The sequence below is a fragment of the Rhipicephalus microplus genome, chromosome 8 (assembly GCF_043290135.1).
Source record: "Rhipicephalus microplus isolate Deutch F79 chromosome 8, USDA_Rmic, whole genome shotgun sequence".
NCBI lineage: Eukaryota > Metazoa > Arthropoda > Arachnida > Ixodida > Ixodidae > Rhipicephalus > Rhipicephalus microplus.
In genome coordinates this window covers 5969641-6086110 of record NC_134707.1, presented here as the reverse complement: position 1 = coordinate 6086110, position 116470 = coordinate 5969641, and the positions used below count along the sequence as shown (strand labels likewise).

Genomic DNA, 116470 nt, shown 5'->3' with positions numbered 1-116470 from the left:
GCAGTCGGCAATCTTTTCAGAAGGCGGGCTTACCAGTCATCCGGCTCATAACATCAGTGCAAAGCGCGCGCCGTTCGGTGCAGCCTTGTGTTTAGAAAAAGTTGTTAACGATTTAGAGTACGATGTACGGAACTATGGGAGTGTGCATCATCTTTTGAGGAGTAAATTCCACAGAACCCTAAAGTCGTATGCGACTATCAATATGACAGAATACAGAGGACGTCCTGTGTGCTCTCCTTCGTCCGTGTTTTTTTCGCGCAACCAAAATAAGTGTGCAAGACTACAGACTGGTTTTCGTCAAATACCGGGTTAAGTTTTAGATCACGTGACAGTTTTTTGAAGGCCACAGGCAGTTGCACGTCACTTCTCGACACGAAGTCGCAAAGAATGGCCTCTTATGGCTCAGGCCACGTGCAAAGGAAGATGCGAGACGCGTGGAAATAGCCGGGGCTACAGTTCCAGTTGAGCGTCCGCAACAGCTCAGTGGATGTGGCCTGCAGTCATCTCCAGTGGTTGGCTGCATCCGCAGAGCTGTTGCGGACGTTCAATTGAAACAGTCGCCTCAAAAATGGCTTCTGCTGTGACTGAAAACCGAGCCACATCCGGCGTTTTACTGGCGGCCGAGCGACTAACTTCGCCCGACGGCCAGCGTCTGACGCACGATAGCTTCGGGCGCGCCCAACTGACGGTCGGGCGCTATGTCGAGCCTGGTGGCACACATGACGCCACCTCGCTTTAAAGCGGACGCTCATAGCATCCATTCACCCGAGAGAAAGCAGAAATATGCCATGTATACCCACACGTTTACATGACGCACAGAGTTCATGAAAGTTCGTTCTATAAACTCCGGGCTTAATTTATCCAACAGCGTAAATTAATCGACAGCGCCGGTGCGAATAGATCAGGACGTGGCCCGTGAAGTTCGACTCACGCCACGGGTGCTGGACGCCGGTAAGGGATTCTTTTATAATAAAAAAAAATGACAAAAGTCTTGTTGTGTCAGTTATTGTTTATTGTTGGGGTATTACGTCCCAAACCACGATGTGATTATGAAAGAACGCAATGCTCCGGAAATTCCGGCATCATGGTGTTCTTCAACGTGCGCTTATGCCAAAGCGCATATAGGCCTTTGTAATTTTGCCTCCGTAGAAACCACCGCAGGGCATTTCGTCAGCATTCGAGCTACATAAACTCTACATACACCACCGCGACGGGTGTGGCGACTACCACATTTAGTGACACCTTAATAGAATGATCCTGTACACTTACAAACCGTACAGTAAGTGACGTAACCATAGATTTCATATATATCGTCAACATTTTAGAGACCCGTCGGGCTACTTAAAATTTCATTGGTAGTGAAAAGGCGTTGTGCAGCCCCGGCTCAAATGTAACTGCACTTAGGCAGCATACCTGAGCCTCCCAAACTACGAAACGATCACACTCCTTCTAGACAATGGCAGGACCGGCATCTTCAAATGTAACAATGTGCGCACTACGTCCGTATTCCCGAGAAACATATATAGGTTAATAATTGTAAAGATTTTGAGACAAACCCACGGTATGATTATGAGTACGAACTTGAATATGAGTCACTCTATGAATACGAACTACGATATGAATTTAGAACGCCTGCGGTTCTTGAGCGTCGAGCTCAATATGGGCATGCACACGGGCGGGCTTCCATTTTGTGCCAACCGAACCGCGCACCCTCGAAGTTACGCGCGCGTCAAGCAATGATGGACGGAAGGCCAGCGTGATCGTAATTTCAAGGCTGGTGTGTGCGTTTTTGCCGCTGAAAGGCGGGTAGCAGAGAAGCACACTTACCAGTAATGAACTCTGCAGACACGGCCGGAATCAAACACTACTAGTCTCAAGACTTGAGACTAGTAGTGCACTTCCGCCTAATCAAGTCCACCCTTTCAGCACTGAGTGACAGAAAAGGGCGAACCAGTCTCGTGCGTTGGCAAGCTATCGACCACGTGCTTGCATGACGAACTAAGCTCGGAGGGTACGAACGAAACACAAAGCAATGAGCCGCTCTCGCGATGCACAACAGCGCCAGCTCACGTCAACGCGCGTGTCGCTTTGCTCACCAAACACTATCGCACGAGGTCATGCCAGAAAGAACACGTGACCAACTCACAATTTTCCTGCCCTTCACGCTCCTCTAGGCATGGTTGTCGGACAAAGTTTAATAAAACGGTAATTTAGGTCACTACAGGCTCCATGCAGACGCAACTCATGAAGAAACAAGCGCAGATTTGACGGAAAATTCTCAGCCGCTCCCACAGTGGTGTACTGACGGAACGACGTCTCCTGCGATGCAAATGGTTTTTGAGCATTTAGCGCTTGGCCAGTGGTCGGAGCGACGATCCGTCTGCGTTATCAAAGTCATCAGCCATCTTCCAGTGTTGAACGATAAGAATAGCGTAGGGTATCACTTCGCGATTGCACCCCTGCAGCGGCCGTGACAGTGCAATCACTACGGTCGTCTGTTTCAAACTACCAGCGGTTTTGCTGTCACGTAGCCCGAGGGTGATAAGCTCTGATCGTTTAGTGAGTGAAGCAGGCCGCGATACATGCGTGAAGTTTCGCCAATTTGATCCGTCGCCTGCATTGTCATTTTCGACAAGAATTTGACGTGGTTGCGTTCGCTTGAAGATGCATGCAAACTGGCGAAAGCAAAAAAAGTCTGACGCGCTAACACTACAGTTGTTTCACGGTTGATAACAATTCATCGCCCTTTAAAAGCGGACGGAAACGAGAACGCCTCAAGCGAAGCACAAAAGCACGGCGCAGTGCATGACTTGCCGCCGCTTCCGTTGTCCTCGTATCTTGTCAAACCATGGTGAAACCTGCTGCCGCGGCTACTTTGATACTGGAGGCAGCGCGCAACTGTGGCGGCCCCTAACATATGCACGACTCCTGTAGGGATTAGATCCTCCGTCCACTCGTTGTGAATGGGCATATCGAAGAACTTGGCGATCATTTCCATTGCAAACGCTCGAATGTCGCACAAAGAGTTAGATTTCCTTCATGAACTCGGACATTCTCTTACGGTACAGTCCCCGATAGCTTTGTTGGTACATGCTCTCTTAGAAAAAAAAAAAAACTTGGTAACCAGCTAGTAAGCGCGTGTGTTTACTAGTTTCCGGAGTATTTTACTACCTTCGCGGCATACTTTTACTAGCCACCAGCTAGCAACTTTCGCCGTTACTAATCAGGGAACCTTTCTTAGTGTTTTTAACTAAGCAACTACTAAGCCACCAACTTTGCCAGATCTTTCATAGATTCCGCAGTATATTTTGCTGTAATGGTGACATCATAAGCATTATTTAGGCAAGCTCTCATTGTATTGGCTACCTTGGTATGGGAGTTTCGTGCTACGTATTGACGCACACATAAGTAGATAGAAGGACACATGATGATGCATAGAAAACAACAATTATCTTATAAATTCTGTGACTTCTAACCAGTACGCGGTGTGCGGTCCCAAAGCAGGGGTATATATAGTCTTCAGGCTGCTGCTAAAGTAGAATTCAACTATGTCCAAGTCTTGAAGATTTACTTGTGCATGCATGTCCTCGTGATCTGTTCATATGAGTTCTCATACTCATACAAACATATAATCATGTGAGTATAAAAATCATATGCTCATATGGACTCATATGAGCATATTATAAGCGTCCATATGAGAATGAGATTCACACATGATCATACATATGTGAATCTGATTTGATCATATGATCCTGTCGTCAATTCTCTATAAGTATGTTGCTGCGATGCACACTCTCCCCAGTATAGTTACATGACGTAATTAAAAGTCATTAATAATTTACGAGGGCGACGTGGATTCGTTTTTTGTGCTATGCTTTTGTAATGTAATCATATTGATGTGGCCCAACACGCGAACATTTAACAAAATAGGCGTAAACCTCAATTTGCGGATGTTGCTAACAATTTAGTAATGAACTAACCACTCGAGTCAGCAATATTCACTTACTAACTAGGTAGTAATTTTAACTACCCAACGACGTAGTGCTTTTACCCAGCCTGTTATTGTTTGGGCTAGTGTTTGTTACGAGCCCAACGCGGTAGTGCCTTTCAATAAAGTTACTTTTACTAGCTGCGTTTACTAGCTGGTTAGTAGATTCTGTGACAAGTAATGGGCTAGTACTTAGTGAATATACCAACCTTTTTTTAAGAGTGTGTATGTATGCAATCCTAAGTCATGCACGCCCCGCCTCGGTGGTCTAGTGGCTAAGGCAATGGGCTGCTGACCCGCAGGTCGCGGGATCGAATGCCGGTCACGGCGGCCGCATTTTCGGAGACGGAAATGCTTGTGGCCCATGTGCATAGATTTAGGTGCACGTAAGAATCCTAGGTAGTCAGAATTTCTGAAGACCTTCACTACGGCGTCTCTCATAATCATATGATGGTTTCGGGACGTTAGACCCAAATAATTATTATCATGCAATTGGTGACTTATTTGCATCCACGTGGTCTTCGTTCACTGTAGCCTACTTGCTACATGTAGATGGCTTGCAATGACGTCACTCATAGCGCCCCGTTCGAGCACTAGCACGTCTGCACACAAACTGTGTGATGTGCCGTCAGTGTTAGCATCATAAATACTCGGACGAGAACGTTAATTTTTATTTTATAATTAAAATAATACACTGGCTCATTGATTTTATGTCCGCAATCAAATGTGTCAAAGCATGTCGTGTTATAAATCACGATTTCAGGTCATGTCTTCCGCAAACGCCTTTCCTGCAAGTCTGAAAAGAAGAAAATTGGAGGTAAATATTTCGATCTGCAGAGGAAGACATTGGAATTGAGAACTTTGTGAAGGTCAACACCGACGTAGCACACACGATTTGTCTATCGCGAGAAAAGCAAGCTGACGATGTTTTCCGACGTGGAATACAGACGTGCCGGCTTGTCTAACTTACCAGACAGGAGTTCAGCGATAACTACAGCTGTCGTACGATTGTGGAAGCATCCTATTTGACGTGATAGCGTTAGAGAGCTCGTTTCGCAGAAATGTCGGTGTCATTGGTTGTTTGCGAAAAATTATCAGCTTGTGCGTGACCGAAAAATTGAAAAAGATGCACATAAAAAACTAAGCAAAAAGTCAAAGTTTCGCCGAAAGGGCGATAGAAGTAATGAATGCGATAGTAACATATTCGAATGCTTTACGAAGCAAGGCTACCATTTTTAGGAGCAATTTTAATTGTGGTAAACATGCGCTTGATAAGTAACGAAATTTCCTGTGGTGTGGCCACAGTAGGTTACCACAACAAGACTCGCGCGTAGTGATGGCGTTGATATAAGTGAGACTGCCCGTGAACTCATTTAGATCCTATCTCACGTAACTCTACAAAGCGCTGGCGTAAGAGAACACGGCCACTCCAGGTAGATTTTCGGCACCGTTATTTCGTGTTGAGAACGCAGCCCGTAGAAGCTCTCTCCTGCTGTGGGGGCACAAGGCGCGTGCTGATTATTCCCGCAGTTGCGCGGCAACCATGACTGCCCCCCCCTTTTTTTTCGCTGACGAGATAAGCGCGTGCGCAGACGAGCCCGGCTGAAAAGGCGATGTTCGCTCCGCAGAAAGAAGAGGCTAGCGCATCCTTCCCAGTATACATATGCGTGAACGACGGCGCTGGCGACGGCAAAAAAAACCTGGCGAGACTGTTCTTATTATTGCTATCGCAATAAAATTTGGGTCCGAGCGAAGATTGAACTAGGGTAATTTACGCGGCAAACAGATGTTCTACCAGAGAGCCACAGGTATGCTCAGAAATACTTCATTCTCTTGGAAATTCAGTCAAAGTAACTTGCATGCTTCACAAACACACGCGTCCTGTATGGATGCTTCACAATGCAAGGCGTAATATCGCAGCAATAATGCGTGGTACAAGGGTACATTACGATCATAATTGATTGATTTGTGTGGTTTAACGTCCGAAAACCACCATTCGATTATGAGAGACGCCGTAGTGGAGGACTCCGGAAATTTCGATCACCTGGGGTTCTTTAACGTGCACCCAAATCTGAGCGCACGCGCCTACAACATTCCTGCCTCCATCGGAAATGCAGCCGCCGCAGCCGGGATTCAATCCCGCGACCTGCGGCTCAGCAGCCGAGTACATTAGATTGCGATCGGGCGTGAGAACGTTTTATTATCAAGATCTCGTGGTTTATAGTCGGCCAGCCACTACAAAAGGCACACACGTTCTGCGCCTTTCCTATAATGCCACGTAGTGGTGCATAGCAAGTTTTCGATCACGCACAAGCTGATGATTTTTTGCTCACAACCAACAATGCTGACGCCAGCATTTCTGCAAAACAAGCTCAATAACACCATCGCGTTAAATGTAAGTCATAAATTCCTGAAGGTTTGTAATGGTCAACACTGTTTAAAAGAAACAGTATGCGATATTTAAATGGATATGGTGAAGCAGTGTGACCGTCCAAATACACGTTTGGCAGCAGTGCACACTGATTTTCCATTATTCGGGTGTGGTCTTAATAAGAGAAATCATTACGGAAACGATTCACATTCGAGCTCGGCCTTTCGTTTGCATCGTATGCAGACACCTGAAAAATTCATCTCGTTTAGGTGAACTTCTCAGCCTAATCAGCAATATGTACGGTATTATAAGCAATCGTATTATCTTTTGTGCAATTAATCTCCCTCCCCACCGTAGATAACAGCGCAGTTGGATGATGAGAGTTACCTTTCCAGGCGCACAACTCATTCCATTAGGAACCAATTCTTTTTGACACATTGCGCTACCGTATGAAGATTGCAGGCAACATCGCATTCTGCACTTGGCAAGCTCGTGTGGGCGCTGCAAGAAAAAAAAGAGAATGTTATTTTGAAGCTAGATCTTTTCATGCCTCATCAAAAACGAAAATTCACTAGTATCTCACGTCGGAGTGGTGCTCACGAAGGATGCGAAAATCATCATCTCGTGTTGACGTCTACGCATGATGCCCCCAGATTACCAAAATCTGTGACGTCATCAGGGCGTCAGTGTGGCGTCATATAAAGCGTTGTGTAGCGCGACAAGTGGAGACGAAAGAGAAGAGAACCGCACAGAACAGGCTGTCATTCAGCTTTTTCGAGTTCATCACTGCTCTCACGTGTTTTTGTACCTTTCTGCCGCCACGCGAAACTCGTTGTGATTTACATGCTCTTTATAGATGATATCGGAAGCTCCAAAGAAGTGTGATTACAGCTAATAGTTCTGAACACTTGCGTCGTTTGGTATCCTGTCAGAGAACTTGCCAATCAGTGTCTGAGCGTGACCACGCACGTGATGCACCAGTTTCACTGTATTTAATGACAACTCAATACGGTATCAAGTGTTCAAGCTGGCAAATTTTATGCTCACGAGCACATGTTTCTCAATGAAAAATTGCATGGCACGCCTATCTCTACTGAAACGCCGATTAAGAACTGTAGTTATCACAAGCCAGCCAGAGGTGCGCCATGCGACCGTAAATTTACCTACATAGTCGATGAGCTGATTTTCAGTGGTTCGAGTATGATACTGCTGTCACGCCATTCCTTTATCTTCAACCGACCGTCACGCTTTCGGGATTTTGATTGGCTAGCGATACTTGTTAAACATGTAGAAATATCGAGCCGGACAAAGGCATGTCGTTCACTCAAAGGCACTTCTTGTTCCCATTGAAGATCGGCGATACATCGCCAGACGTTTTGTGGAGGATGTCCCGCGGAGATAAATTGCCCGAAGAACTGGAAAGTCGAAGAAAGCGATCACCAGGATTACACGCGCCTTTAGAGAAGATGGAACACTTGCGGATGCCAAGTGGTCTGGGCGGCCAATAGTCACGACGCGCGAGGCTGACATTGTGATTGTGATTGTGATTGTGATTGTGATTGTGATTGTGATTGTGATTGTGATTGTGATTGTGGCCGCATCTTTCATGGATCCTTTCGTGTCTGTCAAAGAAATCTGGTACGAGCTGTCACTGAATATTTATAGAAGGACCATAAGCCGAGGATTGAAGGAGGCGGGCATTTACAATTTTGCCATGGCGCAAAAACCTTTTCTGTCTGAGCGACAGCGCCAACAATGCATGGACTTCGCTTTGAACCGCCAGCATTGGAAGGAATAACAATAGAAAAATGTAGTTTTTTTGATGAGTCGACTTTCTGCACTTGGTGGGATCAGCAGAGGAGGGTGTGGCAGCCCTTGAATTCGAGGTAAGCAATGCGTTCACTTTTCATGGTGTTAATGTCCTGCTGCTTTGCATATGTCAAAATATTTTCGTACATGTAATATTCTTGAGTTTTTTCACACTTATCTGAAGAAATAAAAACAAATGCACTGCAAATAACAGCACGTCCACAAATCATTGCTAGTTAGCAGCACGTTAATAACACGTGTTTCAAGTTTTTCACACATCTTCTTGTACGCGTTCTTCACACGACGGTTTAAAGCTCACTAGTTTTAAGCGAAACGCGCATAACCGATTCCCGAATCAATTTTCTACACCTTTTACCTGCCCATTCTGGTTCTTTTAAAGTTACAGGTACCACCTTGATTATACTTGGAGTGTCCTTTCAAGTGGCCGATGTTCAGTGTCCACGTGGGGTTCTCATTGACTGATATGTGGGGTGTAACGTCCCACAACCACCATATGATTATGAGAGACGTCGTAGAGGAGGACTGCAGAAAGTTTGACCACCTGGGGTTCTTTAACGTGCACTGAAATCTGAGCACACGAGCCTACAACATTTCCGCCTCAACCGGAAATGCAGCCGCCGCAGCCGGGATTCGATCCCACGACCTGCGGGTCAGCAGACGAGTACCCGTGTGGGGTTCTATAAGCAAAGATGGGCTAGGGCAAAATTGAGGGCAAATTCACAGTGTCCTACTACAGTTCCCTGCTACAAGACACCATGCTCCCCATGGCCTGGACGAACCGTTCCCCAACGACTGCTTCATCTTCCAGCGCGACGAAAGCACCGTACAGATGGCTCGCCAAGGGACCGACATGATTGAAGACTTTGGCGTACGCACCTTGCCATGGCCTCCCCGTGGCGCGGACGCAAACCCGATCGAGAATGTGGGCTCTAGTGAAATGGGGTCTATCCATGCGCAACTTGTCCACGACAACGCCGGATGCACCGTGGAAGGCAATTCAAGTAGAGTGGGAGGCCCTTCGGCCGGACGGCGATTATGTCGCCTCGTTATACAAAACTTTGCCAAGAAGGATGTCAGAAATAATTTCCGTGCACGGCCACTTCATGCACTATTAAATTTCTGTTACAAAGGGGGTAAAGGGGGCAGAGGTGACATGTTTAGCCATTGCTGTATTTCACTCGCCCCCAGCTGCTTTCGTTTTTGTTCTTTGAAGGCCAACCCATGACATAGCCTATTACGGCAATCGTTTTTTTTTTCTTTTTTTCTAGCCCATTCGCCTCTTTTGTTGCATGTGCAAGGTGATCTGCCTGCATCAGGTTATAATATCTTATTAACGTGCAAAAGAAACATGGTTGCTATATTTATTTTTGGAATTTTGACGTGATTTTTTATCTTTATTTATTTCATTTATTTATCTATTTGGTGTTTTTGTTATTGTTGTTGACTTCACATTGCTGATTGCCACTGCTGTCGTGCTAAAAGGTAGCTGTGGGCTTTTGTCAAGCTGCCTCTTTTGGAGAGCAGCTTTTACCTGCAGCTGTACTTCATCAAACTATTGATGAAAAATAAATTATTATTATTATTATTATTATTATTATTATTATTATTATTATTATTATTATTATTATTATTATTATTTAGGCTGCACGCCTTTTCGTTTTCTATGCCCTCGTTTGTGTTTCACTATCACAAGCTTCAACTAAAACGAACGTGCAGAGAAGAGAATTAATGAAGTGTGTGGCAACGGTGGCCACTAAGACAAGATATGCTTTCTCTTTAGTTATGGCGCAGCTAATCGCATACACTTCGCCGCCATCGTGCCCACGTTGAACTGAGCGCGTCACGGAAGGTAGAAAGCGACGCCTAGCACGAAACGCTGCATGCAATCAGTGGTACGCTGCAAGAGAGTAAATATACAAGGCTGCGAAATTGAAAACGCGCATGCGCACTCTCCACGTCAGATGGCGCGGCGATGCAGTTTTATCGGATTGCCGTCGTCGCTCGCACGTCCCGACTTATTTCGTCAACGGGTGTACTTATCGTGTTTACTCGCATGCTCCCAATAATTTTTTTCGCTCCAGTCGACGTTAGCACGACTGCTAAAGTGTTTACTAACATTGGCTGCTAGATGAGATGGCAACATCACCGTTTTAATTCAATATCATTACAATGGTTTGTTTGTATATTATTTTGCTTTTTACACAGTTTGCCTCACAGTGCAGCCGGTGTTGAACAAGCCTTGTTCCTTCAAGCCCATGAGATGACGCAATGGGTCATAAAGCACACTTTTAAGGCCAACTACGGCGGTTTTTCGAGGTCAGTGGATATCAATGAAATTCACTGGGTACGTTCATTTGCACGTTTGCGCGGTTCATGCCAAATCGCAGGCTTGAGAGTTTCCCAGATTATTTTCAAATGAATTTTATAGCTTGCCTCGAAACGCTCACTTCACTTGCCAGAATTAATGGCAAGATTCTGTATGTGACGTTCAGTTTTTCCTGACGTAAATGATGAACTGATGTGCCACTGCAGCGTCTGCTTGTCTGCTACGGATTGTGTGAGTTTGGCCGGCACTTGCTTGGTTGAGCGCGCGATTTCTTTTTCCGTGTTTGTGGGCATGCGATAGGTTCCAAGCAGTGTCGCGTTGTGAGCCACAGACAATCCACCATATCTTCACCATAACAGCGTAAGTGTTTTAGCCGATCGGCGTAGACAGGTAGTGCCATATGGCGGGTATTATGTGCAATCAGACAGGTTCCGGGAGCGTCAGGCAAATTTTTACGTGACACGTAGAAGCGCACTTGGTTTGGTTTCAGTATTGCGGTTTTCGGTAACTAAAAATTATTTTCAAATTTTTTGAGAATTTCAGTTCTAGCGCGCGTGAGAAGAGTGTCCAAGAAACATAAAACCACCATTATGCTGACATCGTCACAAAAATCGCCGGAGTTGGCCTTTAAAGGGTGTCGCCCTGGTCGTATTTCGCCGCAGGGTGGCTGCGTGCCTCCGGCTAAACGTAGTTAGAGTGTACTTCTAGTACACTGTAACGTAGTTTTACCTACAGGGAGTGGTCGCCTGTGTCCACGCCCCTATCCCTCGAGCGGGATTCAACAGATGGGTCGCAGTTTTGTGCGTATTGTGGTTTCATCGCGAGGTTTACGTTGTGGTGTACACGTATCCCGAAGGAGTACGGCCACCAGCGTGGGTCCGGTCTTAGCGAGCCGCAGGGCACGCGTTAACCGTCGCCGTGGCGGGAAACACGATACTGCTCAAGTCGCAACACTTTATTGTGGCAACACCAAACGCAGTACAGCCCGTTGCAAAAAGGCGCGGCGGGAAAGCAAGTAGGCTTATCCACGCCACGGGCACAAAGTACTACACAGGGGTGCCACGAGCACGTCTCCGCGGTAAAGCTGATCCACGGAGACACCGGGACAAAGGGGCCCGGTTGCTCGAGCGAGGGCAAAGGCGCTCGCGTTGGCTTCGAAGGGAGACGGGTCGGCGTAGCTAGGCCACGCACTAGGACACCGTACTGCCCTTCGGCCGTGAGTACGCAGCGGGGCAACAAAAGGTGAGCGTTCGCATCGGGCGCGAGGCGCCGTCAGCGAAGTCCGACGAGCCCCGAGCGACGGGACTCGACGGACGGAAAAGAATGCGTGGCTCACCGTTTGAAGTCCCGGACTGTACTCGCCGCTCCCGACGCAGCGCGCGAAAACCTCTCGGGAGGCTCCCCGCGCGGCGCCACAGTCAACATCCGCTACCGGGTGAGGGAGTTAAACGTCACTCCGCCCTTCCCAGCGCGGCTGACGGCAAAGGAGGGCAGACATGTCGGGACATGAGAAAAGAGGCGGCAAAGCCCGCGCAAAGGCAGCGGGCCAGCCTCAATTCCCACATCCCCCTCTCCTAAATTTGCCCTTTACCGGTCTGCAAAAGGCAGCCGGACGTCACCCATGCAGTTAAAATGACACTGCTATGAGCGACAGCTAACCTCAGTCCAGCCCTGTTACTGCTGCTTAAAAGAAATATGATTACAAAGGAGAAACAAAAACATAAATAACAAAATAAACACACGACACTATACAAATACTGCAGAAGGGAGCACAGAAACGTGGCACTAGTGTTCGTGGTGCTGAAGGGGAATAGCGTCCACTGCGCGGAGGGGCGGAAAAGTGCGTGACAGTGTCCGCTGGGTGCGATGCCCGAGTGCGAGGTCAGAGGTACCGGAAGGGGGGGGCTCACTGATGGCTTGTTCCTGCTCTTGATAAGCCGCGAGTCCGACGAAAGCCGCTTCGGTTGTTCGGAGGCCCCGCATTTCCGGCTCGATGACGAAGCTGGACGTTGCGGGAAGCCGGGCCTCTCCGGTGGTCAGGGAGGCCGAACCAAAATTGGCTGCGAGGCGCCCTGGCGTTGGCCGGCAGCATATAGCTGCTTTCAGCTGGCCTCGCGCAGGAGCCATGGTGGAAAAGGCAGCACGGCTTCTTCGGCGACGGCCAAGAGCGGAGCACAGCCAGACGGTCTGACGTCAGTGGGTCAATGACCCCCCAGTACCTCCAGCGTCCGCATCGATGGGGGGAAGCCATGACGCACTCTTCGCGGGCTCGCATCGAAGCGTCACGCACCCACACACGCACAGAAGCACGCACACACACCGCCGACAGCTGCGCGAGCGTAGGCGCAAAGCGTCCTTCGTCTCTCTCTCCCCCGGCAAGCACCGACACTCAAGGTCACACACAGCTCCCTTCGCGATAGACGAAACGAACACGGAAAAAAAAAAGTAAAAACAGAGCAAAACGGCACTCAACATCTGACAAAAAACATAAAATACAAATATCACTTAATATTAGACAAAAGAAACAAAATACACATGAACACTTCAAAAAAAAAAAAAAGAAACACTGGCAGCAGACAGAGCGGGGTCAACTTCTTTACGAGAAAAGGCCGTAAAGAAGCTAACGTATACTGAGGCTAGACAGTAAACTGAGGGCCTTCGGTTGCGGAGAAGTCCGCCGTCCGGCGCGAAATCACAAAGGTGACCGCTTCCTCAGATTATACCGGTGCGGGGTCCGAATGCGGTCCGCCGCTCCGGGTGTGCCCGTTGCTTGCGCGAAGTGCCGCAGGGCACTGGCGCAAGCTCGTCAGACCATGACAAACGGCTTCAGGTCTGCGATGTGGGCACGGCTGAGTTTTCCCAAAGGGGATCTTTCAGCTAGTACGCGCCACGGACGCTCACTGACAATCGGTTCATAAGACCGGGCGGCTTTCCAACCCTTGGCTCAACCGTTTGTCAGACGTGGCAGGCACGGAATAGCGATAAAAGCCACGCTTCGTGCCGGGCCAGGTCACAACATCGCTCAGTTTGCAAAAACTTTCGAGCCACTCAGGTGACCGGCCATGGGTTCGTCGTGAGAGGATCGCAACAGTGCGGCTCTCAGACTTTTGGGCATAACCACTTTAAACGGGTCTATGGACTCGTCGTCAGTGGCTATATATTTCAGCAGGAGCCCGTCATGGTCCAGCAAAATGAATCCGCCGGGGACTCAGCGACACACGCTGTTTCAGCCCCCTAATCGCGCCCGCCGCAGAGCAAGCAGCGTAACGGCGCTCCGCGCCTCGTCAAGACGGTTTAACGGCGCCCGCCGCAAAGCAAGCAGCGTATACGGCGCTCCGTCCCTCCGAGACTCGAAACGGATCACTCTGCTGAGCCTTCAGTAGCTCTTCGCTGCCGAAAGCAATTCCCATTCTCCCAAATGGGGGAGTCTGGTATCGCGCCCACTCAGGACCGCAGCAACCGCCGCGTGAGTCGGCGTTACGGGTTCGCTCTCGGCCTGGTGGCCTTCGGAAAGTTCCCCCGCTCGGCCGCTACGCAGTGCGCCGCTTACCTGGATAGCAGCCAAGGTCGTCCTCAGGGGGACTCCCCCTTTCCGCCGCTGTTTCGCCCCCGACACTTGCATGTGCTAAGGCACCGCGAGCGGCCGTCGCACCGAAATCCAGGTTCTCGGCAGACAACAGGGGGGCACGAGATAGCGCGTCAGCTACCACGTAGGAGTGTATTCACCACAAAAAGGGGTGACGACACAGGCGAGCGCCGAAGGGCGCCCGTCGATAGAGGCGGTGGCCTCTTGGTGCAACGCGGCATGCCACGAAGCAGACATAACGTTCGGGTAGGGCAAGAGGCCCATTCCGAAGCGACGCGCCATCTCCAAAGGGAGCGGCTAGGCGCCTCGTGTCGTCACCGCAATAGGGGGTGCCGACACAGACGGGTGCAGAAGGGTTCCCGTCAATAGAGGCAATGGCCTCCGTGTGCAACGCGGCATCCGCTAAAAGGGACAGCGGACAAAAGTCCCGCGAAGCAGCCTTGTTGCGACGAGCCCGAATCGCGCAGGCGAACTGACTCGCTAAGAGCAATCAAAAGCTAGAGCTTTTGATACCGCGTTGGGCGCCAGTGTGGTGTACACGTATCCCGAAGGAGTACGGCCACCAGCGTGGGTCCGGTCTTAGCGAGCCGCAGGGCACGCGTTAACCGTCGCCGTGGCGGGAAACACGATACTGCTCAAGTCGCAACACTTTATTGTGGCAACACCAAACGCAGTACAGCCCGTTGCAAAAAGGCGCGGCGGGAAAGCAAGTAGGCTTATCCACGCCACGGGCACAAAGTACTACACAGGGGTGCCACGAGCACGTCTCCGCGGTAAAGCTGATCCACGGAGACACCGGGACAAAGGGGCCCGGTTGCTCGAGCGAGGGCAAAGGCGCTCGCGTTGGCTTCGAAGGGAGACGGGTCGGCGTAGCTAGGCCACGCACTAGGACACCGTACTGCCCTTCGGCCGTGAGTACGCAGCGGGGCAACAAAAGGTGAGCGTTCGCATCGGGCGCGAGGCGCCGTCAGCGAAGTCCGACGAGCCCCGAGCGACGGGACTCGACGGACGGAAAAGAATGCGTGGCTCACCGTTTGAAGTCCCGGACTGTACTCGCCGCTCCCGACGCAGCGCGCGAAAACCTCTCGGGAGGCTCCCCGCGCGGCGCCACAGTCAACATCCGCTACCGGGTGAGGGAGTTAAACGTCACTCCGCCCTTCCCAGCGCGGCTGACGGCAAAGGAGGGCAGACATGTCGGGACATGAGAAAAGAGGCGGCAAAGCCCGCGCAAAGGCAGCGGGCCAGCCTCAATTCCCACAACGTTGAAAACATGAACCGCTCGAATGTTACTTTACTCGCTCCAGCATGTTTGTTAGAGGAGTGCGCTTGAAGACTTCCTTCGCATGACAGTCTGAGTTGCTGCTATCGCAATCATATTTAAGTGTTTCACATTTCCCTTTGTGTACGCTTGCAAACGTGAAGGCTGCTGAGTGATACATACCAGGAGGGGCACTCCCCGTCCTTTGCTGGCCATTATACCACTGCAGAAGTCTTCCGCTGTAATGACTTGACCGGGAAGACTGCCGCTTCGGGTTTTCGTACTTGATGAGGACGTTTCCGCCAAGCACTTGTCAGATATGATACTGTAAACGAATGTAGGTAAGTTCTTCATCAGTCTGGTTCTGTGGGCCAGTTGGTACATGATGGGAAGTGAAGAGTTCCATGAACATTACAACGCGAGCACAAGCAAAAAGTAACGCACAGGACAAGGCTGGTCCTACTTGTCTGCCGCCTTCTTCTTGTGCTCACGTTGGAGACTTGCTGGAACCCTTGACTTCCCATAGAAAAATTGAGATTGAGTTGACTGAAGATTAGGCACCGCAGAACCCCAACACCAGGTACTCCAGAACCCCAGGTACAGCTTGCATTCATGCTTGGCGATGTGTCTTTTTTGTTTCGTTTTGCTTTCTTTGGCCGTTTCAGTCTAAACTGCTATCAAGCTACTGCAACAAACGCATCGGCGTTTATTGCAGGGGCTTAACTACTATGGCTGTTTGGAGCCAGCTACATAGATAAGGCATGTCTCTATTCTCAAGCAATAGACGACCTAGCTACCAGTCTTTCTTGCAGTTTGAATTTTCATTTAAGCAATTGGCACGTGCAGACTACCTCGCACTATCAGGCTTACGCCGTGTTAACTGCACTGTGCGATTTCGTGTCTGTTAGGCTTGTTAAGTTTAACACACTGATGTTGCGGCACTGTTCCACATCGTTTCACACCCTTGCTTCCTTAATGAAGCACCGAAAAATATCAGGTGACAAGTACTAATTATATTCTCATTACTCCTGTAGTTTGCTACTTCTTTCGAATTATTATAATTATTTATTTAGAGCACGCGTTGCATTATGACGCGATTTTTTATTGTGCTGTATCATGTGAGCATCATCGTTTATAGGGATGGCCGACTCGTTGTGGCAGCTCTTCTTTTTTTTTTCACAAACCTAATTTCCTTAACAAGGCAAATTCGACTCCCTTCAGAGTCTGTAATATTTTGTACTTGAAAAAAACTGCCTTGTATAATATGTTGAACTTCAGTTGAGTTTTTGTTTGAGTAACTGGAATCTTTGAGTTAAACTACAGACGGAATAGCGCTCGTCTATAACACCCAGCCGGCAGCTTCAGCTGTCGCTTTCTGCAGAAATATGCAAAGACCATGGCCGGAATGATACTGGACGTTGTTATACTAGACGCTACGCCTTCTTGCTATAATTTAATGGTAGCCGATAGCCAATGGTAGCCGATAGCCAAGGCGAGGTACCAAATGTGGCAAAAAGCGTCCACAACCTTACATTCTGCAGCTATAGACAAGTGTGATTCCGTCCGTACCACACAAGGAATTGATAGTTTTAGAGAAAAAAAAAAACGCTGGCAGGGCTATCTATCTCTCGACATCGCAATAAAGAATCCTTGGAACACGAAGTGTCGTTGGAACCCACTTTTGATAAATGAAGGGGTCTTCTTCAAGGCACGGACCTCACTTTTTCAGGAAGTCGCAATATTGGAAAGTACTCTTGTCGAAACGTTGGACGCAGTGATCTGAGGATTTCGCAAATCGCTTCAAAATTCAATCGGCTTCTGTACTTCCACTGTCTACATCTTAGGCACATTTGCGTGATCAAGTTTATTTTCTGTTTTTTTTTATTTTCCTGAGCACTGTACACCATACATCACGAGCTTAAAGCTGTCATCAATATTTTTTAAAAATAGAAAAATACGAAAAATCTGCGGGCAGCTTGCACTACGGTACGAGGCTGAGAAAGCAGCACAGTTGGAAGCCTATTTGCTAGTTTAGCTAAAGTTTACCAAGGTATTGCTTGCGTCACGAAGTTTTGTTAGGTACTGCGAAGACTTATCACATCATTCTAGAGCTTCAGCTAATATTGCAAAAGCTTCGCTAGTGTTGCCAGGTTTTGTCAAGGTGAAGTGAAGTTTTCCATGATAGATAAAATAGCGAAAGTTGGGCTAGTTGGTGGTTCCTGCTTAGAATGTAAAAACTGTGCAAAAATATGGACAAGGTGTCGTCTCTTCCTCTGCTTTTTGTCCATAATTTTGAGCTATATTTACATCGTGTTACCATGATAGTGCTATAGTTATTACGAAGTTTCAGAAGAGTTTAGCTAGGCACCGCGAAAGGCATTGTGGGAGCTCGGTTAGTTGCGAACAACACGGCTAAGAAAAGCGGAATGACGTCATGGTTCGGCACAGCTGTATAAAGCGTAGTCATGGCTTGGCACAGTTACGAAAAACGGTTTTAAGAGGGACTTCATGGCTCTCGTGCATCGTCTGCCGCGCCAGCTCGGCAAAGCTAGACACATGCCTGTCAGGTGGCTGCTAGGCGCCGCACCGTGACGTCACATCTAGGTTTATGCGAACGTGTTGCAGCGGAACGGCCGACTCACGTAGTTAGACACACCGAGTTAGACCTGCGCCGATTACGAAATAACAGCACCTGATGAGCCCCCGTATCTGAGCCTTGGTGCAAGGTGAGAGCTGGTATTTCTTGAGGCCACCATCCACGTAGCTCATGAGGTATCCTTCTTGCCAAGGACACGGTCTGCCGCCCCTGTTGTTTGGAATCGACGGGTGACCCGGGGATCCATCGTGAGACGAGCCCAAGCTGCGAAGACGCGGTGGTTCACCGATCGAGTATAAGTTACACGAATTCAAGTTTAGTTGAGATAAGCTGGAACAGAAGGGTACGAAGTCGGGCTAGCTTGCTGATGTTTATTCCGTAAAGATTTTAACTGCGTCAGTCAAGCTCAACGAAAGATTATAGGAAAGCATGTGCACCGACTGCACATCTGTTGTGTTCTGTTTTTTTGTTGTTGTTGCTGTTGTTGTCCTTGAGTTAGCGCACTTATATCTATTGCGGAATAACTAATAAATAATAACATATTTTTTGTAACGGAAGTTTGATTACGTTTATCTCGAAATCGCCCCCGATCCAGCACAAGCGGCAAGTGAAAGATATACGTAGCTTGCTGTTTCAACTATGAAGGAAGTGCTCCTTCGTGGCTCGTGGCTGAGACGATATATAAATATAGATATATATAAATATATAGACGATAGACGATATATATATATATATATATATATATATATATATATATATATATATATATATATATATATATATATATATATATATATATATATATATATATATATATATATATATATAGATGATCAGCGTTTCTTCCGGCTACCGTAATAAAAGTTATAAACTTCGAGAATAGTGCACTATAGGAAACAAAACAATAAAATATTTATTTAATCCTAACAGTTTCGGCTGGTGGACCAGCCTTCTTCGGAGAATGGACCAGCCTTCTTCGGACCATCCATATATATATATATATATATATATATACATACATACGGTGAATGACGCCGGCGGCGGTAGCAAAAGCCAGCCGAGATTGTCCATATAATTGCTATCGCAATGAAAAGGGCGTTCCATACTCGCCGTCATGGCTACTAGGGGATAAATGCAGAGCGTCTTGGACGAAAACAGCAGGTACATACAACACAAACCGGTGCTGACTTGCAACTGGGCTCTGGGTTTATTTGCGCTTCGCAGACTTTTTACGCACCAAAACTTCCTATATCAATCATTACACAGATTAGCAACATAATAAGACGACGAGAAAGGAACAAATGATGCCGTATGCAAAAAGAAAAAAAAATACGCGTTCCTACAGCGGGACGAGAATGCCAACACTGATGCGCCCAAGCTCGCCCAAGCTCGCCCAAGCTCTCCCAAGCCAAGTTGCTATTGGCCACTAGCGGCGCTGACGAGCACTCCACGGTATACATGCACATATATACCCACCCATGCAGTAGATGAGGTGATGACTATCACTGTATCTCAATTGGTACGTTGAGCCTCGCGTCCTCCATTCGAAGGTCACTGGTTTCGTTCCACACAACGGCAAGTTATCTTCTCTTCATTTTTTCATTATTCACAGTTATGTTACACTTGCATCCCCTATACTTTCCTTGGCGTCGTTCTTTGTTTTTGGTTCGCAATGAGATTGTGGCCAAGAAAAACAGACCCTTAATTCTAACTTCCCTTCTTCATGTGCTACGGCATGCAGTGCATATAGTAAAACAGAAATCCGCTCACATAAATAGACAGATGTATCGCCCGACAAGCACGAAGAGTGTGCTTCAAAAGTGGCTAGACGCAGTCAAATTACGCACATGTGGCCAATCTCGTGGGCGGCGATGTAAGCTCCCCTGAAGGTGCCGGCCGTGTCTTCGCCCAGTCCGACCTTGAGGGCAGTGCAAAGAGATGATAGTATTGCGATACCTGCAGACATAACAGAACACATCGGACCCACGACAACAAATATAAATTCGCGGCGCTAAAGCGTCCTATCTGAAACGCCCAAAAGGATAATTCTGACCATAGGATGACGAGCGTAGTAGCCGGAATTTCGTACCCGATGAATATATATATATATATATATATATATATATATATATATATATATATATATATATATATATATATATATATGGGAAAGAAGTGTATACCTAAGGGCTCGTTTTTCCGTGTTTTTAACACAATATAATGAGATATAACAGACAGTAATGCCAAGGAATGTACAGGGGAAGTTATTAATATCAATGGAATGTAAATAAGAAGAAAGAAAAGTGGATGAAAAAATTACCAACTGTGAGCAGGAATCGAACCTACGATTCGAAGGTCGTAGGTTCGATTCCTGCTCACAGTTGGTAATTTTTTCATCCACTTTTCTTTCTTCTTATTTACATTCCATTGATATTAATAACTTCCCCTGTACATTCCTTGGCATTACTGTCTGTTATATCTCATTATATATACATATATATATATATATATATATATATATATATATATATATATATATATATATATATATATATATATATATAATGAAATCTAACAGACAATAATGCCATGGAAAGTGTAGGGGAATCGTAATGTAAATATGAAGAGAAGTGGGTGAAAAGATAACTGGCCGTGGGCAGGATCCGAACCTGCGACCTTCGAATGACGCGTTCGATGCTCTACCACTGAGCTACCGCGACAGCTACCCCCAGCCACTTTATTGGGTTTATATGTGACTACAAAAAGGGTATTTAGTATAGAGCTCACCACAATTGCAATTTGAATTGTTTTTCGCATTCATTTACTCAATGATTACTGGTATTGCCCTGTATTAGAGAGAGAGAGAAATGGAGAAGAAAGACAGGGAGGTTAATCAAGCTTGGCTCGTTTGGGTATACACTTGGGGAGGAGGGAAGGAGGAATAATAGAAATGAAAGATATGGAGCACCAACTTTTTACCATGCCAATGGTGCAAGCAAGTGGTACAAATGACGGGCGTGAATTAGTTTGCGATACAATGCGCTTGAAATAAACACGACATGCAATGTTAAACACTTACCAAGAAGATTGCCACTAACTTTTCCTGTATAGTCGAGTGTAGCGAGGTTTTGTCTGAAAAGAAAATGTTTTTATAAGTGAGCGTACTGTGTCGGGTGACAGACATCTGCAATGCAAACAACGATGAAACTGAAACAACCTTACAACCAGTTTTATTGTAAATAACACGCACACACACACATGTTCTGTATGTATGTATGTATGTATGTATGTATGTATGTATGTATGTATGTATGTATGTATGTATGTATGTATGTATGTATGTATGTATGTATGTATGTATGTATGTATGTATGTATGTATGTATGTATGTATGTATGTATGTATGTATGTATGTATGTATGTATGTATGTATGTATGTATGTATGTATGGGGACTATAGGAAGTATCACCGTGGCCCTAATATAGTAGGAAGGGATTTGAAAGGCACACTTTAATCGGATCTTTCAGCCGTGGGACCTGCCTTTATTTGGGACCGGCCCTCTCAAATAAGGGCCGGTCTAGCGGCCGGAACCTTGGAAAAAACTGTGCTGAAACGTACACTTCACACACACACACACACACACACACACACACACACACACACACACACACACACACACACACACACACACACACACACACACACACACACACACACACACACACACACACACACACACACACACACACACACACACACACACACACACACACACACACACACACACACACACACACACACATACACACACACACACACACACACACACACACACACACACATATATATATATATATATATATTGTGGTAAAGCCTTTGAACAGTGGGTCGCCCTCTCCAGCGCCTTCTAGTGGGTCGCCCTTTTCATAAGAACAGCTCGTGCAAAGAGTCGGTCCCCGCATTGACTGTCGCTGTCGTGAATCATCGCGGAGTGTTCGCTAATAAACCTCTTAACAATATATATATATATATATATATATATATATATATATATATATTGACGTCGCCTCCCATACTTCGACACTACGACCCTATGGGCCCTACAGAGGTACACACGGATGCCAGTGGTGTCGGCCTCGGCGCTGTCCTTGCGCAGCGCAAACCAGGGTTCGCGGAATATGTCGTGGCGTATGCAAGCCGTACGCTTACTAAAGCCGAGACTAATTACAGTCACCGAGAAAGAATGTTTGGCAATCGTCTGGGCCCTTGCAAAGTTCCGATCTTATTTGTATGGTCGCCCATTTGATGTCGTCACCGACCACCACGCACTATGCTGGTTGTCGTCATTGAAAGATCCTTCAGGCCGTCTCGCCCGGTGGGCACTTCGCCTGCAAGACTATGACATCCGCGTGCTGTACCGCAATGGAAGGCAACATGCTGACGCCGACGCTCTGTCGCGCTCTCCCTTGCCTGACGACAATGCCAACAACTCAGCGTCTCACCTTGCGATTTCTTCGATTAGCATTGATGCCATTGCTACTGAACAGCGCAAGGATCAGTGGATTGCCTCACTGATAGACTTGCTGACTGATCCATCCACTCCATCCACTTGCGCGTTGCGTCGTCAAGCCCACCATTTCGCCCTTCGTGACGACCTCCTACACAGGCGCAATTACAACGGTGACGGCCGCCAGTGGCTACTAGTCATACCTCGCAGTCTGCGCTCTGACATATACGAATTTTTTCATTCTGATCCGCAATGTACGCACTCCGAGGTATCGAAGACTTACCACCGTATTCGCCAACGGTAGTTTTGGCGCGGCATGTACCGCTACGTGCAGAAATTCGTTCGCTCCTGCATAGATTGTCAGCGCCGCAAAGCTTCAACGCACCTGTCGCCGGTAGGTCTGCAACCTCTACCTTGCCCTGCCAGGCCCTTTGGGCGTGTTGTCATCGATTTGTATGGGCCACTTCCACTAACGTCGGCTGGTAACCGCTGGGCCATTGTCGCTGTAGACCACCTCACGCGATACGCCGAAACGGCCGCTCTTCCCGCGGCTACAGCGAGCGATGTGGCCTCCTTTCTGCTCCAACGATTCATTGTGCGACACGGTCCACCCCAGGAACTGCTCAGTGACCGAGGCCGTGTCTTCCTGTCTGAAGTAGTTGAAGCCATTCTCAAAGAGTGCAACGTTGTTCACCGCAAAACTGCTGCTTACCACCCACAGACGAATGGCCTCACCGAACGCTTCAACCGTACGCTCGGCGACATGCTCTCCAAGTACGTCCCCTGTCAACTACTTGATTGAACCCATCGAACCATCTTCGGACATGCGCCGTCGAGGACGCGACATTGTTAACGTGGAGCACCTCAAGGCCTACCATGACCCGCTCATTGTAACCAGCTGTTAGGTCGCCAGGCGGCTCCCTTTTCGTACCCGGGGTAGTTGTGGTAAAGCCTTTGTACAGTGGGTCGTCCTCTCCAGCGCCTTCTAGTGGGTCGCCCTTTTCATAAGAAGAAGAGCAGCTCGTGCAAAGAGTCGGTCCCCGCATTGACCGTTGCTATCGCGAATCATCGCCGAGTGTCCGCCAATAAACCTCTCAACAATATATATTTATATATATATATATATTGTCAAGACAAAGACGCTGGGGCTCGGGCGCGTGGGCAGCTAAGAGAAGAACGAAGACAGAATAAGAACAGCTGGCCCAGGATCAGGTGTTGTCTCTTGTTCTATGTCTCGCTCATCACAACTCATCACTATATATATATATATATATATATATATATGAGATCAGCATTCCGAGGGAAGGAAAGCAGTTCAACCGAAAGTACGAGCCTCAGAAGTTGAAGCTTTACAAATATGAGAAAATGAACAAAATGAACAAACGCTTCAAAAACAGAACAAGCTCAGTCGCAGCAGATGCATTGACCAGCTGGTGTTCCTCGAAGCTCACTGGAGTCCAAGTAAACGGGCATCATGCCTTTTCAACTCCATGAAAAGTGATCACCGTGGCCGACATTCGATCGTGCCACCTGTGGGTCAGCAGCATCGGAGCACCTTAACCCCTAGATCCCGTAGTAGGCGAATTTCGTCGGAGTACGTGAATTCATTGGACCCACACGTTCTCTTTAAAATAAAATGTTCGGGAGAGTTCGGGGAAGGCAGTTCTGAATCATCATTCAGTACTCGAGTCGCTTGTGAACAAGGCTCCGGTGTGGGGGTCGAAACGTCGTGCTTTTATTTGCTTTTAATCGGGGTCAGTGTGTTGCTTTAATTGTACTCGCAGAACGGCCCTTTGGGCCACTGTACCGGTTGGCGATGAGTCTCGCCAAGACACGGCATGCTTTGTGAAGTGTTACGCAGACACATAGTTGACGTACAAGGCAGATGGCTGCGAGGAAACAGGTTATGTACGAACCTAGTACGGCAATGTGGGCTTAGCAGAGTGTGCGCGTTAGAAAGAGTTCCGCATGAAGTCTGGAGGTCTACGTTCGAAACTGTTATCTACTCGCGAAGCACGCAGTATACGAGTGACACACTTACCCTGTGAACACGTAAATGGCGTCTGGATCTCTTGACAACGTTCTATTGAAATAGTCGATGAATTTTCTCAGAGTAGCCTCGCCGAGCAGAAAACGACCGGCTGTTACGTCATTGATGCCTTTCTAAAAAAAAAAAAATGAACGCCACAGTTTCGTCTGAAAGTCGAAACACTGTACACTTTAACAACAAATTGGAATCTTATACGAAGTTAAGCCGGCTGCTAGCGCCTTCAGGATCCGATATCGTGTAATTCTAGAAAACACTAGAATGATGGAATAAGGCCCTAGCTAGCGGCGCCCAGCCGAATGTCCTCAGTCAAGAACCCTATTAAATGGAAATGATTGTTGTGCATACTGTAAACACTTTTGACATCTATCTATCTATCTATCTATCTATCTATCTATCTATCTATCTATCTATCTATCTATCTATCTATCTATCTATCTATCTATCTATCTATCTATCTATCTATCTATCTATCTATCTATCTATCTATCTATCTATCTATCTATCTATCTATCTATCTATCTATCTATCTATCTATCTATCTATCTATCTATCTATCTATCTATCTATCTATCTATCTATCTATCTATCTATCTATCTATCTATCTATCTATCTATCTATCTATCTATCTATCTATCTATCTATCTATCTATCTATCTATCTATCTATCTATCTATCTATCTATCTATCTATCTATCTATCTATCTATCTATCTATCTATCTATCTATCTATCTATCTATCTATCTATCTATCTATCTATCTATCTATCTATCTATCTATCTATCTATCTATCTATCTATCTATCTATCTATCTATCTATCTATCTATCTATCTATCTATCTATCTATCTATCTATCTATCTATCTATCTATCTTCAGGAAATCAAGTGTGGGTTCGTTTCTGTCTGTCGCCTGTGCTGTATGTCTAAGTTGAAGGCTTTTAGCTTGTACGTATACTTCGTTACGTTACCGTGTTGTTAGATACAGGAAGGAATCTGCATATGCACGGGCGTTTATGGAATGTAGTCATTTACCGAACGTAAGCTATTCGCCGGATCGGCTTTGCATTTACAGCCCTGTCTCGCAAATACACCTTCGTTCATGCACAGATATTTGCGAGATATGCTTTGACGAGATTCCGGCCGCCGATTCAGAATACTAAGCACGGCGAGCGCCAATCGTGGCCACCGAGAGTAGCCCAGGACGTGGCGTTGCCGGAGGTAATCACGGAGGCCACCCTTCAGCAGTACTGATATGGTAGATAACGTGGCATACCGAGGATCACGTTACCGCGTTCGCTTACCATCTCAAGAAGTCCTAGAAAAAACAACATAAAAAGCGATACAATTCTCTGAAGCTTAAAGTCTGCTAGAATGCACTGACTTTCTTCAGCTCTAGCGAGAAATAAACTTTTACGCTTAAAAAAGATGTACACACTGAAGTAGGGTTGGTATGCTTGATATAGCTTTTTTAATTTAAAAGGCATCGTGTGTCTTGGATCTATTCAAACTTGAATCCCGATTTCAAATAGCATTGCCTTTGATGAAAGAGTAGTGTATTTATAGTATTCGTAGTATATTTGTCGTGTTTCTCTAGATTGATGTACTTGGAACGTACGCTTACTTTGAACCGTGAGATTCCGACGATCTTGGTCCTTACTTTGGGCTTCTTCATTCCTTCATACCAAACGTTCACCTGAAAAAATTCGTGTGTTAATGTGTGAGAGGTGTCACGACCATATACAATTCGACGCTGTCCCTCATATCTAAGGCACTTCGCCGTGCTCCAAACCGGGTTGCAGAAATTAGGTGCCTTTTATCATCTTCTAACCACTACCACCACCACCACCCTCATATCTGCAGTATCTAAATGCGCGGTAAACGGGTTGTATCATAGAGCTTCCTGTAGAAACTTTATAGGATACTCTGGCGCTAGTGTCTATGGGAGCTGCAACACCCTACGCTTCAGCGAGCATAGGAATCACGGGTAGCTGCTTCGGCTGTTCAATCGGAGCTGCCTCGGCTTTTCATTTGATAACGGATTTGCCTGACTATCGTTCTTTCGGGGCTGTTTGACTACCGCGTGGCCTTAAGCCATTTTGTCACGAGTCGACAATCATCAAATGCTCAGCAGTTGCACTTCACCATAACTTTTTTTTGCCTCACCAACTCAAGTTTGGTAATGAAGTGAAAGGCAGCCCGTTATTCACAGCAGTAAACAAAGCCACGACTGCACTGTAAACAAAGCCACGTGTAAACACGACTGTAAACAAAGCCACGAATGCCAGCAAGCACGAAGACTAGGCACATTTCTGCACTACCCATCATTCCCATGTTTTCTGAAGAATCGCAACGCCAGAGTCCGCTATAGTTAATTTTAGGAAACTCTGTTTGCAGCACCTACAACACGGCACGATAAAAAAAAAAGAGAATAACAACGGCATTAAGTGAAGCAAACTTATAGTCGACTGCGACCTAACAATACACATGAGCTCCGCCCACGAGGCCAAACTTCCGTTTCCTGGCCTGCCTTCACGCCGAAAGCACATTGTTACCAAACAATAATCATTAAAAAACTGACGAAATTTCTTACATATTCATTAAAGAGGACCCGAAGGCAAAACCTTCTCGTTTTTTTTTTTTTTGCTGTCGATGCCGTGACTTTACTCCACCATACTATTAAAGCTGTCTGCACTACTTCCAAAATCGAAGCTACCGCGGCTGTTCTTGCATGCCTCCACGAACGGCTCAACTCGGACCGATCAAGGATGTCATGTGATGACGTCTCATCGTGACGTCATCACATCACAGTTTTGCTCGGTCGTCACGTTAGGCTACATGAACGGCCCAACTCGGACTGATTGCCTCGCCGTGGTGGTCTAGTGGCTAAGGTACACGGCTACTGACCCGCAGATCGCGGAATCGAATCCCGGCTGCAGCGGCTGCATTTCCGATGGAGGCGGAAATGCTGTACGTCTGTGTGCTCAGATTTGGGTGCACGTTAAAGGACCCCAAATGGTCGAAATTTTCCGGACCCCTCCGCTACGGCGTCTCTCATATTCATATGGTGGTTTTGGAAGTTTTGGGACGTCTCGTGGTGACGTCATCACATGACATTCTTGCTCGGTCGTCACGTTGCGCTATCATCAGAGCATAACGCCACGTCAGCCTTCACGTTATGCTAGCATCACATGACATCCTTAATTTGCGTGACGTAACGTTATGCTGTGCCACAGGAACAATTGCTAATCACGTCGCTACTTCTGGCATTATGTGACGTCTTCATGCGATGATCTTTTGTCTCGCTACTCTTGATGCCGACGCTGGTCATCATTCGCATTTGATGAGGCATATAGGACATTCAGCTGTAAAAAATTGACGAATGTGCTCAGGTAACACGCATGGTGCGCCCGAGTGATGCAATGAAGACTTAGTGCTAGAACGACGGTAGGCGATCAACCTTTAGAACGCGTGCTGCTTCGGTAAGCTTCAAAAGTGGCACAGTCACAGGCTTCACCCGCATCGAAGGACGACTGACGAGATTGACTCTGTGATACGTGCGAACAACAGTAAGTGCGGCCACTTGGATTACGTTCATAATTAAATATTTTTTGAAGTGCACCAAAAAAAAAAAATCACAGCATATCCACGGAGTGAATGATGATGAGTGGGGTGAAGCGTCCGTCAGCCCGTCCGTGCTTCCGTCCGTCCTCGCGACCATCCGTGCGTCCATCCATGCACCTGTCTGTGAGTCTCTCCATCCGTCTGTTTATCCATCCGTGAGTTCGTCCGTCCGTCCATGCGTTCGCCCGTGCATCCATGCAATGAACACTCCAAGTACCGCCATCTCGCATCCCGCATCCCCTGTGGCACATACCCGTTCTAGAGCGGGTATGTGCCACAGGTGATGCCCCTAAAACAGACGGACAGAAGAGGCTGACAAGGAATGTCCTTGTACGAAGGAAGCAGTTTTGGAAGCAACGTACCTGACAATAACATTTGGATGACGGTCGCCGGTACAGTAGTGTCTCACTTATCGTTTTGGAAATCGATTTTATGTTGCATTTTTAAGTTTTTAGTTTAATTTACGTCGTAGAACAAATATGCCACTATTGGGCACACATTTTTATGCACGGACAAGGATATATTTTACATTTTCTTGGGTTGTCACCAGCTATAGTACATTAGCTACCAGTTCAGCCGAATAGAACGCTTACCTTCTTTTCGTGGATGAGGTTTTATTAATTAGTTATTATTATATTTTACCTTGAACTAATAATAATTTTTTCGAGATTCTAATTATTAAGCAAATGAGAATGTTAATCCACTGCGCTTCTTGGGGTCCAACCCAATCGTATCTTATTTAGGAGTATTCGGTAGGCATTACTAGAATTGATAAGTCGTTTCCATAATAAAAGCATTAAGTAGAAGTATTCAGATGGTTACTGAATTGGCATAGTGCGTTGTAAAATATAACACATCACCTATGCGTGAAAAGTAAAAAAAAATAAACCCAACTTACTGCGTTCAACATTACGGCGAAGTAGGCAATCAGTTCCTTATCTGTCGCGAACTGTTTCTGATGGCGGCGGTCGGATACTAGAAATATTTCAGCGACATACTCCTTTGGAAGCTTCTTCCTCGGAATAATCCGGTCTGAAACACCATGCCGTATGTGCGAGATAAGTCTTTTATTTTTTTTTTCTTTCAGAAGAACTGGCATTTCAGCGAGTCGGATGTAGTTAAACGTGTTGAGTGGTTTCAGCGCGAAACGAGCGAAGACAAAGGAAGAGAAGGGACGCAAGCGCAAGTGTCCTTTATTGGCCTCGGTTCTCGTCGAATTCGCTTTGAAATTACTCAAGATTTCGTTTAAACGCCCCGCCGCGGTGATCTAGTGCATAGGGTACTTGGCTGCTGACCCGCAGGTCGCGGGATTGAATCCCGGTTGCGGCGGCTGCATTTCCGATGGAGGAGAAATGTTCGAGGCCCGTGTATTAGATATAGGTGTGCGTTAAGGAAGCCTAGGTTGTCGAAATTTCCGGAGCCCTCCACTACGGCGTCTCTCGTAAATATATGGTGGTTCTGGGACGTTAAACCCCATATATCAATAAATCAATCACTCAGCATTTTTAAAGGGCTCCCCACCAACCCGAGTTCGAACATGAGGCAGTAGTTTCCCCTTCACCTTTGCTGCCCTTAATTCCTACGGAAGCTTACTGGCCCATTGTGTCTTAAAGGCACGCGTACAACGTGAGCACCAAGCATTGAGTCTAGTTCGCGCTTGTCGGCTAGAGGCTGTCATCGCCACTTGCACCATCGCAAAGGCGCAAGTTGAAGTGAATGTAATCAGTAGATTGCACATGAGAGACGTGCGAGACAAGGAAGACAAGCAAGGCAGAGGAAGAGCAGTCCAGGAGATAATCCACACTTCACCTTTCGTCTATAAACACCAATAGAGAGCATGTTTTGTTAAGGTCGTTCCGGGAATCACTGTTCCTGCATCACGAAGTCTCCGCCAAAAAGACCAGAAACGCCAGGAGACAATAACTCACTCCTTTTTCTTTTTTTTTTGGGGGGGGGGGGGAGCGTGGTGCGGGCCTTTGTACTATCTGTAATCTTATCAGTTCACGTTCCGCTTACGCACCGTTCATTCCCTATCTTTCGTGGCTCATCTAGAAATGCATTTTCCTATTTTTTATTGATTGATTGATTGATTGATTGATATATGGGGTTTAACGTCACAAAACCACCATATGAATATGAGAGACGCCGTAGTGGAGGGCTCCGGAAATTTCGACCACCTGGGGTTCTTCAACGTGCCCCCAAATCTGAGCACACGGGCCTACAACATTTCCGCCTCCATCGGAAATGTAGCCGCCGTAGCCGGGATTCGAACCCGTGACCTGCAGGTCAGCAGCCGTGTACCTTAGCCACTTGACCCCCGCAGTGGGGCTATTTTTATTCACGCTCGCATATGTACACTGACAATGCGAAAAAAAAAAACTGCCTAACGGAAAATGATGACAGAACTAGCCATCCGGACACCAGATGGATTGCTGTTAAAGCAACATTTCTTTGTAGTTCTTACAGATTCCTGATAAGTGAACAAGTGTAAACAAGTGCTTAAAAAGCCAATAAACAAAAAGTAAAAAAAGTCCTTACCTAACGTTGTTCGTCTTGGTCTTCTGAACACAGGAATGTTTATATTAAGATCACGAAAAGCGAGATCTGTAAACAAAGGTCGAATTGGGCAGAAACGTTAATTCTGGAAGAAAAGACGCCAACTTATCTGACGCTTGAGGTCTTATCTTATTAGATTATGATTTATCTGGCTAATATGAAGACAAGTTTCACGAATGGACGAATGCTAAACCTTATGGTAAGTCTTGAAGTGCACGACTGAACACGCACTGGGCCGTTCCCACGGTGGGACAGTGAGGCCAAGCCCGACCACCGCTACGCGAGCACTCTGGACTGCCCACAGTTGATCCCCGAAATTGGGCCTCTTAATAGCGGATAGCCACTTATCTTCTTTAGCTCAGTTCATGCGCCGCAACAGGGGGCAACACCAGAGCGTACTGAAAAATTAATTAAATTTAGTTATTTCTGAAGAAGGATAATTCACCCTTCAGACAATGTATGCTAGGATATGTGATTTAAATGTGGTTTTCAACTTTTTTTCAAAATGAATTTTCAAAGAAAGTCTATTTTGTTACAGCTTTGTTCTTTAAAACAAATTTTCTGAATTTCAACAGGATGTAGCTGGTAAACCAGAAGTGCTCCGAGGAGTACCAAGATCTGAAATCTCGGTTCTCATCCCTAATAAGTAAGCCAAATTTCTATGCAGGGATGTTGTACTCGAGCGCAAGTGCCGTGCAAAAGAAAAAAAAAGAAAATTGTTGGCACGAAAACGAGCTGATGTCTAACCGTTCATGATGTCTGTGCCTTGAATTCGGTAAACCCTGTGGGGCACTGCAGCATCTTCCGAGCGTTCGACCGACGACAGAGCTGCGATTCTCCAGTCTGGGCTGAGAATGCCTTCCTGAAATGAACGGAGGAGTTCTAGAATATAAACTGACGTATAGATTTGTGTGCTATCACCCCCGAAACGTGCTGTGCTAACAAAAGTTTCCTGGTGCGTGCAAATCTCGGAGGTCATGCGTGTGGAAAGTCAAAGTGTCTGAAGCCTGTCAGGTCATGTTTCAGAAAGGAGAATTCTTATGGTAACTTTAAAAAAAAAACTTACCACTTTTACTGTACTGTTAACTTGGTGAAACATAATCGATGACTGGTGCTCACTGTCATGGTAAAGGTTCTCTTCTAGGCTGGTTCCATTCCACTGAAAAAAAAAGTTATGTTCTCACAATATGTTTCAAAAAACTAATGCCAGGAACAAAAAGATTATGTCGCATTTAGCAACCAGCAGACACTGCTACTCGGTGGCAACCAGACTTGGAACATTTAGTCCCGAGTTCCAGTTCCAGTTCCAGTTCAGTTTATTCATTCATTCAAAATACAAAATTCGTAGAATGTAGTATGCAAACGAGGGTCCCAAAGTCAAGCGACTGCAGTGGGACCCTCGGTTAACAATAACAATAAAATTATTAATTATAACAGCACGTAAAATACGCAACACATGTGAAAAGTAAACCGTGAACTTACATAAAATAACATCAAATAAACAAAAAAGGCAGTCAGAATGCGACACAAGAACAATAGTAATAAGTTATACAAGTAAAACATAATCACGCCATAAAGCAATAACCTAAATTTGCAAAGACTTTCCCATTTCATGCCCGGATACATAAGAATCATTAAGTAATCATCGTTGTCAACCTAGTTATGCAAGATGAAGCTTTTAAGATCACGTTTGAATGCATGAAGAGATGATGATGATTTTAGTGTATAGGGCAGGTTATTCCACAATTTAATGACCGCGAAGGTGGACGTCATTTTGCCATAATTGGTGTTACATTTAGGTAAAATGAAGTTGAGGCTGTGGGTTCTCTGTCAATGTGATCATCATCATCATCATCATCATCATCATCATCAGCCTGACTACGTCCACTGCAGGACAAAGGCCTCTCCCATGTTCCGCCAGTTAACCCGGTCCTGTGCTTGCTGCTGCCAATTTATACCCGCAAACTTCTTAATCTCATCTGCCCACCTAACCTGCTGTCTCCCCCTAACCCGCTTACCTTCCCTGGGAATACAGTTAGTTACCCTTAATGACCAGCGGTTATCCTGTCTACGTGCTACATGCACGGCCCATGTCCATTTCCTCTTCTTGATTTCAGCTATGATATCCTTAACCCCCGTTTGTTCCCTAATCCACTCTGCTCTCTTCTTGTCTCTTAATGTCACACCTACCATTTTTCTTTCCATTGCTCGCTGCGTCGTCCTCAATTTAAGCTGAACCCTCTTTGTAAGTCTCCAGGTTTCTGCTCCGTAGCTAAGTACTGGCAAGATACAGCTGTTATATACCTTCCTCTTGAGGGATAGTGGCAATCTACTTTTCATAATTTGAGAGTGCTTGCCGAATTTACTCCACCCCATTCTTATTCTTCTAGTTACTTCAATCTCGTGGTTAGGCTCTGCGGTTATTACCTGCCCTAAGTAGACATAGTCTTTTACAACTTCAAGTGCACTATTACCTATCTCGAAGCACTGCTCCTTTCCGAGGTTGTTGTACATTACTTTCGTTTTCTGCAGAATAATTTTAAGACCCACCTTTCTGCTCTCCTTGTCTAACTCCGTAATCATGAGTTGCAATTCGTCCCCTGAGTTACTCAGCAATGCAATGTCATCGGCGAAGCGCAGGTTACTAAGGTATTCTCCATTACCTCTTATCCCTAACTGTTCCCATTCTAGGCTTCTGAAAACCTCCTGTAAGCACGTGGTAAATAGCATTGGGGAGATTGTGCCCCCCTGCCTTACACCCTTCTTGATTGGTATTCTGTTGCTTTCTTTATGAAGCACTATGGTAGCAGTTGATCCCCTGTAGATTTCTTCCAGAATGTTTATATATACTTCATCTACGCCCTGATTCCGCAGTGTCTGCATGACGGCTGATATTTCTACTGAATCAAACGCCTTCTCGTAATCTATGAAGGCTATGTATAGTGGTTGGTTATACTCTGAGCATTTCTCTATTACCTGACTGATAGTATGAATGTGGTCAATTGTTGAGTAGCCTGTTCGAAATCCTGCTTGTTCCTTTGGTTGATTGAATTCTAATGTTTTCTTTACTCTGTTAGCAATTACCTTTGTAAATAGCTTGTATACTACAGAGAGCAAGCTGATCGGCCTGTAATTCTTCAAGTCCTTGTCATCTCCTTTCTAATGTATTAAGATGATTTTAGCGTTCTTCCAAGACTCTGGTACCCATCCCGTCAGGAGACACCTCGTAAACAGGGTGGCTAGTTTTTCTAACACAATCTGTCCTCCATCTTTCAGCAAGTCTGATGTTACCTGATCCTCACCAGCAGCTTTGCCACTTTGCATGCTCTCCAAAACTTTTCTGACTTCTTCTATCATTACTGGTGGGGTGTCATCTGGGTTACTGCTAGTTCTTATAGTATTAAGGTCGTGGTTGTCTCGGCTACTGTACAGATCTCTGTAAAACTCCTCCGCTATTTAAACTATCCTATCCATATTGGTAGTTATTTTGCCTTCTTTGTCCCTTAGTGCATACATTCGACTTCTGCCTATCCCAAGTTTCCTCTTCACTGCTTTGACGCTTCCTCCGTTTTTCCGAGCGTGTTCAATTCTCTCCATGTTATACCTTCTTACATCGCATACTTTACGCCTATTAATCAACTTTGAAAGCTCTGCCAGTTCTATATTGTCTGTTGTATTTGACACTTTCATGCATTGACGCTTCTTAATTAGGTTCTTCGTTTCCTGGGAAAGCTTGCCAGTGTCCTGTCTAACTACCCTGCCTCCAACTTCCACTGCACACTCCGTAATGATACTCGTTAGATTATCATTCATTGTATCTACGCTAAGGTTGGTTTCCTCTCTAAGAGCCGAGTACCTGTTCTGCAGCGACACTCTGAATTCCTGTACTTTCCCTCTCAGTGATAGCTCATTGATTGGCTTCTTGTGATGATTGTGCACAAAACTGCTTCAAGATTTTTTTTATTGATTCCACGGAGCGTACATCGTAGTTTCTAGATATCTTTCAGAGCGTATCTTTGAGGCGGGCTGTCCTCCTGACCTTATTAGTACAGCCAAGAACAGGGAGCTCTCAGCCACCCTTTTGTCCCTGAAATGTCGCAATTCACATGTGCATATATACACGCGCACACAAAAGTACGCACATGACCTTACACATAAAAAGTGAGTAAGTCCTCCGTCAAAAGACCTTCCCCGTTAAAATTTCCTGGCTACATCCATGGTTGCCGCATACACCTGTGCAGATTACCCAGCGAGACAGGTCATGCAATCCACCGCCCTAACACAAACCACTTACTTCCCCTTTTAAGCTACAGTAGTTGGGCAGTTCTTATAGACAATTCTAGAAGCAGTAAAAGATTAAGCACAATAATTAAATATGTGATAATGATTTTATCGAATGCAAGGAAGTAGATAGTGGAGACTGAAGCACTTCGTTGTCTTTTATGCCCATCTTATACACAACACACGCACACAAATATATATATATATATATATATATATATATATATATATATATATATATATATATATATATATATATATATATATATATATATATATATATATATATATATATATATATATATATATTATTTTGCCCTATTTCATTGCTTCCAATTTACATCGGAATTACTACTAATAACATCCCCTGTACTTTCCTTGGCAACAGTGTATGTTAGTTCTAATTTATTTTACGCAAGTCATGCTTTGCGCGACAACCTGTTCATGATCGTCACGCTTTCTTACTTTTAAATAATGTGGTCGTGCAGCAGTGGAATTGCCACGGGTTGGCATGCATATGTTTTATATATAGCCAGTAGCATACGTTTTATGTAACCAGTTATATACACGAAGAAAAGTGTAAATGTAAGGGCTCGTTTTTCTTTCTTAGGAACAATATTAGTGACGACCAAACGACAGTAATGCCAAGGAAACTGTAGAGAAGGTTATTAGAAGAAATTGTAAAGTAAATATAAAATTACATTGCAATGGCATCTATCAATTTCCCCTATACTTCCCCTGGCATTGCTGTCTGTTAGTTTTCATTGATAGTTATATACACAGTGGCATATGTTTTATGTAATTACTTATATACACACTAGCGTATTTCATATATAACCAGTTCTTTAGAGTCCCATCGTAACATTGATATACTGTTATTAATTTCCTTTGTTTTATATCGCTCGATAGCGGTTACGCACAGTGGTTGAAGCTGCGGTGGATTGCGGTGCTAAAAACGGCCGTTTTTGAGGTAACATAATAACTATCGCTAGAAAAGAATTAGCGTCAAACAGCTAGTCCCATTTCGCCCAATTACGTTCAAAGAGCTACGTGCAGGGTCTTTGGACATCAGTGTGCATTCGAGGGGGAGTCCTTTGGGACCCCAAATTAGTTTATGTATCTCTTTCAACACAGAGTCACGCATGTATGTGTACCTAGAATATTGGGCTAGTGAGCATTTCTACTCGAGGAAGACTCACTGGAACCACGAAGGCTCACGAAAAACGTCGAGGAAGATAGGCATGCGCTCTTACAAGCGTGTATTCACTTTCATCGCCGTCGCTCGTCGTGTCCAGAAAAAGGTCGTGGGCCAGCACCGTGCTCTTCTTCAGGCGCAAAGTCGTGTCCTGAATTCGCAGCAGGAGCTCCCCGTTTTCACTCCTTTCCTGAAGTAGTTCCGGGTATACTAATTCTTCCCTGAATGGATCTGAAAGAGGAAATAGAGAGATCACTCATCACTTCGGTGGCCACCATTTTCGCCTGTTTATTCACACTGCCAACCACACATAGAGCTTTTAAAGCAGTGAAAACATGTACACAGTAGCAGGTACAGTTGCAAATAAACATTGTATGTTTTCTCACACAAGTCTAGCAAGTCAACACTAGCAAGCACGCTTCTAATGTGATCATTGGAAATAGAAATCAATAAGATGTAAAGATTAAGGTAGTTGAGTTGATCAGAAATTAAAATATGCGCCAAGTGTTCAACTGCAGTTTTTGTACTTGCAGCTCGTACTATCCGATTATTGTTATTTCCCAGGTCGGCTTTATTGGGTAAAGTTTATCTTCACAGTATCTGAACAGATCTTGTAGTCACTTCAAATAATTCGCTAGCCTAGAAGAAATGTTGACTACGCAACCAAAATAGACGAAAAAAAAAGGAGGGGGGGGGGACAGAATACGAGACAGAATAGGGCGTTATTCCTTCAGAATAAACCAACTAGCCCAACAACTCGTTCTTGGCCGTTAGCCTAGAACATATGACCGGGCGTTGCCTCTCATTACGAGACACGGACCAAATGACTGAAGACAAGTGGCTTTGCGCTATCGGGAGCCTCCATGCTGAGGCCCAGCTATGGGCTGCCCAGAAGGTCCCGAAATTCGGCGATTGGGCTTGACCTGACTATCCCAACGTAGGAGCAGCTCGCTGCGCATTGAGTCATGCACCTGATCATCAATGCGATTTCGGAAACATCTATCTCATTCGCGCCCTCAAGCATGTGTAGTTAATGTGGAGTTCAGATAAAAATGTCGAAATCTGCAACCAAAATCACCTTCTAAATCATTGGTAACGCATTTCACCTGCACACCGCTGCAGGATGGGATCACTCACCTGCTGACGTGATCCCGAGAAAGCCACAAACGAACGCCACGAAAAGCATGCTGTGTCATTCTAAGGTTCTCAGCCAGCTGGCCTGCGTTTTTTATAAAGACCTTACCTGTACATTATTTATGTGTTCAGTTTCACGTCTATATGAAGTTCGCTGTAGTTTATTTCAAGGTGTTTGTTAAACAAAGGCAGTGACTCGGATATGCTTACCCTATCATCACATTGTGGGCGTAAAGACTGTCGTGTTATGTGGAGAATCTGTTCCTCGACCTTAACTGCCTTTTGCTTGGGATTGTAAGGTCGTGTAGTGTTGACTGAATTGCCTTTTAACTCTGGGTCGCTGGGCAGCAAAAGCAAGACCGTGCCTTATGCATTTGAAAGCAAACCCAAATATATCGCTGTCTTCTTGCTTCTGATATTCAGATGCGTGATTTCACATGGGCCCGGAGTTTTTCTGCTTACTTTGTGCTCGTCGCGTTAAGGTAGAAGTTTTTTTCTTCGAAACTTATGACGAAAATGAGCATTTACTATTAGGCCAATGCTTGACAAGACATGATGCTTTGTTTTTGCATTTTAATAATGAACTCAGACATTTACAGGGAGTTTCTACCCATCCAAAAATATCTATAAGGAGTATTAAAACGCAACAAATAGCAAAGGTTCAATCTAGAAAGCATCGGTGCTTGTAAATAAAGAAAAGAAACAACACTTGAAGCGACAGTTTCCAAGTAGAGATGGAAAGCACTTATCTTGCTTTCACATATATTTTTTTCTATGAAGATCATTCATTTCGTCACCCGTTGCATGCTCATGATATAAAACTTCGTGCTATTTGCACGTCTCTCCATTGCGAGGACGTCGTTAAACTACCACCAGCTGAACGTTCGAAAAACAACAACCGAAAATGGAGTGTCAAGGAGGCGTCGGTAGCAAATTCTCACCGCGCTATATTACCGGCGGCTGCAGAGCGAGGAACAAAAGAAAAGTGCCGATGCAGGGTAGCAAACCGAAACTTTTCTTCTGATTAGTCTCCCCGCCTTTCACTTGACCCTTTTTTCTGTCTAGTGGCAGGTATCATATTATGACTGCTTCCTCAAGTGCCCTCAGCCACCACGCCAACAATAAGTGCCAATGATGGTGACTATACAGGGTTTGCAGACACGGAGGGCTGGCTCTTCCAGTAGGCATATCCGCGTTTGGGTGTAATTTCTTGGTTTTCTTTCTGTCCACCACCAGTTGATCGTATGTCAATGTTATCCCGCAGTAGTTCCACGCTGGTTCCTTGCAGACCTTCCCTCTTCAATGCGCTTGGAAATCAGCTTCAACATTCCGGAATTCCCGCAAATTAAACTAGACAGTTTGTTCATACTTGAACTCAGTATTTCAAATTGCTGGGACTCAAGGACTGTGTTTTCTCGCTTCAAAAAAAAAAAAAGAAAACAAAATAGAAGCATAATACGCCAACAATTTTCGCAAGATGAGATTTAGGGTTATCCTGATGCGGGAGATATCGTTTACAATGCAGATGGGAAAACGCGCTCACGAAAGTAAACATTAGTAAATGAGGCTTGAGGCCTGTCTATTATGAAGTGTGGTGGTGACAGCTTTATCAATAACTCCGGCAAATTTGTGGCCTGGGCCTAGGCTGCCGCCGAGGTGGACCGAAGACCCTCTTTCTTCGCCTCCTCACGAGCTTGCTGGATGGCACACAGTTGATCCTGGAGGTTGGAGCAGCGCCGTCCAACGCGCCGCAGCTTCACCTGGGGAAACTGCATTTTGTTCTGATGAAATGAAGCATTCCCAGAGAATGGGCCTAAGTGATGCGTCAGTCCAACCGCACGATTTTCAAGTGTCATCTGGATAGACGTCTGGATGTCTCCTCCTGATATGAATGGGGTTGTGGAAAGTCTGGGTTTGTAATTGTCTTCAGTCTACCGTTTTTGGATCTCTCGAGTTTAGGGCTTGGCGGTGAATAAGTACGCCTAGATTTTTTTATCTGCTCATTGCTTTTGGAGCATTGTTGACAACACGCACGTTCCGACAGAGGAGGTGGAGGAAGACAGGGAGGACAGGAAGGTTGGACATGAATATTATTCAGAGAACTGCTCGTGCTGCTATAATTGGGCTTTACCGGCAAACGCAGCGCCGTAGAACTGTGAAATTACGCAGGCTGCAATTCACAACAAGTGAACACAAGTATTGTGCACTACGCAAAGCCCCACTGGCTAGCGGTATAGGGGCTATATAGTGCATTACTTCAGCTGGGAAGAACGTTGGGACTTGAACATTGAGTTAATGCTCAGTGTTTTAAATGGCGAAGGCTGCACTTTTGATGGAAGTGAAAGTACTGTAGGCCCGGGTGCACAGATTTACGGGAACGTAAAGAACCTCAAATGGTAGAAGTTTCCGGAGCCCTCCACTACGGCGTCTCTCATAATCTATGGTGGTTTTGGGACGTTAAACCCTAAATACGAATCAACTATTAAATCAATCAATCAAGTTTCAGAACGATATGATTAATATGTTTTGTTATGTACTTTTTTCTGGCAATTGGCCAGATGGGAGGGGCGAAGAGCAACCTAAAAGCTCTCTTGTTGGAAAGTTAGTTATTTCAGTTTTCTGAAATCTGGCATAAACGATGAGTGATGGTGGCTAAACAGACAAAAAAAATTTCCTGCTCTAGCGTGGACACAACCATTTCAGACACACATATCATGTTGAGTCCAGGTCTCTCCCTAATTACCGTTTATCAAAAAATACACTTGAGCAATGCTGACAGTTTATTTGTGTAGGCTTCGTTAGAACGCAAGCTGTCGCGGGAGTTCGTAAGAAATACTGAAAAATATTGAAGTCAAGCGGTCCACAAGTAAAGTTTTGGTGGCGTATAGCCGCATCACGGCTTTCTCAAAAAAAAAAAAAAGTCACGACATCCTTTTTGAGCAGTGCGAAATACGCCTTGTACACCAGCAAGTGATTTAACATTTTTCGCAGCTTGTGCTAGCGGCTGTTTGTTTTTTCGAGGTCGCGTTTTTCGCATCTGCGCTATGCAAATTTATCAGGGCTATGGACGTTTATGGTAAATATTATGCACATCGCACGCCATACTTTTGTTTAGTTTCTAGTTTTTCAGTGTTCTTTTCTGGTTTCTTTTAATTATCTCCCACTCACATGCAATCTGGTGAATTGAGATGAAATCAAACGCCACTGACAGCACCCGGTTTAGGGGTCACTGTATATGCTACCTAAATGCAGCATATACATTAACTATTCGCCCCCTCGTCATGATTGTCTTCGTGAAGATATGTTTTATTTTTAGGGACGAAGCTCCTTATAACGGCACCCGTTCGTCCCCCGTAGTACGTAACAAGTATAACATTTCGACCTCCAAGGTAGTGCCGGTGAGAGACTTCTGTGCGTTGTTGAACAACAAAAAATAGTTCTCAATGTACATGTCAATGGCTGCTAATGGGGAATGAGAGACAGGAGCATTCGGCTTTTAGTTAACGCGCAGGCTGCGATCATCATTAGCAGCCATTGGCATGTACATTGATCCCTATCTGACAAAAAAGGGTTGCTACGTTATACTCGCTGGGTGTAACCTCCTTGGTTTTAGAAAGGTTTAGCGAGAGTTGGGCCGCAGTGCCATGAATACAATGAACTTGTATATACCATGAATTAACTCGAGGTGGTTAAAAATGGGAAGTAGATATGAAGCACAAGCTGTAAGAAAGTAAAAGCCGGATTCTCCGCCTCTCATTTCCCATTAGCAGCCATTGGCATGTACATTGAGCACTATCTGACTGAAAAAAGTTTGCTACGTCATACTCGCTGGGCGTAACCTCTTTGGTTTACGAAAGGTTTAGCGAGCGTTCGGCCGCAGTGCCATGAATACAGTGAACTAGTATATACCATGAACTCGAGGTGGTTAAAGGTGGGAAGTGGACCCGAAGCGCAAGCCGTAAGAAAGTGTGCGTGTGCCGCCTCTCGTTTAGTCCTTGGAATGTCCGCTGGATGGCGGTGCTTCTATATGGGGAATATATGATGAAAAGATGCGAGATGGTGGTACTTGGAGTGTTGAATAAGTGGACCAACGGACACATAGACAGATACATGGATGGACGCATGAACGGACGCAGGGGCGGCTGCATGGACGAACGCAGGGACGGGCGCACGAACAGACGCACGCACTGACGGGCTGATGGACGCATGGACGGTCACACTGACGGACGCATGGACGGACGGAAGCAAGAACGAATGGACGGACGAATTCTTCGCCCCACTCTCTATCATTCACTCCGTGGATATGCTGCCATTTTTTTTTTGGCATTAAATAGACGTCTGCATTATGCGTCTCGTCATTTGCATCATTGCGAGCAGCAGCACAACATGATGCGGGCGCACATACGAATGTTGATGATGGTGGTGGCCACTGAAGCTCTGACGAAGTCAGTGCCAATGGCTGGCAGCTTTGCATATGAGTGGACTCTAAAGCTACCAAAGAATGTATGTTGACCTCTCAGGCTGAAAAAAGCAGGCGAGGAGAGTGGTGAAGGCTCGAACTCGAATGCTGATTTCTCCACGCGATGAGCACTGCTGCTTCCTTTGCCTCGGAGTCGGGTACAACGTCTACGGTGACTCACAGCCCCTGCATTTTTTGACTGGATCTGTTTCGAATCATCTTCTTCAGAATGGTTATTTTCTTTCCCATTCTGGAAGATTCTCTTCATGCTGAGTAAAATAATCACCATTATTGTGTGCACCACAATTTACAAGAGTGGAAGCTTGGGCTAGTTGGTGCGTAGTGATACTGGCAAGCTTTTTCAGCGCGTGAACATAGAGAAAAAGAACATAGTGGACAGACGAAGCGTGGACTTTCAATTATTTTTTTTCGTAATGTGGCAAAATATATCTGCCGAAAAGAATTATTGAAAAAAAGCGAGGGAATAAAAGCCATGCCCAATCAATGCATCAGCAGGCGAAGCACGTGTCATAGGTCCTAGATGTCCTAAAGCCCAGCCAGGTAATCACGTTCCAATTATGATAGTGCAACCCATGGGGACCTTTATACGCAGTTTTCCCGCATAGAGACGATTTTTCTCTTTCTTTTCGACAATCTCGTGTGTAAGCTGAGTTCTGTGTTTTGCCTTTATCGCCCACCGGTCGTAGAGGGGGGTGCAGCCACATTCCGGGCAATAGATTCCAAGATGCGTATGTACCACATTGCGCATATTATTTCGGTGTTTTCGGAGGTGGTTGTTCACGCAACTGCCGGTTCGGCCGACACTGGCCTTCCCGCACGTCAGTGGAATCTAGTAGACGACTCCCACTGCACACGTAGCGTGACATGTGCGCAACAGGGCAAGGCGCCGAGGTGTGCTAACCTGTTTGACGAGTTTCTGCAATTTTTCATGCACAGAAAAATCGCAGCATATCCACGGAGTGAATGGTGATCCGCTTCTTGGTTCATACATCCAACAAACTGGGGAGAATTGTAATGAAACTACTAAATCTGGAAATCTCAAGCTGTAAGTTTCCGTGCGTGGGCGTGAATATATATATATATATATATATATATATATATATATATATATATATATATATATATATATATATATATTGAAAATGTGCCACCACGAAAGGTTATATCTTTTTTTTTAGTCGATTAGGTTTCTTCAAAACTAAACATAATATATTGTTGCACGAAAATAAACTTGCCATGTTCTATATTTCAGGAATAATTTTTCTTTAATAGTTTTTATGTCAGGTTAATGTTATATCAATGTTATGTCAGGAGACTTGGCCTTGTCGCTCAGACTTCGTTCTTCACCGCACTTCGTTCAAAGCATCAAGACCTTGAAAATGAGTTTAATTACAATAGCACAGGAGAGTACTTTCCAAAGTGCGGAGGTCCTATAATTATTTTAAGTTTGGAGACGCTAAGAAACGCGCGTGATGTGTTTTGGGCAATGCAGGTTAGCATAAATAACACAGTTGACATATAAAATACATTTTTATTTTTTGCATTCACTTCCACGTTTCGCTGAATCCCAAAGGTGATGAGATCAATAATTGCTTCGTGACAGCGTGAGGAATTATGAAGGCTGCTATGCGAATACGTTTATATTACTCTTCCCACTTGAAGTTGTCACAAACACCCTTTCGGCAAGTCTGTAAGGCGAAATGCAATCGATGACATGAAGATATTATGTTACACTTCAGAGTAATAAAAGTTTTCATGAAGAAATATAAATTTCAGCTCTGCTAAGTACAAATCATTAATAGTATTTGAAATGAGTTTGTATATTGTCCCGCTGATGTACTTATTTGTTGGTATGCTTTTTGTGGAGGCACTTTCACCTCATCAATGAACAAAATATCGTTCACCCTTTCGGTTTTAGTGGTGTCAGATGACACGACGACACAACATTTCCCCTAGCACCTCGGAAATGAAACAGAAGTTGCTCCTTAATGGGGAAATACTTCTTCAATGATCTGCCCTGCAATCGATATAGAAATCGTGGCTTGTTTGTGGAGCTGGGAGCCATGAAAAAAAGAAGCTTGACCAGTCTTGGGTGAAACAGGGGCGCTTAAGCTGAGGCGGATAAGTGACATTTCACTCGCACCGTACTGGAGCTTTTTCTATGAATAATACACTAAAAAATAGGACACTGGTTCACATTTTGTGTATTCTAGTGAGTACCGGTAACAAAGAAGCCTTTGTTTTTTCACAGCCACTGATGACCATAATTTGAGGCCATGTTCATTCATCTATAAATACTTGCACCACTAGCTCTATTTTCGTTCTTGGTGTTCTGAGGTCCCAACGATTAAAAAGTCTTCAACCAAAGTTAAAAAAGAAAATTCTGGGCTGAAAAAAAAAGAGCTTTGATTCATTGATTGATATGTGGGGTTTAACGTCACGAAACCACCATTTGATTATGAGAGACGCCGTAGTGGAGGGCTCCGGAAATTTAGACCACCTGGGGTTCTTTAACGTGCACCCAAATCTGAGCACACGGGCCTAGAATATTTCCGCCTCCATCGGAAATGCAGCCGCCGCAGCCGGGATTCGATCCCGCGACCTGCGGGTCAGCAGCCGAGTACCTTAGCCACTAGACCACCGCGGCGGGGCAATATAAGGCCATAAAACCCCCGCGGCGGGGCTATATAAGACCATGAAAACACCATGTATTACAAATACCACCTCCGCATAGCACAAAAAAAAACACATTGCATGCTGCTACAGCGCAGTAGTTGTGATGGCTTTATTCTTGCAACCGACGCAAAATAAACTTCTGTTGCGAGTGTTCTTTCTTCCTAACGTCTACCATCCTACACTTTTTCGTACGTGGCTCGACACCAACTCTTTGCAATGGAATACCAACTCTAGCCTGCGTTGATACCCTTGTTCGTTTAGCATGCACCTAAAAAAATTCCGTGCTGTTATGTAAATCATCAAAGCGAGGCGATGTTTAGGAAAACTATTTGACTTCTAAAAAAATCCGCATAAGCAAGTTGTACGGGCCTACCTTGCCTTCGTCGCAGGCCATTCCTTCCAGCACGTACTCCGTCTGGCATTTGCCCGCTCCGTAGTAGGTCCTCAAACAGCACTGAAACCTGCATTCCCTCAGCATGTCTGGTTTCTGAGGAGCAAGAAACAAATATACACATGGCGATTAAGATAATGACAAAGGATTGGTGATTTCTGAACGATTCGAAGCACAAGAGTATATGTGAGCATTTTAGGGTGAGGAGATAGCTGAGTTCAGCAGTTGATTTGCCTCAGACTTATTTATTGCACTAAAGAGCTTGCCTCAGAGGCTACTGCCATCCGGGCATAGCTCATCGCAATATATATGTATTCTCCCCGTTTAAACCAGAATTTTAGGTTCTGTGTCTGAATTCGATAACAGGCAGTTTTGTTAGTAAAATCACGGAAGGCAGAGGTTCCAAAAAGTGATGATATATAACGACATGTCTGATACTCATATCTTGATTTAGGCAGGTGAAATCAGAGCACTTATGTTTAATTTAGTTACAAGGGGCCAGAAGAAATGTCAATGGAATATTCAAAGAAATGAAAGTCGCTGAAAAGCTTCTGTGCCAATTTTCACGTGATCAAAGAGGGCCGTAACAAGCTTTGGGCTGGGCGTAGCACGAGGTCGCTAAAAGCGCCTATGTCGATGACGCCCAGCCCTGTCAACAAACATGGCATAAGTCTATAACGTATCTAGGTGTCCAGTTGTGGAGAACGCATACCAGCAGCGGAACTCCACGACCTTGATTCTTCATTAAAATGTTGCAGTAGTCTTCGGGACTGATCAGCTGACCCGGTAGTTTTCGGTGATTCGCCATGTAATCTTCCTCAGATATCTCGTCCAAACATGTCTGGGGCAAAGACCTGCGATGATTGCACTTCGTTCACACAAAAAAGGTTTGGCGTAAAACAAAGTTATAAAACAACAAGCACAATCATGTGCCGTGATACCAAGTTATCTGCTGAAGAACGCTGTGCTGGCTACATGATTTTATTATTCGCATAATGTGCACTTGTTATTTTTCTCGCATTGCACATGTGTGGGGGCGCAAACGCGCTTGTTTACTCACTGAAAAACGCCAGGAATGTGTGGAAGGCCCACACAGTCACATCGAAAGCTAGAAGAGTGGCCTTTCAGAGCCTTTTCCAAACAATCATTGGCTTACTACTGCAAGTACTCTTGCTTGATACCCACTAAAGCACTAATAATAAATTTTTTGGGTAGTAGGCTAGCATTCGCTATGCTATTTGTCGTCATTCTTCTGAGAAGCGTGGTAACCGCTAAACACTTGCAAGGGATTTCGTGCCAATTGTTCATGCAGTGTCTGACGACGATGGGTAACTATAGCTGAAGCGGGTATGCGCTACAGTTAGCGCGATCGCTTTCCCGACATCAAGCCTGCCTAAGGCAAGTTTGCCAACAAGCAGTGGCGTAGCTCAGTGGTGGAATGCTGCGCTGGCACCCAGCGGACCCGGGTTTGAGCCCCACCGTGTCATTGGTGCTAGTTTTTTTTTGTCTAATTTCGCGCGATGTAGTTACGGACACCGGCGGCGGCGGACAACTGCGCGTGACCCGAGTTGTGATCTCATAACAGCTTTCGCTGTACTAGGCATGCGTTCAGTTTCACGCACATGCCATTCTAGTTCTTGCACACTGTTTCATAACACGCAGCTGTCAAAAAACGATATATTCCTTATCATCAATCGTTCCAGCGTGAGAGAAGTTGCATAAATTTTGAATAACATAGTTTTATTCAACTGTTTTCCTTTGTGGCTGTTTCGCAATTATTGCCAGGGGCAGAACCAGCGGGAAGCCCTGGGGGGCCAGTGTTGAGGTTAACCTTAAACTGACTTACCTGAGTGTGGCACGTATCTGCGCTTCGCTGCAAGGCGACAAATGGAACTTCTTTGTCCCTCCGTCCTGGTAGCTCATGAGGTAGCCCTCCTCCCAGGGGCAATCCTTGGCTCCCGGGTGGTCGGGTATGTGGTCCACCCCGGCGTAACCGTCGTGAACGGAGCCCAAACTGAAAAAAAGCCCGTGGTGGGTCCAATGAATGTCCCTTTCTTCCAAATTTCAATTTGTGGTATTCTCACGCAAGCGTACTCAATCCACACGTAGAACTGCACACGAGAATTTACGAAGCGTGAGCTCGACTGCAAGTGCGGAGTTCTTCTCTGCTTCTAAACTATGGCAGACAGCTGTGTAGGTCGCAAGAAATATGCTACAAATTAAAAAAAAAAACTTTCAAGTACGACTAAACACCAACTTCCTCAAGCTTCCACTCTTGTGAATTACGACTACTCTACAGCCTGGAACATTTGGAGGCTATGTTCACAGAAAAAGTGGGAATATAGCTCTCTAGGAAATTTAGTACTCCGATAAACGTGCAGGGGCGGGGGGGGGGGGTACAGTCTCAACGGAAAAAGAGTGGCACAAGTCACCGGTTGCCGGAGCGTCAAGATTGCTATGAGCGGCGCTGTTTTTCCCGAGCACGCCGATATCGAGAAAGTGCCAAGCACGTTCCATTTTTTCCAAAAAGGGGTGACCGGCGGAAAACGCTCCGACGAACAGTTTTTTCGGGGCAACTGAGATTAACATACCGTTGCTCGAAACTCCTGTGAAAAAAGAAAAACAAAACAAGGAAAAATAGTGCGCATAGCCACAACTGCCGATAAGCAACGAGCAAGCGTTTTTTTTTTGTTTTTTTTTAAGATCTGATTTCTAGGATAGGCCAACAGTAAGATGAGCTGCTCTGCGTCAGTCCGCCGGCCACCCCTGCTTTGCGAAATGGAATGCGCTTGGTAATCTCGCTATCGGCGTGCTCGTTGCGCGCTCGTGAACAACAGTGTTATGCTTCGCAATTTCGCGACTCCGGCCACCGGTCATTACGCTGTTTTTGTTATTGTTGGCATGGAGCCTGAGTAATACTACGTTATCAGAAGACCTCCAGGTGGCAGACGAGTATTCTACCACAAAGCTACGCAGATGCCTGGAACTCATTTCCAAAAGGACACCATGTAAGACCTCCTCGTGGGAGGCTGCGATCTCCCAGCCGGACCTGGTCGAGCAGCGTCGACTCGTCGCTCGAGCTCGGCGGGCTGTCCAAGCCAGAGGGTTCCTGGAATAAGGGACCCTCCCAACTTCACTCACAAGCTTCTTTCAATAAATCTTTTTTTCTCTCTCTCTCACCATGCAGGTGCCTTGTCGGGCAATGAATCGCCTATGTGATACAGCAGGGCAGAAGAGTAAAACAACAACCCGTGATTACGCTATGCTGATTTCACAATGAGCGTGTGCTTTAATGCTTCCCAGCCACGTGCAATGCGCAGAACCGCAATTATTCATCGTCATCAACAGCCACATGCAGCATCAACAAAGTGCACCTAATGCCTAACATATGTGTAGCGCGTACCTCGCTTATTCACAAAAAGACCAACAGTGGCGCACTGGGTGCTGTCTTGCTCAACGAAAATCACGGTTTACGGTGTAGTCTCGTCAAAAGGCAATACATCAAAGACAGTTAGCCCTGACAAGAAGCTGCGCTTGAAACTTGCATTAGGCAGCATCGCGATTATTCTTGATTTTAATTCCCGAAAATAGAGCTGAAAGGACGCTTTACTTTTCCCCATCTATAACCACCACAAACTACTTGAAAAGTCACCCCTATACATTCCTTGGATTGACTGCGTGCTGGTTTTCATAATTTATACCATAATTTATACCATAATTTATTCTATTCTGCGCAGTTTTGGTGCAACATCAGTGATACCGCCGTTTCGCACTATCTGGTAAACAGCATAGAATGCATGCAATATCACAAGCGCAGCTAGCTACTAAAATTGGCTCAGAAACATACGTGTGCGCCAGTTCATGAGCGGCAGGGTAGACTCCCTTAAAGCTGCCGGCCGGATCTTCACCAATGGCCACGTTGCGGGGACCACACAGCATTGCGACATATGCCAGACCTGTTTTAGAATGCGTGGTCCACGTTATCAGACGCGATGAGCTGGTTACGTTGGGTTAAAAACGTTGAGGCGCCATTTGCTGTGCACCCCGAAAAGAGGATCGTTGTGTCTTTAGAGAAACGTGGTGACCCGGCCACCATGGTGGTCAAACCGTAGGTCAACAGTCTAATCCCGGCCTGGACGGCTGCAAATGTTCGAGGCCCGTGCGTTTCGATTAATGTGCATATTAAAAAAACCCGGACAGTCGAAATTTCAGAAGTCGTCCACTACGGCGTCCCTCATATAAATATCCTGGTTTTGAGAGATTATACTCCGACAATCATTATTAAAGAAGCCTCGTGGTCAATCATTAATAATTGCTCGTGTGAAATGGCTCTCACCACTTTTCCGCACCCTCGGTTAATTATTTTTAGACACATTCGTGTGCGCGTCCGTCTGCGCCTCTGTTTTTGCATAAGATGAATTCTTTACAAAAAACGTAAATTGAATCTATTATATTTGGAGCTTAAGATGAACGACTGTACAGTGCTCTAGTGTTTATCGATCTACCACACTTCTTGAAGATTTGTATCACTAGCAATCGCTTTATATACTGTAAAACACGACAGTTCCCACAGCTGGCTGTGCTATACGGGGTTTTGTGTGCGTTGGGCCTAGTGACGATGACGGCATAAGATCACTGCATACGACAGCATACGAGGTCCAGTCCTTAAACATGCTCCGCACTTATAACGCCTTTAAGCTTCAGACACCCTGCTTTTTTTTTTTTCGGAGCATGAGGAGCATTTCAGTTTTGGGAAACAGTAAAGTGCTACATTGCCAACAGTGTATTGCTAACAGTGTACTGGCAACTTCCATCATGGCTGTCTCATCTGAAAGGCGTTATAGACCTTTAATCGTTTATTTAGCGACTCTTTTCAGAATTGTAAAGCTAGCTTTTCTGCTATGCAGCTTGAACAACTAAAGGTGCCTTCTCATTCAGTACAAATAGCCTGTTCAAGCGCGCTTTGCTCACGCAGTGAAGTTTGAAAGTGCCGAGTCACCTCTCTTTGCATTGACGCTCGTAACAGACAAGCCCCGCCACTTTCAAATAGGACCGCGTGTTCGCTTGAAGCACGACAGGTGCCGCCACTTCCCGTTCAAATATGCAGTGCAGAGAAACACACTCCCGAATTTAGGAATGGGCCGATTGCTCGGGAAACAACAAAACTTCACACAAAACACCATTAAATCACGCCTGGCCTCCGCCATTTGCTGCGGCAGCCCACCGTTGCTATTTGCCGGGGCTAACGGCAGAGGCCGCTGTTGACATCTGCGATGCTCACCAGCGACGCCGTTGTCGATGGTTCCAGAAAACGAAACAGAAGCGAGGTCCTGGCTGGAAAGTGGGAAAAACAATCAACGTGTTTACAACGATGTCGACTCAACCGCTTTCAAGAGGAAATGGTATACGTTTTATACTACGAACTTCAAGAGTATTTTTATACTGCTGAAGGTATAAGTAAAGCACGCAAAATGAATGTGTGTCGTAGTTCGGCATTTTCACATGGGCCCGCAATTCTAATTACATTGTCTCAAGTGCAACATTTGATGCTGTGCCCCACTGATGTTAAATACAAGGATGTTTGGATTTAAATAAGAAATGACATAAAGGCAAGAATAACGCAACAAATTTTTACCCAGTCATCAAGTAAACAGCATCAGGTTTTCCTGGTAGTTGCGTCTGGGCATACTCCGCGAAGCTGTTGATTGTTCTTTCAGCAATCAGAAAGCCGTCTTCTATTACTTCGAACTCGCCATCCTGAAAACGAAAAAAAGATTTCTGTGAGTGATGATCACACACAGAAATCCAACTCTCGCGCCAAGGTTAACGTTAGATTTGTCTTGCTTCGTGTGTAGATTGCTCAAAGGAACACCACACACACACTCTTTTCATTTCTATAGAAAACTGCGTGAATTATGGTGCGCGACACCGCAAGGTTTGAGTTTGAGTTTGAGTTTATTCAACCACGTGACACGAAAATACAATGTATACGTGATTTGGTGCGAAGGGAAAAAAGCTGCATTTCACAGCTTGACTGGCCCCTTCACCAAGAAAAAATCTAAACTACAAATTTACAAAAAATTACAAACATTACAGGCAGCGGAAAGGGACAATACAAAAAGAAACACGCACGTGGCCCATGACAGCAAATAATAGAATCACAACTCTAAAATACATACAAACATATTCATAAAGCAATGCATGAAAGAATAAAAACTGAATAAAAATAAAAAAAGGTAAGTCAACATTGAAGAGCTTTAAATGTCACCCGCCGCACGTTACGCGATGAAGAGTTGGGGACTTAAATACTGCCTTAAATGTTTCAGCACTCACCTTATTGCGAGTAATGCCGACGACTTTCACTTTTATTCTTGGATTTTCCATTCCTTCGTACCATATATTCACCTGAAAATCCCAGTGGTGCGATGCGATTGAAAATGCTGCCGAGAGCAAAATCGCTTAAAAGGATAATAAGGCATCGGAGAAAACACAACGTAACTTTAACAGAGTCAGCACGGGACAACTGACTGGTCAGAGAGAGTGGACCCACGGTTTTATAGCGCTTTACGCCATGGCCTAAGGTGGCGAGATCGAGTTCTATCCACGGAAGCCGCTTTTCAATGGAGGCTAAGTGCCAGGGGTCTAAGTACTTAGGTCTAAGAGCCTATTAAGGAACACCGCATCGTTGAAATGTCCTGAGTCTCCGACTAGAGTATCCTTCACAAGCATATCGTTGGTTGGGGCTGTCGAACCCGAAGAATTATTATTGTGGAACTTGCTTCTTTTGATATATTGCTTATTCGTTTTTACCAGTACGAGCTATGCTCGTGGTTTCGAATGATATGTGAAAGAGTAAATGTTAAAAGAATACATCATCAGACAGCGGAACAAATTGAGCGCCACACTTTAACAGAGAAGGCACATGCACTACCTGCTAAAAAAAAAAAAAAAGGAGGGCGACTTACCGCGTTCATCAATATGGCGATGTAGGCGATGAGTTCTTCGTTTGTCTCGAAAGTCTTCTCGTGAACGCTGCAAGACACAACGTGCACTTCGGCGACGTACTCCTCGGGCAGCTGTTCCACTCTCGTCGTCGGTGGTCGTCGCGGGGCCTGCTCATCTGAGAAAGACGAGACATTCTATTCTGTTCAGGGGCCGATTAATAATGTATGTCAGATTATTGTTCCACGTGGCTAAGCGGCACGCATAAGTGGAACTAAGAAGCTTAGAAATACACGACATTTGCTGTATCGAGATGCGTTCTAGTCTTTCTCGTAGTAATCAGGAAAATACGTGACTTCTCGGGAACGTCTAAATTTAGATTACTTGTCCCGCTTCTTCGAGGACATTCACCTGAGCGTTGAACCGAAAATTGACTTAGATTCGAATCATTAAGTTGTCACGTCACACCAAGATCAATCTTTTTTTTTTCTTCCCTGTCCTCCTCCTCTTAGGGCCCTACTGTCTTCAATTCACTTTCCTCTAACAGAGTAGCATGTAGGCGTCTTTAAGTACGCGGTTCTTCATTGAAGTGCATTATCTCTCAGTACTGATACCGCACGCTGCTTCCCTCACATGAAAAGATGGTCAATCGTTAACTAACCCAACTATACTACCGTACAGAACTTCCTTTCAGTTGGGTTTCTAAGCGATATTTTATGCACTTTAAAGCATAAAAAAACGTGCAGCTTCAGAACAAATTATAGGCGTTGTCTCTTGAAGATAACACTTGATGTCTTAGTGCTCGATGCTTTTTTTTTCTAAATGTGCCTGAGTGATAATTAATATTGGCTATTGCGTTAATCACGGTCGACAAATGTTCGACATGTGCCATTGCAACAGTAAGGGTGTTTTCAATCAGTCTCAATCTAACTATTCTGTTTTCCAGGAGATATTTTTATGATGACGTTGTTCAAGCTTAAAGAACATTCATTTTGTCTAAGAACAACGTTTGGTACAATGCCACACGTGAAAATAAAAATATTAAATTTTTATTGTATACTGAAAAAAGTGAATGGGCAGCCTAGTGAAAGAAAATTCTTGATGTGTGACACTGCGACGTACAACTCAGAAAAAGAAACGTGTTACATGCACAGACTTGAATAGAAAACGCCTGTCCGTTTGCGATCATGCCAACAGGGTTACGCTATCACACGAATAGTATTCAATCCTGCTGTAAATTTTGCTCGGACGAATTATTTAGTTAGTTCAAACTACGCGTAAACAGGATACCGTCCCTGATATTCATACCTAACTCGTTATTTGGCTGCTGCCCATTTTAAACAATAATGTTCCGTGCTACGCCGGAGAATTCCCATTCAGAGACTTGAAAGCTCTCTATTCCGGGGATTTTCCCTTGCAAACGTCGTCGAAATACCCAGCATATTTCCGTGCACAACAGTACTGATTTTCACCCCATCCACGCACACACATACTATAATTACACGTGTCTGACATACTGGCGACTTTTGAAATCATGACGAGCCCCTCCACTGCCGCACGACGAAAGCATGACTTCATTAATTCATATACTGTTAGTACACTGCACATAGTGGACTTCAAGTCTAACACCAGTGGTGAACTAGAAATCGCTCCGCGTAAGTATCAGAAACAAATCCGAAGGGCTGTGCTTGCGTGTTACATGCGCCAGAACCAATTATAGCAGACAAAGCACACTGTGACCGCTAATTATCAGTTGACATAGGAGAATTCGACCATTCATGAAAATCCCTGCAATATGACAAAGATTCCCTTCTTCCCTGTGGCTCAGAATGACCGGTGAAAATTCTCCAAAAAAAAAGCAAACTTCCCTGCATGAAACATCACAGATTCTAAACATCACCATCCCCATCATCATAGTCATTATCATCGCCACAGCTGTCTTCCTCAGCATATAAATGTGCATTGCAGGACGATGATCTGTTTTCGATATCTCTAACCGACCCTTTCCTGAACGAGCTAATTTCTATGTTATGACTTCACATAATGAAAAAAAAAATCACTAAACGGGGCACAGAGTGTCGAGCCGACGTTTGGCATGTGTACTTGTCCTCCTCAAGGCTAAAAAGGAACTCATCAAATAGCCTTCAGAAAGAGCTTGTCGAAACGCCGGCTAGACACAACGCAGATTCACAGAGTTTTTTTTTATCGCAAATACCCATCTTTTTCTTCCTGCCGCTTTTTGTTTTGGCCTCCAAGTTACGCAGTTTTGGCACTCCACCTAGTGGTGCGGCAAAATTAAGCGCGTCTTCATTCAGTCACTGTCTGGCTATAGAGTTTGAGAAGTTAATGAGTACTGAAGATATAATGTGGTTTTGCCACCTCAACTAGAATATAACGATGAAATTGTGTAATGATGAGGAAACAACAGTAACTAACGTAATAATGAGACAACGACACTAACTTGACCCTTGCCGTCCGCAGCCACAGTTTCCCATATCATACTATCATTTCCTGCCTAGCATCGCCCTATATATGCAATGCTGCAACAAATTATTAACTAGACAAAGTGTGTGCCCCTTAATATTAACGTATTACTTAGTATTAATACTTAATACTCAATATTAACGTATTACTTACATGGAGTATCCCATGGTGTGTCGAACCAAGCCACGTTGAAGGAGACAAAAGAAGTGTGAAGTGCTGAAGAAGAGGCAGGGCCGTAAGATAATTTGTCCAATAAGATTATTCAGTACACTGTCCCAGTATATTCAGCTGGGCCAGTGCATCTTAACAATTGCGAAGGTGTGAGGTGTTACAAGTTTATACGTCTCTCAATTAAAACACACTTACGGGGTTTCATGCAGTAGTTCACTCTCGTTGTGGGTCACTTTTGCCAGTGATTCTGGTAGGCAACGATTTATGCTCTTGGCTGACGTTGTTTTCGCAGCTGAGTTACGCACAATCACTTTGCTTGTATATCTATTTTTTTCCACTAAAGTTATGCATCCAAATACCTTGAGGAAAGTTGCCTGTGTGTTTTCTTTACGTTCTGAAGGAAGTAGTTTCAAATTGTGTTAGACCTTTTTGTGACGTTTAACCATTGATAAGCTTAAAGTGCGCGGGACGCTAGGACCATTTGTATGCCACTTTACGTCACATTGCTGGTAGTGGGGCCTGGTATATAGTATGCGCATGTGCCTGGATTAGTTTTGGGGATGGCGTGCGTGAAATGGCACATAGCTTCTTCATTATGTGTACAACACAACATGCTTGAATTACGACCTTATAAACAATAAAAAACACTTTCGAAAATTCTTTTAGAACGTCAATACAACTGCTGTACATACGTAAGCAAAAATGAGAAATCAAGCAATAGTGCGATCCAGCTTGAAGCCCTCAAAGTGACATGTCTAAAAGAAGTAACAATTGTTTCACAGCAAAGCGAAGATGAAATTTAAAAAGAAACTTGCTCTTTACGAACATTTGCCGAACTCTCGTTTTGGATCTTCGATTTCGTAGACTTTATGAAGTATTCTAGGATTCCTGGAGCGCTCGCCTAATAGTATTGGTTTTATCCGCAATGTGGGGCTTAATATGCCTTCCTGAAAAAAAAAAGAGTCGTGAAAATATAGTAAACTCACTCCATACACTTAACAAAAAGGAGGCCTTAATGCCTTTAGCGTAACATATTACATGTAAGACTTCGTCGCTCACAAATGTTCTAGCAATATTGCTGCAAGAAATCGGGCAAGAAAACTTTGGCTTACTACTCTCAAAGTGTGGCCGTCTTGGTAAAGCAACACTGACGACTGGTGCTTGCTATCATGGTACAGATTTTCTTGTATACGAGATCCGTTCCACTGGATAGAAAAAGTGATTATCAGTGCAACAAGATACGTTTCAAATATTCTAACATTAATGTTAAAGGGACACAATGAAGAACGCCATATAAGATTAGGTTATGTACATTGTTAAAAAAGATTAGTCTCGTAAATATTCCAATGACCGCTAGATCTTTGAAAGCGTTGATATTGAGCATCAGCACCGGCGAACAGACGCAACATGCGATGAAAAATCCCCCACCAGCCAATATTACCCAGTGTAACCATGATGCGCCAACACCCACTGGTAACCTCTTTTTTGGTGCGTTATTAGGTGCAAAAATATATTTAAAGAATGAAAGAATGTGTTAATACTCTTATGTAAGCATTTTACAGCCTTTAGGAGTTTCATAATAACAGTTTAATGTTAACAGTTTCATATTACAGGTATCATGTACTAATTATCAGTCCTAAGCTGTTCCCGCATTATGAACTCGGCAAGTGCCTTCAAAAATGTGGCCCACAAAAATTGTAATATAGCTCCTTCCTCCTGCACTTTCCAGATGTTCCCCCATAAATAATTCCTGTACACCTGAGCTCAGACCATCTTTCTTGCGCTTCCTTTCGAAGGCGGGGCATCACAGTCGCAAACGCAGGACACAGCAGATCGTTTAAAGGGAATGTGAACTCACCAATGTGTTTTCGTACTTTCCGGCAACATTCGTTGAGAAAAATAGATCATTGGCCAACACCAAACTCCTCTCAAGTCGCAGCGTCATGTCGTGGTTGATTCGAAGTAGCAACCGTCCATCGTCGCTACGCTGCTGCAGAAGCTCTGGGTAGACTAGTTCTTGTCTGAGCGTGACTTGAAGAAGGAAGCCAGAAATAAGGATTCCACTGTATAATCTGGCAAGGCTCTCTTTTCTTCTTGTATTTTTAGTTTACTGTGCCTCAGCGCATAGCAGCAAACCGGGTATTTTGTTCAGGTGAACTATAATGTATTTTTGTCTCTTGAAATGTCTAAAATTTTCTGTGCTTACTTGACAGCGCAAATTCCCCGCCCATAACCAAGTACTTGCAGTGCAAACTTTCCTAGTACGAACAAGTGCTTTCTTGGGTGGCGAACAGCAGTAAATCTGCGCATGTGCTCAGTTTACATCTTTTTTTTTCCTTCTGAGTTAAGTATACCCACTGAGCAAAGTCGCAATTGGAATGATTTCTGTACTTAACTTCTTTAACATTTTCTTTTAATTGCCATCTTCTATTCTCAGCACATTCTTTGATATAAAATGTAGTGAGGCTTCAGCAGTGTGACTTCGGCAGTTAAGCACTTTATCGTAAAGCTTAATAGAGAGAAGTCCTGTTCAGAAAGAGAACTCTGGCGAAGCTTGGACACATCGCAATTTGAAATTTCAGCGCCCTACGGGGTCGTATATTAAACTAAGAGCCTCATTTCTCGCTCGTAAACATCTATAGTTGTTGTTGACTCCGTGTCATGTAAACCTCTGTGTATCAGTGTTGATTGATTGATATATGGCGTTTAACGTCTCAAAACCATCACAATATTATGAGAGACGCCGTAGTGGAGGACTCGGAAATTTCTACCACCTCGGCTTCCCTACTGTGCACCCAAATCTGAGCACACGGGCCAACAGCATATCCGCCTCCATCGAAAATTTAGCCACGGCAGCCTGTGTTTCAGTGTCGAGATAAGAGCTAGTTAGTATTGGTTTAATATAACAGCACAGAAAAAGAACGAGACAAAGGACAAAGGTTATTGGGTGCGTGCTTCCCAGTATATTATTTTCTTTCCTAACATATCTTTTTTTTTTGACGTGTTCTTATTTATCACAGCTTGTTTGCTTTACATCTTAGGGCTGTGTCAGTCAACAGCTTCTACACAGAAGCGCAAAAAGCATCACTTGCAATCAGTGTCCATTGCTTCATCAGAGTCAAATATGATTGCCACATTTTTCTATGGCCGCAGTAAAATAATGACATTCATTCTCATGGTACTTAGGAAAGTACACTTTCAAAATTCGAGTAATTGAAAATTGTTTCTGCTAAAGAACAATGATCGTCATATGCTTCGAGTACTAGCCTTACCGCGGAGGTCTAGTGGCTAAGGTACTCGGCTGCTGACCCGCAGGTTGCGGGATCGAATCCCAGCTGCGGCGGCTTCATTTCCGATGGAGGTGGAAATGTTGTAGGCCCGTGTGCTCAGATTTGAATGCACGTTAAAGAACCCAGGTGGTCAAAATTTCCGGAGCGCTCCACTACGGCATCTCTCGTAATCATATAATGTTTTTGGGACGTTAAAGCCCACATATCAATTATCGAGTACTTTCCTCGCGTTATTACCATGGTTCCGGTAGTTCGCGTTCACGATCGACACGCGCGTTATCAGTGTGATATGGAATTCTCAATTGGAAAGTGGCCAGCACCAGGTTTTCGAGAAACAAAACGCGAGCAAGTCAAATGACGATTATTGTCGTGTAGCAAAACTACTCCCCGAATACCGCATTTTTTTTTCTTGGAGGGAAGGCCTACGACAGATTGTTTAAAGAGACAAGCACACCAGATTGCCAGTGCCTTCGTTTAACCCATTGTTGCGGAGTCACCGCTCCGCAATTGGATTGACTCGGAAATCATTCGACATTTTCGCCTGATGACGATTATTGTTGCGCAGCAGAAACACTCCCCAAGTACACTTTTATAGTATACTCTGTCCCGAATCACAAACGATTTGCGTAAATGTTTTCTACTCACCCGAGGAGATAAAGTCTACCAACGTTAAAACGAGTGTTAAAACAAACATGCCCGTAAGTTCTAGGCTCTAGGCGACAGGTATTCGCTCCAAGAAAGTCGGTAGATTTAACAGGTTTTCGTTATATACGCGCGCCCGTGTGACATTACCATCTTGACAGGCAGCTGCGGTTGGCAGTGCGTAACGCGATGTCTTGAAGTAAAGCCGCCACTACACCGGGTCTGTTAAATATTTATTTGAGCTCGTGTTGGGCGAGGCTGTGCTTAAGTTGAAAAAAACAAAACGTTGAGAACTTGTGTTTAGCGTTTTGTGCCATATAAAGTCAATAGCGTGGTCACACTTTATTTATGCAGTTGGGAAAAGGGGGGGGGGGGGGTGCAATGCGTGAACACATTTGTTAGGCAAAAATTCTGGCGTAGAATGCAAGATATGTGATGAAACACGTGCATTAACTTATCCGCAGTACGGAAAGGCATGCGATCCTGCAGAAGCTCGAGATGTCGTTTTTGCTGATGTGGTGCCTGTTATCTGCGTATTCGAATTTCTACACAATGTGCTATAAGCGAAACTGAAGCACGAACAGTGCATTTATTACCCCCGAGCCTTACTAGTGGCTCACAAGTAAACATAAGGAGTAACTCTTTTGCTACTTGCTATGCTTCATATGTGTTTCAAGAACATGAATGATGAAAGAATTTAGCATTTTAGGGCTCCTCGTTGTTAATTGTCCCCGATATTGTTTTATAAGAGTCAGTTAGGGCCAGACTTCAGTGGCGTAGCGAGAGGATGGCCCACCGAACCTGTGCCCCCCCCCCCCCCCCTGAATGTTTTTCGTCAAGTAATAACGGGCAAAAATAACAATTTTAAAGGGATGCCCCTCCACTCCACTAAAAAAAAAAATAAGGAGGTGTCCCTTGACCCGAACAAAAAAATCTGTGTACGCCCCTGCAATACTTCTAAGCAGGTTGTGAAATGCGGATGCAATGTCTCAAGTGGCCATCGATGTGGGTCCGCTTGCAATTAAAGACGCATTTTCTTGGCAGTTGCTCATGCGGAAGTATTTGTTGCTCGGTTGAATTCGCGCCAATAGCCTGAAGCGATTCCTCACGTGGAACAACCGGGGACGTTGTACAAACAATACGCTCTGCAAACAACTAGACAGAATAAATATAGAGAGAGAACCCCCCTTATTTTTGCTCGGCAGTAAAGCACGAAATTAAGCAAGGATATGTGTTCTTTATGAAAAGCGTGTGCACTCGAATTTCGTATGCGACGAGGCACCTACGAAGCAAACATCCATCTTCTGCTTAGCATTCTTTTAATTTATACCACCAACTGGAAGAACATACCAAAAATTCACGGCGCTGTTTTCGGACATTACACAAAGGGCGGCATTTATAGTGTTTTGATGCAGCGCAACAACCTGCTTGCCATTCGGAAATATCAGCAAATGATTTTATTCCCGACATCCCTTTATGTTTCTGTATGAAAGCATACAGTGCGAGCTGCCATAAAATGAGCGTGACAAACTGTTAAGAAATGTCAATCTTCATGGCTGTCACACACACACACACACACACACACACACACACACACAAACGGCTGCTTAAGAAAGAAGGGAAGGCACTAGCGATGCACAGGAACGCAGTGTTGTACATGCATGATATTTAGGTCCACACGATTACGGTAATATTTTGAGCATAGGAAACTGTAAATCCGCATAAATTAACCTCCGAAAGCATACTGTTGCACCAACTTTGATAGTTTCATTGAACTTTACCAAGAAAAACGTCTTCTAAGGCAATAAATATATTTGAGTGAAAGACGCCAGTCTTTTAAATCGGCATCGTATGTCAGTACTTGGGTACCATTTGCCTTTTTGTGATATGTTCTATCATGAAAAACCCACTAGGCATCAAAAGGACCAAATATTGGAGATGTTCGGAATTCATCTTGGCAGTCAAAGCACGAAATATATTGCAGCACAAAACAGACACGTAGAGAACTGCTGACTAAGAACATATATGTGTTTGTAGATTATTAATAGAAATTCTGAAAGTCAGCGCTCATCCGCGTAGCGTTTGTCATCCTGCAATATTGCGGTCGGAATATCAACACAAATATGCATGCTTGGTTGGTAGCACTATACGTACTGACCACCTTCAAAGCTAGCACATGTCACTCGCTGTCGAGTGTAGCTGTTCTGAACAACGAAATACCGTTGATAACTAAACACTAAAAATCCCGAAATAAGAAGAAAAGCTTCCTGTCAGGCAGATCATCAAAAATATAACGGTGAATGAGCAGTAGATAGTTATGAGCATGTTATCATCACCTGATAAGTCAATAAGCTTTACTGATATCAAAGTGCCGTGCTCCTCGGAGTAGGTACTGCCGTTTTCGCAAGGTAGCTGTAAGAAATTAGTGCTCGTGATATTAACTAAACTACGCTGGATGTCTTTACATAAAGAACTGTTATTAACTATCAGCTTAACTCGTTGTATCTAAGATACTGCTACTTGTAATATGCTGTACATGTGTGTCTGCTTCACGATACTTTTCGCAGTCCGAAAACAACTTCTGTTCATTCGTGTGCTTAGGTAATAATATTAGTAATTAAACCATTTTTTAATATACTCATGACAATATCTTCATAACCAAGGCAGTTGTAACAGCTTCAAACTGCCCGTTCTTTTCCGAATGAAATGTACACCTAGGGCCGAAAGTTTACAGACATCGAGGCGCAAGAATAGGCTGAACGGTTTGCCCCGCCACGGTGGTCTAGTGGTTAAGGTACTCGGCTGGTGACCCGCAGGTTGCGGGATCGAATCCCGGCTGCGGCGGCTGCATTTTCGACGGAGGTGGAAATGTAAGCTCATGTGCTCAGATTTGGTTGCACGCCAAAGAACCCCAGGTGGTCGAAATTTCCGGAGCACTCCACTACGGCGTCTCTCATATTCATATGGTGATTTTCGGACGTTAAACCCCACATATCAATCATTCATCAGGCTGAACGGTTGCTTGGGCAGGTAACTTTGAATTTATATATCGGCCTGCTCCGAAATGGGCAAAGATGCACATCGCAATTGCACTGAATAGTCACTAATAACGAATGAATTCATAATGTATTCTCAGACCAGGTGGTTTCTAAACTTTTGGCGCCGACTGTACGCAAAGGGGCAACCCGGCTCGTCCATAGCGACTTCAGGTCCAGTTAGAAGCCCTAAAAGCGTCACGGTGTTTCTGTGGTTGTCGTCCACGTGCATGTGGGATTGTACATGTAGTACTTTCTCGAAGCACCACAGTTCTGGTCGAATATGAACTCGCAGCAATACGCCGACTCGTAGAGGTTGTTCGAGCGACGCCAAAGCGAACAGCCCAGACCTGCATGGTAAGAGTAAATTAATGAACACACGAATAACAATGAGGGGACACCGAAAACTACTTAGTCTAAGGTTTCACCGTTGGGATCATAGACGTACGCATGGAGGCATGAGCACCGCCCCCTGGTAACACAAGAGGAGGGAGGGGGGGGGGGCGCAAAAGTCAACCTTATAGATAGATACATTGACATAATAGGGAGTGGGGCACTGCGAATTAGGAGGGGGGGGGGGGACAAAGTCAGCCCCATACATCGACATCATAGAGAGGGGACGCACTGTGACGAACCTTCGTCCCCCTCTCCCTCAAAGCGAATCCTCATCAAGCCTATGGGTAGGAGATTTGGCAATCACGCATGTTGTAAAGGCACACTTCAGATTTTTTTGTACCAAAAACAAGTGAAGAGTAAACTATAGTAGTGTTCGCTGTGGGCTTGGTTCATGTTTTGTGTCAGTAGTAAGCTTTCGGCCAAAAACACGACCATTAACGAGAAAACAGCTCACATGCATGGTCTCTTCTGAGTACACCTAACACTACTCTAAGGCAAAAGTCATTTTCTTTTTCTTCTCAGTCAACGTGTGAGGAAGCAGGAAACAAGAGACATGGCTTCACTTGACTCTTACAAACGCCCTCTATATTTTGTTTTCTTCAGGTCATGCTCTCTCCTGCTTTGTTCACCGCTCAAAGGAGGGTGTTAGAAGAGCCTCATGTGACGTTAGGCCACATGACGTCACCACAAAATTTGTGACTTCATGATGACGTCAGAATACTCTCTGTACTTAACTCTTACATGCAGCTCAAGACATAGATGTTCCCTCAAAGGAACACCTTTTTGAGCTGTTGTCTCAATCCGGGGATATGCTGCAACTTTGTGCGAAATATGAAGCTCAGGTATTGAGGCCACCATTCTGCTATGTGTCTTTCGCATTCCCGCGTGGTCTTGTTTTTGGCGCCAAGTTTACTAGTGAAAATTCATTTCAATGGTGGCGCGAACTGCTCGGCTAGCTGATTTGACATATAGGATGAGGCTAGTTTCGTTGTGATTGGATGAAGACCGGGTAAATTGTCGATGAAGAATTGCACCTTGCATCGTGGCCCCAGCAGGAAGAAATGCAGTGTTCTACCCTCGCCGTCATGGCTACTAGTGGCGCTGGCCAACACTGTCAGATTGATATGCACATATGTACCAAATTAAGTGGACGGCGAGGTCACCAACGCCTTAGCTCCGTTGCCAGAGCGTCGAATGCGTCATTAGAAGGTCGCAGGTTCGACACCTGCCAGCGGCAAGTTATCTTTTTATCCACTCTAGTTTCACCCCATTTATACATCATGAATTGCTACTACAAGTAATGTATAGTATACTTTCCTTGTCTTTCTTGTCTGTTCTAATTACTGTTGTTTCTAGCGAAAAAAAAAACAGCCCTTGAAACGATTCTTATTCTACTTATTTACACCGAAAAAAGCAACAATGGCCTGAAAGGATAGTCGATACTATTACCTCTTACTACCACTGATCGATACTACTACCATCACCATACGGCTATGAATACTACCAACCTCCACCCTTACTGCGGCTATTATTACAACGACGGCTAGTAGTAGGTACCACATACCATGATCTACTGGCCATAAAGTCTCTTATAGATGCACTAGAGGGGACTGTGGCGCTAGTGTATATGAGAGCTAGCATGAAAATGATGGGTTTGCCTGATCTTCGTAGTTCTGGCTCGGTGTGCGTTCATGTGGCTTGGAGCCGCTTTGTCACGAGACGACAATCAGCTAATGTTCAGTAGTTGCTGTTCAGCGCCCGGTGAGTCTTTTAGGCTGACTAGTTCAGGTCGGATCTCGCAGTTCACAGTGATCCATTTTTTTATTCGAAACAAAACAAAAACACAGCAATAAACAAAGCTGCAAAAGCTTTCGAAGTCGCAAGGACGAAGTCTATTAATTTGTCTATTACCAATCATTTCCATTGTGGCTGAACGATTGCAGTGCCGAAATTCCCCGTAGTTGATATTAGAAAACCTTATGCTACTTCCACCACACTACTACAACAAAACTAATACTAATGATAATACTACTACTACCGCCACCACCACCACCACCACCACCATCATCCTCATCATAATCAGCCTGCATGACTATACCCACTGCAGGACAAAGGCCTCTCCCATATTCTGCCAGTCTACTAGGTCCTGGGCTTGCTGCTGCCACTGTATACCCGCAAACTTTTTAATCTCATCAGCTCCCCTGACTTTTTGCCTCCCCTTCAGCTGCTTGCTTTCTCTTAAAATCCGGTTTGTGATCATTAATGACCAGTGGTTATCATGCCTTTGCGCCACGTGCCCTGCCCATGACCATTTCTTATTTTTGATTTCCCCTGTGATTTCTTTAACACCCGTTAGTGCTGTGATACACTCTGCTCTCTTTTTGTCCACACCTATAATTTTCCTTTCCATTGCTCACTGCGTCATCCTCAATTTAGGTTGAACACTCAAAGATCCACTGCAGAGTAAAAGTGCACTCACCGTTTTTGGCGTACGGGTGGCGAGCAACGAAACAAGTCTCACAGTTCATGTAAATGATTTGAGTCCACTCTTGCGGATAATTGTCTGAAAAGAAATGCAGCTGTCGTAATTAATCGAGCTGTGCATGCCACACGAGGGTTGTCATTCAGATGGGACTTGGAATCTATACGTACTGTTCTGCGGAACAAATGTCTTCACGTTTTTGCCGATGTAGCAGTCCGTTGAACTCAGGGTAAGTTTTCCCTTCCTGAAATGTAACAGGAGTATAGGTTGGAGCCAAGAGATGGAGGCAATGCAATGGTCATTAATAGGCATCTATTATGGTCGTCTATTAAACTGGTCGTCGTTTTGATAGTCAAGCCTGACAAAAACAGGACCACTCATAGGCGTGCGCTATGGGGTGGGGTGGCAATACAGGTGAAGCGGCCACCATTCCAAGTCTTCTAGGGGGGGGGGGGGCAAGTTATTTGCGGAAGAAGAGAACATGGTTGCAAGTAAAGTTAGCTTTTGAAAAAGCATAGAATATAACACAAGCTTCTTGAGAAAAAAAGACAAGAAATAATGTATTCTCGGGCGGAGATTAAAGTCTAGATACATCGCTAATGAACTTACAGAGCCAAGCCAATTATGTGCAAACTCATCAGAAAGTATAAGGGGAACACGAAGGCTTCAAGAGATCGTACGTAACTTATTACGAAATGCCGGTGAAGCTAGCGCTTCGACAAAGGGGGTAAGGCTCGTTGAATATTTCCTCTGTATTAAACTTTCGGACCGTTGTAGAGCCCGCTAACAGCATATGCTGGGCAGTTGGACTGAATACAGCCAAAACTTACTGGAACTTTAGAGTTTCCACATATCTAGTTGTCTCTAATCCTTCAACACCGAGCGTGCATACAGGAAATGAAAAGTGCACAACTATACTGTTACAAGGAATTTATCTGCTCATAGAGCACTGACGTTTGCTCAAAGCGAGGTAATAGTGTAGTAGTGATGATCAATTTCCTGGCTTTAAAATTCAAAGCTGACTCAGCCTACTATTATAAATACTAATTATTCTGGTTTAAAGTTGGGGCTTAACGTCCTAAAACCGCGATATTATTATAAGAAACGCCGCAGCGAAGGGCTCCGGAAATTTCGACCACCTGGGCTTCTTTAACGTGCACCCGATACTAAGAACACGGGCCTTGAGCATTTCCGCCTCCATCGAAAATCTGGCCGGGATTCGACCGCTATAACCACTAGACCTACGTGGTGGTTGACTACGCCATGAAGACGCGTAAAATCCGGCAAGATTGCCGGACTCTCCAGTGTGCCTTGAAGAAAGTGGACAATCGTCTCTTTACTCAGGAGAGGATATTGGGTGCATGGCCTTGAAGTGCATCAGCCCAGAAAGCCACACGAGCCCTTCTACAATTTTGGGGGGCAGCATCCCTGAGCCACCACTTGTGAAACCCTGTACAGTGTGTGAAGTGTGTGTGTGGTGTGCAATATCCATCTCCTTTTCACTCTTTCTCTTTTTTACTGCCTTATTTTTCTCTCCCCACGTGTAAGGTAGCAAACTGAACTAAGACTAGTCAACCTCTTCACCTTCGTTATATTCTTTCTCTTTCTCACTCGTCTGCGGTTATGAGGTACACCATAGTGGAGGACTCCGGATAACTAACTCCCTTGGGTTCCTTAACGTGCAGGGACATCACATAGTACACGGGCCTACAGCGTTTCACCCCCTTTGAAATGCGACCTCCACCACCCTGACAGGGCTGACGTCTTGCCTGTCAGCAATTGAGCATTACGACTGATGGTGCACCACAGCGTCTATACTAACAATGACACTGGGTCATATATCTTCCTTAGATATTTATTTGCTGAATAAAAAAATTTTAACAAAAGAAAATGGTTGGGGATGCCTCTTAGCGCTTTTGTGTCCATATGACACGAAGTTTTTAACAAATTTATATGCCAATCCCTTTCAAGGTACCGTGCTCTGCTGGAATTCGGTTGAATTTTCTGCTAACCACTCCGATGCTCTTGATCCTGACATACGGGGCAAAAATGCTGCGATGGTACTTTCTGTCGCCGCAGTTCACTTTCCTTCACCCCACTTATATTCCTGAAAAATCCAGTGAGGGTCGATTGTTAAACAAGGGGTGGAGATGTAGAACAGCAACAAATATAGAGATACATACACTGATGCACATACACTGAAAGAAAAAAGAGTACACTGATCACGAACACTTAGTTATGCAACAGACAGCTTGTGTTCGTCTGGGTAAATGTATTTAGACAGGTGACGACAGTAGGTATGTGGGGAAGGAAGTTTGATTTTGGATGCTGCACGAAAAAAGAGGTATTATTTCATGCATTTCTCGACAGTAGCGGGAAGAACGCATCTTAAAACACGGTACCATCAATTGCTTCGTGGTGCTAAATTGCATTACGGTGGCTCTGCATGCGTCACACGTGATAGAAGAGTTGTAAATGATCTCACGTATATCCATCTCTGCCAAAAGTAAACATGGCAGAGGTGCTGAAGTTTTCGTACGATCCGTGTATGCTGTACTTGACGCATTTGGCTGTTCCACCAATGATGGCATCGACTTCGTAGTTCCTGTACATAAGGTACCATTCTCCAACGTTCGGGTAGCACTATAGGAAGAATAAGAAACTCGTGAGACAGAGGGTCGATAAAGACAGCGGATCCCTGTTTCACAGGAAATATGTAAAAGCAAGACAGCGACGCATGATCCTACAGAAGTAATTGCATGCTTTGTCATAAGGAGTCACAATATAAAAAAAAACCATAAAGGCAGCTTCATGCTAGAGGTTTTAATCCTGAATTCAGCGCTGAGCTGGGCAGCCTTCTTGCTTTTCTTTCCGTTTTTATTTCCTGCTCTCTCTATTTTTTGTCTTCCCTGTTTTGGGGTCTTTTTTTTCTTTATTTCTACTTACTTGTATTTTTCATCTAATTTTTTTCTTTTTTTCCCCACTGTTTCTATTTCTCACTTGATCGTTTTTTTTAAACGTTACGCCGACCGATGAACGACAGCCTGGGTGCCTAAGGTGCTCTACACTTCTCATCACCAAGAAGCTCAAAGAATGCCAGGAACAGGGCTTCTCCTCGGGACGAGCATGCACTCAATATGATGATCATGTCTTTGCCTGCATTACGCTATGTTACGACAGCATACAATGACCGCATGTGACAGCCCGGGCCCCCGAGATGCTCGGCACTCAGAATACAAGCTACTCCATCGGAACTGCAGCACGCCTGCCGTTCAATTACGCAAGAGATTCGTGCTAGGTGTTTTCCGTTCGAATCAGGAGTACGTTTGCGCGCCTAATGCAAGATAAAACATTACGCTTGGTACAGCATTGGTGTTGTAATCTCTGGCTCACATTAATTTGCCAAGGAATTTCAGCTTTCTTCAAAAATTATTGACACTGACATATATAAGGAAGCGTCACCTTGAACACTCTAGAGGCAGATGACGTCACGTAAACGAACAAATACGGTTGCAAAGAAACATTGCTGCGAATTATCTTTGAGTTGGACCACGACGGCTTGGTGTGGACCTTGAGTTTTCGTTTTCTTTTCCTAACGTCTTAAGCGACTATAGGTGCTATGAAACGTGGGTCCTTCAAGACGCATGTTGTTAATTGCCGAAGATAAACAACAATGGCCCCAAATCAGACATGCTTCTTTCGAATTACTCCAAGGCGGCATTTTAGGAACTTGAATAAAGCATTCGGGAAATGAGACGAGGAGATGTTTTTGCTTGCGGTCTAAAGCGTCATTCAGATTCACTTAGTTGCATTCAAAGCTTCCATCCATCAAGGTATACCGCAAAGTGCGACCTTCCCGATTTGTTTCATAGTTCTATATTGCCATTAGCTAGAGCTGGGGCAGCAGCAATGACATATCAGGCTTTATTGTACTACGCACGTTTTGCTAACTCAGGCTAGGTGAACTAGCTCGAGTTACCAACCGACTGCACTCTTTTGTCTTTTTGCACTACTGCCAGAGTACTCTATACTAATTGAGGTATATACGTCATTCACTTCATAATAACTAAAAGATTTACGCCGACTGCGGCCGGTTTTTAACCTCTACGCTTACAAGCACACAAGCGTTTAGAAGGCGTACCTTGCTCGCATCTTGGTATTCTTGTAAGTCACTCCTTAACTCCGGATAAAAAAGACCATTCGCGAAGGTCAACGGACCAAATCCGATCATCAGGCATATGCAGACCCCTACAGACTTTTCAGCCACGTGCATCTTGTAAAGCACCGAGGGTGAATAGAGCGCAGCTTGAATGCGCCACAGTCGGTGAAACAAATTATCGAACGATCATACATAGGCAGGTACGTTTTGACTTGTGCTATCGTAGCACATGCAGATATTATATGTGACAGTTTTCCGGTTGTTTTGCTGAAGCAAATAACTGTGGTGCGTTCTCAAAGCATTCAAAACCATCTGCCATATTTAAACGACAATTCCCTAATTTCCGGAAATCCATTCATCACCTCTTCTTGCCAAAAAGCTGCAGCTGTTAACGTTTTTTTTTTTTACAGAGAATATGCGATGCATAAACTTTTGTTGCTGTTTTGGGGCTAATATTTTTCAAGAGAGAAAACCTGCAAGTACAAAATTGTACCGCAAGATGGTAGAAAAGTGGGCGATCTCCAAATATTGATGGTGCAGTGGCTGAGTTTCATAGAAAACGTGATCGTAATAACTGCTAGCTATATTGCACACAAGTGATTTGCGTTTTATTTGTGTTTTTTCCTCTTTCGTTCCCCTCAAACCTCTCTTCCTCACGCAATGCTGGGTGTTACTGTGTTGCAAGTAGGACTGAATAATTACAATCTAATCTCTATATTTCTCTGGAATGCAACAAGTGTGTTCTGCAGCAACCTATTGAACTACTGGACTCTTGATATTGATTGATATGTGAGATGTAACATCCGAAAACCAACATATGATTATGAGAGACGCCGTAGTGGAAGGCTCCGGAAATTTCGACCACTTGGGGTTCCTTAACGCGCAGCTAAATGTGAGCATACAGGCCTATATAATTTTCGTCATCATCTCTAAAATGCAACCGCAGCCGGAATTCAATCCCACCACCTGTGGGTCATACCGAAATTTTCCGATAACTTCAATGGAGCATAAAATATTGATTTTGCAAAGTTTATTATTACGTAATGGAACAGAAAGATAATCGAGCCACTTAGACACGCTTGCCGGTAAACTTTAAGAAGAATGTAGTTCACAAATCAGCCTGTCACAGTTTTTACCTCTTCTTGTATGTAATACATTTTTTCTTGGAGGACAAGGAAGGAGCAGAAGAAACCAAATATAGCTTACCACCGGAGGGGACAAACGTCTTCTTGTTCTTAGCAGTGTAGCATGGTGATGAGCTTAGCGTTATTCTGCCTCTTCTAAAACATGTATAAGTACGGGAGACATTCTCTTAATGATTTACCGAGTGTTCATAATTCGCAATATTGGGAATGGTATGACAAAATGCACATCACGTTACTTTCATATACAATCACTTCATCTAATATGAAGGTTATTTTTTTTGTTAACAAGCTTCAATCTCTTTGAAAACGTTGCAACAATATGATGCTCAGAAAAACACAGTAAGCAAGTTAAAAATGAAAATATCCAACGCCATGAAATAACTATGAAACATCACTGAGGAGGAGTAAGAAGAAAAAACCGATTTCCGACATGGTAAGGCAATAAAGAAATCATTTGAAGCCACCCCCGTCAATACCTTACGCCCTCGCATTGTCATTTTTTCTTCCCGAGCAATGACCAGCTGAGAGGCAAACGTTTAAACTGCGAACAGCTTAACTGAACGTCGTAAGTTTGGCCCCTATCAGTGGGATGTTGTGTTTTTGCCATTTTACTTTATTCCCATTTATTTGTATCACAATTATTCCAATACACTTAAAACTTTTCTTTGTGGGGCTATATGTACATGGGATTCGATTTCAAATTATTTAATCAATGCTCTTGAACTAATCCGAAACAATTCTGTTCATTTCATTCTTCACGGCTGAAGTCGTCACTCTAGCATTTCTGCCATAAAAAAATTCACTCGAACAGCCGTCTCTTGCCTCTCGTCGTATGCTTTTCCGCCTCTGTCAGTTTCATAACATTCATCATAATATTCCAACTCTTCGCGAGGCACTTATTTTTCAGCCTTCTTACGTATTATATAAAATTGATCATCCTAATAAGGTTGGCGTTATGTCATGTCTAACCAAAACATGCAGAGATTCATTTATTCCCAGAACGTCAGTAGACTGGAACTGCCTTCCCGGATATGTGGTCATCTTGACCGATCATCCCTTGTTTCATTCTGCGCTAACTAGCACTGTATAAACGCTCAGACTTACTTACTTGTTTTGTTTGTACACAATGCTTATATTTTGTCACATTCACATATACCAGCAAGATTTTTGTAGCACGATCGGAGACCAGGTACACTTGATTTAGAATTACTTATGTATAATCAGGAGCTGCTATGTTATCTAAGAAATACAGATCTGCAGTGTCAGTTAGGTTCTAATATGCTCATATCACTCAAGCACCTCATGACACTTGTTCATCACATTCACATATATGTCCTGAGAAGACCATTATGGTGCCTTTGATGCCACGTATCTTTGTTTTCGCGAGGCCAGATCTCAGACGGAAACATTATTTGTCATATTATTTTCTTATACAGGCCGCTTAACACTAATGAAATAAATAACAACTCATAATTACAAAACATAAACCTAGATTTTTAGTGCAAGCAATGAAAATAAGAGGCTGATAAGTTCTGAAGAAGGTATTTGCTTGAAGCGACGAAATGCTCATGAACGCGGCGATGCAACGCTACAACGAACGCGGCAACTAGTGGTCTCTTCTCTTTAATGGCGGCAGGTGGCTGCTTTAGCATGTGCCAGTATGTGACAAAAGCGTCTTTTAGTGTCTGTACGTACAGGCACCAAAGCAGGCTGTTACTGCCTTCGAGAAGATAAAACCGCTTGTCGAAGCGATGCATGGCTGTGGCGGCACCTCACGTTGAAGAACTTCTCATCTCTCACAATATGTGCGGTACACTTGTGAAACACACAAAAAGAGTTCGTACTGCCAAAGCACTCACTTTGACCACTTGTTTCCGAATGGAATGATGCACTCCGTGCTGAAATTTTTGTAGGTTCCGTATCTGCTGTACTTTACACACTTTTCAGTTCCACCGAAATTATTGTCATAATAATAATTTCTGTACATGAGGACCCACTCTCCGATGTCAGAATAGCACTGCGAACGATTGAAAGAACATTAGCGATTCTCGGGAAATGAAAATTTACTGAATTTTTCGTTGAACATTCACACGTGACCCAACTTCAATTCACCATCGCAATTGGTTTTCTCACCACTGTACACGTCCGTCTGTGCGTCATGCGAGAACACATCCGCGAGGTCCGATTACTCGTTAATATGGCAGCAGGTTATGTTTTAGATCCATTAACTCATTACTCTCGTGACAGGTAACTCATTACAGCAGGTAGCATTGGGTAAGACATTACTAGCTGGCGCATCCAGCGGAGAGGGAGGCTGGGGACTCGACAGCTTCCCCGGCACTTTTGAATTTCAGCGTACATATATACACGCACGCATGCGAACGCACCCCTGAACATATTTCGGGGAAGCCGTACTCGCCCGACCATCCTCCGCTTAGTGTTCCCAGGCTTCTGCTGATGCCCTGACTTAAGCTCTTTTTCTTTGTGCATATGAACACCGGGCTTAATGGAAATCTAAAACTCCTTGTTCCTAAATAAAATTATATGTTTAGCATCTACCAATATTATGACACTATGCCACAATGACTATCATTTATGATAATATTATCACACTATGACGGTTACCAGGAGTTTTTCTGTACGATATAAAGTGAGACACCCCCAGATAGGTCTGTACTGTAAGTGCACCCATATTGGACACGCGAAATCAGTTGACGTCATGCAGGCGACGTAGTTTAATTGGCCGTTCGTAACTACAGCATCCTATGATCGCTGGGCATAGACGAAGACGACCTGTGGCTCTTAGGTTGCCACGTACAGCAGGTGATAGTTGCGTAACGAAAAACTAATTAACCCTTTCAGACGCTATGTACATACTTGTGTACACCACTCGTTTTCGTTATTTGCAGCAAGTTGAGGCTAAGAAAGAGCAAGATATATCGTACATTAGGTGAATTAAACCTTTTGCATGAACAATTTGTCTTCATTTATTCTCATTTTGTAGTGTACTGATACATATGATGACTTTTCTGGAGGCACTACTACGTTTGACGATTCTTGTGGTGTGCCGCTTCTTGCAAGCAATCTGAAAAGCAGAAATTTTTCTTGCTCACAATTGGCATAACTAAAAATAAATTTGCACTATATTTCTAGCCCGAGATTAAATTCTATTTATGCCAAAATTAAGCATTAATGGCTTCATGATAAAGAGATATTTAATTGCAACCTAATTAGGACGAGTTACTATGACACACATAGATTCAACAATTATCTCGTAATTTTTGTTGAAATAGAATATTGAGTGCCTTGAAGTAACGTTGTAGCAAAAATTATCTGCACCAAACTGTAGGCCCTTTCATCGTACATTGAACTGTTGCACGGGAGTACAACGGTGGATATCACTGCCGCAGTAGTGCACGTTGGAGAGTCATGCCTATCTACAATAGCCTAATATAGGTCGGCACCCAAGGATCCTTTTTCTTTTAATGTGTAAACTTTCGTTAAAAAAATGCATACTTTCTTTGAAAAAATGCGGAAGTGTAAAAGTACTTTACCCGACTGTTATCCTGGTAGTTCTGGAGGCTGCTCCTCAGTTCCGGGTAGGAAGAATCACTGGCAATCGAGAGAGACAATTGATAGATGCATAGAAAAGCAGCACGTCACACAAACGTCTTTTCCTCGCGCTCCTATACAGCTTAGTGCCATGTGGCAACGTAGAAAATAGTTACTATATAACCTTGTGGTCCGGTCTTATTTTAAGCACGTTGAGGAAGGAAGTTGTCTAGGTGCCTCATCTGTACAAATAAACAAGTTCACAATGTTACGAGGTTGTTCGCCCTTGTTTTTATTGTTACTAGTAGCCCTAAATGGCCGTTTCTGCTTCAACGGGATATCCGCTCTAATGATCCTGAATGTCGGCGTAGCAGCCTATGTTCACGAGAGACGCGACGTGAAGAGATTTTTCAGATAATAACGTCCAGCATATATCTAAACCATTCCATTTATTGAGAACCAAAACGCGACAAAGTATCGGCGCGAAAACCATGCTGGAATCAATTTGCGATTTTTCGAAGAGCTAGGTATGTTCACCACTGTAAAATCTGGTAGTACTCCATAAGGTCCAGGAATCTCGAAAGTGTATAAGATATACATAAGGTATATAGTGTGCTGGGATTTCATATGCAAGCACCTTGTAGGACTTTGAAGCACATAGTACTGGGGAACACCGGATGAATTTCGAGCACCCGGGGTTCGTTAACACGAATATAAATTTAAGCACACACGTTTTTTTTTTGCACTTCACGCACAACGAAATGTAGCCACAGTGCCCGGAAATCAAGGCGATGCAAAAAAAAAAAAAGCTGCACCGTTCATCAGGTCCAGCCTAAGTGCTGGCTATATTCAAGAAACCAGTGAGATATGTCGCGTTTCCTGGCTATATCTAGCACTTTGATGAGCTGGACGTGGTTAAGAGTGTCTAGAATGATGGCGAAAGTAACTTCTGCTCGTATACAAGAACATTCGTGCAGAAGAATGATTATAAAATCATTCACAGACTCAGAGAGACGCATGCTTATAATGACCTGCTCTAAGTGTCCATTTCCGTGCGCTATTGCAAGCGGATGTCGTTCGTCGACAAGCCGACAGATTCGACCGAATAAACGGGCCATGAAAAAAATTTTGCACGAGATTTCCTCTGCATCTACACTCTCCAGCTGGCACTCTCGCTCAATCGCGTCAAGGCGCGTGGAAAGCGAACCAGTCGAGTGAAAGATGTTACTCCCGTGCGTCTTTGTACTCGCTCTTCAAGCCTCGCAGGTGTGTCCAAGCGTTGTTGTTTACCCGGAGATACAACCGCACCTGCAGAAGTATCAAGACTTTGGCTGGGTAAGGCATGTGTGCATTTCACGTGGCATGCACAATGTTTTCAGCTGTTTGTACTAAACCAATCGAAAAACAGTTTTGCCCTATATCACTGTCTCCTTAGCCGTCACTGATGCGCATACTAGTACGATGATTCAGTCTTACAGGATCTAACAGTTCAGCTCTCCATGTCTACCCCTCGTTCCAACCCCCTCCGCGAATGCATGGACTAGGTCTTAAATAATGATTTTGCTAAGGCGTTTGGCAGAATACACCACGAGGAAATGTTTACGAAATCAGAACATCATGGTTTAGAAACTTACAGAGATTGTGGACATACCACACTGTAAAGTGTGGTAAGTCCACATTCAGAAACAGTCATGAAACGCTTCGGCGATGGTAACATTACCACTCTCCGCGAGCTGAAAATATGAGAACATTCAAATGATTTCAGCACTTAATAAATGTAAGTACGGAGCAACAGATAAGGACTGGCGAAGAACACACAAAACAGTTATAGTGGTCGCTATTCGTGTGAACCTCTTGTGTGAATGTTTACGTGAGTGGAAATATTTCCATTTAGCTTGGTATTTATATTTTCATGAACGCGTACATCTTCACTTGCTCATATATCTTGCTACGAAACAAAACAAGATGTATGCAGTAGCCATGGTGTCTGGTATTAAAAAACGCCTGGAACTGAAGAACGCTTGTACATGTAATCTTAGCACATTTCTCTACTAAAGAAATAGTTGTTGCTTCAACAGACTGAAAACAAAGTCGGCATATCTCACGTACCATGCGAATCTATATTATGCGAGGCATGCGTAAGGAAATTGACTGTGGTGCAGTTATTTTATTGAGTGAAACATTACGAAATGACGAAATGGTCATAAAGACGTGCGTTGCAAGCACAGACTAATGCTGAACAGCGCGTATTTGTGATGTAACCAGGTCACATTTGCGTAATGATGCCCACAGCGACGTGGGCATTACTAACACCAGAAACGGTAAGCCGAAATTTAGCGCTTGTGCGTGGAAGAATGATAGCCCTGGCTAGTGCTACGTACACCACCTTCAGTGGATGGTATACAACTCACGTTAACCCGACGTGCGCCTGCGTCATAGAAGAATATAATCAATCAATCAATCAATCAATCAATCAATCAATCAATCAATCAATCAATCAATCAATCAATAAGTTCTTTGCATGTAAAATACGTAGAACTATTGGTTATTAATATACAGGTAGGACCCCAGAGTTCATTGAAAGGCAGTTGCAGGGGTCCGTTTTTAACAGTAGTAGTTAGCTGAGCTACAGGGACAATATTTTATACAAGTGCAATGAAACACAAGAAATACATGCAGTAGTTACATAGCAATTCAAAAAATACATATGAATACAACAAATCAGAACAATATTCATGAATTATAATATTCATAAATATGTAATGCTTGTAAAATGGACATTCAGCGGTGCAATTGACGCGTCACCATAGGCGTGCGCACATGGAGTGGGAGGGGGGCACCTCCTCCCCTCCTGGTCACCTAAGAAAGGGGGGGGGGCGCAAAGTTAGCCCTCTACATAGACAAATATAGAGGGGGCACTGCAACTCGAAGGTGAGGGCCAAAACCAGCCCCTTATATTGACTTCGTCCCGCCTGAAGGGGAACCCTGAGTACGCCTATGTTGTCACCAACATTACACCGGCACACGGTCTCTTCCAAAAGCAGTTTCGAGACGTCGCATGATTTTGTAGTAGAGAATTTGGTAGCCGCGCACAATGCTCGGCTTTGATTGGCGCTGAGACTTCGATACTTATTGTTTGCATTCGTCGACTCAGCGCTGCTGATATCAGTTCTCAATGCTGTCGCATTTAAATGACCAGTGGCTGTTCTCGCCGTTCCTGGGCATAAATATAAACTGTCAATTTCCTGTGGTGCATACCTGTATACCGTGGCCCATGGCGCCAAACATGTCCAGAGCAAATGATCTGATGGCGTACGCGACGGAATATTCTGTCATTCATGTCATGATCAGCGAAGTGGTTGTGCAATAATAAAAAAATTGTCGCTTTTGACATCGCAGGTGAGTGATGATGGAGACTTCACAGAATTGTCAGTACTGTTGTTACGACGGATACGGCTGATAAAGTGCTAGACGGGTGTTTGGAATTGCGCTTTACGCATTTAGTAATGTAATCAGCAATCCACTGAATAACAACTACCCAAAAAGGGCTCATGGATTCACAAACAGAGGAATGAATAGCACAGTTTAAGAGCTGGTGAAATGATAATGCAGACAATTCAGTTACAAAGTTGTCATAACACACAATCAAGATTGAATCCGGTCTGATCAAAAGTATGCATAGATACTGCTACTAAATTCAAATTTACCGTGACACCCTTGACATCCAACAAACCTTAAGCAGTGCTTCTATCGCTACCATGTTGTTTTAGTTGCTTTTTCATAAAAAAGAAGATTTATAAGTGAGTTTAGCGCATTACAAAAGTGACAATTTGCGTTAGATAAAAATGATCACACTTATCAAGTAATCACAAAGCACTTTGTGACGTTCATTCACAGAATAGCGTAGGCCAATCTGTACCAGGTGTGCTAAAATAACCAACAATGACCCTTTTAGAATAGCTTAGTGTCTATTTGTTTATGTAATCGGGATGAGAGAATACCATATTATCCAGGTAAAAAAGCAGTTTCTATAGTCAAAGTGAAACCATACAGTTTTGTAATACACTAAGAAAATTCGACGTTAGGGACGTCAGGTAAGCTATATGGTATTGTGAAGTCAATCAATGCCTTGGTTCCAAAAGAGTGCCACTCCAACTCCACGCCGACCTAACATGTGTAAACTAAATTGAACAAAAAAAGAAGTCCGATTTGCCGACTGAGAGGTATGGCTACAGGTTTGTGAAACTTATGAGATCACCATCACGAACACATAAACATGCTGGCAATAAAGAAACAGCACATTTTTATCCTTATGGCACAGCTCTGTCAATGCTAGATGCGCCAATATTAGATGTTAGAATATTGACGCAGGAGTGTAATCCTTTGAACGTGACCGTGTATTTTTTTCGCAGGGATTTCCCGCCATCGGCGAGTGGATCTTGGTGCAGAGAAATTATTACGAAGACTTATTATTCGGTGCAGAAGTGAGAGGCATCAAATATCAGAGATATGGAAGGAACACAGCGCACAACACTCCAATCGTGATTACGTACCAGGACGGAACGAAAGTGTAAGGAAGCCCTGCGGCAAGTCGTCCGTGCTTTTAACGGGGTATCTCGTCGTAGTTTATGTGGTTTTACGCGAAAACCTCTAAAGTGGGTACGCGCCAAAGGCATCGGGCAAGCCCCACTATCACACTAACAAAATATCGGGTAAAATGGCGTCTTTGTGTCCCAGAACAACAATCGTCATTCATCTGCGTTCCTTTCCTTGATTTATCGTCGCGCTCGGCACATTACAATCCCGAATGACATGCGCCTTATTTTGCAATGTCGACTTCGTGAACATGTCTTATTTGATTCTCACTAATTGGCTGTTGCTGACGAGCAGCGCGCCGTTTGTCTCCGGTCTGTCTTCCACAACGTACGTTTGACGCCACGCTGCTTTCAGGACTCTTGACAGAAATGAAAAAGACGGAATGCGTTTTGCCACAATGAATGCTACTCCGAGAGATCTGCTTTTGGACGCACATCTTTAAGGTCGTGCATGAACTCTGATCACGTTAGCCCTTCAATTAGGTTTACCGCCACTGCCCGCCTGATGAACCTGGAAGGTTGGTATCCCTTCCCTGCATCACTCTTCAAACATCTCAACACGTTCATACGCACGTTCAGACTTGTCAAGTTTGTTTAAGATTCTTCTTACTGTACATTCCGTCCACTTAGTTACATTTTGCACTGGACATGTGCTGGATGGTTCGGTGCGACGATGTGGTGAAGAGTGCCATGGAGTCCAGACTCGCCATTTCTAGTGTGTAGCTGAATGCACTCCGCTGAATGGGACATGTCCACGAATCGGACACCACGAGAATTAAGCCCCCGCATGACATAACATAGAAAGAGAGAGAGAGAGAGAGAGAGAATTTATTTACAGAAAGGTAGAGAGATCAGCCTGAGCTATAGTTTGCTCTGGCCTGCTACTCTACACTGGGGAAGGGTGACTGGTCAGTGAAAGAGTGATGGATGACGATGGTAAGGTAGAGAGATGAAATGTTCTTATTAGGCTGGGTAACTCTACAGACGTGCATCCAGTCCAGTGGCTTTTAAAAAAGCGATGACGGCTCGTGTAACCACATGTGCGCTGCTGGCATCAGGCCAAAGACCTAACACAACCTCATCGGTTGATGGTGGACTAATATATCGGCCAATCGAAGATATAACATTCTTGATAGGAAAGTCTCCAGCGCCGAGTTTTCAAGAAAAGAAGCGCATACAAGCCGGATTATGATGGGAGAAAAAGACCCTAATTTTACTCTGTTATTTTTAGAGTGCATGCACAGCAGGAAAATGTTTCGTTGCGCCGCATGTGTATAGATATAGGAGCGGGAGGACGTCAACACTCTGGCTCTCTTTGAGACGTGGTTTAGGAATCCACTGGGAAGCGAAGCACGACTATCGATTGGGAAGGCGATACAAGCAAGGCGTTTTCCAAGTTTTCTTTTCAACTATGAGTGAACCTGGTTGAAAAAAATGTCCCCACCTCCCCGAAGAGAGGGAGAGAGAAATAACTTTATTGGGTTGAAAAAGAAGGGGTTTAGGAGCTAGATGGGTGGGGTCCCATTTCCAAGTCTCAACTGGCATGCGCCGCCTGCCGGACGTGGTCCAGGAGTGCTAGTTGCACCTCCGGATCCGGGCTAGCGAGGAGTGCCTCCCATTGCTCCAGAGAGTTTTCCAGAATCGTGAGGAAATTAGAATGTATTGCGTAGCGTCCATGGCGGCGCTTCGCACGTGAAAACCCAGCGTTCCCTAGAACGTGCAGCCAATAGCACCGTTCACCGCACGTGGCGTTTTTTTTTTTTTGCACTGCATTGAGGCGGTGTCAAGTCACGTTCAAGTCAAGGAGGGGGGGGGGGGGGGGAGTTGCGGTTGCTAAAGGCAAGGATGAGCGCACGCCCGCAGTTGTTGCTGACATCTGGCGACGCCGAAGTGTGACATGATGGGGGCTCCGGTTGCTAGAGGCGCGCGCCCCCACAGCTGTTGCTATAGGAGAGAGCGGTGGACAGATCTAGACGGACGCCTGACATAGCCCGACTATCAAATGCATTCGCATTTAAAACCCCCGACGTTGTTCATAAGGAATTTCTCATACGTGCTAGTAAAAGCGATAGTCTTTCTTGGGATTCTTCGACGCAAAAAGTTTGGTATCTCGGTCGACTTGACTGTGTGTCACCCGAATCGGGTGAAGTCCAACCACATCCACAGCGCCCACCAATATTGATCTGGCTATGGCGTTAATACTTGCACGTACTGTCGATTAAAATGGGAATATCGCACGTATCTGATGCACAACCGCAACACGTCCACATATGTGGCGTGTTTCTTTATACTACAAAAGGCCTTCATAACTAAATCTAAGGAGCTTAGCGTTCATTACGCTGCGCTGATAATAAAACTCTGTGCACGAAAAGGCGGGTGTTTCCTGCTGCTTCGATAAGACTAGATGTTGGTGGCACCTACCCTTTACCTCACATTCTGCAAACGATAACCTCCGAGATCGCGCGCACGTGCCGCACGCTTGCTATATCGGAGGACATCCTTTAGTTTTCCAAGATTACGGCCAGATGGCGCTCATGTCTGACGCAGCATTTCCAGAATCCCTTTCAGCGATTACCTCCCACTGCACATCAAATAAACGTTTTATTTACTCTCTTCAGACGAACGACTATCGTCTTTCGACATTTGCAGTGAAACATGAAAGAAACGGGGCCAACTCTTTATAGCGCCTATACATACCCCCCCCCCCCCCCAACACACACACACATGTATAGCATGGTTCACTGTTAAAGGAAACACTCGAATGAGCACCTTCAATATTGCTGGCCCTCTAACAGCGAGCGGACAAGGAAACCTTCTTCAGGCACGTCACCAGTTGGTCAAGGGGAGTCAGAACTCTGAACCATCAGTAGTCTTATACGAATCAAAGCAGCTATGCTTATATAAGAAAGAAAAGTCCAAACATGCACTGCACATGCAGGTGTTCACTTTAACAGCGGGCGCTTCTGTGTGTGTGTGTATATATATATATATATATATATATATATATATATATATATATATATATATATATATATATATATATATATATATATATATATATATATATATATATATATATATATATATATATATATATATATATATATATATACGCTAACCTCTGTCGGACAACCTCAAAAGTCCTGTGTTGGCCGTCGCAGGGGTTTAGTTGACTTCAATGTCAAGGGCTCGATAACGGCCGTGGAGGTCGTATTTTTTTTTTTCTGCGCTTAGCCATAATAATGCACGGGCGAAACGTCCGTGCATGACGGTGTATTATTGTGCACGTTCAGGATCCCCGTGTTTTCAAAATTCTAGGCGCTGTTCGCTACCACACGCGTCTATTCATGATGACTTTACAGGTTAAACACAAGAATTTACAGTTATTATTATTATTATTATTATTATTATTATTATTATTATTATTATTATTATTATTATTATTATTATTATTATTATTATTATTATTATTGAAAACATTGTGTTCTCATTTCTATTTAGGAGCGCACGTTTAACTATCGGCTCATCAGAAGGCTACCAAGCAAAAAATCTCATTCGCATAGACTTCTGTCATTGTAAGTGCGAAAATTACTCACTTATTAATCACATTACGTGCGTATTGCAACCAAGTTTTACTATTTGCCGCTAGAAGCACGTAATAATGCGTGATTTCCTGGTTTCAAACAATCTGCTAAGTGAGAACATTCACCAAGTCTGGAAGAAGTTGAAGAAATACATGTTTTTAAGCCGCAGTGAGACTTATTCGTTCAAAGAACTCCATTTCACGATTATTCAATCACTTTTATAAAAAGTTCCACATTTCAGAAATTTATCACTCTTCGGCACTCATTGCTTTAGAAAATGATTTGGGGTACTCCTTAAACACGTAGACAAGAAATGCGAGTCTACCAGACGTAAATTCCGCATTTTTCACAAAGTCAAAATTTCTGGAGACCCTTGTACCTTTTTCTCGTGAACGTACAGGAATTAGCAAACAAAAATTATCACGAGTGGTAATTAGGGAAACTTGTATAACTCATACTACAATCAGTACCCTAGGTGCATTTGTGTTTTGTTATTATGGAAAAACATTCATAAGGGCCAATGTTCATATAGCTACAAACTTAAAAAAGTATCACAAATCTGGCTGTTGTACGTTCACAAATTTAGTTTTTCTTTAAGTGTTAGTCACTACTTTCTCGAAAAAAGTGCAATGCACTACATATAGCTCGTCTTAACACAAAGGCACATGTAAAAATCTAAGAAGTACAATTACTAAAACGTCAAACGCAATTTCTACCCAGGTATGAGCTCCAATGCACCCTACGTCTACCTTCAAAACACTTTGCAAAGTTCATGCCAAAGCATGTATTGCCACTGCTGTAGACTTTCGAACTACTTCTAAGCTTCCTCTCAAAGTCTCACACCACACTAAAGCTTCACGAGTTTGCTTTACTCGTAGTAAATTTCGATATTTGTATGCGCGATTGGCTATTTCGAATGCTCATTTTCATTCTTGCGATGATCTCATGTGCTTTCGGCTTCAAGTCCGCTGATTTCAGCCGCTCATAATGCAGTGCCGTGATGTTTCCAGTAGCGCAGACACACCCTCAATGTTCTCCTTGGCAAATAAGCACTTCACAAGGACAATGGGAAACTGTAGCCTGTTTATGCACAGCAACCATGGAAACTACCGGTAGCACGTTTGGTAATCATGCGTACCAGAGCACGCATGACAACAGGCTTGATAATTTTGTTATTAATGTGTGCTGTACATGATATGGATGATACAATCTCAAAGCATACATTGCGAAGGTGTTGAATACTGTCATGTCACCACCAACACTCCCCTATTCGTGAAAAATGTCTCTTTTCAAGCGAAGCTTGGGATAACTGAAACCGGCGAAGCTCGCTATGAAATTCCCCACCCGCAAAACGCTGTCCTCAATATAGCGTGTACAGGAGCGTGGGCGCAAACAAAGAAAATCAGTAAGTTAGGCACGAACGTGTCAAGCATCGCTTGCCTTCATTTACCCGAAAAAGTAAATGTATTGCGATGACTCTAACTACCTGCATTATGCTGCAAATTTTTAACTTATAGCTTTCGTAACAAGGTGAACGTAATAACTGAAAGAGCTATTCATTGGATTTTTCAAAACTTATATTTACTACAAGTAAGTGAGAAAAAAAAGCATACTTATTCATATAATGTTTCTGAGTTTTAGCGCACAACTATAGACCATTTACTAAGACTTTTGCGCGAACAAAACAGCTCTTTATCTGGAATATTGCCTGATTATTCTGCTACTTCGTTCATCTGTGGTTGCAGCTGCATGTGCATCATTAAAGTGTATGTTTTGTGCTCACTTGATAAGGCTATATCGTTATCTGCACGCTTCTTTTTCAGCTAACTATAGCATCGAGGCTCACCTTATCTTCTGGGAGCCCTTCAACTGCTTAATCATCCGTCATCCGTACGTTGACAATGGTAGGTGTCACCAGTCCCGTTTATAAGGAGGCAGTCACCAGGCTGATTTCAAAGGCTGATGTAACGGCCCCCCAAAACGCACCACGAAAGCGCGGACAAATTAGTCGTGGTCCTGTTATAGTGCGCTTGTCGTTCAAAGAACAAGGCGGTGCCGAGAGTTGATAACAAAGCAAAAATATATACTCAAATAAGAGAGAACAAAGAACACACAGACGTGCACACTCGGCAGTTATCAAATACAATACGACACCACACACAAGAGACTGCAACACATGCAAAACAACGGGCACAAACAACAGGACGCGCTACAATGCGGTCTAATGCATTAGCTACCCTAGCACACTTATGGACTAGAATGTTCATCGAACGAAATCAGTTTAAAGTTCTTGGAACAAAGATTGAATGCTTCTCTTCCAGGAAACACATTCATTCAAAGTCGAGCGCCTGTTGTCGTCCCGCTGCAGCCGAGGTTTCTCTTCCAGGAAACACTCGCGTCGTGAACTGACCGCACTTCAATAACAAACTTATTCACCGGCAACACATCGGCCACTCCCGCGCTGCTACTTCAGGACACGTTTTCGCCCACTGGCGGAAAACACATACTTCATCCCCTGCTTCGTCCCTTTAGGACAAGCCTTCGCCTGCTGGCGGAAAACCTCCCCTTCATCTGTTGCGACTGCCTCCACTGCTTGTTTATATACGTTCGGCCTGGCATATCGAAGTTTCCAGGCTTTTCGTCAGCACGCCGCACAGCCAACGCTGGGGCAAGGGTGCGCCCCCTGACGCAACTTGCGAGTGACTCATTCGCTTCTTCTCGATAGTATTGCACAGGAGGGCAGGACGCCGCCCTATGTCAAAAAAAGAAAAGTCTTATCTGCGCATGCGCATGTGCAGTTTTACAACTTGTCCATCGAGCACATGTGAGGTTCTACGCGGGAGAGAACTGTTTAAGCATTTCATTCCGTCTAGCACGAAGGCTGGTTCACGCACGCACTTCTGATATGCCAGGGCATTAATGATTAAATGTGTTTATTCATTGTCGTGCCTGAATAACGTGGGACATTCACTCACTCTTAGAGTATATCAACATTCTCGAGAATTCAACGAAACTATGAAATGGTGGGCCTCCGATTAATGACTTCTTGTGCTCCATCAATATGCGGTTGACCTTGCAGCGCATCTGTCCCAAGTTGAAAAATGACCACGGCTAAATTGAACATTACATACATCACGAGTAAGTAAGTCTGTAAAATCATCGGTGTATTTAAGAAAGCGAATACCTGTAAACATTTTATCTTCTACCTTCTCATTCGACCCTAGCACATCGGCTCATATCTTAGTATTTGGTAACTGAAAGGCCCTCAGTGCGCCAGTTCTGTTTATAACAATCTTAGTGCTATCTTGTTTTCTTCTTCTATGTGCGTCTTCAGACACCTTTTCTTCTGTTATGATGAACCATTACTACATATATCAACATTATGTCGTTCCCAGGCGCGACAAAATGCGAGATTGCCACAAATTCTCGACCCTGCTACGCTGATTATTATTGCATAAGTCATGTATAAAGCATTTAGTCAAGACAGGAACATTTGTTATATACGGTCGCCAGCGCTGAGTTCAAGAAAGTGAAACGAGACACTAAATGAAATATCTCTATGACTGCGCAAAAAAAAAAAGAGGGTAGTTGTAAAATGCGACGCAAGTTGGTCGGTGTGAACGTCTTATAGTCCAGGCAGCACTGGCGTCATAAAACATTCAATTTCATGATGCAGGTCTTGGTTGCTCCTACTGGCGCCACGTCGCTGCCCTGAAGAAGCCGGATGATTGCTGCCAATTCATTTACGCTGAGAACTGTGGGACCTCTCCGAGGTACCAGATCATTATACTGCCTGTAATCTGTGAACATTCGGGTGTTCGGCACCTTACCCGTGTTGCTCAAGAAAAAATTGTTCAGTAGATACATCTAAGTGGTTTTTACCTATTGGTGCAGAATCATGGCGATCTACGTAAAGGCTAAAGTTTTAGGACGAGACAGTGAGCCGTGAAAATGAGATTTATAGGTGCAACGTCGATAGATAAGAAAAGAGCCGGGCTAGGGAACAAACGGGTTTTAGGACGTGGTCAAAATAAAGAAAGAGAAGTGGGTATAGACCGGGCGTCTTAATTGTAGCCAAAAGTAAAGATAACCACTGGACTTCAGTGAAGGTAAGGAAGGAAGTTAGAAGGACATACACAATTACGAAGTTCGTGGGATAATGAGGCCGTGGCAAGGACAGGAGTGGCTCAGAAGTGTTGTAGCTCTGGCGAGTTGGTCATCAATAACTTAGCTTGTATTCGCACAGTACATATAAATGGGAAACAGGACACGAACACAAATAGAGGTATTACTTTAAATACCTTTCTTTACACGACGTAAAGAAATTCATGCATTTCTGTATACGTCTGTGTCGTGTTTCCTTTTATACGTACCGCGCTGATACAAGCTAAGCACAGGACTGTGTTACTTTGAAAAAACATGCGAGAGACATGCCCTCTTTTACGACCGTAGTCAAGATGACGTTGATGTAATTATTCCCGAGGTAGCGAGTAAGCTATCGAGCCCGTTTGCCGGTACCCTCGCTACAGCGCGCACAGGCTGTCGATAGTGACCGTGTTAGCACGCCTCACGGAACAGACCGTCAAATAATCAAGACCTAAAGTTTCGCCCAACCTGATGTCTATATAGGTTTTAATCAAACTTTTTTATGTGAGAGTGGTGTAACTGACGTATCGTATAGTGCCGTCACACACATTTACTCATTTGTGTTTCTCTTTCTTGCTCGCCTACCCTTCTCTTAGCTCTTCTTTCCAGCTCATCTTCCTTACAATCTAAGATAGTGGTACAATGTCTGTGTGGTTTTTCTTCATCTGTGCCCCGTGTGTTTTTTGTGTGCCGTTCATAACTATGAAACAACACCAACTGATCCAACTGTTAGTGCTATTAAAAACAGATATTTGTATAGTAATTAACCTCTTTCTCACTCAACCGCATTTCTCTCTCTCTTTACCAGGTACCAAATATATGATGACCTGTCGTGTTCTCCGGGACGCACATGCAGACCGCCAAGAATCAACTAAGAAGCGTGACTTTTGTAAGCACAAAAGACACGCACGTAAGACGAGCGAAGGACAAGAGCAACTTTCGACTGAAAAATTAATAGAGGGAAAGACCAATTATACAGGTGTAGCCACCAGAAGGAAAAGCAAAAAAAACTATGCAAGATAAAAAAAACAATCGAATAAAAGGTCTTATTATCAATATGCAGAGTTGATTCGCGTCAACGCGTGCCAAAAAGGTATGCGAAGGCAGGGTTCAAAGTGAAGATCTAAAGAGTTAGACTACTAAGAAGCACACTGGAGGTGCCAACTAAGAAGAACAGCTGGATTCCGCGTCGCCATATCACTTTCTCGAAGCATAAATTGCATAGTATTGCAAAAGATGCATAGATGTGGTGGAAAAATATGCGAGCTAACGGGAGCTGTTTCGGTTTAGGCTTTCAATCCCGCGGCGGATGAAAGTGACAACCCGGTCATAATGCCGATCATGAATATTCCTCACTTACTCAAATTTAGTCGGTAATAGCGCATCTATAAGTTAGTATTCTACCCCACAAATTGGTCTTCCCAGCAACATGTGTCAGCCAACCATTCTGGTGAAAAAGAAAAAAAACACCAGCGTGTAAATTTTCTAATCCTTTAGCCTCCTCTTCCGGCTTCAATTTATACCATGCACTCGGAGAACCGAGTTTAAGGCACAATTATTTCGCATGGTTGCTTTTTAACTTTATGATTCTATCAAATCTTCAATTGGTAGCACAATTAGTAGTTCTTTTTTACTATTGATAGTTCGATAGTGACTTAAATATTGACAATATCGAAATCACTTTCGATAGTTATACATTGATACTTTGGGGTATGGTAATGTGCCCTGATGATATCAGCAACTGTTCCCAAAAAAATGTCAGGGCCAAGTGGCCCACAGTCCGAGAGCTCCAGCATGCATATATAATTTTTTTTTGCATGTCCGGAAAATATTACTCCGTCTTCTATCTCATAGCAACCTCTCGTTACATCGTTGCTATTTGTTTCTGGCCGTGTTTTCGAGCAGAGTAATACACCTTTACGGACCACGTGAGCCGGACAGAGTTCCCTCACAAAAGTACTTCAAGACGTGAAACTAATATTCAGTTGACAAAATTTAGTGCACGAAAATGTTATCACGAATTACTGTGACTAAAGTAGCACACATTCTTCGGAAATGTATCCGTGTAACTGTGTCTTTCTTGTCCTTCTTGTCTCTGTGTCGTCGTTCTGTTCTCGCGCTATCACTATCGTCATGCCATACCAACTAGCCCAAGCTGCCACACTTCTACGTGTAACTGTGATTGTCCAGGAGCACCTCTGCCATTTTTTTTTTACTGGGTGAGTGGTGAATGGGGAGGGGGGGGGGGGAGATTACCTACGGTAGGTAAGTTTCTTCGGGAGTAGAACCACCGGGAGTCTAGAAATTTCTGCGCAGTGTTCTCAATGTATGTTTGCTCTTGGAGGGGAGAGCGAACAGTGGCAAGCAGAAAACTTGGGGGAGCTTGCTGTCACTCCCATTTTACTCCCCCCCTCCCCCCGTGCCTCCATACATTGAAAACAAATGATGGTTTAAGCTCTACATTCTCCGCATTTTGTATGAACACCTTCGGCCTGCGTCCTCAACTTATCATAAATAGTCTTGCTTTATTATTTGTCATTTAGCCGATGCTGTCACCTTTACCTACTGATTTTTTTCCATGAAACGTAGGATATTGCAGTAATGAAAGTACAAAACACTAAAAACACGCAGTCGTCACGGTGGCGCACTGGTTGTGTTTTCCGGATGTTGACTCGAAAGGCGCGAGTTTGATTCCCGATCGCAGCAGTCATTATTCAACGAACCCATGAGGAGAACACTTATGTACATAGATACGAGGGCTTGTTTGATAATTTCAGGAGATCGAAATTTCCTAAGCCTCTCACTACGACATCTGTCATGAGCTCAGTGAGTGTTCGGCACGTAAAATAACCACATTTTATTACTGAGCTTTCAAAAACACCTCACGAAGGCACTCAACGTGAAGTCAATTCACGTAGTCTCGTAACTCAACGTTCATTCTTGATTTGTGGGGTTTAACGTTCCAAAAATCACGATATCATTATGAGAGATGCCGTAATGGAGGGTTTCAGAAATTTCGACCACCTTGGGTTCTTTAACGTGTATCCAAATCGGAGCACACGGGCCTACAACATTTCCGCCTCCATCGGAAATGCAGCCGCCACATCCGGATTTCGATCCCGCGACCTGCGGGTCACCAGCCGAGTACTTTAGCCATTAGACCACCACGGCGGGGCGGCAATGTTCACTCTTAAAGCCATGTTATGTAAAAATACACACACACACACAACTTCCTGCAATATGAACTGCATAACCATGTCCCTGCCGTTAAATATCCGATGCTTGTGCAACTTTCAAGCTTTTCTATTTAGCTTCGTTCAGATATAGTCTGCTTGTTGATTGATTGATTGATTGATTATTGATTGATTTATTGATTGATACCTGGAGTTTAACCTCCCAAAACCACCAAATCATTATGAGAGACGCCGTAGAGGAGGGCTCCGGAAATTTCGACCACCTGGGGTTCTTTAACGTGTACCCAAATCTGAGCACACGGGCCTACAACATTTCCGCCTCCATAGGAAATGCAGCCGCCACATCCGGATTTCGATCCCATGACCTGCGGGTCAGCAGCCGCGTGCCTTCGCCACAAGACCACCGCGACGGGGCAAAATTTTTGGTTTGCTACCCTTCACCGGGGAAGGGTATAAAAAAGCAGGGACAAAATAACAGACGAATCGTTAAAGAAAGAAAAAGAATCACGCACACACTCAAGCGCAGGAGTGCCAGGAGGTAGCATACGCAGTAACAATGAATAATGCAATGAACCTTCTCGCCAACCTACAAAAAGATTTCTGCAAGTAACATGGTTTCCCAAAGCATCCGTACTCAGCCAGCCTTTCAGCGTGAAATGATACAATGTGACGTCATGGTGACGTCACAACTTTTGACAATCTGTAACATCGTAGTGACGTCGTATTGTTTCATCATGACGTGATGACGACCTTTTTGTATCACTCGTTTAGCGCCACTGGGGGGAGGACGCAGACGAGGGATGCCAATGAATATTCAAGCCTAAAGACGCATCTTAAGCTCTTGGCTCAATAACACGGAAATTGCGTGTGATTCAAGACGCTGAGCAAGAAAATACTGGTTTTTGTGGTAGGCCTAGAAGGCACGCCACTCCAAGGTATTGTCAAGGACGAGGTTGGCATGAAGAGCCAAATAACTTGTCAGATTATGACATGACCCTCAGTCTTTAATGCATCTCCTCTATGGTGCTTTCTTAGCGGTAGTATAAAAAAACCCAAAGGAGCCGGTGTCTCTCTTCGCCTACAATGGACAGCGGTTGTCGTAGAAGTAGTACTTCGGTGACGTGCCGCCGTTTTGGGCGTAGATGAACTCACAGCAGTCGTTAGCCTCGTAGAGAGTGTCTATGCGACGCCAGTAGCTGCATCCGTAGCCTGCGTAATCGAAGTATTCGGTAAGCTTGACTATTAGACGAACGAGACTGGTACAACAGAAACTAGCTTATGTCTCGCTCCCTCAATTTCGCATTTTTGGGAAGTGAGTAACGTACAGATTTCTCGCTATCAGTAATGATTTTAGACGCTATGTTTAGCCGAAACAAGTGCAAGTCAATGAAATGTATGTGTTTACATGAAAACTTAGAATAATAGGTTACGTAATAATGATGAAACCCTTGCTGTTGCCTAGATGAAAACTGATCTAGCAAGTGGACTGCTAAGCAGTCCATAGATGTAAATTGGTGAGCACAATATTATGCAGCTGTGCTCAGATAGTTGAGCAAAGGTTAGTCCTGTGTTTCACAAACAGCGGACAAGGGCGATGTTTTTGCGTTTCCACTGCACCATTTTGTTGCATTTTAAACTTCACTTTGTGTAACGAGGAACATATTCGGGTCGCAGTTCAAGCGTGATGAGACATCAGTTTAGCGTCCTAGACTGTCTTTTCTGATGCACTGACGACTGCTGATGGTCAATCATAGCGATGAAAAATTTGACCGCGACAAGTACAACAGAGATTAAAACACAGCACTTAATATTGTGTAGAGGTTACCCACCACGGTTGTCTAGTGGCTAAGGCACTCAGCTGCTGACCCGTAGGTCGCAGTATTGAATCCCGGTCGAGGCAGCCAGGACTCGACTCCTGATCTTTCAAATTTCCGGAGACGTCCACTACAACATCTTTCATATTCGTATGGTGGTTCTTGGACGTTAAACCCCAACAATTAACTAATAACGCTGTGTAGTGGTTGGCGATAAAATGTGTACGACATTTGCAGTTTTTGACAAAGTAGCAATCTGTGGGCCTAGACAACATCAGTTTAATGTATCGTATTTCACGTCCCGAAACCACTGTATGATTAGGAGTGGCGTCATAGTGAAGGGACTCCGGAAAATTTGAACTATCTGGTATTCTTCAACGCCTCCTGACTACATTCAGTAAACTTGCCCCTAGCTCCACCTTGGTCAAAATGCGACTGCCACGAACTGCATCGAACCCGCGACTTTCCAATCAGCAGCCGAGAGCCACAACTGGTCCGCTGCAGCGGACGGCTTTAGCAGTATGTCGTGGAGTGTAGCGTCATCTAGCGATGCTGGCTAGCTGTTCTTCTACAGTGGGTGAGTGTAGTTATCTGATCTGTGCGCCTTACATCGAGAGTTAGAGGGCTGGGCAAATCTATGTCTGCCACCTGTAGTAATAAATATCTGGAAATTTCCACAAGATATAATTTTTTACTGCACCACATATAGAGTAAAAAATTATAGGGGACGGAGAAATTGTAAAGAAAGAGAGGCAGGGATTTTAACCAGTCCAGGAAGGCCGGTTGGCTATCCTACAGGTGGGAACGGGAAGGGCGAGATCGAAAGAGGTAGAGAAAAGAGTGGAAAGAGTGGAAAGTACTTATGGTATGAAACGTTCGAATATCCCTATTCCATGAACGCTATATTGCATAAAACAACTGAGGAGCTCGCTCACCATCTGCAGCATAAGGATGACGGAGGATTGAACAAGACCTGCAGTCAGTGTACAGAACATGAAAGTCGCCCGAGGTAGTGATATCTGAAAGAGCCAACGAATGCATTTCGGACCAACTACGGCCAAGCAGATGAGTACCTAGCTGTACACTCAATCGTGTGGCTCATTGTAAATCTACCAGTACTTTTATCACTTGGCGGCACTTCATTTGGTTACTGCCACAGGGATATAGGCTCCACTGTGTTTGATTACATCAATGCAACTAAAAGATTTCCATGCTAGTGAACCCTTACCTTTTCAGATCTTTAGTTTATAATTCGTAGCAATGTCTGTCGAAAACAAGAGATGGTTTGACCGCTTGCTCAGCAAACATTTTTGTTTATTGGTAGTATTATCTCTAAACTAATTTTTCAGATTGGCTTTAATTTCATTTTAGTTTCATTTAAGTATCCTGCCGCCCAGTTCTTGGCCCATCCACCTCTGTGGGTGAGCGCCATCCATCTGAAGTCATCAGCATCAGCATCAGCATTAACCACTGTTCAGTGTAGATGTCTACAGCTGCCACAGTTAATGCCCCAAAAAAGGCAGCTCTACACACTCCTTAAAAGAGTACACACAAAGTTTTTGGGAGGTGTGTTTACACCCACGTACAATTTTTTTTGTATACTGAGGCGGCTCTGAGCAAGATTGAGGATCAGCAAATGCTGGTAAGATATTTTATTTTGATATTGAAGTCAATTTGCCCGTGGCGCACGTACCAACATTGACACTATAGCTTGACGTCAAGCGCATCCGGCTACAGTACGAATTTTGGTGACTTTACACAGCAGTCTGGCTAGTTGTGATGGCGTCAGGCACCAAGCCTTCCAAACTGACCACTCGTGCGTCGCCGAAATGTCGAAAGTTGTCGCTTGTGCTTCACCAATAGGGCCACCATCCCGAGTGGCCGGGTAAACGTCATGATATCTTGGAAGCGCACTTGGCGGGAAGCTAATACTGTGTTGTGACTGCAGTATATGCGAATTGTGGAATAAACATGAATAAATCAGCAAATAAGCAGCCTAATAACATTGCCTTAGCTTACCAGATTTCCACATCCCAACATTACCTTGAGGGTAGCTGATATTATGAAAGAAGAAAAACACTACTTTAAACACAAACGCACAAAAAAGTTCCTGCGAATCATCTCCTCATACTTACTGTCGTAACGCACATATGTGACTGTGTCTCTAGCCGTATAGCAATCAGAAGGCGTCATGCTGAACTGCCACGTCTGAAATGCATCGAAGAAAAAGAAAAGTATATATTTCCTTGCTGATTAGTGTATCCCCGTTATTCTGATGTCATGCGTTATCATCAACATGTCAGTGAACAAATATTATGCTAAAGATACTAATGATGTATTACTGTGGCTGGGATGGTATGGAATATGGCAGTGAATGGCATAAGAAATGTGACAATACTGTAAGCACAGAAAAGCACTGCAGTCCACATACATACATACATACATACATACATACATACATACATACATACATACATACATACATACATACATACATACATACATACATACATACATACATACATACATACATACATACATACATACATACATACATACATACATACATACATACATACATACATACATACATACAAACATTCATTCATTCACTCCATTCATTCATACATACATACATACATACATACATACATACATACATACATACATACATACATACATACATACATACATACATACATACATACATACATACATTCACTCCATTCATTCATACATACATACATACATACATACATACATACATACATACATACATTCATACATACATACATACATTCATACATACATACATACATACATACATACATACATACATACATACATACATACATACATACATACATACATACATACATACATTTTTGTTAATAGACCTGATCTTCAGCTTGAGAGCGCTATTCCTATTAGCAAGTGAATGAAGTAGCAGGTGTGCATAAAGCAAAGCAAGAAAGCTGCCAAAAATTCAACATCTTATATCTAAAATATTCAAATGTATTTGAAAGAAGTGATTTCTTCCTGATGACCTATAATACGGCATTCCCTGCTGGAGATGACAGTGATCTTACATCAAGCCTTCATGGCCGATGACAAACTCCACATTAGCGGTGTAGTTTTCGAACGAATCGATTCCGAATGTTCAAAACTTCACACATTCTTCTACTCCGCCGAAGTAGTTCCTGAACATGAGATAGCATTCTCCAACATCCGGGTAACACTGCAGAAGATAAAGAAGAAAAAAAAACGAGGCTTGAGCAAGCATGAATATCTGTGCCCTTGTGAGCAAGAAAAAAAGCTTGTTCAGCAAAAAAAAAAAAACAAAGGATCCTTCTACCTTTGCGAGGTTTTCCCAATAATCATTTAACTATTACATTTTTAAAACTTACTTCCCGTTGAAATGTTTCTCAACTGCGTACGTATGAGACGATTTGAATAAAGTACCGACCACCATCTTAAAGGCGGAGCTCAGGCGTATTCCAATTGTTTTTTTTTTCACGACACGCTCACAGCTGCGTTTAAGAAGTCGTAGTTTTAATGGAGGTAAGTTTTTTCAGCTGCTCGAAGAAAGACTTTTTCCAAATCTTTCAACATTTCACTATTTCAATGTTTCAACGTCATATAAAACAGCCGCTCTACGGTCATTTCAACTTATTTCTCTGAAGGCAATTATAACAAGACGCTGACCACGATAAAAGCAAATGAAAGCTTTGATTTTATTGTAGCCAGCGTCCTGTTTTCATTGTCTTTATGTCTGTTGCTCACAAGACGGGTTTCCATCCAACTATCAAGTTCAATTTTTTTGTGTGTGTTCCTTGTTTCATTCTATTTTAAAGGACTTGGTGCAGAGAAGATGAAGTTTATGATACTTCGGCTGCGGTATTTTCTGTTTGTTAGACACACATCTTGTGTTCGACATTATAACATTTTGTGTCCCTATTACTCCTTTTATTCGATGCGATGTCTTCTAAACGAGAAAGAGTAACCGGTGCCCCCATAAAGGCACCAACCTTTTCTATTCACCATTTCAATTTCAAAAAGAAGATTGCACTGTGTTATGGTTTGTGCAACAGGTTCCAGAACTCGCATACACTTCATAACAAGAAGTTAGTAACAACAGAAAAACACTGTGAACTGGGCATCGAACGTGTACGAAAATTACGGAGACCGACGGTTGTTCATTGCGAGCAGACATGCACTAACCCTTGCGCTATCTTGGTAACGTTGAAGGTCACTCATTTGTTCTGGGTAAACTATAGCCGTGCAAAAAGCACTTCGAAGCAGGAGGAGCAAAGCAAACATTCTAGTGGTTTTCTGCACCACGGGCGCCGTGTCTTTCAGCTTGAGATACCGTGTCCGATTATTAACATCCTGCCTCTTAAACGCCAAGAGGACGGAAGTTGGATTTGATGCGTTCGATTGTCGCCCGTACGATGAGACGTAAATCTGTCATTATTTCGGTGCTGCGCTCATTAGCTCAGCAATATTCATGAGCTTGCGAGAGCGATACTTACGGTGCCGGTACTGAATGGCTGTCTGTCGATTTGAGATTCAGAGCAGCTGCGCTTAGTCGCACAAAAAAAAAAAACAAGTCATACATCAGCTTTATTAAGGCGAAAGCCTCAAATGCCTCCGGAAGTGCGAAAATAGACAGTCGGCGCCCGTGGCGTCGGGGAGGAGTGAACGAAAAATGACGAGCTGACAATGTCACAATATGACGACATCACGACGTCACGAATAGCCTAAACTTGTGACGTAACCTGACGTAAGGTCATACGACCGCATCCGTTGAAAAACGGTGCAAAAGAATAGCGCGAAGGTGGATTACTTGGTTTGGGTTCACAATGATTGAATTATATAGGGCAGTATTAGGACGAATACATCAACGATAAAAAAACAAGAGGAAGGGTGACTAAATTATTATCAGGTGGATAGAGTCAGTGTATTCAAATGAAGAAGAGAAGGTCGACAGAAGAGCTTCATGGTGGGACGAAATTTTGTCTTTTTCTCTGCTTTTTGATGCCATGAAATTCGCCAGAAAGGGCCTTCAGATGTGAGACTGAGCTGCCTTTACAAATTTTCGACCGCATCTGAAGCCTGGCAGCCTTTGCGACGCCGCTGTTGGGTGAAGTTGATGTGCGAGGTTTACACATGCGGTGTCCGAGATTGCGAAGAATGGCATCCGGACAACGCCTGGAACTTCGCCATTTAGAAATGCTGTAATGTATCCCACTTAGATGCCGACATTGTGTCGCGACGTTGCCGGCCAGTGATTTCTTTCGTTCCCTACAATGGATCAGATCGTGGAGGCCCTGTTCCAAAGGCGGAGTCAAGTACTGGAGTCATACACGCGAGCGATCGCAAACTTCGAAAGTCTTCCGCATTTGGATCGACCATCAATAATCGAGTCGCCGAAATTCTGCGAAATTAGACTGAACAGTATATGCGCTTCTCAGATGAATAGACACAGCTGAAATACGCAGTTGATATCGATTTATATGTGGGGCTTAACGTCCTAAAACCACCATATGGATATGAGAGACGCCATAGTGGAGGGCCCTGGAAATTTCGATCACCCTGAGTTTTACCGTGCACCCAAATCTGAGCACCTGGCGAAAAATTGTTCTTAGAAACTTGGCTGTGATACGAATGTATATTGCTGGGATCCTGATAGGCGTTGTATAATGTGATGTGCGTTGCGCCTGCGTGTGCCTGTCGGTTGTGTACGTATTTTGATACACTTCTGAATGAAGCTTAGCTGCGAGTCTCTTGCGGGAGGTGATTTCATTTCTCGCCTGGAAATTTCTTCATTTACTCACCCCCTCTAACATTCTACTGTGCTCAAATTCGTTTCACAGCCCCTGGAATTAATATAATCATTCCACCAAAGTTGCAAACTTTTTTACATTCACTGTGGCAAATATCGAAACTGCAGATCCGCCACAAATTGAATAAAAAAGTGAATAGCTAAATATATGAATAAATAACAGTAATCAGAGTAGTATTCTGCTAATATAGGTTGTTTTACGTTTCAAAATACAATACAAATAGGTAGCATGCTATAGTTGGGGACGCCGATAGATTGAACATTAGGTGTTCTTAACGCGCACTGACATCGCATCGTAAACGGGCCATCATCGAGATGTGATCGCCGCGGCTAAGATTTTGTTTCGAGACTGTAACAACTGTACGATGGAGGTTTACCCAAATTTAATTTTACATAACGAGACTTTGTTCAATGAAAATTACACCGTGGCACGTTTATTTACACGTGTTATTAAAGAGTGCAGGTATTGCTGCTCGCCCCTAAGCATGCTCAGGCCAGTATTCGGGTCAATGACCAAGCACCATAACTTAGAGGCAACCGTGGCGGGTGTACGTAATCAAGATATCGCATTTGAACAAGTGATGTTATCTTGGAAGTATCAGTACCGTGAAAAAACATTTCGGGGTGTTTTCTTTGTCTTTCGCTTCATAAAACAACATATTTTGAACAAAAGAGATGTCATAAATTTCCCCCACTCTGAAGTAACACCTGCTGTGAGCTGTATTTCTTTTGACGAAAATTTTCTGAATCTTCTTTACTTTTGTTTATTTTGTGTGGAACAAATTAAACTAACATTGGTTGTTCAAAGAGCCTTTTCAACATTAAAAAATGAGAGCATGCTTATTATTTTGAGCGTCCTTTGTCTTCATCAATTGAAGAAACGCGTTATGAGTCTTGCAATGTTTTTTTATACTTCCGGCCGTCCCACAAAAAGAATAGTATACATACCCTCGCCAAGCTCAGAGCCACATAAGCGTTCTAGTTCGAATTGTTTCAATTAGCCCCTCACTTGCTCAATATTATGCTGCATCTGGGGCCAAGGGCTGCTTTCGAGAAGGTGTGGTATACTACATTTTTCGTTTTCAAGAACGTCTACTGCTAAAAATAGAATATCCAAACTGCAGAACCTGTTTCCCATTTCTGCAGCGCAAAGCCTTTAGTATCTAATATTTCGATCTTTATTGTCGAGTTATGTGGAGCAAACAGGGCTGTTCAATTCACCAGAGGTCGCTAGGCTTTAACATTTCTGGTCGAAGCAGATGTTATTGGAAATCTTCAAATTCAGTTATCCAATGGAGGGTCTTTAGGACACCTTGCGGCAAGCAATTTTTTTTATTTTGTGCTTCAAAATAAAAAGGGGGAAAAATATACAGGACTGCTATGTTATCACAGAAAAAATAACGAGACGTTTCTAAAGAAAAGTTGCAACATTTCTGCTGGATATTTTAAACTTACTAAAGCGAAGGTCAATTAAGCAATAAACATTAATTACCGACACTTTAAGATATGCATAGCCAAAATATTTGAACGTCTCAGACAAATACACAACACTTGCACTGAAAATTTTTTGCTAGAGTTGTTATATTAGAAATTTGAGTAAGATTTGTTAGTTACCCATCCTGGCATATTCGAGAAATATTCTGAATCGCTGCATAGGTAACAGTACAATATTGGCACCATTCTACACGAGTGAAATATGTTTTTTCTAGTATCAGACGCAAGTGGACTTAAACACTGTGCATGAGGTCAGTGATTAAAAATTGGGCCTATGCTGCTCCTGTTGTTGGTGCTGACTGTGACACAATCTGTTCGCCTGAGGAAGGATACACAAAGAGCTAATGCCATCTGTTTATTGTGGACGCAGTAATGAAGCTAAGTCTAACTTGCCTGGGAGCCATTCTCTTGCTTCCGGAAGTCCTGGCACACAATACGTCATACGTCAAGCGAAAGTGTGGCAAATGTGAGTCAATATTTTGCTGGATATGCCTAAGTATCTGTTGAAGAGCATGGAATGAAACGCGGTGGATAAAAAGACACCGACAAAACTCAAATTGCAAGAAACCAATGATCCCTAGATTGAGCCTAGATTGAGAAATCAAGTGGCCACGTCTGAACGCACTAACGTGATAGCATTGAAGAGCTTGTTCCGCGAAAATTCCGGTGTTGACATCGGAGTGCGCATCGCTGGTTAAGAGCGAAAAGTCATCAACTTGTAAGTAAGGAAAAACTTGAGGATGATCCTAATAACCTAATAAATCAATATTTCTAGGTCCGAGTAAGGATATAACCCAGGCCACCTGTGTGGAAAGCAAAGTGTTTACCACGAAGCCATCATACTGGTTGAAACTGCTTTGGAAAAAAAAAGGTTAACATAAATGCCACGTACTTGAGGGAGTTTCCTTAGCGCATCATATATTGCGTGGCGGAAGTGTAGAATTGCGCCAGGTGTCCAGAAATGTCAATTGAGACGGGTACAGGTATTTTGAAGGCCCACCCTCTACAAGGCACTCATACATACTAAGTGATAAGTTAAGAATAACCAACAAAGTCAACAGCTCCGTAGGCATGTCGCCGGACACATAGTGGGCCATTCGCTAACTTGCAAAACTAATAGTTATGGCATAGTGGGTCCTTAACGACTGTGCTTGAAATAGACATTCAATTGCACTTTGAAACAGCAAAAATTACACGCACAGTGATTTGCCTTCTTACGGCATGGTTGAGGCATGCACCGAGAACCGAAGCCGGCTAGCAGTTCAGCGGGTGATGCACACCAGGCTCGAATGTGCTATCGTGACCAGCTCTTAAAGGAGAAGCTCAAGAGTCCTCCACTTGGTGGTATTGGTAGCGCCACCGAAGTTCCCGAACACTATAAAAACATGATTGATTAAAAAGGGTGTATTTTTGTCCCACCACAGTAACCATCACCCCGCTTGCCTGCACTGCCTTTCTAGAAAACTCGGCGCTGGCCGCTTTCCTTGAAGAGAGATTAGCCACGCCGATAACACACATGTCGTTCGTCACCTGAAACTGCCGGGTGTGTGGCGATAATGAAGGGAAAAGAATGCAAGACAGATGATGATGATTGTAAGACAAAAAGGCCCGCTTCTTACTCGATAACTTATCAGAGTAAACGTTGACGTCAACGCCACAAGCTGCATTTCTATGCCGCAACCGACGCTGAAAGCCTGGTTGGAAGCGTTGTAAAAGCCATTTTTTAAAACTTACACGCCTCATTGAAAGAATCAAGTTGTGAAAAGAACGTACAAAAAAGTTCCGGAATCACAAAAAGCCAGCCAATGCACCTCCACGTGCGTGAGCTCTAGGATGACTTTACCTTTGTGGCTCGATTGACTAAATGTGAAAAGTGAGCGGCGTATGCCATCCGCCCGACTCAGCCTGAAGTCCCGTGGCTACTCGCGCATCACGTGGACCGAGACACGTGGGCTGAGCATTCACTTTGTCTTTACACCATGAATGTAACAAAGTTGAAGCAGTCTATTAAAGAGGCCCTGCCACACTTCACTAGTGCCTCATGTGCAGCTCACAAAAAACCGACATTCGTGCTGCTCTAAGGAATTGTGACGTTGATTAAACGAGCTTGGCGCACCAGACTGAAACAAAGGAGCTTGGCGCGCCAGGCCGGAAAAGAAAAGGAGCTTCGTGCGGCAGTTCGTAAAAAGGAGCGTCGACGTTTGTCAGTAAGAAGGAGCTTCGCGCTTCAGTCCGTAAACAGTTTGGAGTTACAGTCCGTAAGAAAGAGCTTCGCACGATAGTCCGTATGAAGTAGCCGCGCACTTCAGTACGTAAGAACGAGCTTCGCACGATAGTCTGTAAGAAAAAACCTCGCTCGAGAGTTTGTAAAAAGGAGCATCATGCTCCAGTCCATAAGAAGGAGCTTCGCACGATAGTCCGTATGAAGTAGCCGCGCGCTTCAGTACGTAAGAACGAGCTTCGCACGATAGTCTGTAAGAAAAAACCTCGCTCGAGAGTTTGTAAAAAGGAGCATCATGCTCCAGTCCATAAGAAGGAGCTTCGCACGATAGTCCGTATGAAGTAGCCGCGCGCTTCAGTACGTAAGAACGAGCTTCGCACGATAGTCTGTAAGAAAAAACCTCGCTCGAGAGTTTGTAAAAAGGAGCATCATGCTCCAGTCCATAAGAAGGAGCTTCGCACGATAGTCTGTAAGAAGGAGCTTAGCGCTTCAGTCCGTAAACAGTTTGGAGTTACAGTCCGTAAGAAAGAGCTTCGCACGATAGTCCGTATGAAGTAGCCGCGCACTTCAGTACGTAAGAACGAGCTTCGCACGATAGTCTGTAAGAAAAAACCTCGCTCGAGAGTTTGTAAAAAGGAGCATCATGCTCCAGTCCATAAGAAGGAGCTTCGCACGATAGTCCGTATGAAGTAGCCGCGCGCTTCAGTACGTAAGAACGAGCTTCGCACGATAGTCTGTAAGAAAAAACCTCGCTCGAGAGTTTGTAAAAAGGAGCATCATGCTCCAGTCCATAAGAAGGAGCTTCGCACGATAGTCTGTAAGAAGGAGCTTCGCGCTTCAGTCCGTAAACAGTTTGGAGTTACAGTCCGTAAGAAAGAGCTTCGCACGATAGTCCGTATGAAGTAGCCGCGCACTTCAGTACGTAAGAACGAGCTTCGCACGATAGTCTGTAAGAAAAAACCTCGCTCGAGAGTTTGTAAAAAGGAGCATCATGCTCCAGTCCATAAGAAGGAGCTTCGCACGATAGTCTGTAAGAAGGAGCTTAGCGCTTCAGTCCGTAAACAGTTTGGAGTTACAGTCCGTAAGAAAGAGCTTCGCACGATAGTCCGTATGAAGTAGCCGCGCACTTCAGTACGTAAGAACGAGCTTCGCACGATAGTCTGTAAGAAAAAACCTCGCTCGAGAGTTTGTAAAAAGGAGCATCATGCTCCAGTCCATAAGAAGGAGCTTCGCACGATAGTCCGTATGAAGTAGCCGCGCGCTTCAGTACGTAAGAACGAGCTTCGCACGATAGTCTGTAAGAAAAAACCTCGCTCGAGAGTTTGTAAAAAGGAGCATCATGCTCCAGTCCATAAGAAGGAGCTTCGCACGATAGTCTGTAAGAAGGAGCTTCGCGCTTCAGTCCGTAAACAGTTTGGAGTTACAGTCCGTAAGAAAGAGCTTCGCACGATAGTCCGTATGAAGTAGCCGCGCACTTCAGTACGTAAGAACGAGCTTCGCACGATAGTCTGTAAGAAAAAACCTCGCTCGAGAGTTTGTAAAAAGGAGCATCATGCTCCAGTCCATAAGAAGGAGCTTCGCACGATAGTCCGTATGAAGTAGCCGCGCGCTTCAGTACGTAAGAACGAGCTTCGCACGATAGTCTGTAAGAAAAAACCTCGCTCGAGAGTTTGTAAAAAGGAGCATCATGCTCCAGTCCATAAGAAGGAGCTTCGCACGATAGTCCGTATGAAGTAGCCGCGCGCTTCAGTACGTAAGAACGAGCTTCGCACGATAGTCTGTAAGAAAAAACCTCGCTCGAGAGTTTGTAAAAAGGAGCATCATGCTCCAGTCCATAAGAAGGAGCTTCGCACGATAGTCTGTAAGAAGGAGCTTAGCGCTCCATTCTATAAGAAGGAGCTTCGCGCGATAGTCTGTAAGAAAAAGCTCCGCGTAATAGTCCGTAAGAAAAATCTTCACAAAATAGTCTGTAAAAAGGCTTCGCGCGATAGTCGGTAAGAAAGAGTTTCGCGTGGTAGCCTGTAAGGAAGAGCATTGCGCGATAGTCCGTAAGAAGGAGCTTTGCGCAATAGGCCATAAGAAGAAGCTTCGCGCGATAGTCTGTAAGAAGAAACTTCACTCGGAAGTTCGCAAAAAGGAGCTTTGCGTTTCAGTTTGTAAGAAGGAGCTTTGTGCAATAGTTTTAAATAAAGCTCCGCAAAATTCTCCGTAAGAGGCTTTGCGTTATAAATCATAAAAGAAGTATTGCATGATAGCTTGTAGGAAAAAAATTTGCGCGATAGTCTGTAAGAAGAAGCTACGCCCAACAGTCCGTAAGAAGAAGCCTGGCGCAATAGTCTGTAAGAAGGAGATTTTTTTGCTTTTACCGTAAGAAGGAGCTTCGCATTTTGGTCTGTAAGAAGGAGCGTCACCCGTTAGACCGTAAAAAGAAGCTTTGCGCGTAAGTACGTGAAAAGGATCTTCACGCGGTAGCCCCGAGAAAAGGAGCTTCGCGTGGCAGTCGGAAAAAATCAGCGTCACATGGTAATCCAAAAAAAGGAGGCTTTGGTAGACTGCAGAATTGAAAATGGTGCAATCACGGCGTGCAGAAAACTTGAGCAAATTGTACTGTGCTGTCGTATGCTCGTGAGTTTAACGTTGTTCCACATTGTACGATGTAAATCTAGCGCGAAAGCACAGAAAAGTGTTAGAAGCACTCATCACAAGTGCTGAAAAAGACCTATGTGCAAATTTTTTTGCAACAAAAGATGACCACGCGACATATAGACGAAAAAAGCAAGAAAAGTGGCACGTGATTAAGTGCAAGTATTTTTAGCATGTGTGATAAGTACTGAACACGTGTAATTAGAGTATATGCATGCCGCGTGTCATCTTTTTTTTTCTTTTTCGTTTATAATTTTTGTTTATATAATACCTGTTGCAATCAACATGGACACATTAGTTATTTGCCCCTTGTGTTACCTGCCTTTTTATCTTGGTCCCACTTTCCTGACGCTTTTCATAGGAATGTCTCCTGTATTCTGTTGTTCGTATATAAAATTAGATTTGAATTTTGAATGCAAGACATTGGTGGCTGTGGACCCCATTCGTATTTTGAAGGGTCACTCGAACAATCTTTGTAGCTCTTTGCTACACGAAACCACTTCAACACCAAATGCTCCTGCCAAGCAATTTAGCCTGCTTTCGTGCTATACACAGGAATTTATCATCATTGAGTGATTTTTATTCTTTCACAGTGACTGAAACCGCAATAGCCTGCTTGAATACTACAAGTGCAGAGGGACTACCTTCCAACATCAAGAGAATAGTAAGTAAGAAAACTGTTACATGATGTAATTCCCGCTTTTCAGAAACAACTTTGATGAATTGTTTGAGTGATGTTTGCGGTTTAATGTCCCAAAACCACCATATGATTATAAGACACGCCGTAGTGGAGGGCTCCGGAAATATTGACCACCTTGGGTTTTTTAACGAGCACCCAAATCTGAGCCCACGGGCCTACAGCATTTTCCCCTCTATCGAATATGCAGCCGCTGTTGCAGGGTTTCAATCTTGCGGGTCAGCGGCCGAGTACATTACCCACTAAATCACCATGGTGGGATCACAAAAAACTTTGTGAAATGACAAATATTATATACCAATAGTGCTAAATGCTACATCATGAACATAATGTCGTAAGTGCAAGCGTTGAACGTATAAAACATATAAGAATATTGGCTTATATATTCCACCTAGTAGTGATTCGAAGAAATGATGTGTTCCCATGAACTATTGGTGTGCAGATTGTAGCAGTTGCCAAAGACACGTGAGTGGCAAATGCAACTTAGAACATGACTTGATAGCTAATATTCCTAACGTGGGATATGAAAAAGTAGAATTTTAATAATGTACAAGTTAGTGTAATATATTTTATTTAATTACATCCTTCTAAACACACAAAGAAATCACCTATTAGAGCTAAGCTTTTTGTAATGAGCTGAAAGATTGAAACGAACTACTCAATATGCTATTCGCACTTCGCGACAGCTGTTATGATTTTAGGCTTCCACTACGCCATACCACTCCAGTGACAGTCACACTGGCAAGTTTCACATACTTTTCTCCGACCTGTATAGTGAAAACACCACGCAAATTACGCTGCTGACGTGGGAGGGGGGAGAAGGCTGTGTCCAGCTCAGCTGCCAGGAATGAGGAGAGCCTCGTGGAGCAGGCGCCGATTTCAGACCACTCCAACGGAGCCCCAGAAAGGGGACTCGCCCAACGATCTCTTGTACTAATTCCAGCATACCATTTTCTACAGTAAATGCTTCATTCATTCATTCATTCATTCATTCATTCATTCATTCATTCATTCATTCATTCATTTCCCGACATGGAGTCTGCAGGGCCCTTCGCAGAGAAGTTTCAAGTAAGTAAAAGCGATGCTTCGGCATGTCGGTACGACATAGCGAAAATAAAACAGCACGAAAGACGAAACGCCAGTAAATAGAAGGCACAAAGAATGTTGACTCGTAACAAAGGCCCTATGTCTCTAATTTCTTCTAATTTTATAGCGCATCAAGTATTTCTTTCGCAGTGTTGATGAATAAACCTTCTTTTAGGTCAGCGCTGTCGTTTCGTGTTTTTCTTTATCTGGTGCTTTCTCTTTCGCGCTGTTTTTTTTTTCGCTATAAAATTCAAGCCCAGGTGTGACACTGTAGTAGAATACTAGACTGTCACGCCGAGAGCTCGGGTTGAAATCCCAACGAATCATGGATAGTAATTTTTTTTTATTTTGCTCAGTAGCAATTACGGGCACCAGCGGTGGCAGGGGCAAACAGCTACGCCACCAAAAGCAGCTTTTATTATAGTATCCTAACAGCTTTCGCACTAAAAAATGTCTGTTCTCACATCTTGTATATTTTTACGGAAGAAAATGAAATAACGCATATTTTTGTGACAGCACACTTGTAAAAAGAACTTTCTGTGCTGCACCTAATCCTTCATGCCAGAAACGTGAACCTCCACTGCACTTCCGTAATATTTGTGAGCGACAAATGGTAGCCACTAGCCTTGGAATGGGGCAACGAGTGTCCCTTATGGAGAACTATACATCATATTTACACGATTGCAGGTCGACCAATTTTGCCAAGACTAGAAACCCGAAGTTCGAGAACCAACTTCAAATCAAAACTGAAGCTGACTTTGGTTTCAAAGCTCAGCTTATAATCAAAATCTAAACAAACATAAGATTAGGCACACTGTGGAATGGTTAAGTTATTATTTTTATGTACTGTCTCCACCGTGTTTGCGTGAAAATTAGGAAATAAAAAGCACAAAATAAGGCGCAGGAATACTGTTGTCCTTTACGTAATTTAACTGAGTTCATAATCGTTTAATATATGAAAACGTTCAGTTTCCTTGGATGTGGATGCTATTAACTATAAGGAGTGCAAGCACTCGCACATACAAAAACGATGTCTTCCGTGTTTCGACGTGCGATCAGACTTCTTTTAAAAATTTCGCGTAAATGTTTTTGTTTGTTTTTACACATGCCTCTTCTTGTTGGTTGATATATGCATATTTATAATAATACATATTTATAATAATAGTCACAGAAAAGCACATGTTAAAGCTGATGAAATATACGAAAATAAACATTAACGCCATTTAAAAGGTTAATGCGTTTACTAACGAATTTTCTGTTTGTTGCACACTATTGACGTTGCTACTGCTGACTACTGCCAAGGCTGCCTTTAAGGGAGCAGATTTCATATACAGTGGCTCTTTATTGATGTACTATCAGCGTCCAATGAAACCCGAACAGCGGCTAGCCTTTGCGATAGCGTAGTGCGCGCCGTCCAGTTATCACCATTGGCAGGTACGCACATCCTGTTCGGCAGCTCTGCGCATATATGCGTGCTTGTCCATGGTGATAAGTGAACGGCCCGCATAATACCATCACGAAGGCTTGCCGCTGGTCGGGTTTCATTTGACACTGATAGTACTGATGAAAGTCATTCGTAATTTTATGATTGGTGGTAGCAGTAGTACGGGTACTACTAGTATCAGTAGTACTAGTACAACTAGCACTAGCACTACTAGTACAACTATTGCTACTACTAATAGTACTACTAACAGTACTAGTATTATCAGCATAGTAGTAGTAGCAGTATTATTGTCTGTATGTTAATTGCCAAATTAACATATGTATTCACATATACGGGGGTGTTCGTGCTAGTAGTCAGGTCTGCCTAATGGAGTCATCAATATTTTTCTCTCCCGTAATCTTCCTAACAGATGAGGAGAGATGGTTTCAACAAAAAGGTACTGAGCTGCTATTACGGAAATGAAAACGTTGCAAGTGCCAAGAGTATGTGCCAAGGCCCTAAATCGGTAAGTGCTTTCAGCCTACTCAACTAGGTTTGCTGGCAGAAAAATGATTTCAATAAGCGTGCAAGCAACGCAGAAAGTGCTTTAGACCCCTGAGTATAACCTCAGTGGGGGTGAGATTGTTCGAGAGGGTATGCCCAGAAGTAAGTCTCCTTCCTTGTTCGACTTCTTACACGAACACGCGAAACATTGAGGTAGGAGGCATGTGCCACGAGCAGCATGACTGAAAATCAATTATATTTTTGAATATCACAGTGTAATGTGGTCACACCTGGTGCGAGGGCGTGCCAGTGTTGACTAGAATAGTCAGGACCGCGCCACTGGCTGGAACTTTGCAAAAAAAAGTATAAGGACGCAATACCGGGTGAGAAATTACATTAACATGTGTAACATTGGATAACAGAAGAGAAAAATAACACCCGGCGTCACACAACGCGTATTGCGTTCCAGGCACGTTGTTTTAAGCTCCTTGATGATGCTTAGGGTTCAGATACACCGCTTCGTAATCATCCACAGCACCAAAATAGTGTGCGGCTAGGCAAGTGCGCATAATTCCTGACAGATGCGCACTGGCTACCTCGCTACATTACAATATGACTAATCATAGCATATATATAGTACTTCCCTACTTCGCAAAATGATGGTATTTTGTAACGTGGCCAGTACGTTGTGGCTGTTATTGTAACCTTGGACATCAACCTAACGATTTTGCCCGTTGGCGTGATTATAATGCTCTGATGTGTCAATTTAATCCGCTTTTCAATCTCCATGTGCAGTTACAACTCCTCATGACATGCATGAAATCTACGATGTTCTCTATTAATATCGGGGTGAGTGGTTTCAATATTATGCTACGATGAAACCATTTTCAGAACTAAGAAAAAGCTGGACTATATAAGAAAATTAATTGCCGCGATAGATGCATGTATGCACCACGTGGCGGAATGCAATTGTTCAATCTCACAGCTGCATTTGTAATAAGTTATTCATTACTGAATAATTACAGGCAAATGTTTTTGTTTTAGCCTATTGAAAGTCTTCGTTACGCCCATCATTCATATTTTTACTTTTATTAGATATTTGTTATAAGAAACTATTCCCGCACAAACACGATGTTTTATACGACAAATGTTTCACTATGGCACAGTTAACAGAGCTGTCTGGACGTTTTATTCTATACCGAGGCAAGTGAATGCACGCAACGTCTTTATTATATCATACTGAATCCATTTTCTAGATGCCATAGCTTTCTACTTGTGATCAAATAAAAATGCGCCAATCGTTTTTGAAGGCAGTTGACTAAATTCAATAAATTACATTCAACTAAATTCTGTTGAAAAATATGCATGTCTTCAGACAAGAAAATTATTCAGCTCACGTACCTTCAGACGAGTAGATTTCTGTTTCAGTACGTGTGTTTTCGTTGGCCATGAAAAAAACAAATGTTTTCAAGCTTCACGGGAAAATGCATAGTTTTATTTTCACCCTGCTGCATAGGAGATGTTCTTAGAAACAGTAATGAAATAATAGTAATAACTATCTATGTTATTCAACTTAGCCAGAGCTAGTTCCTCTTTCTGTAAATTGATAATTTTTAGATTGTTGATCACCAATACGCTCTCTAAAATTGCTCAAATAGGAGCAGAACATCAGCGAAAAAATCTGCCTACCGACCTTCTGTGTTCAATAAACCATACAAATCAAACAGGATGCGTGACGTTCAAAATCTCATGCTGTTCCAGCCGTCATACCACAAGTCCGCCTTGCTTGATTTGGCGGACAGAATTGCGGTGAGTGTTTCTTTAGAAATGTTCTGATCTTCACTATGACAGTTATGGCTGGCGCTTCTGGAATATACCAAACATAGCGGGACTACAAAAAGGAAACAAGATAAACAGTGTTGGTTTGTGTCAGGCCACTATACTGAAAATACGCGAAGACAAATGACACCTGCTGAATCAGTTTTTCTTCTTCATAGAGATGAATATGGTTCGAGTAATAAATGAAATAAGATTAACGCAGGCTCCTTTTCATGTTCTCCCTGTTCTATGGTTGTGTAGTTTGCGTTAATCTCGTTAATGGACTCAATAAGCATTATTGCCTGTGTTAACATATAAAAATGGTGGCCGAAATGAACTAGTCGTGCCAGGACTCAAGAAGGAGCCACACAATTTACGACTAACTACAGCAGTTTCACTGTGAATAGGTCCTATTATTGGGTTAAATAACAAAGGAGCTGATTAAGGTCAAGTTCTAGCCCTGCGAATAAAAACCCAGCTTCTATTGGGTACTTGATATGATATAGCGCATTACGGGGAAGAAGAAACGGCTGAGCAGACCGACACAAGAGGACAGAGCGCTATGCTAGCGCTATACCAGTTCAAGTACGACGAACCAACTCGCCCAATCTTCAACATTCTATTGGGTACGTCCTACAAAAATCGGCAAACCCCCAATCCATCTGCAGTCCGAGAAAATGAGGATCTCCATAGCAAGTACAGCGGGTACGAACACTGCGGATAGTGGGAAAACCACTATAAAGCAAACTAGAGCAAATAAAATAGAAATGTCATTGCCACCAGCTCCACTCCTTAATAAGTCATCGTGACGGCGACGTTAAATCAGGAGAAGCTGCTTGAAAATTTTCTCATTGAAAGCTTCGTATATACTGCTGTTTTATTGCGACAAAGACTTGCCCTTAAGGCAGAATATTTTAGTGAGTATGTTTGTTAAATGTTAATCCAGCGGTTGTAACTGGTTGTGTCGCTGTATAGAGAAGGCCGGCCTGAAGGAGGTGACTGGAGCGTCCCGGCTGTAACTCTTGACATGTCCATATGAGGTGGTATGCATCTGCTTGCATCACTGGAGTGGTATGCTTTAAGCTTCCCCGAAGCTCCACTTTCCATAGCTCTGTGATTCACTGTTAACATAATGAAATCCTATAATTCAAAAGCATCAGAAAAGAATGCACCAAGGTACTTAACGACGCAAGGTCCCGGTTGTGCACGTGGAGGTCGCACAGGAGGAACGGATTCGCTGTTAGCGCTCGACTTTCGAACCCAAACAAAACGCTTGTTAATGGTGTAACTATTTATTATACTGAAAAATGTTTTACTCCGACCTTATCTCAATCAAAGGTTTGATGAAATACTAAAAACGTCGGATGTTTGGAAAGTTCTTAGATGCCCAGTAAGATGGCGTGGATTTTGATTAGGTCCAAATGCTACCTTGACTACCATTTTAGACCACACAGTACTTGAAAATAGAAAACTTGTGAAAGAATTTCTGCTAAAAAAAAAACCTCTGCCATTTACTTTGTGAGGAAAAGCAGGATGATATCGACAGTAATGTCTAAGTGAATTCAGTCAATCTTGAGCAAACAACATATTTTTTACTTACCTGCTGCGCTTACAGCAAAGATAGTCCGTGCGACAAACACCCAGAGTCAGTAAAGGTCGCAATATTACCTGAAGTTTTGTGAGTCGAAACCACGAAATCATTACAAGGCGCAGTTTTTTATTAGGCATGGATCACCAAACCATCTATAGCTCTCAGGTATGCCATGTTTACTCGCCTAGGACGTACAATGCATAATATTGGCTTACCGTACTGTTAGCCAAATGCTATGTGCTGGCTGTTATAAGTGTTGACTGTATAAGTATTATCTATGTTGGCTGTTATAACTGTCCGTTGTTATAAGATGAAATTATCTTCAAGGCTTATCAACGAATGAGTGAATTGGCCATCAACATTTTTTGTGTAAACTAGTTTGGTAGCAATTACAAGATCAGAGTACAAAAGCTAGAAAATGAGTCTTTACAGTTAGTTGACAATTGGTATGCTGGCTATTTTATTGCTGATACTAATCACGCAGCAAAACTGTGATTTGGGCTGTTTGGTATTCATCTTAATCCGAGAAATGTGGTGCGCTAGCACACATCTACAAAGAAATGTTTCGTCGTTTTTTTTTTCATTCTGTGCGTCCGCTTGCCATTACAGAAAACTTATTATTACACACTTGCCATTAGAGAAAACTTCGATGCATAAACTTGACTAATTTTTCGGTGAAAAAATTACCGTCCATTCCTTGTTTATACGAAACAGAGTATTTTAAGCATTGTCATCTGTTCTTGCTTGCAGGACTGCCTCGCCACTAGAATGCAACTTCATATGCCTTATGGTAGAGTCGCCATTGAATCACAAACGGAAACATGGATTAGTCCGATTCCTTAGGATGCCCTCTATAGCACTGCTGCCTCGGAGCAATGCTTATTTTCAAATAAAACATAGGATTGCCATTGTACACTTGTCGCTATAATGTTCCAATGGGCCATTTTTGGAACTCAATAAACACTCAACGAACTGCCATCTGTATTCGGGAGCCACTCCACCCGGGGAAAGTGCACGGCCAAAGGCGTGTGGAACCTTACTCCTGAGGAGCAAAATTCCAATCAAGGCAAGTTATGACCCCTCATGAACAATAAATTCGTTGCTCCGAATGACACGCGTGTTTGGGTGTGACGTAGTGAACGATGTAACTGAGGGCGCAGCCAATGGAGACAGTTACCGTTTCTCGAAGCGAATGGTTATTCATTTTGCCTATAGCCAGCCTTCAGTGTAAAAAAAAATGAACAGAGGTGGTACCTTATATGCCTAGGTTAAAAATATCTTTACGAGGCTGGGAGTAAGTATGGCATTCCGCTTCTCGGCCCCACAACACACTGGCGAAGTTTAGTCACAAAGCATGCTCAACAACCGAAAAGCTGCAGAAAGTAGCGTGCTCAACCATTCACCAAGTGCGCAACTTAAATTATTCGCGAAATACCTTACTGTGCGGAAAAGACTATGTTGACCAGACGGGGTGCTGCAAAAATGATGGAGCGATTGAGCAGGCTCAAGGAAATAAGAATGGTGCGCACTTGAGAACAGATGTCGCATGTGGATTCACGGAACGCTCACAGACACTTTCTTGGGAAAAAGCAAAACATGGTAGCACGGGAATGTTTGTGGGCTTTTGCAAACAGAATAGGGGCAGCGATTGTGAAGGCGGAATTTCAGTCTGCACGAGTCAGAACAGCCGTGTGCCGAAAGTGTCCGATATTGTAACTAGCTAGATTATGACTTAAACACCATGCGCATGCGTTAGCTAAAGATGGAATCGTTAGTCCGTATTCCTCGTAGAATTAAAAGCGGCAACTGAGTGCCCATTCTGTCTATTTGTTTTTTCGCCGTTCAATGTAGTCCTGATTTTGATGCAAAGTTGACTACTGATTCATTCTAGGTATGCGAGTAAATTTTGTCGGATAGTATCGCACTGGTCGCCTGAACACCCAAAGCATAGGAGGAAGTGTGAAAGTCACGCACCCTCTGGCGTGCAAATATTATAGGAAACCACACTAGTTGATGCTCATTCGTTTTCGAAAGGCAGAATAGTACCTACGCGGAATAGTCACATGGTAGACTTTATTTATTTATTTATTTATTTATTTATTTATTTATTTATTTATTTATTTATTTATTTATTTATTTATTTATTTATTTATTTATTTATTTATTTATACTGCAGACACAAAGTACATGCAGGGAGGTCGACTACACAATCAAAATGTAAAACAATCTTGTTCAATTATATGCTCTTTATTATACAAGTGAAAGAAATAACACATTTAAGTAACCCACCTTATATTATAATACAAGTGTGCAAAATAAAGGATGCACTTGCGTGAGATAACTCGAAGTCGAATGCCATTTTGCTCTGTTCAGCACCGACCACATTAGGAGGGGGGGGGGGGGCGGGTTCTCGTACGCTGTCATTAGCTGCGGTCGTATGCTGTCGCCGTCGCTCCGGGTTACACGGACAAAAAAAAAAAAACACGTAGAGAATAGCCATCTGTGGCACGTTAAGCACGCTCGCGCTAAAGAGAAGTTTTCTTCCTCATGTTCTTCGAGTGTCTTGATGACGATAGTTAGTCATGCACAATTCTGGGGCCCGGGCTGTTATATGCTGTCACCAGTTGCCGCAACTCGGGCAGAGCCATGCATAAACACTGAAAAAAACATTGTAGCAAAACTACCGTTTGGACTAGTTGGTAGCGGTTAATTATGAAAGGTAGAAGTGGGGCGCAGTGCGTCATAACGACTCCTGCAGTCCGTTACGTACTTCACCCCACAACTATTTTTCATATTGAAAAACAGGAAATAAGCGAAACCCAGAAAGCAAGAGAAGAAACTTAAAAAAAAAACCGGCAGGAAAATATATATAGATATACCCAAACAAAAACAGAAAAACCGGAGAAGACAAAAAAGAGGGCAAAGAAAAACAAAGAATGCAGCCCAGCTCCGCACTATACTTAGGTCTTGGGAACTATGGGGCACGCTGCTTCAATTTTCTTATCTTGCGGCTGCATTTCCGATGGAGGCGGAAATGTTGTAGGCCCGCGTGCTCAGATTTGGGTGCACGTTAAAGAACCCCAGGGGGTCCAAATTTCCGAAGCCCTCCACTACGGCGTCTCTCATAATCATATAGTGGTTTTGGGACGTTAAACCCCACATATCAATCAATCAATCAATCTTCTTATCTTGCTCACAAACCTGCAGGACACGGTTGCAGCCTGTGGCGGCGATAGTTCACTTTCCGAAAAGCGGGTGACCACTGCGACTTCGTCTATGCCGAGAAATGCGGCACGCCGCCCAAGTACCAGATATACGAGCCACCGTGTTCTCCTGAGCTTGGGATGCCGGCTTTTTAGCGCTCCCTTCATGACGATTAAATCTTCCGGTTTGGACATGTTGTAAGCTTTCTCTTGGCTTCTCATTCACTGACTTTTGAATCACCACCACCCGTATTGGCAATGAAATATTCTTACTTCCGTACTATACTTTGTTGCGAGGTGTACATTCCGATAGCGACAGCTTCACTTGGGCCGGCTGGTTCATACCAACTGAACCGTGAAGCGATGAACGACGAAGAAAATCGATGATTGATATGCGGGGTTCATCGTCCCAAAGCCACCATATATTTATGAAAGACGCCGTAGTGGAGGGCTCCGGAAATTTCGACTGATTGATTGATACGTGGGGTTTAACGTCCCAAAACCACCATATGATTATGAGAGACGCCGTAGTGGAGGGCTCCGGAAATTTAGACCACCTGGGGCTCTTTAACGTGCACCCAAATCTGAGTACACGGGCCTACGACATTTCCGCCTCCATCGGAAATACAGCCACCGCAGCCGGAATTCGAACCCGCGACCTGCGGGTCAGCAGCCGAGTACCTTAGCCACTAGACCACCGCGGCGGGGCTCCGGAAATTTCGACTACCGGGGGTTGTTTAACGTGCGCCTAAATCTGTATGGACACACCGGACTCAAGCATCTTAGCATCCATCGCAAACGCGGACGACCGCAGCCGGGATTTGAACCCACGACCTTCGGGTGAGCAGCCGGGTGCCTTAGCCCCTAGACCGCCGGGGCGGCTTTTACAAACACTTTGATTCGTATTTCGTCTTTCACTTAACCGAGTTGAGCACGGCACCGCTGCACGTTATCGCCGATGTGCATCGACTTGGCCGGCCTAGAGGCGGCGCTCCCGTCGACTTCGTGGTACAACTGAACGTCTAAGCGCACGAATACACAGAAAAGAAGAGAGGACAAGCGCTTTCTCGCAACTAAACGATTTATTAGAAAAGGAAGAATATATAAGCAGGCAATCAAAAAACCAACGCATGCGTGTGCAGACAAAAAATAAACCCGTGGCACCTCGAGAAGACAGAGTAAAAGAAGAAAGATTATCCATGCATATCCAACTAGCCCAACTTTCGAGTCTGTCCCATCGACTTCCTCAAGTCAAGGTAAAGCGTTCAGCGAAGGGAGGTTCTAGAATGCGGCTTTGAGACAGGCTCACGTGCAAAAAAGAATACAAGCACACACGTCTGCACGAACACACTCGTCCTCGTGCATACGTGAACACACAACAGGTATATGCGCAGAAGTTGAAAGACTGTGGTCTTTTCGCTTTTCACAAAGGCATGGCGCTGTTTCGTGCTAAGGCCTACCAAACCTTAAGAGCGTAGTCAAATGGGCTACTTGGTGCAACGTATTGAAATTGTATGATGTAAAACGGCAGCAACCGAATATTTTTTGTCATGCTTTTAGAAACTGGCTAACCTGTCATCACGTAGGCGTGCACAACTCTTGCATGAAATCAAGTCATCGAAACTAAGCGAAAAAAAAAGGAAAGCTCACCGGTACACGGATGAAAAAGTCGTGGAAGTTTGCACGCTGAAAACGGCCGAGGGTTGGTTCAGTTAACTAGTATTCTTCAATCATCATCAAAGAAGGTCATCGTGTAAGCCCCGACACTGGCAAAAAGGACGAGACAACACAACAGTTTCTCACACCCCCAAAGATTTTACAGAAATGAAAGACGGCAAAACATCGTCGACTGAGCATGCAATGTGGCGGTATGCGGCTCAGCACGGTCCGCATGCGTCCAAGCACATCGATTTGAAACTGCAGACTTGGCGCTGTTCGCCACAGCAGGTCTGGCGTCATGCTGTGGCACGTCACGTTTGAAAAACGCCCGGTGTTGCTGTGCCACGCGCGTCTGTTTCCACGTAAACGCGACGAAATACTAACGTTACGTTAGTCTTTCGAAGATAAGTAAACGGCATGTGGTATTTCACGAACAGTGATGAACACGCTTGTCTAGATAGCAGGAGCATTGCGCTCAACACTGCACAGGCCATGCGCACCTAATAGATAGATAATAGATAGGTGATATCGACATGAGCTGCCTCCAAGGACGCGTCATACCTTTCGTATTCTCTCCTTGCATATCGCCACGGCTACAGCTGTTTCGGCTAACAGAAGCGTTGTTGGTGCTGTCGTCGTCATCATCAGCATCATCATCATCATCAGCCTGACTACGTCCACTGCAGGAAAAAGGCCTCTCCCATGTTCCGCCAGTTAATCCGGTCCTGTGCTTGTTGTTGCCAATTTATACCCGCAAACTTCTTAATCTCATCTGCCCACCTAACCTTCTGTCTCCCCCTAACCCGCTTGCCTTCTTTGGGAATGCAGTTAGTTGCCCTTAATGACCAGCGGTTATCCTGTCTGCACGCTACATGCCCTGCCCATGTCCCATTTACTCTTCTTTATTTCAACTATAATATCCTTAACCCCCGTTCGTCCCCTAATCCACTCTGCTCTCTTCTTGTCTCTTAAGGTTACACCTACCATTTTTCTTTCCATTGCTCGCTGCGTCGTCCTCAATTCAGGCTGAACCCTCTCTGTAAGTCTCCATGTTTCTGCTCCATAGCTAAGTACCGGCAGGATACAGCTGTTATATACCTTCCTCTTGAGGGATAGTGGCAATCTACCTGCCATAATTTGAGAGTTCTTGCCAAAGTTGGTGCTGTAGTACCACAGACAAAAAAAAAGCGAACGGAAACTGCAAAGTGGGAAATCACATGACTGCACGTTCGGTGGAAGTGAGTGTGCATAGAATTGCGGTGTTATCAGAGTCCGCATCAAGCGCATTTTGTATTTTAACCGTCATCTTATACGCTTGCCGATTCTAACACTGGATCTGTGGAGTCCTCCGCGTTTATGAGCGCACGCCTGACTACCTTCTATGCTAATTTCAATATTGACTGATGAGGTTTCACGTCACCACATACATTTGAGAAACACCATAACAGAGGGCTCCGGAAACCACCTGGGGTTCTTTAACATGCCACTCAATCTATGTACACGAATCTCGAACATTTTCGCCTCCATTGAAAACGCGGCCACAACGGATGAACTTTGGACTCCCGAGACCGGTGAGTCAGCAGTCTAGCGCAATTGACCACTAGACCACCGCTAGGGGAGCCAATTTTCAACTAAGAATGACGGGAGTAAGTGGAAATATAAGGCCTCGGTTTTCGTTCCGTTAGATGCAAACACAGGTGAACTAACAAACAACGACGCCAAGAAGATGGGAAGTTGTTAGCGGTAACTGTAATGTAAATGGGAAAAAAGAAAAGTGTATGAACAGCACAACTTGCCGCCTGCTGAGA

General features: G+C 44.0%; 5 protein-coding genes across 5 annotated transcripts; 2 read left to right on the top strand and 3 right to left on the bottom strand.

The window, feature by feature from the left end:
• Positions 1 to 4641: 4641 nt before the first annotated feature.
• On the bottom strand, positions 4642 to 37384 carry LOC119165699 (venom metalloproteinase BumaMPs1). The gene is made up of 14 exons (XM_037417790.2): positions 37304 to 37384; positions 36225 to 36397; positions 31757 to 31849; positions 31438 to 31552; positions 30673 to 30738; positions 29033 to 29166; positions 26135 to 26206; positions 24505 to 24626; positions 21035 to 21087; positions 19803 to 19911; positions 18052 to 18219; positions 15543 to 15684; positions 6747 to 6860; positions 4642 to 4784 (listed from the first exon to the last, which is right to left on the bottom strand). The coding sequence occupies exons 1-14, from the start codon at positions 37350 to 37352 to the stop codon at positions 4740 to 4742; spliced, it is 1455 nt and encodes a 484-aa protein (XP_037273687.2). The 5' UTR covers positions 37353 to 37384; the 3' UTR covers positions 4642 to 4739.
• A 5942-nt stretch (positions 37385 to 43326) lies between these two features.
• LOC119165698 (venom metalloproteinase antarease-like TtrivMP_A) lies at positions 43327 to 58566 on the bottom strand. The gene is made up of 14 exons (XM_037417789.2): positions 58380 to 58566; positions 56303 to 56475; positions 55557 to 55649; positions 55271 to 55391; positions 54427 to 54489; positions 51813 to 51967; positions 51181 to 51252; positions 50483 to 50604; positions 50129 to 50181; positions 48695 to 48803; positions 46694 to 46861; positions 45560 to 45701; positions 44830 to 44943; positions 43327 to 43468 (listed from the first exon to the last, which is right to left on the bottom strand). Exons 1-14 carry the CDS (start codon positions 58426 to 58428, stop codon positions 43424 to 43426), a joined length of 1479 nt encoding a protein of 492 aa, XP_037273686.2. The 5' UTR covers positions 58429 to 58566; the 3' UTR covers positions 43327 to 43423.
• Positions 58567 to 61483: 2917 nt separating this feature from the next.
• LOC119165697 (uncharacterized) lies at positions 61484 to 68546 on the bottom strand. The gene is made up of 5 exons (XM_037417788.2): positions 68431 to 68546; positions 66775 to 66932; positions 64460 to 64533; positions 64287 to 64370; positions 61484 to 61761 (listed from the first exon to the last, which is right to left on the bottom strand). Exons 1-5 carry the CDS (start codon positions 68518 to 68520, stop codon positions 61610 to 61612), a joined length of 558 nt encoding a protein of 185 aa, XP_037273685.2. The 5' UTR covers positions 68521 to 68546; the 3' UTR covers positions 61484 to 61609.
• A 5784-nt stretch (positions 68547 to 74330) lies between these two features.
• On the top strand, positions 74331 to 86526 carry LOC119165696 (uncharacterized). The gene is made up of 6 exons (XM_037417785.2): positions 74331 to 74480; positions 77558 to 77715; positions 81242 to 81315; positions 83148 to 83228; positions 85001 to 85097; positions 86279 to 86526. Exons 1-6 carry the CDS (start codon positions 74367 to 74369, stop codon positions 86343 to 86345), a joined length of 591 nt encoding a protein of 196 aa, XP_037273682.2. The 5' UTR covers positions 74331 to 74366; the 3' UTR covers positions 86346 to 86526.
• An 11664-nt stretch (positions 86527 to 98190) lies between these two features.
• Positions 98191 to 110713, top strand: LOC119165694 (uncharacterized). Its single transcript, XM_037417784.2, has 6 exons — positions 98191 to 98283; positions 103275 to 103345; positions 106318 to 106413; positions 107187 to 107240; positions 108153 to 108200; positions 110551 to 110713. Exons 3-6 carry the CDS (start codon positions 106318 to 106320, stop codon positions 110641 to 110643), a joined length of 291 nt encoding a protein of 96 aa, XP_037273681.2. The 5' UTR covers positions 98191 to 98283; positions 103275 to 103345; the 3' UTR covers positions 110644 to 110713.
• Positions 110714 to 116470: the final 5757 nt, after the last annotated feature.

Bases quoted from the DNA above. Each gene is read 5' to 3' on its own strand.
- LOC119165699 (XM_037417790.2), bottom strand. From the start codon at position 37,352: ATGCTTTTCGTGGCGTTCGTTTGTGGCTTTCTCGGGATCACGTCAGCA. The intron at 30,739-31,437 runs GTTAGACATCAG...CTTTGTTTACAG, and splicing joins AGGCACAGACATCATGAACG to ATCTCGCTTTTCGTGATCTT. The intron at 29,167-30,672 runs GTAAGGACTTTT...ATGGTGTTTCAG, and splicing joins ACCAAGACGAACAACGTTAG to ACCGGATTATTCCGAGGAAG.
- LOC119165698 (XM_037417789.2), bottom strand. From the start codon at position 58,428: ATGTTTGTTTTAACACTCGTTTTAACGTTGGTAGACTTTATCTCCTCG. The intron at 51,968-54,426 runs GTAAGTAATACG...CGTCTTTCTCAG, and splicing joins CACACCATGGGATACTCCAT to ATGAGCAGGCCCCGCGACGA. The intron at 48,804-50,128 runs GTGAGCATCGCA...ATTCTAAAACAG, and splicing joins CATCGACAACGGCGTCGCTG to GTCTGGCATATGTCGCAATG.
- LOC119165697 (XM_037417788.2), bottom strand. From the start codon at position 68,520: ATGATCGGATTTGGTCCGTTGACCTTCGCGAATGGTCTTTTTTATCCG. The intron at 64,534-66,774 runs GTGAGATCATTT...GTTACATTTCAG, and splicing joins TTTGGCAGAGATGGATATAC to GAAGGGAAAACTTACCCTGA. The intron at 64,371-64,459 runs GTACGTATAGAT...ATTTCTTTTCAG, and splicing joins GACATTTGTTCCGCAGAACA to ACAATTATCCGCAAGAGTGG.
- LOC119165696 (XM_037417785.2), top strand. From the start codon at position 74,367: ATGTTACTCCCGTGCGTCTTTGTACTCGCTCTTCAAGCCTCGCAGGTG. The intron at 77,716-81,241 runs GTAAGGAAGCCC...ATTTCTATTTAG, and splicing joins TACCAGGACGGAACGAAAGT to GAGCGCACGTTTAACTATCG. The intron at 83,229-85,000 runs GTAGGTGTCACC...TTCATGATGCAG, and splicing joins TCATCCGTACGTTGACAATG to GTCTTGGTTGCTCCTACTGG.
- LOC119165694 (XM_037417784.2), top strand. From the start codon at position 106,318: ATGAGGAGAGATGGTTTCAACAAAAAGGTACTGAGCTGCTATTACGGA. The intron at 107,241-108,152 runs GTGAGTGGTTTC...ATGCTGTTCCAG, and splicing joins TGTTCTCTATTAATATCGGG to CCGTCATACCACAAGTCCGC. The intron at 108,201-110,550 runs GTGAGTGTTTCT...TCTTGCTTGCAG, and splicing joins ATTTGGCGGACAGAATTGCG to GACTGCCTCGCCACTAGAAT.